The following is a 141,503-nucleotide window of genomic DNA, read 5'->3' on the forward strand; positions in this document are numbered from 1 at the left end:
CAAATACAGCATACCTATAGAATGACCCTAGTCCAACAACATGTCCAAACTACAGGAAAATAAATCGAGAGGGGACTGAGATATGGCCACTAAAATAACCCCAACCATGAAAAATCCACTTTCATTTTGGAATATGTCATTGGCCTCTTCACACTCTTTCTACTGCGCGCCTTTCAAGATAATTTTTCTAAATTTTTTCCTGCCTGTATTTTTTTTCAAACCTTTTTCTTTCCATCCATGCCAAAAAAAGGAACCAAATTTGCCCATTTACTACCCCCGGAAATTTTTGATATAATACATACATTTTTAGAATGGAACTACTTGCGTCCATTTGGGTAATTTTACGTTCCATTTGGGTAAATCGACGCACCCGCTTGATTAAGCGTTTACCTGACAAAATGAGGATGAGTCTTGGTAAAATGGGTAGGCAAACCCGGGCCGGGGCAAAATAAAAGCCGGGGCAGATCGATATTTTTCAATTTTCTTTGTTAATACCCAACCAATCTCATTGAAATTTTCAGAATATGTTCACAATCGATATAACTGTATTCGCTGTAAATATTTCTGCACAACATTGTATATTAAGAAATTTATCGACGATTGTTGATTTTCAAGTTGGTAAAATGGGTAGGCAAACCCGGGTCGACATTTTACGGTTTTGTAGTCTTATTTAAGAAATAACTGAACATTTCACATTTAATTCCGGTAAAACAAATGAAATACTAATAAGAAATAGGCATTTATTGAACGGAAAATAATTATTCTTCGATTAATAACAGTTTTTAAGAAAAACCGGGTCACTAAAACCGGATCCGATCACCCGGGACAAACTTGATAATTCCGTAATAATTGCGTGTCTATGTTATCCAACATGGATTTTATTTATGTTTTATTAATGTTACTTTTTATAAACAATAAAACACATAATTTGAAAATAAAGATCACATTGCAGATAATGTGCCTAGCTTTAATATTATTGTTTTAATCACACATAAGCCCTAGTGTAAGCTGTTTGATCAATTAACTACTGTTTCATCTCATTATGATAACTAGCTAATAGAGAGGAAGCTGACATCTCAATAGGATAGTTTTAAAAAGCTAGGAAGCTGAGAAGAAGCTAGGTCGTTTACAAACAAAAAAACAAAACAAAAACCAGCATGCTTATTCGTTCATACACAGCTAATTGTGCCACATACTTTTCACATATGTTTGAACTTAACACACGTACAACATACGTTAAACATACGTTACACACATGTGAAATCAAACCGTACGTTAAACATATGTTGAGAAACGCATGGTTAACATACGTGTGATAACATAGTTCAACATCACATATGTTTAACATACGTTAGATTTTACATATGTTAAACATATGTGAATCACATGTTTTACATATGTAGATCTCAACCACATGTTACACATATGTTAATAAACACATGGTTAACATGAGTTCTAAAAACCATGTTACACGTGCGTTAATAATATATATGTTTTACATATGTGTGAACTGAAGGCATGCATTTGAATAACTTTACATTAAAATTATCTGCATGCGCTGATCTAATGGGAGGGGGGGGGGGGGGGTCGGAGGGATCCCCCCCCCGGAAAATGAAAGTTAATGAAATTTACACAGTAAAATCATCGCAAATATGCCTCGGAAGCCGGAAATGCAAAATGAATATTTCCAAAGATCCACTGAAGTAACTGAGTAATCAATTGAAGTGATTCAAGCAGCAAGATGAAGTATATCAAGAATGAACTGAAAATATTCAAGTAATTCAATTTTAAGCAATTTACATGTGATACGTATGTAATTCATGTAAAAAACGTACGTTGGATCCACATACGTAAAACGTATGGAATGTATCACGTATGTCTAACACACGTGTAACATACGTTTCACATATGTTCTTTAACGTACGTTAAACACACGTGGTACTTAAATCACGTTAAACGTACGTGAGGTCACATACGTATCACACATGTTTAACGTATGTGAAACGTATGTGGCACATTTTGCTGTGTATTATCACAGCTCTTTTAAATAAATAGTGCTAAATAAAATTTACAAAAAACAAAATTTAATAAAAAAAATATAGTGCTTATAATATTTTCTTTAAATATTTATTAAAACTTAAAATTAATGTGTAACACCAAAACATTACTTACCTTTTCAATTTAATAAATTAGGCACTAATGAGGATATCTCTTTGTGGTTAGAGCTGGGCAATGTCACAATAAAATCCTCATAATTTCGGAATTTTTAAGTTTGTCCCGGGTGATCGGATCCGGTTTTAGTGACCCGGTTTTTCTTAAAAACTGTTATTAATTGAACAATAATTATTTTTCGTTCAATAAATGACCATATCTTATTAGTATTTTATATGTTTTACCGGAATTAAACGTGAAATGTTCATTTTTTTTCTTAAATAAGTCCACAAAACCGTAAAATGTCGACCCGGGTTTGCCTACCCATTTTACCAACTTGAAAATCAACAATCGTCGACAAATTTCTTAATATACATTGTTTTGCATAAATATTTACAGCGAATACATTTATACTGATTGTTGACATGTCCTGAAAATTTCAATGAGATTGGTTGAGTATTAACAAAGAAAATTGAAAAATATCGATCTGCCCCGGTTTTTATTTTGCCCCGGCCCGGGTTTGCCTACCCATTTTACCAAGACTCAATGAGGATGCGGGTAATTTAAGGGAAGGAAATCTCTTTGCTATGCTTTTTAAAAAGTTATCGAAAAGGGGCAACAGAGCGATAGTTAACTTTAAGAATACGATTTTTTATAACAAATTTTTACCTCATTTTTTGTGACAAGTTAAAAAAAAAATCTATCAAAAAAAACTATCTACGATCACGGTTTAATAGTTCCAGGTTTACACATGTATTTAAACTAGTTCTTTTTTCATTTCGCCAATGAACCAGTCTTTTGGCTCCCAGTTTCAAAATAAAAAAAATATATAAGTATGTCGGACAGAAAAAGCAGAAGAAGGTATACTGGTGTCTCATAATATCGCGGTACTTAATTTTTTCCCTAAAAAAAGATATACCAATTTATCATTTTCACATGTCATTAGTGCTGTTCAAAAAGCTTGTATTAGACTAACTTTTCTGAGGAACATCAATTTCCCAATTTACGTAGTTTATTTTGTGTGCTATTTTTAAATCACAAGTCTTATACACCTTCAAAAGTAGAGAGTTCCATTGTATCGCGGCATTGGGAATCTGGAAGCCTGGTTCAGTTATAACGGACAGTTTTTATTTTTTAAAAATGAAATATGATTCTTCATGAAAGCAAAGTCATTAAACTGGTTAGGGAATGAAATATACATTCTATTTTATATTTTATTTATTTTTTTTTTCATCAGATACATTGTGGACTTTTGAACTTGCTTTCTCTCCGGAAAATTTTTATTTGTGAGAAAAAATTTATTTGCCGATATATTTGACAACATTCTTTGCACTCATCCTGAAGTTTGTGCATGAACTCCTTGTGGAAAATCGCGGAAAAAAATGGGAATCCTATTTTTTAGAACATACCGCGATACAACGGAACACGCGATATAATGAGAAGAGAGTATATAGTTTAGCTGGATTGGCTGTTCGTTCGCTCTAAAACGCGTTCGCCCTTGACGCCGTTCGCTCTAGTAGTTTTCGTTCGCCCTAGGTCCGTTCGCTCTCAGACCTCTCAATTCTCTTTAATTGGGGCCGATATTCGGCCCAATTCCCAACGTGAAAAAGGCATCTTTTTCCCCAAAATTTAGTGTGTTTTTCCCAATTGTAGATTGACTAAAATAAATAATGTAACTAAAAGAAAACCATATTTATTGTAAATATATATCATGTATATTCCGCAGTCATAAAAACACTGTGAAGACGTGTAACACTGCCGCATTGTAAACTGTTTCTTGTGATCGGTACCAGAATTTCTCATACCTCTACTCCCCGGCTTGTAAGCCATACGGATTCATTCCGGACATAACCTCTATCCTTTCAAAATACAGTCTCCTGAATCATCTCCTACTCTACCTAGACGAAGGATATTTCCCCCCGAAACCAGAATGGAAAATTATCGTGAAAGCCTCTGTGCTTGAATTTCATCTTCATTCCAGACGTCAACGGATGATTTCAGATCCCGACTTTATGCTATTCAACATCATAAATGCAGAAAAGCCCCCCACTGCACTCTGGACAATACCTAGACATATCTATGAAGTGGAACTCTGCAAATTCATTGTTAAACTGTGGACGCTTCAAGACATACCTCCAGAAACATGTCTCCTGTGTAACTCTTCCTTTACCAATGTTTTCGAGCATGTTACCACTTCTTGTGCAGATACATTATTACTTCGAGACGCCTGGTGGAATACTATCATCAACGAATTCAGTGTTGAGTTAAGTGCTGACTTGTGTGGTGTGAACCAACGTGACAGTTATCTCTTCCTCTTAGGAGCAAGATCGTTTTCCGCCATTACCGCTGCACATGACAGCAATGACTTTCACTTGTTTAATTTTCGGTTCGTTAGAGACGCTGCTGCGTTTTACTTCAAAAGGATCCGCCCCATTATGCACTGACTTTTTTTTTTTTTTTTTCTTTTCTTTTCTTATTTTGTATATATCTATTTTCACTATGTGTTGAATTTATAACAGTGTAAATATGTTATGCTTTACAAAATCTCCTTAAGGAGGAAATAAAGAGAGAATGAATGAATGAATGGAAGTAAGTGGGTCAGAGGGTTGGACTAATACCCCAAATACAAAGAAGTACAGAGATTGATTTTATAAAATATTGTCATTCAGCTTACACAATCAAAAAACATTTATTTGTAAAAGGTATAAATACAAAAATAAATTAAATTTTACATTAATACAATTAAGATAACTTTTTTTTAAATTTCTTTGCCATTTGTCATATATAGTAATTACACAAAAACCTTTTGGGAAATTTTACATCTTTATTAAGAAATTTGTATAACACTCTATGAATAAACTTTTTTTCCTTCGTATTGTTATACGCACATGTTCCCAGTTTTAAAAATAATTTTTAAAAATTTATTAATTTTTAAAAAATCCTATCAGTTTACCGGTACCCTAGTTTTCTGTTCAGGGGACTGTACGTATAAAGTAAGAAAAAAAATTCCCAATTTTTATCAAAACATCGCATTTTTCCCAATCCATTGGCCCTGGCCCCAGTACCAAAAATGGGTGTGAGAGGCCTGGCTCTTGACGCCGTTCGCCTTAATTTTATATAGGATTAATTTATTTATACATTTTTGTGTATTCTGGTCAATTTAAACATATATAATTAATGAAAAAATACCACCCTTTTCACTTCTACATAATAATCATCATTTAACTGACGGTGACATTATATTGTTACGAAAACTTGTTAACTGATTTATATTATTTTTTAAATGTTACTACATTTTATGTTCTTCTATTTTTATGTTGTTTTTATTTTGTAATTATTTTAAATTTTACCTCATAATATGTTTTACGGTGCGACCGTTGGGGCGAGCGCAGCATGTGATCAAACAATGAATTATGATAAATCAACAAAAAAAAAATTAACAACGTAAATAAATTTGATTGCAAAATAAAATAAAACATACTTATTTTTTCAGTAAATTTAAATTATTCATAGTTTATAAGATTTGTTATTTATTTACAAGTAGAACAATAGTTCAATCTCAGATACAATGTTGTTGACAGGGGCTGATACAGGATTTGTAGTTAGGGGGAACGTGGATAAAGTTATTGAGAAAGGGGGTCTGGGGGGAGCTCCTGGGTTTTCGTGTATTTTGCAGGTAAAACCAGGCTCAAAATAGTGGTATTTTTTTTAGTTATGTACACTTTTAAAAGATGAAATAAGCAATAAAAATAAACAAACAAGATAAAGTTTTCATTTCTTTTTTTAATCACCAGTTGGATTTTCAAGCAACATCCGTCTTGGACAGGGATGGGGTAATGGTAATTTGTAATGGTAATTGAGTGTAATTAATTACAAATTTTGATGTAATTGGAAGTAATGTGTAATTGGCCACATTTCCAATTACATGTAATGGTAATTTAATTAATTACTTTAAAAAAAGGCATGTAATTCCAATTACTTTCAATTACACACTGATAACCATATAAATATTAAGCTATCCACTACCCATTTTTCCCCAACAATGGTACATTAGATCAAGTTCGAAGAGTAGTTAATAGGCATTAAACTATTATTATATATATCATTATAATACTAAATATTTTTCAAAATGGATTTTTTCAGTGATTCAATATTTAATGATAAGTTTCCCAAATTGAATTAAGTACATGTATTTGATGATTTGTTTGATCTCTTTTTTCTTAAAAAATACTTATTTCCCTTCTTATTAGAATAATTAGTGTGTCAATTATCATTGAATTAGTTTAAATCATCACTGTTTAATTTACGAACAAAATCAGTGTTATCGAAATTATATAAACTATCAAGTCATGCTTTGTAATTGATAACCTAAAATACACAGAGCTAAAATGCATGGCTTCAAATGGGTTTAAGTTTTTGATGCCTAACATGTCCACAGGGTGTGTTCCTTTATTGCTAACATTTTGATAATTAGGTAGAGAACAACAGGTGTGAATTGTGTTTTGATAACAATTAAAGTCTTCCCTCTACCCGAGATTAACCTGTACTTTGACATTGTATTTACAAAGAAAAAAAATAGTGTATAAAAATGCAAAGGAGAAAGCTTTCATATAATAGTTTTGCATGCAAGAAATACTAGGTGTAGGTTAAGGGACATGACTTTTAAATGTTTATTGAATATCAGAGTGTATGGGACACCTCCATATTGTGACTACCAGTACCTGCATTTTAAAATAAACAATAAAAACCAAATTTATATTTTTTTTTTCCAAAAATTGTAACTAATTATTAGAATAGTTAGCAAATTCTCAAACAGTGAAATTATTTTGATTAGTGGGAAATTTTATTCATATTATAGATATACCTCCTTAAATGTTTATATGTTGTATATAAATCATGGTTTTAGTAAATTTTGATGAAAATGTAATTTGTAATTTAATTAATTACATCTGCAAAGTAATTGTAATTTAATTAATTACATTTGAAAACTCTTGTAATGGTAATGGTAATTTAATTGAAGAATTTAAGCAAGTAATTGTAATTTAATTAATTACTTTCCATTGTAATTGACCCCATCCCTGGTCTTGGATTTCTGGAAACAAATATGTCAATAATTTTACTGACATCTACCTTGATGTCTTTATGTATAAACAAATTAAAGCATAAGAGCATTAAATCGCTCTCCTCCCATCGTAGAGCGCAGATAACTCTTGATAAATCGTAAAGATGAATTGGCCCTAATTATTGTTACTTATACCTAATACATGTATTGGATTAAAAACAAAATATTTTAGGCATTTATGACCTCCCAAAATTAACCAGGTTATCAAAGTAACAACATTCTAATGACGTTACTGTATCCGACCCCCTATTAGCTGTTAGAAATATCTGATGCATCAAATCTTCAATATTCTTCAATTAAAATAGTCTACTTTACCTAGAAAAAATTTCAAAAAATATACAGTAATGAATTAATGATTGCACATAGACCATCTTGTTTTAAATGCAATTATATATTTACCTTCGACCAGCTTTTAAATATTCAGAAATTTTTGCTTGCATCGCAATAGGAAAATGACAGTTGAAACAAAACTACTGGGATTTCCAGTCGATTATTGGTCGAAGCCCCAAGTTCAGGGACCTGGGGAATTTAATGCAGCCACCATAATGAAATGTTGTTTTAAACACAGTTTAATTGGTTTGTTATCAGAACCTGTCAACATGCATTAGGATCAGATGTTTATAGAGCAGCAGAATTACAGTATAGCACAACTGGTGTATCAATGAGGTGAAACATTGTGTCAGGCATAATTATAAATAAAGTGAAACTTTTCTGTGTAAAATTTATCAACTCATCTACAGTCATATGCATATTATGAAAATTTTAAGGGGGGGGGGGGGGCGTGCGCCCTCCACGCCCCCCCCCCCCCTTAAATCCGCCAGTGGTTGAATAATTAAGATTTAATATAAATGTTCATTGCACTCTATCTCCTCTTTTAAAGTGATTGTAACGTACGTCAATTCACCCACTTTTTTTGCAGTAGACATCTTTTCTTAAACTTGCATACAAAAATTGACTTATCATGAGCCCCCCCCCCCCCCCCCCATGTTAAAAAACATATTTCTTTTTTTCAATTTACACATAGAAAATCGACTTATCATTAAGTTACTCCATCCACTTTAAAAAAATATTATTTTTTTTTAATTTACGCTTATAAAAAAATTTGCTTATCATATTTTACAAAGAAAATGGAGTTGCCCCCCCCCCCCCCCCCCAACTTGGGATTGAGAGCATAATGTAATAAAAGGAAGTGAAAATAAAGAAACCATTGAACTGCTATAGAGATGAAGGATTAAAATTTTCATGATTTTGAGAATTATCCTTGTTTTGCTTCTTGCTTGTAAAGATTTTTTGGATGAGGCTGCCATCCCCCCTTGAAGACCGACGTTACGTGTACGTTCCTGGAAATTAACGTTACCGTAATAGTGAATAAAATAAATGTTAGCAACTATCCAAATGAGTGCAAGTTAAAATTGTTTCATATATCTGAAGAAATGTCCTCATTCTTTAGCTTTGCAAGATTTTGAAAGGATTTTCAGAAGATTTACAATAACTTCAGTTAGAGTAATTTCCCCTTATTGTGACGTCAAAGTTCACGTTGGTTACGTGTCGTCTGACTCTTCAAACCTCCCCTGAGAAATAAAAGTACGCGCGCGAAGTATACTGTTTTATTTACTTAAAAAGCATGATGTTCTTAAAATCTTATAATATGCTTCTCAAAAGTTTTACTTTGATTCTCGCGAGAACGTGAGGTTGGAAACCATTGGTACTATGAATTGTGGGTCAAAATTTACTGACGCCGAAAAAATTAGTCTCGTTCAACCAGACGCTCGGCTGTCTTCGTAAATCTCCGACGAGCAGAGAGTCTGGTAAAGCGTCACGAAAATGTTTGTGACCTCAAAATGAGGCTTACCAAATGGTATTGAATTTGATTGGTTGAAAAAATCACACCTCCTATAACATGACGGAAGCAACTATTTGTGATCGAATGAATTTGCCGTTTAAACTGAATGAATTCAACTGGAAAGTTTAATAACGGTTATAAATGGAAAGTATTTATTTACAGTGTTACTTTATGGGATAGGGTAGAACCAATAAAAATAGTTAAGGTATTTCTATATAAAATCTAGCTATCGTGTAAAACTTGTAAACAAATATTCACCGCTTCGTCAAATTCAAATTCATCCATGTTTAATGAGTCTGTGGAAAGCGAGACTATAGTATAAGACTAAATCGACGTAAGTTCCTTATTCTTACCAGAAATAAAATAAAGTACTGTATATCACACAAACTCAAACCGGCACACATTGATGCAACCATTCAAAATGAAACTTAATCGGCGCCCCCTATTGGTAGCTGTTATCAACGTGAGGCTTTACCAGACTCTCTGCTCTTCGGAGATTTACGGACACATCCGACCGTCTGGTTGAACGAGACTACGAAAAAATCTATCGGATCAATGTGTAAACCATTGTGACGTCACATGATTATTTTTGAATGAGTGTACTGAGGTGAACTTTAGAGGTAACATTGATTGTATGTCGTATATATCGTTATTGTTTTTATTGTCTTGCTGGTTCTCGTGAGAGTGTGAAGTGATGAAATCTGTTGAATGAATGTGCAACTAGTCCGAATTTTCTATTCACACACGCCTTGCCGGTAGAGATCGCTTCGCGCCGGCGCTGCGCCCCGGCGAGCTGTGCTCGTTAATATATCCATATCATAATAATGAAATTTGTAGTGACTAAAAAGAACTTACGATCTTATTATTAATAAAGGGGGTATATGATAATTAAATTAGCAAATATATTTATATATTGTAACAATTTAAATTTTCCCGAAGATATTTTTGCTTTAATTCAACCCTAACTTCATATCTATTTCATACCGTTTAGTCTGTATTACCGTTTCAGTCCTATAAGCTTTATATCGATGTTTTCACATGATTCTTTAAGGTAGTCCTATACTCGGAACTAAATGGGCTCAGTCATTAAAAGCTTAAAGCTTTAAATTAATGATAAATATACATTCTAGCAATACATATACAAAAGAAAATATGTATGTTTACATGCTAGTTTGTTTGTTATTACCTCTCAGACGGGTGTACCCCCTGGCGAAAATTATTGACAATTATGAAATTTGCCAGACGTCCGTTTTTCCTAAAAATAATTACAAATTTTGGGAAAATTAGAACTGAACATACAAAATATAGTATAACTATTTATTTAAGCCATATCTCATCAATAATGTTGCGCTAATTTTTGTAAGTAAGTACGCTTTATGGACCTGATGTATCAAAATAGAATACAAAAAATGCAATGCTAGTATCGCGTTTGGAAATTTTTTTTACTATTTTATGGACTCAAACTTAAATTCATGGTGTTTATTCTATAGATTGGCATCTTAGAAAAAAGATTTGGTAAAATAACCTATATGTTGACGGATTACTTTAACGCTATAAGCTCTAAACCAAGTAGACCCTGACGAAAAAATCCGTAAAAATCACATTTTGCTACAGTTTTCTGCCTAGATCTGTCAACAATGTTAGATATTATTTAAACATTAATTAATTGACGATTTATTAAATTCGAAATAGCTTCTGTCTCTAAATTTAAACCGGTTTTAGTAAAAGAAAAAGAAAAATTCGGGGGGGGGGGGGCATCAAAACAAAGAAGATTTAAGCATACCTGAGATCCTGGTTAATCAGAAACTTCGTTTTTCATTTTACTTTAACAGAATCGAGTTTCTCAACATTAATCATTTCTATCTCTCATAGAATACATATATTACCGTTCTAATTGCTTATTATTGCCATTGTTTACAACAGCGATGTAGAGCAAAATCAATACCGGGTATCTAAAACGCTTTGTAAAAGTCGAACCAATATTGAAAAATCCGTATTATGACGTAGTGCGATACTCGGACTACTTTAATATCCCCTATTTATTTTGATTTCACCGCCATGTTGTCATTCTTCCCGAACGTATTATATTACCTGCAATTTCATTGGTCGAGACCGATAATCTCAGCTTATAGGATTATAAAATTATTACGGGCCGCCGGAAGGCGGTCCGTTATTACTGTCTTCCTTGGAAGACGGTATAAAGAGTTGAAATAATTTACAGTCTCCGGGCTGTGCACTTCCTCTCCTTTGTGATTGGTAGAAAATACATGATGTGAAAATTTACATTTATTTCATTGGTTGATATACTGTTCGGCACAAGGGAGATAATTTTCTAATGATCGATTTTACGTACGACTTAACAACTTTCGTAGATTTCAAATCTTAAAAAGTGAGAAAACAAAAGAACAGTAAAAATGGCTCTTAGTGAAATTCAGGCTTTCATTTTTCTGTTCACTAGTTAAGGTCTTCCGTTTCCAACGGAAGACCTTTCTATTATTGTGCGGGTAAAAAATTTATATTATTCTTATTAGGGTTTTCCGTTTTCAACGGAAAACCCTTCTGTTATTAAGGTCTTCCGTTTCCAACGGAAGACCTTATAGTTTTCGTACAGTTTCTTCTTATTAAGGTCTTCCGTTGGAAACGGAAGACCTTATAGTTTTCGTACGATTTCTTATTATTAAGGTCTTCCGTTTCCAACGGAAGACCTTATTGTTTTCGTACTGTTTCTTATTAAGGTCTTCCGTTTCCAACGGAAGACTTTAAAGTTTTCGTACTGTTTCTTATTATTAAGGTCTTCCGTTTCCAACGGAAGACCTTATTGTTTTCGTACTGTTTCTTATTATTAAGGTCTTCCGTTTCCAACGGAAGACCTTATTGTTTTCGTACTGTTTCTTCTTATTATTATTTTTAAAAGGTCTTCCGTTTCCAACGGAAGACCTTATAGTGATTGTTATGTTTTTAAGGTCTTCCGTTTCCAACGGAAGACCTTATAGTGATTGTAATGTTTTTTAAGGTCTTCCGTTTTCAACGGAAGACCTTATAGTGATTGTAACGTTTTTTCTTTGTTTCTTTCTTTTTTTCCCCCCTTTTTTGTCGGCAGAATTTCTCAGAGATGGCTTGATACATTTCCCTGAAATTTTCAGGGATGATAGAAAATGATAATATCTCGAGCAGTTTTTTTCATTTTTTAAAAATTCATTTCCGGTCGTCCGTTTCCTGTCCCGCATCAAAAAACCTTGTTCCCTCGAGATCTCAGAATAGGCAAGCACTTGGACATCCAAACTTTGTGGGATGATAGACCTATAGCTGTAGATGTGTTTAAACTATTATGTTTTGTTCGGCGTAACTTCCGGTCGTCACTGGAAGCACTTTAAAAATAATTATTCATAAGCATTAAATTTCTTTTCCATAGAATAAACATAAAACTATAATTCTATACATAAGTTATCTATGCGATGTTATATCAACAAAAAAATTCTACTTCCGGTGAGATATCTCAATTATCTCAGGTAGCTTTTTTAAAACACATTTTGTACCCGCGAGATCTCAAAAACTATAAATGATCAAATCATGAAACTTTCATGAATGATAGACATTTGATTGAAGATATGTTTAACCGGTTTCATTTTGTCATTCGTCACTTCCGGTCCACACAGGAAGAGTTAAAAAAAAATCAAGCTGTTTATAAGTTTAACTGTTTTCTTTTGATATTTTAAGTTCTTTTGATTAACAATTATGTACAAAAGGCAAGTATACAAGAAATATATAAGACAATTTACACTGCGCACTTCCGTTTGTCCGTTTCCTGTCCCGAGAAAAAACCTTATTTCGAAGAGATTTTAAAAACGGTAACAATTTGAGCAACCAAACATCGTGGGATGATAGATCTATGTATGTACATGGGTTCACATTAGTTTGTTTTATCCGGCGTAACTTCCGGTCGTCACAGGAAGTACACCCAATTTTGATTTTTTAAAAATATTTTGTTAATTAGCATGGAAGTAACATTTAAGCTATAGAAATACAAAAGGTCATATACACACTATAAATAAACAACAAAAAGTTCTACTTCCGGTGAGACATCTCAAATATCTCAGGTAGCCTTCTTTTTAAAAAAAAAACAAAGTACCCACAAGATATTAGAAACTGTGAGAGATCAAGAAGCAAAATTTATATGTATAATTAACATTTGATTGAACATGTGTTTAACGGGTTTCATTTGGTCGTACGTCATTTCCGGTTCTCACTTGAAGCGTTCAAGGAATAGAAGGTTTTTTTTAACTTTAGATTTGTTTTAATATTTTACTTAATTTGATGAACAGAAACGTACCGTAGGTAAATGTACTAAAATATCTACTTTTAATTTCTTAAATCACTTCCGTTGATTCGTTTCCGGTACCGAGACTAAAAACCTTTTTTCAAAGAGATATTATAACTTGAACATCAAAACTTCGAGGAAAGACAAAACAATGTATGAAGATATGTTTACTATGTTCTGTATGATCCGGCGTAACTTCTGGTCGTCACAGAAAGTACTCAAAAATTGATATTTTGTCTTTTTGTTTTTTTTTTCTTTGGAATTCTTTTACAGTATATGTTATATTCATTTTCTGTTTACAAGAGAAATTGTCTTTTTGTACATATTAATACATGAGGAACGGAAGACCTTTTTGTTGCTATAGCAACAAGAGTCTAGTTATATCTCTTATTTACCTATTCGGAAGCACTCAAAACATCTAGCCCAATTTTTAACATTATCATCCCGATATATATTAATTTTTTTGCAATGCAGAACCTCCGAAATCCTTTTAATTTAACGGCGTTTTTCAACCTGACGCAATAAAGGGGTTGTTTTAAACCAGAATTCCTGAGGGTTTTTTTACCTTCTTGTGAATAAATGTAGTTTTGATGCAATGTTATGAATATTAAGATTTTTAGCAAAGTTTTGATGCAATGGTATAAATGAATATTAAAATATTTAGCAAATTATTATTATTTTAAAACAAATAAATGAGATTTACAAAAAATAACTTATGCAATATCTAAGCACTCTGGATTTTGCCAAAGAGTTGCTGAATGGAGAATAGAAATAAGCTATCATAGATTCCATAAGGAGCTGCTCTATTATATCCTAAACGCCAGTCTGCAAGAAGGAAATTATTGATAAAAAGTGTTTAAAAATAGTCATAAATCTTTAACAGATTTTATATTTAAGGTATGCAGAAGGTTGTTGGAGGTATTGCTGTTTTAGATAAATAAGTTTGCAATTAAATACTTCATAAACAAGATCGTCCTTCTTTGTGTGCCTAATTTGTAGCTTTAAAATATTATTAAAATATATAGATGCATTTGTTTCAATGACTTACTATGGAAATATTATGGTATGTTTTGTTCGTCTAATGGTCTCTCGAAAGCTTTTCTTTACTTCTTCCAGCTATAAATTATGCAAACATTCAAGCAATATTCAGAATCGACTGATAGAAGGGTGGAAAACGGCCGAATTGTACACAACCTGATGTGGTATAGCATTCAGTCTGGCAGTATAGTTTTCAAAATCCCCTCTGGAGTTGTCGATGCTTTAACAGGTCGGGTACACTACCTTATATGGATAGCATTATTTAACATGTGACAATATTTGCGTCAACCAGATTCTCCAATCCATTGAATGAGTCGCAAAGCAAGACGGTGTACTACATGTACGTGTTTACGTTTCAACAGACACACGTGGTTTTTGTCTGTTTTAATTACAGTATTTAATTGCTTGCCGGAAAAATTGTACAACTTGATTTTTACTTAAGAAGGTAAAAAAAGGAAAGATTACGTACCGTATACTTTGTTTCATGCTCACATTGAAAAATACTGTTGTTTTAGTTTATCAATTGCTGCTTCAAAAGTCAATCAGTATCAAAAGACTAGCAAACATACGCATACAAGTACAAACAGATTTTGATAAGAAAAAACTGCATAATTGTTTATTGGTGACTTAATCAGTGTACACCAGAAATAAATACAGATAACTGTACATTTTTAACGTACGTAAATAGCCATGATAATAGAAATGCACAAATATACAAATACAGAAGTACAATTAAGTTATGTACATATAGCATGTAGTATGTTGTACGTTATGCAGCCTTATGAGTGTCCCTGAAGAAACTTCAATGCGAATTCTACTAATGATGTCCCAAACCTGGGGTATCTCGAAAAAAAAACGTACTCACTGCTTCTAAATCAATAGGACGTACCTCTCTTTTGAACTTTGACAAAGGGGTATTTAAATATGTTGATATAAGGCCTCATAGGCAATGTTTTTTAAATGTGAGCATAGAAATGAGAGATCAGACATTATTTTCCATATTTATTTCATAAATTCTAAAAAATAATTGAAAGTGAGTTTTCAAACGACGATTCAAAATGGTATATATTTTCAATACGCCTTGTGTACACTGAAACTTGTAATAGCCCACAACGTCTTGCAACTCATTCATCTGATTGGTCTGTCGATGAAAGTAAAGAGATAGCTAATTTAGTATTCAAATTTATGCCGACGTCACAAAATCTAGTGGTCTCGACCTGTTTAAGAGCACTTACATTTAGCTGTGCTCTTTCCAGAATATCCATTGGATTACGGGCCCCGTATCTTGATCAATATATTTTCAAAAATTTATTAAACATTCTTCCATATTTGTAATAAACTATTTTATTGTGTATTTTTAGGAGGACATGAAAACATTGAGATGTAAAAAGGGCAATTTAACATGTTCTTATAACTTTTGAAACTTTTTTTCATGTGATAAAAACTAAGATGTTGAGTCAAGGTGATGGTTTAGATTTTATCTTAGATTATTAGAGGATTCAAAATCTGTTTACTTATGCTACACTTTGCGGTTTTAAAATGACTATTCATGTAGTCAGGATCCGCCTACTTGCCATATTTGGAATAAGATATCTTGTCAATGTTTATCACTGACGTCACAGCAAGTATAAAAGCAAGTGCTTGCAGTCAATCTACCTTTGCATTCTCAGTTTGAGTGCGTCTAGACGTATCGGTATACATAGAGATTATATCTGAAAACGATTGCTTGTTTTTGTTTTGTTTTTATTATAATTAGAAATTAACACTACATTGAAATTATTGAATTTAATTGTTTTTGTTAGTTGCAGAGTAAATAGTAATTTTTTAAATTGATTAAAAGAATGCGTTCCATTCATTTATTTTGTTTTTAACATGCCTATTTTTTATTACAAAAGAAGAACACACAACCCAAAGGTGCATCGGGATGTAATATACAGCTAGTGCAGTCATCTTTGGGAACAAGACGAGGACAAAACAAAATCATAATTTTCATATATTCAATAGAAACAAAAATTACTTGTGCATGTTGTGTTAATATTTGTGTCTATTTGTCATATGATTGTAATGATATCGATGTTATGCCAGTGGAGACTTGTTTTTGATTTGTCTTGTTAAGTGGATCAAAGTCAGCAAAGGTAGCGTACAAAGGCTGCTATATAAACCTGGTTACTGACGCCGTGACCTCATTTTTTAAAAAATTTACTTTTGAAAAGTCCCTGTTTGTCCAGAATCGAATGCTGCAACTGAAGATATTCATTGTTCAATGCTATTCTTCATTAATTAGTTGAGATATGTCAGATGCTAAAATGATTTAGATAAGTGTGAGGTGTGCATTTTTAGCAAAATTTGTTTTTGCGACGCGAATCAGTGGTTTAAATATTAGGACACTGAGAGATATGGATGTACAGTTGATACCAAAAATGAAAAGACAAAATTAATGTACGAATTGCACAATTCAAACTTTTAAATCTAGGGAAAAAAATGTAGTTTTGTTGACTTTGTATTCTTTGAAAACAATAGTTTGGAAATAACTCGTTATTATGATACATGTATTTGGTGTAATAGTATTAGTTTTGTATATGTTGGAGTTTCTCTTCATATTTACATGTATAAATAAGGGTTGGATTGATTTGCACTTCGCAGAAAGAAAACGTTAAGTGTGACTTTAAAAATAGATATTGAATGCTCAAAGATATGATTATAGAGCGAAAACAACGGTTAAACGCATGGTACTTGTAAAGTACTTAGGAAGACACCAAGCGTAAGATAGTAGTATACAATGTACTACGTCCTTTCATTTCATCAAAAGACAGCAATTACACAATATGTCCAAAATATTTCCTCTCTGTTTACTTTGAAGAAAAAAAAATAGAATGAGACGTTATGTTCTAGAACTTTATACAAGCTGTTGTAGTAGTTGCTTTTGGTATTACACTGTATCGATACAATCTGCATATAAGGAGCTCTCACTCCCCGCTGGTGTCACTGCTGACTGGTATTCAGACAAAATGGGTAAATAGCTTTTTTGATGTACAATGTTTTAATAATTTATCATTATGTTTTACAGCTTTTTGTTGAAAATGATCTTATTATTAAGAATATGTTTGTTTTTCAATTTTTTTGTAAATTTTTTTGTTATTTTTCTGTAAGAAAAAATTGAATGTGAAAAGATTACTGCTTCTGACATTACTTTTTCATGCAATATATTTTCGATATTATGTCATAATTGCAGTTACTATAAATACTTTTATTGTAATTAGTATTATTTGAGAAACAATGTCATGTGATATTAAAACTGATGATCTAAATGAGATTGTCAATATCTAATAATATTAAATTTTCACGACCCGATAAAAATCAATTTTACTTTATACCAAGAAATGTTTCAAATTTTAAAACCTCTGTATAAATATGTATAAATGAAAATACCGGATTTCAATATAAGATCTTTTAAGGGAAAAGAAATCAATCATTCGCTGGCCATAGATGAGTTTATTTAAAGATTGGGAAGTATTATTTCTAGTGTTTTCTTAAATATTCTTACGTCAAGATGCTTGATTGGTTTTTTTTAATCACAAAACCTTGGCCCATTTTCTGTATGTTATTTGCTAGCTTGTCTCAAATCTAGGACTACAATCTTCGTTTCCTTCACGTTCACATTTGTGTCGAGTTTTACAGGTGTGCAACACTGCTGTTTTGTTTAGAATGTTTTTCGGGGTTTTTTTTTGGGGGGGGGGGTGTATTTAAAATAAGTTCTGGTTTAAATTTGTAACATTATTTGGGGTCAAAAGAGACACAAGTGACTATTTTAAGAAATATGCAATGACGACAAATAAGCTATAAATAGTTGTGTGTTAATCTAAACTCTCATATATAGAGTAGCAAGTAAGTTATTTTAGTTCATAATTGTTAGATGAGAGATCCCATCAAAGCAATTTGCAGATTTTTTGTTTTTCAACTCTAAGTTAAATCAAATTATTTATTGTAGGTTTTAAAACTTGGTTGGAGTGCCTAATAATACATAAACAACTCAACTTATTTTGATAATTCATTCATTTGTATAAGATATTATTTGCCTTTTATTTGCAGAACAAAATTCTAATATAGTGTTTATATACTTTGATAAACAATCGATTTCGTGGCAGATGGTTCTCAGTTTTAGCTAAAACTCGATTTGAAAAGTCTAAGGATTAAAAAAAATGCCCTGCAAATTTACAGAAAACACAGAAGATGCAAGGGCTTTTCAGACAAACGCCAAAGTTTTCTCTGGTGGCATGGACAAAGTACAAATCATTGATTACTATAATATGTGGAATGACTATGAAAAGGTACGTACAGGTTTCGTTTTAAGATGGATATATTTCAAACTCAATTATAAATCAAAAAATAAAACATTTACTCTTGTTACACTGTTACAAACTTTAAATTTTTTATCACATTGGCAATTAACTTTTTATCGATATTTTTGTAAAGTCAAGCTTAAATATTCAAATTAACATTTAAAAAACTTTTTAGAACTTTTAGCGGATAATGACTCTCAAAGTGTAATGTGATGATAGCAATATATCTAAAAGTTTGAATATTTTTATCACTTTTGCTACAAGGAGTGAGAAAAGGTATCTACTTGCATTTGTAACTAACAGCTACATGTATATGTTGGTCATGTCGTGTATTGTTATTAAATTTTCTCTTGTAATCTACGTAGATATTTAGGGAAAATAACGAAAAGCTGTCGATTGATCGCATTAATATCAATGAAACTCATAGCTTTGTTTAAGGAAACATACATGTCAATTTCATAAAATGCAAACAGAAAGAAAATTCTTTCCTACCTAACTAGCTGCATATGAAGAAATTTAATTTGACTCTGCTGTAGTATAATTAATTATAATTAGAAATTTTATAATGAATAAACCTTGTAACATATATACTTAAACTATCAAATCGTTTTGGGGGATGTCAGCACATTGAGTACCGTTTAATGGTTTTTTGTTAATACTTTAGCAGATGGATATCAATATTTAGATAGCAATCACTAATGGTCACGGATGCTGACTAGATAATAATCTATTGGGGTCCACATGTTTACTCAGAAGCTCCCTTAACTAATTTTTATGCATCATTTAAAATCTATTCTAAGATTGCTAGTCAACAGCTACCTAAACAGTAAATGAATGTATGGGTCAAAAGCGTTTGCAAACAAGGTTCTCAACATGACAAAACAATAATTTATTGTGTTTCATTTTCTCATTCATTTAGTGTTATTTCCTTAGATATCGAAATATGCATCATTTCCTTTTAAAAACCTGTTTAGAAATTAGATGCTTGTAGCTTTGTATTTCGAGCGCGTTCAATTATATACAGGTAACATCTTTTTTTATACAGTTGTTATTGGGAAATGTAACCTCGTCGTATCTTTGTTGGTATATTCCCTGACTCATTTCAAGTTATTGCATAAAGGACAGCAACTATAAACTGAATATGGTCATGCTATTATTTTGGTAGATCCTCCGTAATATGACGTTTGTCTAAATAAACGGTTTGGCATTTTAATAAAACTGCAAGTAGAACATATAGCTGGCGAAATTGCATAAGATAATTCATAATTGGATTGAAATTCTTTGGCAAGATGTACACACGAATTATATGAAATTGAACTACTAGAACCACCTACACATACTATTCATTTTTAAACAACTTTTTACATAGAGAAAAATATTCGCTACTAATAATCATATTCAGATAACCAGATACTATTAAAGCTTTTTATTGTCCCCCGCCGCAACGCGGTGCGGGGACATAGAAATGCCGGGCGTCCGTCCGTGCGTCCGTGTGTCCGTCCGTCACACTTTTTTGTAAGCGCTCTCATGCCTACAAATTTTGACGGATTTTCATTAAATTTATACCAAATGTATATACCACTATTACCTTGGTCAAGTTCGAAAATCAGCATTGGTCGATACTTTTTGTTGGAGTTATGAGACTTTGACCGCAATAATGACTCCGTTTTATCCAAAAATTGACCTTGTAAGCGCTCTCATGCCTACAAATTTTGACAGATTTTCATTAAATTTATACCAAATGTTTATACCACTAATACTTTGGTCAAGTTCGAAAATCAGCATTGGTCGATGGACTCGATACTAGTATACTGCTTGACCGGCGGGGGACCCAGGAATTCTATTCTTGTTAAAATGGTTTTATTTTTAAGCGCTCTTTAAAACCTTGTTGTTTCATTTAGCATCTAGTTATCACTAGCTACTCTCTCTCTCTCTCTCTCTCTCTCTCTCTCTCTCTCTCTCTCTCTCTCTCTCTCTCTCTCTCTCTCTCTCTCTCTCTCTCGTAGCTACATGTAATTCTTAACAGTCAGTTAAATTTCCCTATCAGACGCAGTTGGATACTTAAGGTCTAAAACTTTTCTTCTTTATGCTTCCTAGGACCTTCAGCCCGGGCGTTACAATGGCCCGGCTTACGCTGCTGAGGCCATTGACCGGAGCTTTCCGAGCAACAAGGATAAGGTTCTGATCCTGGATGTGGCAGCTGGGACAGGATTAGTGGGAGAAGAGGTTAGTCAAAGCATTAGTTTCATGTACATGCTACATGGAAATCGTCGAACTTTATGTTAAGATTAAACGAATCTTAATAATAATGATAGATAAAGAACAGTAACTGTTGTTTCTCATGGATAGTTACATTATCTATATCGTTACAACTTGGCTGGCAAAGATTACTACAGATCATAGCAATTTACGATTATATATATTTATTAACACTATAAATCTTTCAATAAAGAATAAAAATATTGGAATGTAATTACACTTATTTTATTGGTTTTGATAAATGATTTTATATTAAAAAACTGCTTTTTGTCTCTATCATTTGATCTTCACTATTATTATTTTTTATCTCTAAAAACTTAGTTGGTAAAACGAGGGTTCAAAGAAATACATGCTTTGGACCCAAGTGAGAGTATGCTAATGAAAGCAAAGAAGAAGAATGTCTACAAGAAGCTTTTGTGCGAGTTTGTAAATCCTGAGCCATCTCCAACAATTGAAAATGGTCAGTGGCTGAACTGAAACCAGACATGATAACGTATTTCTTAACTAAGGAAAATACGTTGTATCTTGGTATTTGATCTTTATTTTTAAATACAAACATGTCTTCAATTTTTAATACCTTATACATAATATTTTTTTAATTAGATGCATACCATTGCGTGGTTTGCTCAGGAGGATTCGGAAGTGGACACATTCCTGCAGGTGCTCTGAGAGAAATGATACGAATAACTAAACCAGGTAATTCTGAGACACATCTTATCTTAACTACTTAATAAATCTACGCAATCATATTCTCTGTAGGTTTATTTTTTCTGCTGTTGTTTAATGACTATTTTGGCGTTGTTTTTTGCACTGGAATCAAAATGTCTAAAATGACAAAAGACGTATGCATACTTCACAGATTATTATACATCTCTGTAAGATCAACTGGTCATTATCAAGTATATTAAGTTAAATTCCCTTCTTTCGATGCAACGTCTTATGCATTAAGATTTGCATGATATAAAAAAAATAAGGAGTGCGACCTTTTACTACGATAGGGACTGAGGTTTAATTCACACATCTTTTTCTTGTTTTGTCCTCAGGTGGAATGATTGTTGTAGTCATGCGAGAAGAGTACCTTAACATCCCCGAATACAGCGACAGTCTGGAACCCCTCATGAAACAACTTCAGAACGAGGGACTCTGGATGTGCATAGAGAGGTCGGTCGTTCACAAGTACTTCTGCGACAAGCACGGTGTCATATTCCGGTACAGGGTACTGCATCGCCATTTATGAAAACCACGTGACGTCACTATCCAATGAATTACTGAATTCGTGTGCAATGTGATTAAAAAAACAGAGTGCACGTTTGGGTTTTCAACGCATCGCAGAGCTATGTGAACAAAATATTTAATGTACAAACCTTCGTCTGTAATATTCTAATCTAAAAATTATGAAAGGGGGGGGGGGGGTTCCCATCATTTAATATTTTTGTTGATAATAATTTTATCATTTTTGATGGAATAATCGTCAAAAAACTAAGTTTTATAAAAAGGTCGCATTTGATCAAGTTCTGGTTGGGTTGTAACCATATTGAGACTAACATGGGGTTGTGGTAACAGCCCATGACTTTGTCTTCCTGCATATGCACCTTCTGCTCTAAATATTAAGATGGAAATCGGCGTACTTGAATAAGGGTTTTCAAAAGCGTCATCACAGGGGTAAACATTTGATTACTCATGGATTAAATCAGGGAAGTATGTACTATATTGTTATTTATGTCAAATAAATATTAATATTGTTGATATTTGTATACAGAGTGTAACATTTCTATCACTGACATTCGTATTTGTATATAAAATCATTGCTTTTCTTAATAAAGTCTTTACACGCAATATTCAAGCTTTTGATTTTGTAATCAGAACTGTTCTTTTTATATCGCATTCCAATAAAGCAAAAACAAATGTCAAAATTTTAAAATTGTTATATTGGGTGATGTCGCATAAATCACCCTCGAGATTAACAAAAACTCAATGACATCAATATAAAATAGGCAGTTGATCTTCAAATTCTTTATTCAATTTCCTTCAGTCTTAATTTCTTCTAATAAAAAAACGATTCACAAAATCAATACATCAGATGACCTGATTGTCATGGTAAACTATACATTTATGTCAACAACAGGAAAAAATCGTCTCAAATCTTGAGATGCTTTGGTGAATCTTTTACATAATAAATCTTAAACGGATATGTTTTACATCTTTCAGAGATATTTGAAACAATACTCATTCTTAAATCAAAATTAATATGCATTCTTTCCATAAATTTAATTCACTGATAAAACAATATACTCATATCACATCCATAAATAGAAACATTTTATCAAAAAAAATTTCGGTTATTCAAGAAATATGCCTGCAAATGATAAAATGATGATAATGAAATCCAATACATCATATATTCATAATTTTCTTACGGTGTAAAATAGTCTGTATTGACCAGAATTACAATCTCAATAAATGTAGAAAAGATCAAGTTTAATTTTGAGTACAAAATTTTCAGTAGAATATAAGTTGCTTCAGAAAAACGCAAGAGCATAGATAAAATCATAGTCAAAGTTATTAAGGTCATATTGTATCCATTTGAGTATTTTTCATTTGATTTCCAATAAAAATTTTGATAAAATACAGGGAAAAATAATACATCTCAGGGAAATACACTTAAAGGTTCTTTAAATTAAAAAACATTTCAAACAAAAACATCATTCGAAAATTAAAGCCTTTACATTTTGCTTCATATAAGAAATAAACGAATAACAGAGAGTCAAACTATTTATGAAAACTTGTTTTCTTTAACAATGCCTGCAAATACTGCTTACACAAAGAAAATTAGTCTTGCACTACCAGTTAAATAAAATGTCACTGCGTAGAGTCAGATTAGCAATTTTGAACCAATCCTTTAATTGCTCATCTGAAATTCTTCTAAAAAATTATTAACAGACACAACAGTCTCATTTTGAAGGATGTATCCAAGAAAATGTGGTAATCTTTTTTTGTCTATGTGTCATACAGGTATTTAGTCAGGCAATATTTCACATTTCATAAAAATTGCATGAAAAAGTTAGTAAAAATTGATATATGAGAATTATACATAATGTCACTTTAAAACAATCCTTTTCTGGCGATCTGCTACCAAAATACAGCTCATTTAACAATGACAGGAAAGGCACTGCAATAAATAAATACTCATGATATTTTACAAAATATATATATATCTAAATAAATCAGCTCAAATTGAAAAAAACGTGGTATCAGAGAGCTGCATTGTATAATTCAAGTATCATCTATAAGGTCTATGAAAATAAAGTTCATAATATTGCTGTTCTTATTGCAAAACTAAAAATTATTATATATGGCCAGATCTTGAAGATACAAAAAATAAATGGTCAAGGACTGATAAATTCCAAACACATGCAGAGCAAATATTTATATAAAGAGAATTTTGCTTGGGTAAATTTTTAAAATAGCAGAACAAATATTGACAAAGACGGTGATACAAAGGAATGTCAATACATTTTCGTTTTGTGTGTATATTTTTGCATATGTGCCATGCTGAGCAATATCGTATCCATACAAAGAATGTGACAGTGAAAAAACAACAGAAAAAAAGACATGAAATGCAAAAGAGTTACCTCCCTTGACAAATATCTTACTTGTGTAATCTCTATGATGTCAAGAAAAGGTTTCTCTATGTGATTAAAAAAATCAACAATTACCAGATCTGAATTCTAAAAAAAGTACATAAAGAGTACCAGAAATTGAGTACTACGAGCAAATTTACAACGTCCATTTTCTACGATGCAATGCTTAACAAGAGAAATGGTTAAACACGTGACTGTCATGGATACGGTAGTTTTTACAGCTACAGACCACACCACACATGTACAATACTGTACAGTAAAGATGCCTGACCTGTCATGTGACTTTCATGTCATGTGACTGTCAGAGTACAATATACTACACAGTACTGAGTTAGTCTCATTCGGACCTTTTTTTCCATAAATTCCTATGTAACACTCAATATCTACTAAAATATACCAATTAATGTTCAGGTATCATAAGCTATTTAAAATACATCATTTTTGGAGACAGATTGTATTACTATCACAATGTTTTCGGTATTGATGCAATATCATTCTTTTAGAATTTGACCTACATTTATGTTGTACACTAGTAAAACAATCATGCTTGAACAATGCCGAGAACCTTGATATTTACTAACTTAAAACAGTACATTTACAAAGCAATAAGAATATATTCACGCATTAAAACTTCTAAATTTATTTTAAATTTATTGGTTGAAAAGAAATACATTAAATTCGTTCATAAAATTCATAAAATCGTTACAATATTTATAGGTAAAAGTTGGTTACACATTTTGTAAAATGTAAAATAAATAAAGATTTCTCATTTTGATTGATATGAAAATAAACAAAATAAAATATGTTTGTACCTCAAACACAAAAGCTAGGTAAAAATATAATGAATAAAATATCAAGATATTATGCTAATTAAATGATGCATCAGAAAATATACCAGTATATCGGATAACATTGAAATTAGTTGTGTCACTATTCATTCATTTAACACATCATGAAGGATTCAAAGGCCAAAAGACCAAACTTTTCACACAACGAATACATGTTATAACAAGCCCTAGAAACATGAATTTTTAGTTCTTCTTGACCAATTTCCTCCTATTTTCATTATAAAATGTCAACCTAAAGAAACGTGGATAAGGAAAAGGTACACTACTTTCTTTTAATCTTGAGTTCTTTTTATGAGCAAGTTCTATTGCAGATAATATTTTGTGGGGTTTTTTTTAATAATTTCAATTAGGATATGTATAAGTTATGTTACAATAACAATATGAAATGTCATGTTGATAAACAAATTGCAGGATCATAAAGGATATGTAATATGGATAAGTCACACAAGTTTATAAAAAAAGAAAAAAATAATAAGTTTTTGTATCTTTAGTATTATCATTATTTGTAAAGCAAATGAAAAGCTTTAGAGTAGCAACATAAAAGAGATATGCAGACAATTTTGTTTTTCAAAACCCAGGACTTTTTGTTTCATAGCACATTTATATAAAACTTCAGTGGACTTAAAAGTGCTAGATTTACCAGATCAGAGAGAGTGTATATTGTAAAACAGTACAAATGATGGATTTCTTCTATATCACCTATAAACATAATTTGGCACATTCAAGCAAACAATACAGAGAAAAATAAAAAAAACATTCAATAAAGCTGTGTTTACAAAATTAACCATTAATTAAAAATCCTTGTCAATTCTACGTATATGATTTCAGGAAAAAATAATACATTGATGAACATTACAAGGAAACATTCTTCTTTACTTTATATGCCAGACAAGTTCCTTTTGGAACAATATTAGTACGCAGGAAAAGTCTAGCATGCTGAAATGTATCGTTTATAAATATAAATAAGTTGCTACTTCAACAAAACAACACACTCTATACGCATAACAACACTTCAACATATCTTAAAAATATTTTCAAAAAAATCTTTTTTTTTTGGATTTTCACCCTGTGTCTCCAGATATTTTTAATCTCAAACTGCATTACAATTTAAACTACAAAATCTAAAAACATATGTTTTAACAAAAACAATCATTGCCTAATCAGCCCTGTTATTTTTTGTTTACAATAAGTGACTTCCTGAATCTTCCAGAAAACAAGTTTTTTGATTATTTCAATCATTGTACCAATGTACCAGTTCTTCCTTCCCATTGACAAAAAGGCTCGACATGGATTTCTCGATCGCCGATACTTTTCCCAGGTAGCTATCCAGCATACTTCAAAAATGTTTTTTTCTATAGAAAGAGTTCATCCTTTGAGTGCATGAAAAGAAAAATGATGCTTAAGCCTGGATCAGAAATCGGCAAAGTTTTCGAGGTCAGCTGCAGAGACTGGGGGTGCATCTTTCCAACCGTCCTCAGGGTACTCTTCAAAATTGTGGGTATCCCCCGAGTGACTGACCTTGGGAATGATGGGGGGCTACAAAAGAAATCAATATGTTTTAAACATCTGCAGGACCAAAAATACTGTCAATTCTATAATTAAATGTGAGGAATAAACATCCATGTCGAATTGTGAAATAGACCCTAGCGAGATTTTAAAACCTGGTTTTCATTTTTCTGAAAGTTATGAACTAAAGATTGTTCTTGTCAAAGTTTTTGTTTGAATTATATTTCACTTAATTAATTGTTCCATTTTTTTATATTGAATTTCTAAAAACATGTCAAATAAACACCGACTGTTTGACTGCACCATCAATAAAGATAAAACTTTTTTGTAAACATCCCTTCACTACAGTTGTATAATTCAATGTTTGTATGTGAATGCCTCGGCATTAGATATATTTGATTTGCATTCGACTTTCATGCAGATATTCCTAACTTATTTACACAGACTGCATTCTCAAGATACCCTTGTGAAAAAAGCATAATAAAACTGTCATTATGTATGTGAAACATGCAGTCAAATTCAATCCGTCTTCTATGTTTTAAGCATAAAGTGCATTGTTTTGCCTTTGATGATCACCAGATATGCTCCAATGAATAACTGACAAATTTTTTAACCCCTGAAGAAAAATCTTCAAGGAGATAGTACCTAGCTATCAATGCATGCTTGTGATATTTTTTACAAAGGAAGCAAAAGTAAAGAAATTATTTATTTAATATACAAAATATGTACATGTATATATGTTTCCACTTAAGAAAGATGGAATACCAATCCAGATTCATGTATCATACATCACTTTTTTGACACCTCAGATTTTGATCATTAAATTGGTTTGTAGATTCCAACAAAGACTGTATGTGCTCTTAAATTTGATTTTTTTTGTGGGGGGAATGTAAATAATAAATCTGAATGGCATCATATAATTGTCAATGCAATTCGGAGAAGATCATATTTTAGCCTGGAGATTTACGATTGACAGCAACCTGATTTTCACATAATCCCAAAGACTGTAAAACTTTGGAGTTCAATCTGATCTACTGAAAAGGTGTGGGTAGCACTTAGTATATAATTTCTCCATTGCTTTTATTGATATTTCTTTCAATTCAAAATCCAATGTAAACCCTGACCTAAATTATTTGCAATCTTCGTTATGTTAACCATTTCAGAAAAAAAGAAGTTATTTTGGTGATGTTAAATCAATATATTTAAAAGCTTTAATGAAAAAGCTCCTGATGGCACTTCCATGTCTGTAACAAAATTCTATTTCCAAATCTATCATTTTGCAATGATGGATATCTTTTATAATAAAATATGAGCCTGCATGCATACACAGATATACACTAGAGCAACATAATTCTTTCTTTTTACCTCTCTCTTATCAATAGTTTATACTGGTTAATAATTTAAATTAAGATCTTTAGTCTACAAAAATTTTCTAACTGCATCGATAATTAATGTATTTTATTATAAGTTTTCACCTTTTTTCTGCCTGTCAAAACATTTCAAAAATGCTTTTCTTATGTGAAAGAATGATAACTACTGTTTAAGCTAATAAGCAAGGTTATGCAGACGAATTGAAAACCAGTACTGCACATTCGTGCAATACAATTACAATTAGTCTGCACAGCCTGATGCAAGACTTTATAAAAGACTGATGGTATACAAAAATGAGAATTAAATCTTCATTCCAATACATGTGCTACTGTAAACGTACTATAATATTACATTTGGCTGTGTATTCTTCTTTTTAGCGTTTTTGGTGGATAGCTTATCAATCAAGATCACTAAATCTCTGGTTCAATTTGTATATTAAGAATTGGTGTATCCAGAAAAATGTTAATTGAAATCCACGCCAACTTCATTGAAAAATCAGTTTCTGCCAAAAAATATCATACATGCCAAATATAATAAGTTTACAGTACAGTAATTTATTGTTTAAGGTTACTTGTGATCACATCTATGTTCAGATTTGACTAGTGTTATTGAAACATGAATGTCATGGATTTCCTTGTCATTGCATACAGGAGAGAAATATACACACTGATTATGAACATTTGATTAACAAATCACTGCTTTTTTGTGTGAGCTTTGATTTGTCTGTCTGTTATTGATTTTTTCTTCTTCAATTTTCCTCTATTTTTTGTATTTTTTTTGGGGGGGGGGGGGGTGTGATGATGATGATTAAGCAACAACTACACTTTCTGAAGCCAGACAAGTCTTGAAGTTCTGCTTAGTGGATAAAAATCCTTTTAATCATAGATTAAGAAGAACATCTCCAGCTGTCCTATATTGGAGACAACATAAAATCTTACATTCAGTTTGAGTAAGGGAACATCCTCCCAGATGACGCCTTTAAACCACTTGTGCTTCTTCACGTCCTCTGAACCGTTCTGTAAAAAATACAGGGGAAAAAATTGTAAACACAATTAAATCTACCACAAAACATACACACATCAAAGACCGAGGCCTGTATTTACTTCTTTGGAAATAGAAAACAATGTATGTTTGAATACCACAGCAATTATACTGCATCCAAGAAGTAATCCATTTTCTTTATAATCTCTGCAAGATTTCTTACTTTTTAAAAAGGGAATAGATAATCCATAAACTAAACATTATATTGGTATACAAAGGGCAGCAAGCGATTTGATAATTACAGATGTTACGGAACTACATGGGGTGAAATCTATGTAGGCCTTGTTTACAATCAAAGAGTGCATTTTAAATGCAGATTGGCAGTAGATATAAAAAAGAAAAGAAGAAAAGGGCTTTATAGTCGATTTCATTTATACCAAATCTACTTGACTTCAAAGACAAAAATTTCCCATACTTTTTTTTTTTTTACATGTACTCAACACTCAGAAGAAAGTAATATATTGAATTAACCCAGTTTTTGCTATCAAACTATCAACATGCATGCAAACAACATCTTTAAACCTGTGTACTTTCTCTCATTTATAAATAGTGCATTCTAAACCAGTTGCACTATTCCATGGAGCCACATTAATCTGGACATCTTCGTTCCGGATCAAATTGTCCGCATTCATGAAGAATCCCAACAAATAAATCATGAATGTTGTGACTAACATTAGAATACTTCTCCTCATTTTAAAATTTGTTCCCTTTTGAAAATTGTTCAGAGGGTGTCAGAAACATGGGTCTTAATTCATTGTTCAAAGAAACATATCTAAAAATTAGTTCCAAATTAACCTTTAAAAGATCTACATTCCACAAAAATCGGACCTCGCAAATTTAAATCATTCAACTGAATTGAGATCCAGATTATAAGTGACTGGATTATTGGTATTACTTAATCCACACCACATATGATCCAGTTTTACTTATAACCATTTGTATTACCCCCATAAGATATAGAAATGCACAATTCATTATAACTTTGTGTGAATATTTTCTATGTAAAATTACAACGAATAAACATGCTATTCTATCTAACCGTGCAATTGTTTCCGTGCCAATGGTGAATAGTCATCGAAACTATTCACCGGCGGCATTCGATTTCCTTCCTTTTTAAACTCGGAACACCTCTAACGTATTCTATCGCTACATTAAATTCAAACTCCGATAACTCTAATTTGTTTATCATCAAGAAATTCTGCATTGCCAACAAATAAAGTTTTCATCGGTATAATAAAATACCTATGTACTTACTATTCGGACGATAGCAAGTTTATTATCCCCCTCGACAATAACAATTTCCCATCCGTTTTGCTTCGTGAAATAGTTGCCATCTTGGGGGACAATAAACTTGCTATCGTCCTCATAGCCAGTAAATAGGTATATAATATGAACGAATAATACTGATGTGAATGGAAATTTAGAAATTTCCCACCATGCAGTGGTATGGTACTTAAATACACTACATCCACAAGTAAAAGAATTTTGTCCATAAAACTACACAAGAATACTGACCAAACTATATATCTTTTATTGATATGATGGAAATGATAGCCATGTATGTATAGTTTACAGCATGGGCTTCTGTTAATGAACAAATTTTGGAAATACGTGTACTAGTGCATCCATGCATTTGCAATATCTAACTTCATTTGGTACATTCACTTATATGCAATAAACCCCTCGATAAGAATGCATTTATGTATCACTTGGTCACAAAGCAGGTATGTTGCTTGATATGCACTCAAGTCATAAATACACATCCTAATGCAATTGTGAAACTGTTTACTTCATGAGGCGTCCCTGCCTTAGAGTTCTGATAATTTGTTTGTTTATGTTTGTTTATGTTTTTGTTTGATATGATCGTTAGTAAGAGCCGTTATTCTATGATTCAGTACATGCTTTACTGAGACACGCTGTTTACCTTCATATTTCCCAATCTTCTTGTTCTATCCTGTACCAGTAACTTCTTTATCAGATCCCTGTTATGAGAAAAACAAACTCATTACATGTAATCAACTGTGGTGGGTAAAGTTAATGCTCAGAGAGGGATAAACAGGATGTGTAGGATTATACAGCATTATAAAGCATTCCCTCATCAGCATGGGAAGTATAATCCCATATCATCAGTATCAACATGCTGTACAGTGACCTCGATCCTAATTTGACCTTAAAGATTTGACCTTGACCTTTTGATCATGATCCATTACAGAGCTCTATACTTGCAAGTTCAAGTATTTTAAATCAAGGTATGTGTGTAAGTTATGATAGAGAGAGGAAACCCAGAGAGAAAGCTAGATAGATGAAAAGACATACTATATTTTCAATATATTGTCACAAACTACAAAATATTAACATATCACACCTGTTATGTCTTTCAAAAAGGGAAGAAAAATACATGTAAATTAATGGTATGATATTTATTTCCTGATAAAAAAGTAACAAACTCACAAACTAATTTTTAATGGTTACAGATTAACATTTTGTTCTGTATCTTGTAAATATTTACGGTTTAATATTTCTTTTGAGACAAAATGCCCTAGCCTTTACATTATGGCCTTTGTCTGAGCTTTCATTGTATTGCATAAATTAGGTGTAAAGGGGATTATCCCCGGATTATGGATCATTAGGGAAAGAGAGAGTCAGAGAGCTGCACAGGGAGAAAGCGTATACATTCTGCAGATTCACCCTGCCGCAGAGATTACAGACTTATAGCCTACGATTTCTATTTACGGCTTTGGCTGTGTGCCAATTTGTTTGCACCTTTTTCAGGTGAGGATTAACGTTTGAGACATCCCTCCCAACAGGGAACAGTGGTGATTAAGGCTTTTAATGATGTTCTTAATTAGTGCTAAACACTAAATCTTCTCCTAGATCCCTCAGTCTCTGCTTACACACCTCTTCTTGTGTAGGGTATTAACAGGACAAGATAAAGCAAGATAAATCATATTCCATACCACACTTCATCATAAAAGCATATTAAAAATCTTGTTAAATGTCTAGAGTTGCATCTTTTAATGCTTACAGGGGCCAATGGGAAATGGTCTCTAACACACTTTGTCTATATATCATTTTTTACTTTTGCATATAACTAATTTATGCACCTACAGTATAATGAATGGAAGCTTGAGATGCACATGAGTGTATTAAGTTCCATTGGGTAGTTTTACAGCCTTCAAACCACTATCTTTCATTCAAAATAGACTTATTAAAAGAAAAAAGTTTGCTGTTCAGAAATTAGGGGAAAATTTTTTGGTTCTGATAAAAATCTCACATTTAGTGTTTATTTCAAAAGCTTTTTTTCAGACATGGGCATTTTCCCCAAAAAACATTTGAAATGAAGGATATGAAAGCAAGTAAAGAAAAACGATTTAAATCTAGTTTCATCGTATTTCGAATTACGTTACTGTATACAGTAACTTTTTAAAAGGGTTTGAAGTATACTTGTATATTCATAATGATCATCTCATTCAGACTACTGAATGAGTCTTCAGAAAAAATATAAAATTTTTAAACTGACATATTTCATAAAACAAATTACATTTAATCACTTTATCAAAATATATTACATTTTCAGAACTTGATGATACATGTTTGCATACAAAAAAAATACACTAAATACACTTGTCATAAAATTTAAATTGGAAATAAGCTAAGTGCATGACCGTACATCAATCAATTTTACAATTTAAAATAAACTTTAAATTTTCTTAAATATCAGCATTTTAACAGAAACACAAATTCAATTTGAGGGCACACTCAAAACAAAAAAATTGCTGTAGATCTTAAATACGCATTAAAAAATGCACATGCCAAATGAATTTAAAACTTTTCACAAAAAAGTAACTTTTTTAAAATAAAAAAAATGCTCTCAAGCAGGTGCATAGTGCTTATCAGACACGAGAATCACAACAGGAAAAGTTAATATTGATTTCAAGGCGAAGTCTTGAGAAAGTTGTGCTTGCTGCAATGAATGCAAAGTCAGCAGAGTTGATTTAGGAATATAGGTTATATTGGTATATTGATCGGGTATTGATTATATTAAACAGGGCCCTACTTGTTAAATCTGGTTTCCCTTTTCATCTATTCTCATAGTTATCTATTTGTTTGTTTTGGGTTTTTTTGTGTCTTCTTGAGTGGGATAATTTATAATTTTCTTATTTTTTTTTTCAAAAGTTAATCTACTGCACTAAACTTATACAAAAACTTCCAAAAGAAAAGTGTCTACAGTATTTAAAAAAAAATTGGAGGCAATTAACATCTTGTTGACAATATTTTGCTTTTCTAAGGTAATTAACATACAAAAGACGAGCAACCTTGCAACATATACTCTCCCGTTAAAACGGAATATCCCAAGTTGACCCTCGTTTTCAGATTCATCTGTTTTATGCAATTGTTCCTAAAATTCAAGATATGAGTTCTGTGATAGATTCACACCTTTTTGGTGCCAAATATAACTACTTACTTTGCCACTGGATCTATATGCTTTGGCCACTCTAAACGACCTTCAATGATTTTTTCATAAATTCTAAAGGCATTGTCATCAAACCAGGGAGGATATCTGAAGAAAAGAAAAAAAAATAATGAAAGAGGAATGCACAACGACTAAATTTAAAAGAGTCAAGGTCATTATTAATGTAACCAAAGACCAAAACTTCTGCCTTAGCCCTTTGGCTTTTTAAGCAATATATTGTTTTAAAGGTAATACAGGTTCACATCAGTATTTTTGGATTTTCTATCGAATAAATTCATTTAGATTTAAGGAATTTCTAAAAACAAAAGGACACAACGGTAATTCATTATAAAGATCTTTAAAAATTACATGTTAATGATATTTGAAAAAAGTGAATGACATTGCAAGTATAAACTAATTTGCTTGGTTCCCTTACCCCACCAACATTTCATAAATGAGGATGCCTAGCGACCACCAGTCTACGGCCTTGTTGTGACCCTTGCTCTGGATGATTTCTGGGGCCAGGTACTCTGGTGTCCCACAAAGTGTCCACGTCCTGAAATAAACATTTTAGAATAAGTTGATAAAAAAGTTTCCAAAAAATGGCAACAAATAATACTATTTGAACGTGGGGAATTAATATCTGCGTAAAATCGCGAGAAGCACATCTCGCGAATTTTAAAATCTCACTTTTTTTTTTGGACATATGTAAACTACATGAAGCTATGATTAAAATCGGCATTTGCATTTTTAAGTTCTCGCAATTTGATGGATAACGGCTGAATCACAAAATTAATTATATAAGTACTAGCATAAAATAAGGAATTTACATTATGTATCAAAATAATATCAGTGTCCATGCCGAGTCCTTTCATGGCCACAGGCCCCCCACGACCACCAGTGGACTCAAGGCCCTGACATTATGATGATGTATAATAAGAAAAGAATAAGAGAAAATTCATCAGATTTCCAATTGACAGATTCATGGAGCTCATCTCAGTCCTTCATGATAATCATTTGTTGGCATGAAGCATTGTAGTTCATGTGCTTCCAACATGAAGTAATCAAATCTCCATATTTTTTGACATAGTTTTCCGTTCTCACCATCCTTTTTTTAGAGACACTGTCTGAACTTCATGTGCGTTAATTAAATTGTATATTTTGTTGTCAAGGATGGTATTGTACAATAACACAAAAAATCTATATAGGATCATATACAAGTTGACTGTTCACGAGAATGTGTAAGAACATTTCATTTTCCATAAAAAAAATTATTGTGAAAATCAATTGAAATTCATTTATCCACGACCAATAGTTTTAAATCATCAAGCTTGAAATAAACACACAGATGGATACTTTGTCAGTTTGTGTTCAATGATTTTTATCTATAATATTTAATAGTAGCCCTACTAAAAATATCAGCATCATTTTGCGCTGATAACTGTAATCTCATCCACTTCTTTTTCTCCCAAGCTTCATCCTGATCGTCACTTTATACCCATCATTTTACAAACAACATAATTGATTCCACTTGATGCAGAATGTAATGCCATACTTTTTTTAACAAAAACCAAAAAAAAAAACATTAAGATTTTATCTTGAGATTTGTAACAGTTATAGATGCTGCAAATTACCAGTTAAGTCAATAAACTTTGACAGAGCACTAAAGATCCTAATTGACTCCGCCTTTGTAACGAAATTGCGGATCCAATTTTTTGTTTTAACAGACTTAAGGTCAATGCGACTATTAAAATGATTATTATGGCTCTCATCATCAGGCCAATGAACTCTCTCAGCTTCTCTTATGTAGCGTGAAATCGACCAAAAAGTCTATTATTGGGGGCAGCTGCCTCCCAAGTTTTAAGGCTAGAGACAAAGGGGGGAGTAATTGAAGAGTTATCTGTAAAGAGGGTCTTTAACATTCAATGTACTCCTGTATAGCCATTAACATATTTATCTTGAATGATTTATTGTCGTTGAGTTTTTCACCTTTATGAACTGGTGGAAATGTTAAGTTTAAGAATGCGTATAAAATTGTACATGCACTTGACATACATTTTTATAGAGTTGTTATTTAGTTGACATATTTTGCAAACTTTTTCTAAATTATCCAAGTCTTCACCTATGAAATATGGAATTTTTATATTTCAAAATATCATTTTTCTTAAACTTTTATACAGATGAATAAAATGCATGATATACAGTTGGTTCCTTGGTTTTTTGTTTCTTGAAGGCAGCTAGGGAGGAGTTGCTGGGTTTTTATAACTTGAAGCCGAGTTTCGGCAAAAATATTTTCTTTTTTTGCTTGTTGGAATTTTAATTAGCGATTTGTCTGCATGTGTCAACAGGGGATCCTACACTCAGGAATGAAGAGAAGCTGTAGGTGGGCAAGTCTAGGAGGAGGATTAAGATAGACGAATACATCAAAGGCATCTGACTCCTCTCTCCCATGCCTGTGTGGTATTTATGCAATATACCCTCCGAAATAAATAACCTAGTGAATACGTCCTGTCCTAGGAATTAACCTTCTTCATCCCCTTTAATCTTGAAAACTATTTCCAACATCAAGTGCATTAATTTAGACATATCTACCTATAATATAATAAAATTCTTATAAATATTTAAAATTTCCATTTATTAATTTTTGTTTCAATCAAATAAAAAACTTGAGAAGGTGATAAGGAATTATAACTTTAAATGCTGTTTAAGTGTTTTGTCAAAGTTTGAATTTCTTATTTAGCTTGACTTTCACTTTCATTAATATTATTATTTTGAACATGCTGAATGTTAAACCATTTTACATGGATTTTTGAAACTGACTATAACTTTCATTTTTACAACATCATTCTACCTATCTACAAAATTGACATTTCCAATCATTCAAAAAGGAAATCTTTCAATAAGAAATATGCCACTCTAAAATCCAAAGAAATAAATATGAATTCCTCAAGTTTTTGAGACTTTATTGTACATTTTTCTATAAGCCTATGATTAAAAAGATTTGAGAATTTCTACGACTGTTAAATAAATATCTTTAAATACAACAATGCCAAATTTTTTTTAATGTGTCAGTAGTTTAATTTTGTCAGCAGTTTGATACTATCTAAATTTGAATCAGTTGAGTTGATAATAAGTCCTGAAGAAGCACTAGTATTATAGAGGACTGACAATGGGCTTTAAAAAAGAATTTGAAATGACAGGTCTTTGAACAATGGAACGAGGGCACAGTTCAAGCACTTATCATGCCAAACAATTTGCTGTCTTCCAATGGCGTTTTATCTGGAGGGGGCCAAGGGACCCAAGCGTTTTGTCTGAGGTCAGAACCAAATTTATTGGAACCAAAGAACTACTGAATTAAAAGTCTATGTGTTAATGTCTGTTCAGCATGATTCAAGTTTGTACGTCTGTTTACTCAGAATTTATCCTCGTGTGTATACAGTTCGAGCGTTTGCATTGCAACACAGTCGAAAGAATCCTTTATTCAGAGTCACATTCAATAAAGCATAGAAATGGCTACGCTTCACATTGAATTTATTTTTACCTCCAAAATTTGCATGTCCTATAACTAAGTCTGACTTGTTTACTTCCACCCCAGTCAACGTTCTGGAGGACTAAGTGATATTGTAAATATTTCTTCCTGAAGTGTTTTTGTCTCCTAAATTAGCTTTAAATTGTCATAAAAATATCTTCCACTGTTTGCAAATTGTCCTTATAGCTTTAAACTCTAAGTTACTACATGTATGAATGTCAGTGTATGTAAATATGTTTACCACCAAAAGTCTCACAAAATTGCATAATATCATTGGGGAGGAGGCATATATAGGATTAAATAAAACAAATATTTCTTTTTCACTATGTGATAATAATGACAGAACATAAAACTTTCCTTCTACCGATAAGGATTAAATTTATTTTCAGTTGGATAACCCAATTGAATTCAACAGGAAAACTTCTTTCCTCTTTTTCTAAAACACAAAATATTAATAAGGAAACTCCACCATGCAATTCATATGTTCGTGTAAAATAATATATCATTATATCAACCTATTGAAAAGATGAAGGCAGTTTTAAGGGTCGTGTGAATATTTTGTGTTTGTTCTAGAAGATTTCACTATCTCTGACAGGACTGGCCCCAACCCCACCCAACTCTTTGCACTTGACCTTACATCCTTATGTATAAAATTTTCAGTAAACAAACCCCACACACCTTCTTTTTGAACAATACTTAAAATCATAAGATGATATTATTCAAATAAATTGACTCTACCAATCCCCACCCACCCCCAATAAACCCCCCCCCCCCCAAAAAAAAATAAGCCTATTATGATATGTCTATCTGAGAAATGAATTTGATACCTACTTAATACTTAAAAACATTACTGGATTAGGGAAAGTTATCAACTTCATCTAATATTACATTACAACATACAGTATAAAATCTAGAGAGTATTTTACACTGCAGATTACATGTAAACCTACATACTCATGCTCGATCCTCCTTTTCAACTTCACTATATATATAGCCAAATAGATCTACATCTAGAGCTTTGATACACTCAATTTTGATCTCAGTGTAATTTTTACAATGGAATGTATCATATAATGTATATATACAGTAAAACTCATTTAGTACGAACACGGATATTGCGAATTCACAGATATAGCGAAGTCATCTTGGTTCCCCAGCTATGTGAATTTAATGAATTTCTTATACGGTTATAACGAATTACGGATATAACAAAGTAATTTCTTAGGTCCCAGTGACTTCGTTATAACCGAGTTTTGCTGTATAGTTAAAAAATCATACTGAGATCAAAAGTAAGCTCATCTTAGTTCTATGGCCACGAGGCCTGCAGTCATACAGTACATGTACTGTAGCTACACCTTCCTGCACCTAGCTAACTTTATATCTTCAACACTGTAGAGTTTCAAAATTGATTTTCTTAAAAGAAATTACTGGGTCCAAATTTTTTTGAATTGTTCTGAACTGGTAACCTTAATCTGTGCTGCCATTTGCAAAACCAAAGAGAAGCTTTCTCAGTATATACATGTATATATATATATATATATATATATATATACTCTTTGTAAAATGAAATTTATACAGTAGAACTTGGTCATCTACAACATTACTATCTCCGATACCATGGATATGTCGAAGTGAGTTGTTCAAAGTCTCAACACCATTTCTGAATGTACTCTAACCTGTATATATCTCAAATCCTCTGATATTTTGGAAGTTTTTATATCTTGGCCCGCCAAGTTAGTGACAATGAGCTTTGACTGTACATGTACTGTGGAATCATCATTGTTTGTGGGGTACCCATGTTCATGGCTTTCATGGGTAACCCTTAGGCTACAATTTACATCCCTACGAATGTATATACAAGCATTTCTATATTAATTCTCATTGAAATTATCATGAACTTTCTAACAATGAAATTACGTCCCCACAAATCAGGACAATTTTGGCTACCCACGAACATTGACCCCCACAAATAATAATGATTCCGCAGTTTGTATTTAAAAAAATTCACTAACAGATTGTTTGACAAATTACCTGTCCTCCAGCTTCTTCGCAAATCCAAAGTCTGTGATTTTGATATGTCCATTGCGATCCAGAAGTAGATTTTCTGGTTTTAAGTCCCTATACACTATATGTTTACCATGAAGATAGTCTAAAGCTGACACAATTTCACAAGAATAAAAGTTTGCTGTGCTATTTGTAAACCGGCCGTGATTTCTTAGATATGAGAACAGTTCTCCCCCAGGTACATATTCCAATAACATGTATAAAAATTTGTCATCATGATACGCCCATTGCCTACAAAAAAATGTAAAAATATACAGAATTATGCGTATATATATCATGAAATTATAAAATCAGCAGAAATACACTGGAATTTATCCAATACATTGTACATGATAGAAAAGTGAACTGATATCATTTTTCAGTGACCTCATCTATATATTTCATCATTATATCCTTTAATAAATATCATATTCTTTAATATATATAATATAATTATATAAATTTAAAAGATGTTTCTGAAAATGCATAAGATATCTCTTGCAGAGTCTTAAAAATTTGGCACCTAAAATCGTGATGAATTCACATAGGAATGAAAGTTACATAAACATCTAATTTTTCATTTTTTTTCTGGTAAGATTGGAGGCAAGGCAAAATTATAAAGCAGAAATGTTCTGAGCAATATTTTAATTTTTTTTCTATTCCTGTCATATTCTTTCTTCCTCTAGTTGATACATGTATCGATATACATGTATGTAATAGCATTGTATGAATGTTTCAATGCTAATGAAGGATACAGCATGATTTTTCCATCCTTTTATCACACTAATCAATTCTTCAAGTTTTCCTCATTCTTGCTTCCTTATTCAATAGTGTTTGTCATATTTTTATTAATAATTTATTTTTGACCAAACCCTCCTAAAGCTGGCAAATCTTTAATTTAAAAAAAAACATCCCTATACTTTATGATCAACAGCATCATATAAATAAAAGAAAATCTAGTAATCAAAGAGGAACAAATTTCCTTTAATATTGCAGCTGTAGCACTTTGTCTCGTGACTTTTTCTTTCTCTCTCTACAAAGGACGATAAAAATCTGACAGTCAAAAAAACCCATAAAGAATATATTTATCATGTTTTAATATTTTTTCTTTTATTCTTAAATTCTGCGTGTCTGCAAGCTCTGTGGAAAAAATCTCCTTGATCTAGAACCACTTTGAAACGGGATTCTGCAAATTTGTTCATGGTTGAGAAGGTTTTCCCTCATGCTGATCTTATAGATGTACGCAATTACATTTTATTCTGTACTAAATCAAGATGAAATGATGTAATAATACGAGCGTGTAGATTTACGAACTTGTCTGCAATCTCACCTTTTACCATCAAAAGAGATTTAACAACACAGATTTTGTGCTTGCATCAAGCACATAAATTTCTTATATATTACATTGTGTGTGTGTTAAATTGATATATATATATCTACGGGAAGTTTCTACTCACTGAGCAGAAATAAAAAAAAATTAACTACCAACTGCAGTGTAATAAAAGTAGGCCCTTTGTCAGAAGAGAAATCTTAAACATTCACACTACGCATTTAATTGAATTATCACGGAAATCTAAATATCTATCGAATATCAATAGTTTTTTCTTTCCTTCAATTGAACACAGATGTGATAGATCAAGATTCTCCAGTGGTTATCCAAAACCTTACGACAAAAAAAAAAGGCCCAAAACATGCATACAAGCCATAGCGCAGAAAAATATTATCAAGGTATTTAAATTTCATGAAATATTTTTGGCAGGGGGAAAGACCTTTTCTCTCTTTACTGATCCTCAACATAGCCCTTTCTCTTTGAATACACAATCTTCTTTTTGAAATGGGTTAAGCTCAATACAATACTGAAGGAAACTTGACAATGATGTAACCTATTGATGAGCATGGAGTCTTATCTTACTTGGAGAGGGATTTAACAAATTTTTCTTCACTACTGTGTCCTTTATTTTTTTCTTCTCTTCGGCTAACTGAGAGACCAAGAGTTGGCTATAATAATCATTTTTGAAAAGAACACCCAAATATCAAACAATACATACTGAACAAAGAGGCCAAAAAAATTGACATGCAAAAATCTAATGAGTATAATAATTAAAAAACTCCCATTTTCAGTTGATAAAGAATATTATATTTCTAAAGCTATAAATAAAACACGAGTAATTGTTTTTATCTGAACATCTGTGGAGGGGGGAAGTTTGTGACCTTCGACACTGTTTATAAACAAATCGTACGAATACCGCTCTTAGAATAAGATATATATTTATACGGCATTCTTCTTATTCTGTATACAAATGCACTCACATATTAACAATGAAAGGACAGGATACTGCTGCCAGGATCTCTTTCTCGTTCTTGACATGTTCGATTTGCTTCAGGCGAATCACCAGAGCAATTTGTAGGACCTTTAGCGCATGGTAGTCCTTGGTTTCTTTGTTCCGACACAGAACTACCCGACCAAATGTACCCGTACCTGTCAAGATTAAAAGAAGAAACATTAATTATTAAATTAATATTTTATTGATTCAGGGAATGCAACCCTTGATCATTTAAAAAAATAAAAATTTTCGTTAAATAAAGTTCACATTAAACTTTGGACTAAAAATATACATGTATTAACAGTACCGGTACTCGAAAGTTCTTAGAAAAAAATTTAAATTGTCTGTATACCTCAAGAGAGGTACCAATATATAAACAAATTATGGAAAACAAAATTGATATCAAGCATAAAGATTTTAGAATAAATATTTGATTATTTTGAAAAACCTATATTTCACTGGGAAGCATTTGCATGCAGTCGTATTTATTTATTCATGTGTCATAATAGCTAGATGCTAACTGGTATATACTTTATAAGCAGTTATTTTTTAAACTATCAGCAATTATCCCATTCTGCATTAATTCCAATACAAAAATAAAGTATCTAAATATAGCCAATATTTTTTAGTTATCTTTAAGAACTTGTTTGCATTATGTACATCATGCAGATCTAGGCCTTAGGGAACCCACCCCCCCCCCCTTTCAAAAATTTCGTAAAATTTTCCAAAAAAATATGTTTCGGACCCTCCACCCCCACCCCAACAAACTCAAATATCCCTTGAAACCCCATCGGAAAAAATTTCTGGATCCACACATCATATGAAAACTCCTGATATCTCAGAAGACCACACTGAGTTCTATATTGACAATGGAGTACAAAGACAAATTAAAATCAGCTTACTGATTTCAATTATCACACTGACAACATAGTCATTACTGTCGTTAATAGCTAGTACATGTACAACAATTTAGCAACATGTAACACAACTTACACAAGTATGTAGATAATTTAAAATTATAGGTACACCAAAGTCAAAGCACTGATAGTTGCAAAATCTGCAGGTTTTGCACATTTATTGTCCAGAAACATGGATGACATGTAATTCTAAAAGGAATGAGCAATTACACCAACTCAAGCATGTAGCACTTAGGAGAAGAAAAAAAAACTATCAAATGAAATGTGTACAAACAACATTATGCCTGCAGCTTGCATAGTACGGTAGAATATATGACTGATACACTCTCAGAAAATTAATGGATTGCTCCATGAATCAGCAGGAATCCCTGTCTTTGTGGCATGAACCGATGTGCTGGCAAAATAGACGAATATATAAAAATAACCCCTGTTGATAAGAAAGTTGACTTGCTTTGACACCTGACTTGTTTTGGAAGCACTGAACCTCTATAGTTTCTTGACTTCCGCAGCTATAAGCATCATCAGCTTCCCCAGAAAACTAAGGGAGATGGCTAAACTAAAGGATTCCAGTGTCATTGTCAGAAAAATCAAAGTCCCGATAATGCACTATGCATGTGACTACATTTCATTGTGACACTATATTCTAAGGTAGAAGTCAATGATATATTGATGCAAACTGTCATAGAAAATGGTCTCAACACAAGTTTGATGAAAATTAATACTTCAGGAAGTGATGCCAGATTGAATTGGTACAGACAATGCCTATATGCACACCAGCAATACTATAAATTCCTTATTATATGTGAGTGCGTAATTCCTCAATTCAATCGTTTTGAATCAAATTGTGACAGTATAAAATCGGGAATGCTAAATTTTTATTATTTAGTTTACATCTGTTTGAAAAATAAAAGCAAGATTTTAAACTCGTGAGCAGTGCTTCTCTCGATCTTACACATATATTAATTCCTCTTGTTTAATTAGGAATCATGATAAACAGGGGGAAAAAATTGTCATTATCGAAATCAGCAGATGAAATTCTTAATTAATCTAACAATGGGTCATAAGAGCTTAAGCATTGTTATATATGTATATATAAATATATGCCAAGAAAAAACTGATTGTGACATACAGCTCAGTTGGTTATGCCCTAAATCTTTTTACCATGGAAACACTGTGCTAAATTGATTACTTGATTAATGGGGACAGTAATGGTGGTATCATAAGAGAAGAATTAAGGGACAATCAAGGAAGCCTGAATGCAGTCTGTTGGAATCCAATGACAATTCATTTTATCATCTTGTTTTTTCCAAGAACATTTAACTACTTTATCTTGAAATCATTAGAATTCATGGTAGGTGGCTAAATTTTCAAAACTTTTGCAAGCACTCTGTGTAAGAGATAAAATTTTTGTAGGTTCCATTGATGAATTTGCTTAGATTTACATCCTCAATGAAATTGGCAATTTACTGCAGTCTTGGCCCAACCCATTGAGCCCAAAGGAAACTATTCAAACTAAGATAATAAACTGTCTTTATTAATATTTCTCTTGTCCTATAGATGCTTCACATTAAATAAGGTACCAACTGGCCTTACAGCTTTCAGGCAGAAGCTTAAATTGTAAAATTGTTAACAGATGACACTTGGCAACAGACAAGATCAATGGCAATATTCTTTGTGATTCAGATAGCCCAAAAATGGAAACCCAAGAATATAATTGGACTCCATGAATAGAATGATTTTGAAATTCTCCTTTTTCCAATGTGTGCAACATATGATATAATTTCTCCTTGACTTTGAGTTCTAGAGGCACAGCTTTCAAATGCCACAGTTTAAATGTACTAAATAGTGCTGCAACATTCAAGTCAAGTTGAATACCATTTATTGTTCCCAAACAAATACAAAGTTCATTTCACAATGAGGGGAAAAGGATGATAACTACAATCCAGTGTCAACAGGGTTTTCTCTGTGTTTTTAGACTTTGGCATTTGTTATTTCCTCCACAAGTTGGCAGTTGAAAATGGTCAAAGAACCTAATGTTGGAACCAATCCTGCAAGGATATACTTTCAGAACTCTAAAACCACAAAACTGCAATCAATATGCGTTTTGGTGCAGACATTTATATGAACTAGGCCTGTGTTTTATTTTCAAGGTTATTGGAAAAAAAAGAAGAAAAAAAAAATGTATAGCAAGCAGAGAGCTGAACTAAAGAAGAAAAAACAACTTTGTGGCCCACAGTTTCCAGTCATTAAAAGTAATGAATACTTCACAGGGACATTAAATTGAATCATGGCATATCATTAATATTGCCTTTCCTATCCAAAAAACAACAATCTATTGACAACTTAATAGCTGATAGCAACCAGAAATTGGACACGAAGATATCAATTAAACGAGGATTAAACTTGACAACTCACAATCAGGGCCAATACAAGAAAGAAAAAAATGCCAATATCCAGCTATAAATTTTAATGCTCCAAAAATAATTTGAAGAAAAAAAATCTATAGTATATCAATAGGTTTATCAACAAGCTGCCCTGTGCTATCTTTCCTCTCTTAAGTGCAGATACAGAAGATGTTGAATGAAGTATTCATGCCTTTTCTCTCTGTGTGAATATACATTTTTTTATTTTAAACAAATTGTTCTTTGTGGGTATCTGTGTATAGAAATGATTTCCTGATTTCTATATACGCTTACACTAACAGCGGCGTTCAGGGTCAATAGAAGTATTCACACAAGATCCTCAGGGCGTTTTTTGAAAAAATTTAAAAAGGCTTCTCGGTGACGTCATTAGGGACTGAAATACAGAGCCATCGCCCTGTATCATGACAAAGCACTCTATGAAAAAAAAAACAAGTCGACAGAGATTCATTTTACTCTCAAATAATGTACTGCAATATTATACGTATTCATATCACGGGGGAGGATAGTCTTTGAATAGAAATTGAAGACGCCTCATTCAAAACCATTAATAACGGATTAAATGAGTTTAGGGGTTTTGTTACCAAGATATAGCTAACTGGATCGATTGTTAAATAGATCGTTAAATAGACGTTTCATACTGCAACTGTATTTAAACCCAAACAAGTTTTGACAACAACCTCAGAGACAACATCAGCAAAATTGGTCACAGACTGTAACTTTGTCTCAAAAAAATATTGTTTACAAGTAGTTATATAGTCTTGAACTTGTACTAGTGATCCCGGATGCCTCTCGATCATCACTATCAAATTTTAGATTTATGTACATCTTGTTTTCATGGGCAAAACATCATGAATCTATGCAAAAATCCAATTCAATTATATAGCCTTCACTGTCAAGCTGTTAAAATGTAAAATTAACAATTTATAAAATAGAATCCACCAATTTAATTTTTTTTTTTTGGGGGGGGGGGGGGATTTATACAAGGATAAGAGAACGTTACTTGAAAAGTTGATAAGATCTCCTTGTACAAGCAAAATTTATAATGAAATTCAGAAATCAATAGGTTACCAGTAATTTAATTTCAAGCCCATAATTTGGGCTTTTACAATATCTAATTTTATCCTAATCATATATATCTTGACTGTTTATGCTCTCTCTCTCTCTCTCTCTCTCTCTCTCTCTCTCTCTCTCTCTCTCTCTCTCTCTGAGATAACAATTATTATCATATGAATTAGTGATCCTGATCCTGTACAAGTCTCTAGTGATGCCTGACCCCCCCCCCCCCCCACCCCTCCCCCAAACAAATGACCTATAAACTTTATAACAACTCATCTCTCTATTGTACTGACATATTGTAACACATTGCTTTGAGGGATTGTGGACTTGTCCTTGTATATGTGTATGACAACTTGATGTGTGTTATATCAAATGTACCTCCCATTGTAACTTACTATGCTTACTTAACAGTACAATATTTATATATTTCATCCATTATTTGTTATAATAATGTTGTTTTATTGTTATAATGCATATGCCCCCCGAGGGCCCTTGATTGGTGAATAAACATATTGTATCATTATCGTTAAATGTCATCGTGTACTATATGTACTAAGGAACCAAACAATAGCTTATATAATTCCTACAGAATCACCTGAAAGCATGAAAAGTATGTGTTATTATATATATATGTATATGTATATATATATTTAAAAAAACTATAATGGATCAGACTTCTTGGTATTCTAGCTGTGTGAGACTAATGTGTTCAAATATTGCTTGCTTCATTTGTGTGACCATTTCTCTCATTAGGTGCATTCTTGTTCACCGAAATAGATTGCTCATAAATACAAAATAATAAATACCATCTGTCTATGTTGAAAGAAATCTGAATGTGTATTCAAACGTATATGCTTAACCCCTGTCAGATGGGTACAGAGAGAAGGTTTTGGGGAAGCAATGACGTCATGTCATAAGATGTATATATTCTTTTATTACACGCTCTGGGTCGTAATGGTGTGAAACAATTAATGTAGCTTTATGTCATAATAAATTTATGTTGTCATAAAATATAAGTACAGCTTTTGGTACTGGAATGCCATGAAAGCCAATTCATTTGTATTTAGATCGTCAAAATATTTAGTTATCCGAGTATTAAAAACTTGGAAGAATTATCTAAAGTTTTTAATCAAGTGAACCATGTAATTACTGTTATTGCGTGTTGTGACCTACATGTATATTTACCGTAACTAAAGCAAGTTTAGACTGACATGGAACTCCCGAGTTCATTCCGTCTTTGCTGTATAACTAAAGAATTTCTAAGGTGTCTCAAATTCAAAAAGGTGTGAAACAAGATTATGAAATGTTTAACCACTGGTAATAAGAGACCAAATAAAACCTGTTTATGAATTATGAGCTCCCATTTAATGCTTGGATTGGGTACAATTTATTTGTAATCCACATGGCAGTCCTATTAAAAATCCTTAAATCATTCCTGGAGTTTGAAAAGTAAAAAAAGTGATAGATACGTCAACTGGGCAATTAAGAATTCATTCAAATAAATTTCTCATATATACATGCAATTATTTATATTGCTCAATTTAATGCATCATCGTTTTTGAAAATTACAGAATGAAAAAGACCGGCAGTGACATAATATGCTCAGTCTAAAGAATACCACCGCATTCTGATTTCATTTGCCTTTTAGGAGCCACCCATTGACTCTCCACCCGAGCAATATTGACCATCCTCATCAATGCCCAATATCCCTCTTGGAATTTTAACACTGAAATTTAATAACAGTGTCTTTGTCATGTAGCTATATGCAGATCCTGTAGACTCATTGAAGTAGGTATTTCTTTAACAAATTCCTACATTTCATGGTTATATATAAACTTGTTTATGTTCAAACATGCCATTTTAACCCTGTTACCAGGTGTAAGTAAAAACTAAAGTATCTAAATATATAACACTTGTCTGACACTGTTACATTAATTGACTCAAAAGCATTAAGGTGGTATGGGACATCTGTCGATATCAATGTAGATTAAAGTACTATATAACTGAACAACTTTCACCGGTTTAGAATTTTCAAATTTTACAATATTTTACAATATTTAACCAAAAAATAGCTTTTAAAAATATTGCTTCGTCTGCTGCTTATGATAAGCTCGGACAGATTACGAAAAACCAGAGTTATAAATGGAAGCCAAACGTCAGCGAGATGAGTTCGGTGTCTCGTTAGCTCGGCAAAACACGACTAAAATTAGCCCAATGTGCGGAGTTAAGGGGTGCAGGCACTACCTCTGGTAGTGACCCCTAGCTGCAACAGAATGACTCATACTCATCTGCAAAAACCAGCTCACCTCTGTGTGTACGTATGTATGTGTGTTGGCTCTATGTTATTGCTTTAATCTCCTCGATAGCGATTTTTCAGACTCCATCTTCATATACCCATCTATTATTATCATCTATCTAACTGGGGGGGGGGATTTCTCTCAAGCACTTTTTGATACCAAACAATTAAATATTTACAAATATACAGGAGCCGATTTATAATCTATCGCAAGAATATAACCGACTACTCGTATTTTTATGGTGCCCTCTTTCAAATAAATCTCACAGATAACAGGAATAGGAACATTATAGCTCATGCCAAGCCGATCTTTTGATCAATAAAAGTCTATAATTATTCTTATATATTACTTCTACATTTCGATCGTTTTGATGTATCTGGCTTTGAAAATTATTGGACACATGTCAAGGTATTGAAGAGTCCAAAAATATATAGCTTAAGAATCATGGCCTCTACAACTGGACTTATATCAGTCTGGGAATTACCATAATATAAAACTCTGGCAAGTAAAGCATGGGTTTCTGACAAACGACATGCAGGATTAAACTGACGCGAAATGCATATTGCAAAGTGTTTACGGGTAGGAAACACTTTGGCCCTGACCTTTGTCAAAGTATAACTGCACACGTATTGCAAAAGAGCCATGCAACTGCAATATTTTCGTTTAAATCCTTTAATTCTTTTAGTACAAGTACACTGTCCTGTGTCCCCCCAGGGGCTCAATTAAAAGTTATTAAGTAAAGAGGGTCGATTTTAATAAGTCTTTAAAAATCAAAAAACTGATTCTTAAAAAAATGTCATGCCAATATTGCTCTCTCTCTCTCTCTCTCTCTCTCTCTCTCTCTCTCTCTCTCTTTCTCTCTCACTCTCTCTCTCTATATATATACACACACACTGTGCACATTGTAACTTAGATATCTGCATGATGTAGAGTACTGTACAAAATAATATGACTACATAATTATACAAGGTATAAAATTCATTTTTGAGAGCATTAAATAACGGAGGCATTGTATGTAAGAGCCAGAAAATTCTTGTTTCTTTTGGTTTTATTTCTTATTTTTAAAAGTGTTTTAATACTATTGAACTGGTGAGAATTTTAAACAAACAATTATTCAGACCTTTATATTTATTTAAATATCTCTTACTACTGCACGTCATTATTTAAATATGCTTCATTGTTACCAACACTGCCTATACTTCCGAACAAAGGACGTCGGTCAAACAAACCTCTAAAACATTGTTTGCTATTATACAGAGGGTAGCTGTACTACCGTAAAAAAAAATACATATATCCCTGGTCTTTAACTCAACATTGATCACCAAACTGTCATGTGGGTAACATACATTCTCTTAACTATGGTGTCCCAAAGCTATGGCATTCTTGCCAACCTTTTTTCATAGAATAGAGTGTCGTGATCAGTGTACAAGAACATACGATAGTTTTGCTGGGGTTTTTTTTAAACTACTGTGTCAATAATATTACTGATTCATAAGTTTGAAAAAGCAAATTATACATTCAATGTATTACATTTGTTTGTATAATGCTTTAATTGAACTCTCATAATATCGACTAATCAAAAACATTCATTAAACGGTCATTTGAAATCTGAACATGATGAATGAGATTTTGTAAACTACCAGTGATTTAGTATCCTTCATATCTGACCTCAAAGAGAGAGAGAGAGAGAGAGAGAGAGAGAGAGAGAGAGAGAGAAAGAGAGATCTTTGGTCTTGGTGAGGGGAAAACTGAGTGGTTCAATTAAAGCACATAACTTTTACTTTCTTAAAAAGTTCATCATGTATGCATATGTTCTAAACCAAAATATTATGGCTTTTGATAAGTAAATATTTCTTTAACCAATGCATGTATAAAGTGCAAAGAATGAACTTTATGATCTGATCATGTCTAGACTTTTCCTAGGTCTAAGTGGTCTATCATTAATTAATTAAAAGCACAGGCGGGGGGCTAAAAAGAAAGAAAAACATTTTAAACCTGTGAAAACAGTCACAATAGGTAAGGGGTGTAAACAAGTTATGACAGAGATATTTTTAATATTTTTTAATTGCATAATCAGTATGAGTGTGTTTAAAATAGAAAGTTACCACCAGCTGACACAGTTGAATCCTAATTAATAGATGCTTTAAGCATGCTGGAGCTTGATAATTAAATACAGTTTTAAATCAATAATTAGAGGTGGAAATCATCATATTTATGAACTTGATTTTGTTTTTTTTTTACTTTCAGTAACATTTTTTGTATCAATGAGGTACCTTGAATGCATGTATACTCTCTCTCTCTCTCTCTCTCTCTCTCTCTCTCTCTCTCTCTCTCTCTTAAATCAAATCATGTTTTTGAACCCTTTGTAAAAATAAGTGTATACTATGGAAAAAAGGAGGGATAATTCTTCAGTATAATAAATGTAAAGTGTGAATTTTTCCTGTTTTAAAGAAAATTAATAGAACAGATTTTTTAAAACTATATGGGATCATGTTTAACAAGGAAAAAGGAAAACCTGTCACAACTCAATTTAAGCATAATAATAAAATCAGAAAATATATATCTATATATCTTTTAAAGCACACCTTAAACCTAATATATATATCAATTTTCGAATTTTTTGGAAATTCTTAGATCCACCCCCTACAACATCACAAACATGGCCCGTTGCTGATGCGATAAGTCCAACTTACCAACTGTGCTGAGGAGTTCAAAATTATTTATATTAGGGGAAGATTTCCCGTCACTTTCTGTCAGATCCTTTTTAGAGGAAGAATTCCGCATTCGCACTTTGGAAACTTTAGCAGACGCCATTTCCACACTAAATCCCTAAAGCCGGAGTTGACAATATCCAAATTCAGTCGAAGTTTTTCCAAGTCCAGAAGAGAATGAATATCGAGTTTTCCATCCGAAAAAAAGAGCCAAAAAATCAACACTTCAAGCCATAAGTTACTAAGTCCTTAACACATCTAGCCTAAGTGAAAAAACTAATGATAATTCCATAATCTCCGGTCATTCGATCCTTCGTTTGGTAGTATGAACACGAAACTGCACCTAATCCTAACTCGGTACTCGCGTAAATGTTTTGATCGCGATAGGAACGAAGAGTGACCTCCCTTGGCAAAGATTATAGTCTGTTTCAAATATTGCATGAATGTATTCAGCTAGTGGCTGTGTGTGGGGGAGGGGGGTGTTCTGAACAGCTTTGATAAAAAGCACAGCATTTAACGAAGGCTGGGTGGTTGTGGCCATTTTTAGAGTGTCTTGATCTCCTTTAGAAGAATAGCTCTCTTTATAAAGATATAGAAAACACTCAAATTTAAAAGCTAAAATTTATGGATTTTTCTCTTCTTGACTTAATAGAATTTAATAATTAATAACTCAAAACAAATCATATCTTAAAATTTAAGTACCGGTAGATCTGATGGTTTATTTTGTAGACCACTCAGCCTCCCTAATTTATAAGATTTGTTGTAGGCCACACCAATTATTTTTTTTTCGTCGGACCAGTGAAAAGGGGTAAGAGCGAGCGATTAAATAACAAAATAATATTTGGTTTCCAAAAGTTTTAGGTGGTACATAACTAAATTTTTGCGAACAGTTATATTTTTTCTTCCTGTTTCTGACATACGTAAAATAGAGCGGAAATAGAACAGAAAACATGGCAGAATTTCCCTGGAAATTAATAATAATATTATTTGTTGAATATTATTAAAAATACGCTGAGCGCATGGGGTCCGACGAACAAGAAATTATATTGGTGTGGCCCTATGGTTTCGAACTACACTGTTGTAGGTCTAAGGAAAAGTACAGTTCTTACGATAAAATATTTTAAAATTATAATTCACACAAAAAAGGATGGAAAGAAATCTTTGGTTATTTACATATATTTTGAAAATATTTGCGTTAGTCAAAAATATATACATAGATACTAGTATTTATTTATTTTTTGGTTTTGTTATTTTTTGCGGCTTTTTACTACACATTCTACTGAAAACAGCCTTTCATCGAAGTATATCAACGCACTTTTAGACCGGTTTTTCTTTAAAATTCAACCATCCACTTCTTCAAGATACGTTGTTTTGGGACTTGCTCCACAAAAGACGTATTTTAGCCATACAAATTCATCATGTTTTTGTTTAAAATACCAAATTTCACAAAAGGGGGGGGGGGGGGCACTTCAATAAATGTTAACGTGCAATATACATGTACAATGTAGTATGCTTTAATCAATGTGAATTAGTCTCTTCAAAATCAAACTAAACAACACTTCTTTTTGAAATAAGGTTTGTTTCAGGTAATTTTGATTTTGGAATATACGGAAATAAATTTGTATGTGTGGGCCTAGAAGGAAAAGTGGGTCGGGAGGTCAGGGCATCAGTCCTGGAAAGTTATTTACTCTATATATAATAAAGTACGAAAATAGCCCCCCCCCCCCCCGGACAGCAACTAAATAAACACATGTTAACAAATGGATAGACATACGGATATTCTATATGTTACAGCGTTTTAACCATATCCTGATGCATGTAAATGATTTTGAACACATGAGTTTGGCTTGAGTTAAATTCTATCCAAGTTAAACACAATAATCTAGTGATTTTGTTCAATGGCTTGCATGCATAGGCGTCGGAACCGGGGGGGGGGGGGGCGGGGGCTAGCCCCCCTTTTATTTGCAAAGTGAGATCTAACCATTAGTAACATAGCATCAGGGAGGGTCCAGACCCCCCCCCCCCCTCATTTTTTTCTCGCAGCAAACAAAACTGTTCCTAAATCTACCTTAAAATGATTGAAATATTAATAGTGATATTGATAATTGGAGTCAAAGGTATACTAGCCCCCCCCCCCCCCCACCTCCTCCAACGGATTAGGATTTTCATGATTTTGGGAATTAGGGGGTTTTTTTTGGTTACTTTTTGTTCTTCCTGTCAAGATTTCTGATGATTAGTCAAGCCCCCCCCACCCCCCCTTTCAATTTTGCTTCCGACGCCACTGACAATCATGTAGATGTAGATTGCTCAATGACTTAGATTGTTTAATGACTTAGATTTGTGTTTCTCAGAACAAGCCAAAAGCAGGGATGTAAATATGTACTAACTTTAGGCACGTAGCATGCATCGGGGGGGGGGGGGGGGGGGGGGGGGGGGTGGCGGGGAGGGGGGGCTGCAAAGATTTTCCTTAAATTTATGTACAAAAAATTGACTTAACATGCAGTTGCCCCCCCCCCCCCCACTTTTATGGGACATGTAAAAATTGAATTGAAAATAAGGAAATAATGAGTGAAATTGAAGTTAAAGAAAAACTACCCCCCCCCCCCCCCCACGGATTAGGATTTTCAGAATGTTGGAAAGTAACCATATCCCTTTATTTATTTATTTTTTTTTTTGCTTGTCAAGATTTTTTGGATGAGTCTGCCCCCCCCCCCCCTTCCAATCAAAACAATGCTACGTGCCTGAACTTCGTTTAATTGTGAAATTGAACACGAGCACATATATAACGTTATATATATATATATATGTATATGACTGCCATCACGAGAAAAAATAGCCTATGGGTCCCTTGTCGATTTTTTACGCCACAATAGGACTCAGGAAACGACATCAAAGATTCGGCATTGAATCAATGCAGTTTTTAAAAAAAATTCTGCGTCTGTATACACTAGTATTAGATATATAAAGGTATATATTTTTATTATGAGAAAAATATATAACGTCAGGTGCCCGTGAAATTGAACGATCAAATGCATTTGAATTTAAAAAGAGGGATAGGTAACTGTTGAACAAGAGGGGCCAATAGGTGAAAATTGGTATTCGAAACTTTATATATAATCTTTATATATATTAGTATAGATTACTTGAAGATTAGAATAAAAAGCCAACACAGTTTTCTATCTACATGTACATTTATCAAATACGTTAACTTATAGGCCTTTATATACAAATTTGTACAAAAACAAACCGTGAATTCTTGCGAGAAAACAAAAGGTTTCAAGTTTTTTCTGATTGGGCACAGGAGTAAAATTTGTGGTGGCATGGCAAAAGGGAAAGAACTCGTTTAAAAATAAGGCGGGAATTATAAGGTTAAAGGTCATGGTGGTTGTATACCCCTGAGAGAGAAGATGGCCGACGATCAGATACAGTTTGAAACGTTATTAAACACACTATTAAATCCAGAAAATGAGATTCGGACAAAAGCTGAGGTAATGTACTTGACTTATATCCGATTATTTGAGTTGAAAGACAAGATGTTCGTTTCATTTTAGTGCCCGACTTTCGCGTGCTACATACCACGTGGAAATGTATGGGGGACATGTCACTAAAGAATGACACATGGAGATGTTATTTTCACCTAGTTTTTGTGTAACGTTGTAATTATTATGGTGCTGCTAGGTATTAGGTATCATATTTCATACACTTTATTCCTCATTAAACAATACAACACTTGTGTTCGTTATAAAAGAATTCTTTTATGCACTTCCGGTCAGACCTAACTCCCCCCTTCCCTCACAACCATGCTGCACATGACACGAATCGTACCATAATTAAACAGATATTAATTAAAACACACTAAGTTAAAGGAAATGATGGAAATAGATGACATAATATTTTGTTTAATCGACACGAACATTTCTTTTTAAGTTATCATTGCTACATTATGCTTACCCTTAATTATAAATAAATGTGAAATGAAGCATTTCAGCTGAAGTGATATGCTGTTAGGTGTTCGGTTTGTGAAAGAATATACATATGTATGGTTGTTTCATCATTTATCGCTTTCATAATTACAGCTTTGTTAATGTTTAGGTGGTTATTAAACCTTTTCCATTCATCAGCTGTTGCTTGTTTTTTCAATTTTCTTGCTATGTAAATTATTAATGGATCAGATGCACATGCAAGATGTCTTTTATTACTTAAAAAAAAGATTCAAAGATAATATTTAATCACTTCCAATCTCAGTAATCCCCTGAGTTTGACTTTCAAAACACTTGTTTAAATAAAATTCAATTTATATTTAGAATGCACAGCTAAAAATATGTTTTATATTTATTTCCAGGAAGCATATGATGGCGTACCAGCGGTATCAAAGTTGCCATATTTAGTCACTGCCTTGAAGAACAGAAACTTGTCTGTTGAGGTACTTGGGTTATTCAGATGAATGTACTTATACTGGTGCCAGATTTTAACCAAAGTGTTAAATATATATATTATAGGTAGTTTTTTTTTAACTTATTCATAAGAACAACTCATTTATATATGCTAACCAGTGAAACAGAGCTTGTCAATGTAAGTTCAGAACACAAGTAAAATCAAACTACTTTTGATATTTGACATGATACTGTTATATTTTCTGTGATTTATTGAAAAATATATATAATGTCTGAATAGGTATTATTTCTGTGTTTTAATAAATATCAGTTATTGTATTGGGGAAAGGGGTAAATCACATCAAATTTATATTCTGTCACCAATAGGGAACTTATCAATTAATTATCCTTTAAGATTCCTAAATTAATATTGTGTTTCGAGCTATTGTGCAATCTTACATGTCATGTAGCATGCCATAGGAATACATTGTGTAATAGAAAAAAGATTTAGGCAAATACCATGTACATGTTCAGACAAAATAAAACTCATTTGAATATTTAATGTTTTCAACTTCTTGGGAACTTTTAGATTTATAGTTCTTACTGTTGGTTCTTGTTCAGGTCAGGACACTTGCACCTGTGCTGCTACGGCGTTTATTTGCAAACAATTTCGAAGAGTTTTGGCCCCAGGTTCCAGCAAACATCCAGAATGCAGTCAAAGAGCAGATCTTGGTTCTTATCCAAGAAGAGGACACGCCAGCAGTCCGCAAGAAAATCTGTGATGCCGCAGCCGAACTGGCCAGAAATCTGATCGGTAGGCTACTTGTGGTGGTTAAATGTATCTTGTAATTAAGTTGTTGGTTCTAATGAATCTATGATGTTATCACTATTAATGGCACTTATTTGTCATGTATAGGCCCTGAAAACAAAGTTTGATGGATTTATAAGAATCATTGTGTTCATCTGTCAGTCCCACTATGTACCTGGTCCATAAGTTTTTAGAAAGGAAACGTTTGAATGAGTCTTTGCAATAAGATTGCCAATGAAATCAAATTTTATTTTAACCTGAAAGGAAGTCATTTGACCAAGGGGCATCCTTTCCTTGCATTTGCCGTTAAAAAGGCTCATCATGGGTTAAAGTTGTAGTTTTGTTAATATTGAAAACACTAAGTCTTATACTAGGGAATTTTAAAAAAAAAAGCTAAGAAAGAGTATTTCAATACAATATAATGCTTCCTGTCTTGTACATTGTACAGTGACAAGAAAATAAATAAACGAGTGAAAAGCACTTGATGTGAAATTGATGAAGACCTTTGTTTCTTTGAAGATGATGAAGACAACATGACATGGCCAGAGGTTCTGAAGTACATGTTTGAGTGTGCTAATTCCCCAGACTCAGGACTCAGGAGTTGTGCTCTCCATATATTTGGGTAAGCTTTAGGGAGGAAAAAATAAGAATGAGAACAGACGTTTGTTTTCTTTATCATACATACTTCTGTACATTTAAGCTAAAACTGCTTATCAAACACATAATATATTCTTATAATTTTTTTTGGCGTTTAATTTGATCACTATTTAACAAAAATTTTATTTGCATTTTCTTCACTTAGCCAAGTTCCTGGGATATTTGGCAACCAACAAGCTCACTACTTAGATGTCATCAAACAAATGTTGTCGAGGTGTTTGAATGACACTGAGAATCCCGAGGTGCAAGCCGAGGCCGTGAAAGCCATGACAGCCTTCCTGTCAGCTAATGACAACTCTCCTCAACTCATGGGGCAGTTCAAAGATCTTATCCCACCCATGATACAAGTAAGAGGGGGTGTCTTGCATGTACCGGTAGATTCTTCTAAGCCATAATCCAGTTTTTGGAAAATTTTCTTGTTTCAAAATTATTGGGTCAAGTTTTTATGATTAAGATTTGATTTTTGCAGTTGATAAATGTTAGCCTGAGTGCACAGGAAGATGATAGTCTGCTCAAGTGCTTGATTGAACTGGCTGAAAACGTTCCAAAAGTTCTAAGGCCCCACATGGAAACGGTCTTTCCGTTTTGTCTGAAGGCAAGTTTCACATCTTCAACATTTGAGATTTCTCACTTATTGTTTAGACATAGCAGAATGCATTTAATTTTCTGTTTTATTGCATAAAACAACTGAGAAAAGATGTTAATTGGTACAATGTCAAACAAGACACAATGTAGAGAGCAATACAGTACAGTTGATATTTGAATTGGCGTTTCAAGACTTTTATGAATTATTTTCGTAAGAATATTGATAAAAGGCACTTTTCCTTGTGAAATTAATTTTATATGCTTTTACAAGGCACATGCACATGATCTTATGATATCAGCAGATAGGGGTGGAACACAATTTTCTATGATCATTTGAAGCTTGACATATCGAAATAAAGTGGTGATCGTTTCCATTGTCACTGTTGCATAAACTACAGAATCTTTTATATTTCAGTAAATTACTAATTACAGTGTTCCACAAGTCTGTCTCAGTATCTTGTAATGGATTTTTCTACTTATGTTTCTGTAGGTGGTTTCGGACTGCAGTCTGGATGACTCGTGGAGACAGCTGGGTCTGGAAGTGATTGTCACCTTGTCAGAGACCGCACCTGCCATGGTCCGGAAAAATGCAAAGTTCATGCCTCTATTAGGTACATAGAAAAATATAGTGATGTAGAAACATGCAAGATGTCTTTTATTACTTAAAAAAAAAAATTCATCCAGGCAAGTGTATGATTCTGTGAGGTATCAAGAAAAAATATAAATGTCAAGTTTATGACTGTTAATTATATTGAAATCATCCTATGAAGTTGAGGCTTATGTTTGATATACTTTCATGAGATATTATCAGGCAATGATGATTATGACTCTTTTGACAGTACCCCAGGTTTTGGCCATGATGGTTGATTTAGAAGAGGAACCTGATTGGTCGATGCAAGATGAACCTGAGGAAGAGGATACAGATAGGTAAGACCTCCATTTAATTTCCACAAAATACTGTAAATTCCTTATTAAACACGAGGAATTGATATAGCAAGAAGCAGTCCTCCCGATTTTTGAGACAGTTATAAGCTATGTAAAATCTTAACAAAAATCGGTGCTCGCTATTTTATATTCTTGTGATTTGATGCAAAACAGAGGAATCCTGGAATTAAGACTATTTAAGTACTCATGTAAAATAAGGAATTTACAGTATAAATACTTGAAGGCGGAATACAATAACATGGAGCTATATGTAGATCAGTTTATGCTAAAAAAAAAAAAAAAAAAAAAAAAAAAAACTCACTAGAATTTTGATGTGAAATGAGAGTCAGTATAAATTTTGTTTCTAGCAATGCGATAGCATCAGAGAGTGCCTTAGACAGGATGGCTTGCGCTTTGGGAGGGAAGACTATGCTGCCACACATCTTGTCCAATGTGCCCCAGATGTTGCAAAACAGTCAGTATTTATTGTAATTTGTTGTAGTATGTTAAATTGCTTAAATTTTGACACCATCTCTGTTTGATGCCATACAATGCTTCAGTTTCGTTCTAGCAAAAAAATGTTTTTCTTCCTTGAATAAATTTTGGGTTGAATTATGATTAATGATCTCTAAATTGCTATGCATTTTATTTGGACTTATGATGGTTCCTGTAAATATTTAACCACTAATAAATGTGCGTTAGTAAATAAAATGTTACTAACAGAATGTTTGATGGTTACAGATGACTGGCGGTACAGACACGCAGCCTTGATGGCCATATCAGCCTGCGGGGAGGGCTGCCACCAACAGATGGAGACCATGCTAGGGAATGTGCTGGAGGCCATCTTACCATTTCTTAAAGACCCAGTAAGATATTAGCCAAAACTAATGGCTCATGGGGCAATTCAAGTGGGATCAGCTGACATTTAATTTTTCTCTCTTTTTGATATGTACCTTTTGTGGGAAAATCATTAACATGTCATTTCAATTTATATCCCTTTGGCCAAAGTGTGCAGAATTGAAATGTCCACAGCCTGATTGAATTTGTAAAGAGAGTTTTATGAGAAGTGTTCTTTTTATATTACAGCACCCAAGAGTTCGGTATGCATCCTGCAATGCCCTAGGACAGATGTGTACAGACTTTGGCCCCCTCTTTCAGAAAAAATTCCATGAAAAAGTATATTCTAATTTCATTTTCTCTTTCTTTCCTCTCTTTTTCTCTCTCGGATCAAATATCATCATCAGCTACAGCAGACTCTAACTCTTCTCTGATTGTGTGTCTCTCTTATTGTGGAAATTTCCCTATTTTCAGTTAGTTCCCAGTTTACTACAAATTTTGGATGACAACAGCAATCCTCGAGTTCAGGCCCATGGTGCAGCAGCCCTGGTAAACTTCAGTGAAGAATGTCCAAAAGTGATCTTATCACAATACCTGGACGTCATCATCCTCAAATTGGAGGAGGTTCTCAACAGCAAATTCAAAGAGGCAAGTATTTCAAGTTCAATAAACATAAATTTAAAGTACAAGGTATTTTAGTATTAAGACTTAGTTTATTGAGAGATGATGATTTTGGTCTGAAAAGGTGAGACTAGAATTTTGGTTGAATTATTTTATAGCTGATGGAGAAAGGAACAAAGATGGTATTGGAGCAGATAGTGACTACCTTAGCATCAGTGGCTGACACTGCAGAGGAGAAATTTATTTCCCACTATGACCGCTTCATGCCCTGCCTGAAGTACATTGTACAGAACGCCGTCCAACAAGAGTTACGGTTACTGAGGGGCAAAACCATTGAGTGTATCAGTTTGATAGGACTGGCAGTTGGAAAAGAAAAGGTGAGTTATTCTATTTCAGAGTTCAGAGAAAATTTGTGATTTTTCCTGATCTACAGACTTGTATGCATTGTCAATACTTTGATAGATGAGTTGTGAATTTGAATGGGGGGATATTTTGGGTTTTTTTGAAAGGTAAATATGATGATGATGTTGATGTTTTTTCTCTTCAGTTTTTACAAGACTGCAGTGATGTGATGCAGCTTCTCCTGAAACACCAGACTTCACCTGATGAATTGGCAGATGATGACCCACAGGTAATATTTGAATCCAGTGCTGCAAGAACCCCTGTAGGATGTTTACAGTTGATACACTCTGAAAAAGCTAAGGAAGCTCTTAAAGTAGATCCAGTGTTCTGTGACGTCACACTTTTTTGTAAAACTTTGAATTCTTTAAAAATTGTGCAAGATAGTTTTATTTATTTTATGTGAATACAATCACATGGATGTAATTAGAATTATTGGTAGGTTAAAGATATTTTCGCACTTAATTTTATACGAAATTTCCAAATTTTTATATATTTTATCTATGCAAAGGGGAAATAACTCTTTTTCTGACTTTTCTCTCAGTTGTATGTCTAAATGCCATAGTTTTTCTTATTCCAACGATTAATTTTAAAATATTTTTGTAATTTTAGTTTTCTGATAAAGTTGACTTTAAAATTAAACAAGAAAAACAAATTTCTGCCTACAAGATTTTACTTTTAACAGAAAAAAAATACATTTTCTAATGCTAAAATATGCTTTAGTTTATGTTTATCTGGCATCTCAAAAAGTGTGATGACATGTATATTTTTTCTAACAATTGATGACATTTAAGTCTATTAAGTCGAAATCAGTTCGGTTTTTCAACTTTCCTCAGAGAATTTTACGAGTATGGAGCTACCTTAAACAGTAATTTTGCATGGAATTTCCAACAAAGATATTGTAAATGTAGGAAAGTGATACAAACATGTTCCTGCTTCTGCATACTTTTAATTATGCTGCACAATACATGTTCTTTTCTTACAAGCAAGTGAAAGAATATTTATGTTGTAGCTTTCCTACCTTATCTCTGCCTGGGCCAGAATGTGTAAAATCCTGGGGAAGGACTTCCAGCAGTACCTGCCTATTGTTATGGGACCTGTTCTTAAAGCGGCATCACTCAAACCAGAAGTCGCCTTGTTGGACAGTAAGTGAATACAATACAGTACAGATAAGATTCTAACTGTATCGATGGGAAAATTCACTGTTCTGCTTTGATCTGATGAATGAAGTTGTTATTAAGTGAAAGAAGGCATAGATATAAGATCTTTTATTCAATGTGATGTGAAATTGTGTGATTTCTTCAACACTTTTGTGTGTCGTAAATGCTTTTACTGTATTTTAAATGCCAAAAGTTTCGGTGTTTTGCTGAAGGAAATTTAACTTTAAACAAACTTCAAAAGGGAACATCACATATTTTACAGGTGATGAAATCAAAGACATGGAGAGTGACACAGAGTGGCAGTTTGTAACTGTTGGTGACCAGGTAACTTCCATGCCTTGTTGACCATTCACTGTTTCTCTTAACTCTTTACTAATCTGAACCATGTGAAGGAATTCTTGTCTTCAACTTGTGCTTTCTGACAGTTTCAATTTGCTATGTTTAATTTTCTGTTGTCGTAATTCTCTTCTCTAGCAAAGTTTTGGAATAAGAACAGCTGGTCTGGAAGAGAAGGCTACCGCCTGTCAGATGTTGGTGTGTTATGCTCGCGAATTGAAGGAAGGCTTTGCCGAATATGCAGAGGAGGTGGTCAAAATCATGGTTCCATTGCTCAAGTTCTACTTCCATGATGGTATGAAAATGATATTTTGTTGAAAAGAATTTTACACATTAAATGCTATAATTCTATTGGTGCATCTTTTTTCATGTGCATGTAGTATATTTTCTTGCTATGTATGCTGTTCAGCAGAAATTTGGATGTAGAAATAGGCAGATCATTTTTGAAAAGATGTGGAATGGTTCATTATTTCTGTAGATGGATTAGCTGTATGAAGTCTAAACTGATATTCAAATGCACTTCATGAAATCATGAGTCTTTCTCCCTAGATATCAGGATAGCTGCATCAGAAAGTTTGCCTTACCTGATCGAATGTGCTAAGATCAGAGGAGACCAGTACGTGGCTGAGATGTGGCAGTTTATATGTCCCAGTCTTCTGAAAGCCATCGAGATCGAACCAGAAAACACCGTGCTACCCGAGCACATGAACTCATTAGCAAAGGTATGGATGCTCATGGAATACTCAAGTCGTAAGTTAGTATTTTCTGCAAGATGTTCACTTAGGTTTTAGATGCCTTGATGTATGATGCAAACCTTTAGCACACTTGAAGGCATGTCTTCATGAAACTTCCCCATTTGCTAGATAGTATCTGACATTTTGGCATCTTTAAAGTTGATTATTTGACATTTATGTGTAATGCATAGTACATTTCAACAAAGTTGTATTTTGTAATGTAAGAGAGTTTATGCACAATTCATAATATTTTTGAACAAATATTTTACTATTAAAAGTACTTATAAAAAGACAGCATGCTAAAACTTTCAGCTTAAAATTGAAATTATAAGCACATTGTTGCATTTGATGAAGATTGTCTTAATGCATTGCAATTTGTATGTTACACTTTAAGTATTGTATTAAGTGAGCCATTACAAATAAGATTGTGTGGTTATTTCTGTAGTGTATTGAGAAGTTAGGCCGGGGCTGTTTGTCAACAGAGAACCTACAACACCTAATGCAACTGATGGACAAACAGCTGCAGACACACTTCAAGAGACAGGAGGATAGACAGGGTAATGTCTCCCTCATAAATGTCCATCCCCAATCCCAGATAACTCTGGATCATATACCGTATTTTTCGGGGCATATGTCGATGTGGGGCATAGGCCGAATTGCTAATTTTTAGACAAAATTCAAGAAAAATTCTTAGACTAGCCGAATTGGGGGAAAAGCTGTTTTCAATACTATAGTGAAAGTATGACTGCTGATTAAGGAAGTCATCGTATTAAGTATATACTTTCAGAATATCGATGTAGAAAGTCAAAAGAGTAATTAAAGTTATTAAATTTGCTTAACATAGATATTTTAAGCAATTTTAAAAAATTAATCTGTTTTGTGGCTGTTTGGTCTCTTCCGTATTCGTAAGTGTATCGTTATGTATCGTAATTTTACATAGTGTAAATTTAATTGCAACACCAACCTCCGTGGTTCTGTCTGGTAGAACTAAGTATAATATTTTACCAAACCTTTTATATTTTATTAATACCTTATTGCTAAATCTCATTTAATCAAGTTATACTTTGAAAGCTACTTGAAAATACGGGGTATGGCGTCCATTAGCTCAACACGTGGTTTCATATTCAAATAGAGTTATCCCCCGTAATCGCTAGGAATGAGAAAACGAAATACCAAACATAAAATAATTAATTTGTGTTCTTTCCACTAATTAATTAAATAGCGACGTTATGCAGAGAAGTTGTAATGTTAAAAACACAGTTAATGCAATGAAGTGTAACGGTGTACACTAGGCTACGTGCCCCCATGCTGTGTTTTAGTCACGGGTTTCACACCTTTGTATATACACACGACACCAGAATACCGTTATTTCATCCAACAGAAAATTAATTGTAAAAACACGAAGCATTTGATTTATTCTACACCCAAGACCAGTGATTCCCACGAACGCAGACATGAAGAATTCACAAAAATTCCGTCATATTACATTCAACCCGGTTTTGTTTTCTTTTTTACTGTGCAATAATAGTTTCCAGGGTTCATACACGAACGTGGGGGAAAAATTCTTTTGATTGGGATTGTAAAGAAATAACTCGTACAGTACTGTACATTTTATTACTTACGATGTCATTACAAAAATTATCAACGGGACAACTATCGAACAATAGTTCAAACGGATGAAAAAACCCAACCCTCATAATAAACTGCTACAACAGTACAACGGATAAAAACAGTGGATTTTATATTTTACTGTTAATTTTTTTTAACTTTGAGTCTAAGAATAGCTGATCCCAGGGGATAGGCCGGGGCTCGCTCATCGGAGAAAAAAATACCGGCCTATGCCCCGAAAAATACGGTAATGTCGATCCCAGATGACCTGGGATCATAGAGTATCAATCCCAAATAACTCAGAATTATTGAATGCCATTCTCAGATAATTCAAAGTAATTGATTATCAATCCAAGATAACTCAGAATCACTCAGAATTATCAAATGCCAATCTCAGATGATATTGAATGTCAATCCAAGATAACTCAGAATCATTAAATGTGAATCCCACATACCTTAGGATCATTAAATGTTGATCCCAGATAATTCAGGGTCATTGAAAACTTGTATAGACTGATGACATAGTATTGACTTGTGTTCTTTAATCTTAGAAAAACGAAGAGATGAAGACTATGATGAAGATGTTGAAGAGACTTTACTAGATGAGGTAAATTTCTTCTGTATAGATACACTTGAAAAGTTATGTAAGTCATAATGCCAGATGAATGATGCATACCTTTAGCACATTTGAAGGCTCTGTCTTCATGAAACTTCCCCATTTGCTAGATAGTATCTGACATTTGGCACATGAGAAACAAGTAAATTATCACAGCCACACTGAGATAGCTCTCCATCACAAAGGTTTTTTACCACGTTTTAAAAGGAATTCTTCGGACATGTGCAGTATATTTTTGCACACATTTTACATCTGGTTAGATAATTGGTATTTTAGAAACACATTGGTTATTGGAGATAAAAAAAAAAAAACATGTATGATTGGTAGTAAACATCTTTCAGGTGTTACATGTGGGCTGGGGAATGGGTGGGTGTGGGTAAATGAAAAATAGATGAAAAGTAGATTAGTGCTCATTGGAAGAAATTATTTACATATTGACTGGTGACAGACATATACTTTGGTGAAGAAATGGAGATTAGTGCAATCTACTTCCAAATTATTCTTTCTTTTCATTCTTGCAGTATTTTTAAAAATGCAGTGCTCTCTTGCAAGGGTGTTTTTTTTCCCCAATTTTGCAGTGCTGTTAAGTTTTTTGTTGCAAAAATAAAAATAACCAGAGATATGATGAATTATTTTTTCAATTGCGCATTGAGAAATGTTAACCATGAAATTATCATGTGATGATTCTGACTCAGGGATTACATTATATGTTTTTGTGCAAAAAGAATATCAGGATTTTGATGCATTTCAGTCTGTTTTAAATGCATGCATTAAGGTACATCTACTCTGTACATACATAAACTATTTTGCTTTTGTAATCAAGATTTCCTACTTTAAAAAAATCTCGAATTATGATGAAAATGAACACAATTTCAACAAACCAAGTTGTGCTAAATTAGACATAGATTGCCTATGAACTTGCCATTAATGTAAAGAAAACTTAATTGATAATTTCCATATTTTTTATAGTTCAAACTAATTGATGTTGTGATTGCGATTTATAGTTACTGGCGTTCATTAACATGCCTTGTGTTTAGAATTCAGCTATTGAATTTATTCATCATTAGCTTTAACAGGTGTACATTTCAACATAGCAGGGTTTGACATTAAAGATAGCCTGCTAGCCAGGGAATAACATGAATTAAAACACTGCTTTGATGTCATTCCTTTGTTCTCACAGTCTAAAATTTCACCCTTGACAGTCAGATATCAGTGAGCTAAAAATCAGACCGTTACAGCACTGATATCCTTCAAAATCGAACTGTCTCGGATAAACTAACAATGAAATTTAATGGCAGTGTTTTAAGTACTATATATGCCTTAAACACTTCTGTGTAAAAAAATATCAGGCAGTTCTCGGCCCTAATTGGCCTCGAAACACTCTGATATTTTTTCATGCAGAAATGTTTTCAGCATATATCCATTACTGATTTGGATCAGTTTCTTTACATGTTTTGCATGTTTTGATTTGAATGATTTTGGCTCAGACAAGTTTTTATCCTGTTACACAATTGCATGTTTGATTCTGTAAATCCATCTTTTTAATCATTGTACATGTAAGAATAGGGATTGTGAGCCAGTGTAATCTATTTTTTCCAACTGAGCCTCTGTGTATAATCTTTAATGAATGATAGAGACAAGCCCATTAAGGTACATTTTGATGACAAAGAGGTTTATGCAAATCGCTTCACAGGTGAATAATACATGTAGTTTGTTCACAGCATACATGCATGGCTTCATTGTATATTTGGGATATATTCAGCAGTTTCTTTTTTTAAAAGATTTGTTATTTACAAGTAAAATACACATACATATTCATTTTAATACTAATTCCTTAGTTGTGTCAAATAGCCTGAGATATGATGAATTATTATTTCAATTGCGCATTGAGAAATGTGAACGATGAAATAATTACGTGATGATTCTGAGAATGGGCATATTGACACAAATTATGTATGTTGCTGTACATATGTATCGCTAATCAGTTAATATAAAGTTGTTTTTGTGTTCATTTCATAGGATGACGAGGATGTGTATATACTGAGCAAGATTTCTGATACTGTCCACTCCCTCTTTGGAACGCACAAAGAAGAATTTCTGCCAATGTTTGAACAACTTCTCCACCATTTTGTCAAGTTACTGGTAAGAATACACATTGGGTGCATTAAAAAAGTATCATGTTCAGAAAATATGATTCCTAATACAAGAACCAGACAGGCAATCATTTTTACAAGTTTGGTGCAGACATGTATAAACCACATTTTAGCTCCCATATCCATGTCTTCTGTTCATAGGAAGTATTAATATTAGTTTTCATGCCTATTATATTTTCAAAATACATGAGTCATGCAAGGAACCACTGTATTTGCATCAAAAGTATTTAAAAAAAAAAATTAATGGGAAATGCAATTAGATAATCAAAAGTTGCAAAAGATTTCTAAGTATGTTTTACTGACAGTGTTCAATATTTCATGAAGCCCTGAAATTCTCCTTTCTCTTGAAATCATAGCAAGGGGAATTCCTCTAGGAAAGCATTGTACAAATACTTCTGTGGTTCAAGACAATATGGTGCAAAATAAAATTGAAATAATATATCTTTATGCATTAGTTTACTAAGAATGTGCTGCAGTAAAAGAAGTATATTTATGTCTCAAAACATGACGATCCCTGTATTTAAGTGTCTTTAAAATTTTGCTGTGCCTTAATAACAAGATGTATTTAAAAGGTGTACATATACTAACGTTGTGTAATATTACAGTCCGCGGAGCGACCGGCTCCAGACAAGCAGTGGGGACTATGTATCTGGGACGATGTGTTGGAGCACTGCGGACCTGTAAGTAATGGTGATATTTCAAATTCTTAATGCATGGGGTTATATATCTTTTATACGTTAAACTGCTCTCTAACTCAATTTCTTGTATAGTTGGAATTGAATTCATCAAAGTTCAATTTACCATTATTCGTACGTTTTTAAAATTTACGTGGATTCATCTAAATAAGTATTGTCCCTTGTCATTTCAGCATTCTGTGAAGTATCAGGAGTACTTCCTGAAGAGCATGCTGGGATACGTGTGTGACACCCAGCCAGAGATCAGACAGGCCGCAGCCTATGGGGTGGGCGTGATGGCCCAGTTTGGCACAGAGTTATACGCTGCCACTTGTGCCGGTAATTACCCTTTGTGCCAATTTGATATTAGTAGCAGTGAGAATGGTCTTTCTAGACACGCTTTTCTGAAGAAATCAAATTGACTAAGATCATTACTATAACCCTCTCTCCAAGTTGAGTCACTGAGGATGAAGAGCTTTAGTGACAACTCATTATTTTGTGTTTTAACAGTGATAAAATTATTTTTTAATATTAATCTGCGGTGATTTTTCTACACCAAATTTGGGTCCGAATATCGGCCCTTTCCCCTAGCAAAAATTTCCGATTTTTCCGAATTTGATCATGGTTTTTTTTCCCAATGAAAAATGAGTAAAATATTTACGTTGTTGTTCTTATTGACTTGAATTTTTCTCGTACGACTTATCTACAATTAAACGCAATGAATCTCCGTCATTCAGACTCTTCCGTCAATAACGAAAATACAGGTGCTATATGATGCGTATAAAAGACCAAGACAACACACCTGGTTCAGGGTGTTATTCATTTAATCGGTCTGAAATCATGTAGCATAATGCATAATATTATATTAAACGACTTCGCAAAATGGATACAACTGGTCTGACAAAAATCTCGAAAGTCCAAATACAAGCACAGGTATAACTATTCAAAGCGTCTGTCAAGATATTGTCTTGAGAGACTGTTTTCCTCTGATATATCATCTTTACCTGTGCTTGTATATGGACTTACAAAAAAAATTTCATACATTTGTAATGAGGGGATTTTCGCTTTTGGGAAATATTACATGTATCACCAAAAAAAAAAAGAAATAGGCTCACTGAACAAAACAAATTTGTTATTTTTACAGCAGATTTATTAAAAGGTTATAAATCTCTTGTATATACTGTATTTTACAATCAATAAGATTGAAAAACAATATCAATTTTTCCCAAAATTGTGAAAATGTTGCTGATTTTTCCCAGATGTAAAGGTCCAGGCCCCATTTGAAAAATGTAGAAAAATCACTGAATCTGTATAATTGAGTCTATGAAGGTACATTGATATTTAACAAACACTCTAGACATTATAGCACTAAATCAGTGTTGGTTCAGTCTAAGAACACTAAAGTCAATGACATTCCTGAATTTTTACATAATATATTTCTTTTCATTTACAGAGGCATTGCCATTGCTTGTTAAAGTGATCCAGGACCCTGAATCTCGAGCTGAGGAGAATATCAACCCCACAGAGAATGCCATCTCGGCCGTCACCAAGATCTGTAAATACAACAGCAGCCAGATCAACCTCAATGAGGTGCTTCCTCTCTGGTTCAGCTGGCTGCCTGTGTGGGAGGATGAGGATGAGGCGGTCCATATCTACAACTATCTCTGTGATCTTATTGAGGGGTAAGTGCTCACTCTTTTCAGCAATGCACTCTCATTGCTTAGATGAAAATTTTCAATGGCAAAACTTTGCCTGGATTTCATTTTTTTCTGCTTTGATGCCATCAATCTTTCCCTTTGTTATATACTGGGGTAGTTGATCAGGCACTAACAAGTAATGTGTGTAAGATTGCTTAGACTGCATACAAACTTTAAAGTTGCACTGAGTTTAATCTTTTCAAGCCAAGATGCTTATAGAAACCTGGGCTTGATGCCTGAAATTTGAATCGGCAACCTTTCAGTAACTATCCTAAGGCGTATGACTACATCACTTTGCCCATACAAACTTTACAAGCTTAGAACTAGTAAGAAGAATTAATGTAGATAAAATTAATAAATGGAACTCCTTGAATTGAACAGAAACCATCCATTGATACTGGGCACCAACAATGAGAACCTGCCGCGGGTAATCAGCATCATTGGGGAAGCCCTGAGTCGTGAGGCGGTGGACAAGGAGAGCGACTGTTATCCTCGAATGTTGAACATTGTCCGGCAACTCCAAGTAAGTACCGTACACTGTAACAATTCAATGCTGTTTAAATGCCGGCTTGTAAAGTACAGAGGGTTACATTATGGACAGTTTCTGTTTAAATGCTGTTGGTTAAAAATCTCTGGAATAGATTTAGCTATGAATGAGTTCTTCTCTTTGTTTATTTGCTTAAAAAAAAGATGATTAAATTGCATTTAATTTTTGATTTTTTTAATAAAGGGAAACCAGGAGTTATTCCATGCCTGTATACAACAACTATCAGAAGAACAGAAAGAAGCACTGTCGAACGCTCTGTCTAATGGTTGACCCTCTACAAACATTAGTTGCTATCCCAGACTTTAAAACTTTATAGTGGTGTGTGGCAAAACATGAAGAGTTTGTGTGATCCAGCTTGGATGATCTGCTTCGCTTTTTAACATTGCTGAAGACCAGGGCTTTCATAAAACATTCAGGATTCAATCCTACAAACTAACTCTGTGCAATTGTTATGGATGCTGTGCATGTGTGAGAATGAGAGAGAGATGGGGAGAGAGAGAAAGAGGAGAGGGAGAGAGAAACCCATGAATACTGCGTGAGCTTGGGCAAACCAAAGGTCGGACTTTCTGCTTCCAATGGAGTGCAAACTCACCAAACTAGGAATTTCAACAGATTTCAAAACCCACTTTTAATATAAATAGTTTACCAATTTGTAAAAACTTGAATTGTAGATAAAAATTTGGAAGGATTTGAAATATTGTGTGAAATCAGTCTTGGTGTAGTATTCTATACTCCAATTCTATACATCTGCATTGACCTGGAGAATCTTCAGATTGCAGAAAAAATATCTGCCGTATTTTTGTTTTTTGATTGTTTGACCATTAAAATTTTGAAGGATTTTTTATTAAATTTAATGATGTTTCAAACTGAGTACTTTTTAAAATGTTCTTTTAAAATACATGTACAATCGATGGTAAAACCTGATGTGAAGTATAGTTCAATGATCCTATTTATAGAAAAGAGGAAACTCAAAAGGATAAAAAACAATTCTTTTTTTTCTATAAAGTGAATGTCTGGGTAAACATTTTGCATTCTGTAATTATTTAAATTTGTTTTGGAAAGTGTTTATCTGCAGTAAAGCAAAATTGATGTAAGATTATTCAGAGGGATGATGAGCCATATGGAAATTAAAAAAAAGAAAAGGATGTAGAATCAATTAATTTGGTAAAGTGTTAGATATTTGAAATCATGAACATTTTAAAAAGAATTGCTTGTAGATTTTAGTTTCATAGTGAAGGGTATATACCTGTCTGTATTAAAAAAAAAAAAAACTAAAGGGTTGTGATACTGTTAATGTAGGTAGCAAAATATGCTTGTAAAATTAAGTTTTAACACTAGCTGTTAATATTTCTTTTTTTTTCATACTTGAATGTTACAGAATTGATTCATTGAAGTGCTTTTCTTAAGAGTAATTTGTTCATTTGTATAATAATGAACTCAGCCTTATCTAATTGATATTTTTTTTCCATTCATGAAAGAAAGTGTGGTTTGTTGTTAATGAATATGATGAACACTGCTTATTGTTGTTGTTAAGTTTGGCCTTTTTCCTCCTTTTATTACTATATCTATTATGTTAAACACTCCTTAACACTTCTCTGTGTGAGAAAAAGCACAACCGCAGTATCAATGTCAATAAAACCATCATTGAAATGTCTTTTGAAATTATATTATGGGAGGAAAAAGACACTGCATGTTAATCCCATTGTTTTCTCCGTCTTTTGGAGATATTTTAAAGTATGAGCATTTTAACAAACTAGAGTTTGGATTAGGCATACCAAGATACCTCATGATAGTGTTATGTAGTTGCATTGAATGAGATTTCATAGGTAATACTGATAGTCATTGTCAATGGGGGGAAAAAACTTGCTCTGTAATACTATGTTCACAAACTGAGTCATTGCTTTATTTTACATGTTGAATTCTACATAAAATGACATAATTATAGATTTGAGGGTTGTTATCTTAGATTTATATGATAGAGGTATCTACCAATTAGTGTCCATTTGTGTAAACTAGACACTTGAAGATTGCAGTGGCAGATATTATGCAATGGGCATTAAAAGATGTTAAAATGTAATCTTCTGTTGAGTTTTATGCAACCCAAAAACTATATTTGTATGAATCAAAAGGCATATTTAGTGGAGATGTTGGACAACAAATTCTTTCCACACAATTGAGCTTGGATTAGATGTCAATAATGCCTCCTTCAGCACAAGTTTGATCACCAGTATGCAGTACGAAAATGAGTACAACTAGTGGCTGCAGTCATTTCACTGTCACAGCGGTGGTAAGGCTCCTTGATGAAGATGATCTGTTTGATGAATAGGTGACTCCTCTCCCAGCACAGGCTAGTGCTAGTGACCAGGTGCACACCAGCACATAGCAAGTACAGGGGAAGGACTGTAGATCTAGAGATGCAGAAAGTGTCTTAAGGCTGGTGTTGCATGGACTGTGCTCCCATTTCAGCACAGGCTAGTGCTAGTGCATGATGGAGACTAGCACAGTCCTTGAAACAAGACGTTTGCAGACAATCTGAGCCATTACAGATGCTAGAAAAATTTTGTGTTTTAGAGCAGGTGCCCCTTAAAGCCTTATCTTAAATTGTTATTGGTTGTATCTTCACAAAACTGAGTTTTGTGCCACAAGTGATTGCACTTGACAGGTTTGAACGCTGAATCTTGGTCCTAATTTTTTTTTTATTCTTAAAAAGGTTAAGGTTCTGAAACGGGTTTAAGGTCAGAAGACACGTTCTTCGAGAATCTTTTTTGTATCTCCTCGTAGTAAAGAGTTCCAATTAAAAATATTAATTTTATAATTACTTTAAAAATGGTCAAAATTTACTTGGATTTGTGTATGTGTCTAGGTGGTCGAGTGGTTAGAACCGTGGCCGCTCACTTCCAGAAGCGTATAGGTTCTAGAGGTCGGGAGTTCAAAGCCCCACCCGGCGGAGATACAGTTCTACTATAGTGATTTTCGCTGTGCAGTAGATGTATTTATTTTTATATCAGCAATTCAAGTGTATTTTCATTGAAAATATTTCAAGAAGATTATATAAGAAGTTGCATATTGTAGAATTTTGCAGAAATGCCTGGTAAGGTACCCTAATTTTTGGCAAGAAAGCTTGTCAAAGTAGTAGTAAACCATTAACAAATTCCTGCAAAAAGTTATCTAAAATTGAGGAACGTGTCGTCTGATCTTAAATCTTTGGAGCAGTAACCTTTTGATAGCCGTTGATTTGTGATAACTGTCATTTATTCACAACACTTCGATGGATGATGCATCTTGTGATACATGTACTCATTTACTTGACAGGCTTTAAAGGGGCATGGTCACGATTTTGGTCAAAAATTATTTTTCCGATTTTAATACTTACAATACTTCAGAAAGGCATTTTAAAGGCAACCGAAATTTGAGTGTCATGATGAGTAAGAAACGAGTTTCACAGCTTGAAATTCTTCGCTATGTAAATAAAGCGTTTGTTTACATTTTTAGCGTTGAAGTAAAATTTTCAGTTTTCAACCTAAAACGAATGTGTTAAACGTTACGAACTGTTTCTCTGCTTAAAATAAATAAAAAGATAGACAAATGAGCTGGACATTTTTTTTTATTTGATCATAAGAAATGCATTTCTAAAGCATTGTAAGTATTAAAAACATAAATATAGAATTTGACCAAAATCGTGATCATGCCTAATTAATGCCTAATCTTAGCCATAGGTTACAGATGCTGAAAGGGGTAACAATTATCGGAATAGTTGCCTTTTGATTGCTATATCTAATTTACTATTGGTCTTGATTTTTACCAAACTTAGATTGATGATGCATTTTGTAATAAACATGTATTGTAGATGCATTTTGTGATAAAAATATTGTACATGCTTGAGTGATACATCTGAATAATAGGTTTCAGATGCTGGAGGAGATTTAGAGGAGGGTGGCATTTGATTGCCATGTTCAAGTAATGTTTAATCCTGTCTTTCTCAAACTTGGATGGATTATCCATCTGGTGATAAAAATGCACCTGAAAAGCTAAGATGGCATTAGGGTTCAGGGGTCGTATGCATACAAATTCTTCCATGTTCAAGTAATGTTTAATCCTGTCTTTCTCAAACTTGGATGGATTATCCATCTGGTGATAAAAATGCACCTGAAAAGCTAAGATGGCATTAGGGTTCAGGGGTCGTATGCAAACAAATTCTGAAGTGCTTAAGCATATTCTTAAGTACAGAATTTGTACTTAGCAGATTGAAATTTGACTTAGCATATTGCTTAGTATGTTGCATAAAACTTCTCAACTCTTAAGTATATGCTTAGTATATTCTTAAATTTAAGCATGGTATTTACTTGTCATAAGTTTTTAAGCATATACTTAAGTAAATCCAAAATGGCTGATAGAAGGAAAAGAACATTTAAGCCAAGAGTTGATCCATTAAGATCCATGTCGGCCGCAGAATTACAGGCAAGATTTAGGTTTAATCAAGAGGGTATTGACTTTATAACAAATTTAATTTGTGATTTCATTGAGCCTCCGACAAACAGAAATTATAGTATTCCAGCACATGTACAGGTTATGGTAACGTTGAAGCACTTTGCAACTGGACGAATGCAGCTGTGCAGTGGGGACAATTTTGGTATTCATCAATCCACTGTATCGAGAATAATTCACAGGGTGACCACTGCTCTCGTACAGCCTCATATTGTTAGAAGGTTTATATCCTTTCCAGTACAACCAGACATTATCAGGAAGCACCAGTCTGATTTTTTTGGCATCGCACAATTTCCAGGGGTTATTGGGACCATTGACGGCACCCACGCATTCTGGCTCCATCTGAACATGAACCAGAGTATGTGAATCGTAAAAACTTCCACAGCATCAATGTCCAGCTTGTTTGTGATGCAAGCCATAGAATTCTTGACTTAGTTTCAACCTGGCCTGGAGCGACACATGATGCAAGAATCCTTCGGGAAAGTGGACTTTTCCAACTATTTGAAAGACGTCTCTTGCCTGTCAAGTGTCATCTCCTTGGGGACAGTGGATACCCTGCAAAAGACTGGCTGTTGACTACATTTTTAAATCCAGCTAATGGACCACAGTCTCGTTATAACAGGTCTGAAAATATGTAGAAGTAGATGAATTTTAATATGTTTGCACTACACATTTTAGATAAAGTGTTACTGTTCATAACATTACATTACGGTAGCTAGTGACATTGTGAGTTTAACTGAACAGATTACATCAAACGATAAAATGTAATAGGACATGTATGTACATTTATTTCATAGGTCTTTGTCTTAATTATAAACAGGTATGATTAACAGTGGAAAATCTACGCCACAAAATTGTAGATCAAGAGCATTCAAACTTTCAGTTCCTTTGACTGCTTTGTTCAATACAGATTGTAGTAGTTTTACGATATTTGAATTACTTATAAAGTAAATTACTAGATATAATATAATTTGTAATGAATAGGATATCAAATAAAAATCAAAACCTAAAATTTCTAGATCAAGAACATTTCAATTTTCAGTTCTTTTTAATGTGTTGTTCAATACATTTATGTAATAAAGATTACAGAAAATATTTCATTTAAACTTCGTCTAGATAAATTGGGCTAACACGGGATATGTGGGATGTGCAACAGTTCACTGCCCACAATTTTACTACTACGTCTGCTACTTCAAAGAAAGGTACGGTTTCAATTTTTTTTTAGCAAAATCATCATATTTTGTTTTATTATAAATATTGAATCTTCTTGAAATTTTTTTTTATCGAGTTATACAGAGAGAAAAGTTTCAATGCTTACAAAGTATTCGAGATACGAGTGCGTATTTTGAAAATAAGTTTGTTCTATAATGTTATTTGCTGGTAAGTAACATACTTAATTTCATAAGTTACACGTACATGTGATTGGGACTCTTTGAAGAATTAATATAATCACACGCAGTGTTTAAGAATTCTATAATGAATAATTATATATTGTCAAGATGAAAATATTTAATTTGAAACCAAAGACATTACGACAATAATCAACTAATATTGATTTTAAAATTTGTTTTGAAAAATTTATTTATTGAGAAAAAATGTTTCTTTAAATATAATTCATGCAGTTGTATGGTTTATTTTGGAAAGAGTTAATCACAAACTGTCCGTCTGTCTGTGCAAAATTTGTGTCCCTTCCATATCTTTCTTATGGAGAAACATTGCAAGTTCTTACTTCACATAAAGATTGCTTATGACCCAAGGGTGTGTCATGACTTTAAACCAAGGTCATTCGGGCAAGGTCAAGGTAACTGGCAGAAAAGGTGCAAAATTCGTGTCCGGTCCATATCTTTCTTATGGAGAAACATTGCAAGTTCTTACTTCACACAAAGATTGCTTATGATCTAAGGGTGTGTCATAATCTTAAACCAAGGTCATTCGGGCAAGGTCAAGGTCACTGGCAGAAAAAGTGCAAAATTCGTGTACATTCCATATCTTTCAAATGGAAAAATATTGGAAGTTCTTACTTCACACAAAGATTGCTTCTGATATTTGAACTATGGTCATTCGGGCGAGGTCAAGGTCACTGGCAGAAAAAGTGCAAAATTCGTGTCTGGTCCATATCTTTTTTATGGAGAAGCATTGAATGTTCCTTCTTCAGACGAAGATTGTTTATGACTTAAGGATGTGTCATGATCTTAAACCAACGTCATTTGGGCAAGGTCAAGGTCACTGGCAGAAAAGTGCAAAATACATGTCCAGTCCATATCTTTTTAATGGACAAATATTATAGTTTCTAATTCATTTAATCGAGCGTGTGTCATGACCTTGACCCAAGGTCAATTGAGGAAGTTCAATGTCATCGTTTAAAAAATGCTTAATTCCTGTCTGTGTCTTGTCTTGTATTAATTGAAATAATTAGAAGCTTAAATTTGACAAAGCTTGCTTGTCTCAGGCCACGTAAAATTATTATTTTTTGATTCTCATCCCCGTCTCTTTAAAAATGGCTTGTCCTGATGTATTTTTATTTATTAGAAATAAATGTGTGGGAAAAAATTCCGGAAAAAAATCGGATTCAGTATACCAATAATACAAAATGTTTATATTTAATGGCTGCTTAACATGTGGATTTTCGTTTTATTCGAGTCATGTTTGTTAACATAAGAATGCAAATGTCCTCATGCATAACATTTCACTTGAAATGAAATAGAATTTAAAGAATAGAAATTGGTGTGTGTACTCATATTAGCATTAACAGTTTTAAAAAATAGAGCAGTTGTTATTTATAGAAAATGGACGGTGAAATAGATTAATCCAATATTTTCTATAATAGAAAAATACATGAGTTATGATTTTTTTTTAGCGGGGGGTATCAATTGTGAGCTTGCTCACAGTACCTCTAGTTTTTACTCTAAAAACATTGTATGACAGTATTAACTGACATCATTTTCTCTTTATATCATTATTCATGCATGCATTAGCTCATCATGAAAAAAAATTCTCAAAGGGGCAACATCAAAAATGCAAGACCATATATGAAAGGGGCATCCTGCAGCCAGTGCCCATATGGGTCCTTCTGTAACAATAAACTATGTATAAAACAGGTACAAGCCTATCGACCTATCTACCTATCCATCTATCTATCTATCTGTATATACATCTATCTATCTATCAATTTAAATATATATTTATCCGTCTGTCTGTCTATGTATTTGTATTTTGCAGGGAAAATGAAGGCCTGATTTTCTATCAGCTGGAATGTACTTCAACTTTTTGATTAAAATCTGTATTTATAAAATATTTTGTTTTGATGGTTTTGTTTGTGCGCAAAGGTAACAAACATCATTTTTCAAACTTCGAGGGTTAGGTACGAGTAAGTCCTTTTGCCTCGATGGAAAGGCTCTAAACAATTCATTTTTTTTTGGTGTATATATAATTATATCAGTTTAATGGTATAAAGTAGATGAGAAAGAAGAATAAAAGTTTGTCGTAATATATACATACATGTATTCTTTTCCTTACATAAGCTATGTCGTGTATAATTATACATACAATTATACAATCATTGAATGAGATTGATCATTTAAGATACTAGTCTATGTAAATGTGACTGTGAAATCTAAAACTTGAGTGCTGATATACACAATATGATCACAAATTACAGTGAGAGAAAATCTGTAATATACATAACAGGCTACATGATTGTGATGGAGAAATCAAAAATATTTTCCCGAGAAAAATTATATTGTTACTGTCCTGAAAGAATAATTTTGCATTCATGCAATAAATCCTTTATTCTACTGAAACAATATACGACTATACTAAAAACCTATGATAATCAATCTTAAAAGTTCCATTCCTTTTTTTTTCGCTGTAGGTCAGGCGAATAACAATCATTATCTCTCATTAGCACGTATAACGTTCTAGATTACCAAAACTCTTTCTATGCTTTTGCTTTCTTTGTCATCAAATATGACCAGTTATTTGTGTCCCACCCCGACCAAGACCTTCAGACTATTTTCATTATGGTAATGACATGCAGACAAATTACTATGCACAAATGTCCCAATATAAAGTTGTAAAAATGATTTAATCCAATAAGTATTCTTTTAAAGGAAAATTAGGTTTTACTTTTCCAACAGGAGTTAGTGCTGATGGTTTCATCAATGAGCACATAGCAAGTTCTGGGTTGTCAATCTCTTCTTCGTTTGTTATAAAGTCTTGTAAATAAAATAGAATGAAAGTTCCTTAAAACTTAACAGGCAGTTGTTTATAAATTCAGACAATTCTTGCACATATTTTCATATAGAATATTGCACAATTCTTCCTGTTTGAAGCGAATTAACACTAAAACCACTGACAAATGCAGGTTTTGTATGGAAAATATAGACACACTATTACATATTTTTGTGTATTGAATTGTAGACTTTATTGAGTGACTTTAGTCTTCACGTATGCAGAAAAATTTCTGAAAAGGAGGATTAAAAGTTACTAATTTTATCATTTTATATGCCTTGAAATACAAATTATCTGCTTGATGCAAATTAAATTACCAAGTATTGCTGGATTACTTCAGCATCTTTAAAACATACATTGTATTTTGTCTTGTATTATTTTCTATATAAAACGCCACGTCCTTACATCAGAAACAGCGACCAACAATTTCACAATTGGAGGAGACACCAGTGCAGTTTGTCTGCACAGGAGTTTATATTAAAATTAAAAAACTCATTGCTTTTTCGTAACAAATCGTGCATGCATCAATCTCAGGATAATGTTTTTGAAAGATATTTGCTGGTTTCTTCTTTTTAATACGTATCGTTATTTAAAAATGCAATTTAAAAAATTTGAATTTTCATATAGAAAGAAAAAAAAGTTTTATCCTAAATGTATTTCATTGCTTAAAGGAATTCAAATTTGATATGTTAGTATTTTTTCTATTTCAAAAACCATTAACATCACACAACAAGATCTAACGGACGAGCTTACTTGCGAAACAAACAATACAAAAATATTAATTCTGACACAATTCAAATTGTGCCTATTGTAACATCACAAAAAATATATAGAATATCTTTCTTTTTTATTGAGATAATGTCAAAAGTGTGTGCCATAATTTGAACACCGTTTTTAATTATATTGTAAAGTGGACACCTGTTGTAATTGTTGTTTTTTTTTGGGGGGGGGGGTGTTGAAAAAAAAATTAAACTTGTTTATTATACAAGTATTTCTTATTGACCTTTTAAGATTTATAAATTCATAATTAACTGGATGAAAAATGAAAATTATTAAGGTAATTATCCATACGTCACAAAACAACGTCTGACGTAATTCACGCGTTATTACGTTTTTTCCGTGCCCGATCTAATCGAAACCTAACGCTACGGTATACATGTGTTTCAAAACAAAAAAATCAAGCTGATCTAGAAATTAATTCAAAACAAATCTATTAAAAATCCTGAAAACTGCAATCAATTAGCCTATTACTCAGCGAAATGAAAATTTGACTGGGTTGTGTCGATTGAGTACTCGTTTTGAAAATATAGACCGCTTACTTTTGTCCTGCATAAACATCAATTCATTACAAGGCTGAACTTAATCCAATTCTTTGAACATTTAAGGTAATGGTCCATACCCCACTAGATAAATAAAATGCGTACAGAATTTTTTCATATTTTTCAAACATGTATCTGAGGATATCTTCTCATCAAATTTTACCCTGTTGGGTGGTCCATCGGTATTATAAGAGCTAGGGTCGTTGCTAAAAATAGAACCGATTGCAGAAAATGGCGCTTTTTCATACATAGAGAATATAAGCCTAAGCCTGAAATTTGAATTTCACAAAATCATTTTTTGACTTATATCCTATGTAAAATAAAGGAATTATTATTTTAAATCAAAAATGTTTACGTTACACTTGCTTATTTATCAAAAAAAAGTAAATCCGCATACAAATGAGATAAAATGAAATAAATTTTCAAAGAGAATTTAAGCTCTTATAATTTTATTTACGTACAGAATTCTCTAAAATTTTGATATTTTTTAAACCTTAACGCCCTTAATCAACTGGAAATAAATTTACCCAATTTTTATTCACCTTCGTATATGGAATGTTGCTTTCAATAAACATAGAGATATAAAAAAAAAATGGACCACTTTTTCCATAGTTTTCTGAATACATGGTAATTGCACCAAACCTTTTATTTTACTGTATGATAAAATACTTTAAAGATGCTTTATAATATTGAGGTTATCTGACTAAGCCCTTGTAATGTTATAGACTTCATTTTTTGGAATGGCTGTTTTGCCGAATGCAATTTTTACGGGTTTGTGGTACCGTTTTTCGTACGGTTATAAGAATAATAAAACTTTAATTTTATAATTAATTTTAAAATACAAAAATTGAACTATGTGATTAAATTACGAGGGTTGATCCAAAAGTAATGTCACAGATGCTGTAAAATCGTGAAAAATCCGCGTAAAGTGACAAAAACTTGTGCTTTGAGATATCTGCCTAATTCAATTCAGTTCTGAAAATTTTAATGCAAAATGATAAATATTTCTGAAGATGAAATATTTTGTTGAGCGTGAAGCAAGGATAGTCGCTGCACGCTAGCGATGTCATTCCTAGATCTTTGGCTTTCTGATAGAATTTCATAATTTAGTACATGACATATGCTTTTATTAGATATCGGAACCACGTTTAGGGTACCCTGTTCACTCGCTCTTAATTTTAGGTTGACATGTCAATTCCAGTACCATTTCTAGTGATTTCTACATGCAGGCACGTAGCATCGTTTTTGAAAGTGGGGGGGGGGGGGGCAGACCCATCGAAAAAATCTTGACAAGCAAAAAAAAAAAAAAAAAAAAAAAAAAAAAAAAAAAAAAAAGGCAATTTAAAGTTTCCAAAAATCTTCAAAATCCTAATCCGTAGGGAGGGGGGGGGGGGGAGTAAACTATACTTCCAAAAAAAATTCTTACCTACCAAAATTTTTTTCCTTCCAAATCATCAAATACCTAATCCGTGGGGGGGGGGGGGGGGGGGGGTAACTTCAATTTGACTCCTCATTTCATTATTTTCATATCAATTTTTTACTTGCTTAAAAAAAAAGTGGGGGGGCCAACTCCATTATATATCATTTTTTTATATGTCAATTTTAAAAAATTTATTGCTTCAAGAAAAAGTGGGGGGGGGGGGCCAGGCCCCCCCCCCGGCCCCCCCTGATGCTACGTGCCTGACATGTACATGTATTCATCGAGGCAAAAAAAGTATCTTATCACTATTCACATGTCCAGTCTTTTTATTCCTTGATCTAAAGACAAAAGGCATTGCGTAGATATCCGAAATGGACGGTAACGTTCCTTAGTTCTTTAAAACAGTTAGAAAAAGTCTACGTTATATGTTTCAAAATATTGTGTTGTTTGGTTCTTTTTCAAATTTTGAAGCATACAATTTATAAATAAATACAAACCTTAAACAGACGTAAATTTATGACGCGGCGATGTCACATCTATATATCGTGCTATAAACATCAATATCTTGTTAAGTGTTCAACGAAATTTAATCAAAATTTTAGGCCTACTTCAAATTAGAATATTGATAAGGAAAGTTTGATGTTTCATTTTATACAATACAGCGCCAGTGTGAAACGCAATACATAGTGTGACATTACTTTTGGATCAACCCTTGTATAAAGGGGTTGACGGACAACAGATAATGATAAAATTATGTGAAGTTAGGTATCTATCATGATCCAACGGAAGACCTTATTGTTATTGCTTTGTTTCTTTTTCCCTATTCTTCTATATTATTATTTTTTTTTCTTACAAATTTTGTGCATGCGAGATCTCGAAAACTACTCAATTGATTTTCATAAAACTTTCAGATCTTATAGATGATGATATGAACCGTATTGCAAATTTTTTTTTATTGATGATGTCACTTCCGGTTTTGAGATATAGTCCTTTTATCGATTTTCAGAGTGGTATTTTGTCGGCAGTACTCCTCTTAAACTATAGCAGATATAAACTTGAAATTTTCAGCGATGGTAGACGGAAGACTGAAAATGTGTATGAAGGTTTAAAATCATTTCGATCGCAAAAAGCGTCGAAGCTCGCCTGGACCCGAAAATTGAGATTAAACAAACGTCATAATTTTTTTTTTTTTTTTTTTTTTTTTTTTTTTTTTTTTATTGAGTTTTTCACTTTCACAACATATATACATACATACATGACTTATCTTGTACATGTATTTATATAAATTTCTTGAAAAGCTTCTAAGTATATGATTATTCTATATTATACAGTTCTTATGTAGTGAAAGTAAATTTTGAGAGAGAGAGAGAGAGAGAGAGAGAGAGAGAGAGAGAGAGAGAGTAAATGAATGGGAGAGAGCAAGGAAAAGGTTTGGGGCATTGTTCATATATGAATATAAAACTTAAACCATAATCATGTGATAGATCCCTGTTCTACAGGGATACTTAAGGGAGGAAAAAAGGATAAAACACGAAAAAAGGACATCACAGTTCAAAACAAGATTGAGATGAGACACATAAAGAGACAATTTAACTATATATAGTACAGTGCTATAGCTTATCACATATATTTTGCCAATGGCTTTCATACTCCTTATATCTACAATTTTTCATTAGCATATATTTTTCAGTCAAGAGCCTTTCTATTACAACATTTTTTAATCCATGTATATTTGGATTTGTATTACTTTTGTATTTACAAGAAAAAATATATTGCTTCACAATAAGAACCAACAAGTTAAAAAATCTATAAATATCTCTATTTTTATATTTTCCAAAGAGAACTGATTGTTTATCAAATGTTATTAACAGATCAAACTGTCGCAAAATCCAGTCTTCAACAGCAGACCATAATTCTTTTACAATAGTACATTCATAGAATAAATGTCCAATACTCTCTTCATCTCTTTTACAGAAAGTACATACAGGAGACTCTGCTTTTTTTATTTTGAAAAGATATTTATTTGTCGGAACAATCCTATGAAGAATTTGGAACTGTAACCAATGTAGTTTTGATTCATGTGTAGATTTAAAGGGGAGTTCAAAAATTTTGTGCCAGGTTTCTTGTGCATAGTTATGACCATTTTCTCTCCATTTTGGTATAGATGTACATGTTTCTCTCTTTTTATCTAATAATAAGTTGTACATAAGTTTGCAGCCTTTACGGTTATTATTAAAAATTAGGATATGATTAGGGATAACAGGTCCATATTCTTTTATTATTTGTAAGTTTGGTATGTTTAAATCTTGTGTATTTAGTCTGGTCCTTACAGCAGTTCTTAAACTTGCATATTCAATAAAGTTTGTCATTGGATTTATTTGTTTCAATTTTTCAAAGCTTATAAAAGTTCCATTAATATTAAGTAAATCACTAATAAAAATAAATCTTGTATTGGCAAAGCTTTTAAAAAATACTGATTTATTGTCTACTGTGATTTTCGGATTGTACCATATATTATCATTTATAACCTGGGGTTTACTTATTAATACATTTTGCTCCTGTATTTTTAACCAGCTAATGAACACCTCTTTCCAGAATGAATTTCCCAAAGTTTTACATAAACTATATGAATAATCTGTGCCATTCCTCCATATTTCTGGGATTTTAATTTTCAGAATGGATTCTAGAAGCTTTACCCATTTTGTATCAGCCCTAATAAGTCTTTTTATCCAAGTGGATTTGAGTGCGGTAATAAAATCCCTATAATCAATCATTTTGAGACCTCCATGGCAGTAATCTTGTACAATTATACTCTTCTTTACTCTATGCACTTTACCACCCCATAAAAATTGAAAAATATCATTTTCGAAGTTTTTCAAGTAATCAGTACTTGGGTTGGGTAATGTTAGTATTAAATTATTTAATTTTGGTATTAATAATGTCTTAATGACTGTGATTCGCCCAATAGGGGTTAATTTTCTTGATTTCCATTGATTTATTAATTTTCTTATTTCTGAGAGTTTTGGTAAGTAGTTTAAATCTTCCATTTCATCTAGTGTTACTGAGAATTTAATACCTAGGAGCTCAAATGTTAAATTGTCCCAACTCAGTTTCCATCGTGAGTGATGAAATACATCTCTTGAAAATTTTTTACTACCGATCCAAACCATTTTTGTTTTTGTGAAATTTATTTTTAAGCCTGAAACCTGTGCGAAAGAGTCTAAAACCCTGAGGATGCCATCATATGATTGAGGTGTACCATCCATTATTATTGAGGTGTCGTCTGCGTATTGAGTTAATTTGTATTCTTCCCCATCTATGATTATGCCTTTAATATCTTTATCGTTTCTTATTAGTATTCCTAAAATTTCAGCACAAAGTAAAAATAGGTATGGCGATATTGGGTCCCCTTGTCTACAGCCTCTTTCCGGGTAAAAATATTCTGAAATTACACCGTTTTGAATTACACAAGCTTTTATTCCATTATAAAAGGTTTTAATCCAATTTTTAAAGGAGGGTCCAAAATTAAAAAGATCTAGTGCTTTCGAGATAAAACTCCATGAGATAGTGTCAAAAGCTTTTTCAAAGTCAATTAACATTAATAGGCCTGGTATATCATTTTGTTCTGTATAGTACATGAGGTCATAAATAAGTCTTATATTTTCCCCAATAAATCTTCCTTTTAGAAATCCAGTCTGGTCCTTATTTATCAGTTTATCTAGAACTGTTTTCATACGTTCAGCTATACTTCCTGATGCTAACTTGTAAATTACATTTAATAAAGTTATAGGGCGCCAATTTTTCAAAAACTTTTTAGGTTTTCCTGCCTTTGGAATGCACGTTATTACACCAAGTTTATTAATTTCTGAAAAACTTCCTATTTCAAAGGATTGATTTATTGCTCTTGTAATGAATGAACCTAAGTCTTTCCAAAAAAATTTAAAAAACTCACTTGTGAAACCATCTGGGCCAGGACTTTTGTCATTTTTTGTTTTTTTAAGGAAATTCAGTACCTCTGTATTCGTTAAAGGACCTTCAAGGGTGTTTAATTCTTCATTATTAAGTTTAGGGCTATTTATTGTTTTCAACTTATCATAAAAACTATATTCATCTATGATTTCTCTTTTCTTATACAGCTTTTCATAAAAGGCTTTTGTTTCTTTTAATATTTCTGTTTGATCAAGAATGAATGACCCATCTTCTTTTTCTATATTTAGAATTTGTTTGTTAATAAAGTTCCGAGTCTCAAGATTAATAAAATATCTAGTAGGCTTTTCCCCCTCATCAATCCATTTAGACTTTGACCTTATACAATGACCTTTTAATCTATTTTTTCTTATGTTAAGTAACTCATCTTGTTTGTCTGAAAGTGAATTTAAAGAGTTTTCTGTTAGATTCTGCTCTAAAGAAACAATATCTTTTTCTAGTTTTTTTTCTCTTTCATTTAATTTTTTTTTCTTATAGGCAGAATATGAGATGGATTTGCCTCTTATTTCAGCAAGCAGAATGTCCAAAAAAAGTTGATCATCAATAATGAGTTGTATCTCGTCATTTCTAATATTTTCTAAGTTTTCTAAGTTGTATATGGGGCAAACATATTGACTTTTGACTTCCCTAATTATTTTTTTAATAGAATTAATATATGTCATATCAACTAAAAGGGAATTATTAAATTTCCAGAAGCCTTTCCCGTTTATAAATTCATTTATTTTCTATTCTAAAATCACAGGAGAATGGTCTGATCGATAACTATTTTCATATTTAATTTGTGGTACTCGGTTTGTAAGTGTTTCAGATATTAGGAAAAAATCTAATCTAGCTTGTTTTATGGGGTTTTTTCTCCTCCATGTATATCTCTTTAGATTTGGATTAGTTTCCCTAAATATGTCTACCAGATTAAATGTATCTATTAATTTCAATACTTCCATTCTAGCTTTTGGGTTGTTCAAGTGCTTATAGTTCATAGAATCTGAATCTTTATTCATTACTAGATTAAAATCACCCCCCATTATAATATGCTGGGTATTTAGACACGAGTCAATTTTATCTATTATTTCCGAATAAAAATTGGGTGTATCTAAATTTGGACCATATATATTTACTAGTAAAAGGTTCATATTTTCAATAGTGGTATCTAGTATCAGATAATTACCACTGTCGTCTTTATGTACATTGTGTACCTTATATTCAAAATTATTATTTAAAAGAATTGCTACCCCTCTTGAATTTGTTTAATAACTATTAAAAAAAGCTTTAGATCCCCATTGTGATTGTATTAATATTTCCTCTTTTTCGTTAAAATGCGTATCTTGTAAAAAATAAATATTGTAGTTTTTCATTCTAAGATTTTTGAACACATCTTTTCTCTTATTGAAATCATTGAGCAGTTTAAAGTTAATACTTTTAACTTATTTTCCTCAAGATCCTTGTTGTCCATTGGATTTAACTATAATCATTGCCCCAGTGTGGAAGAAGAGAAGAAAGATATCAACTAATAAAAAGTAATATGGAAAAAAAAGTGCAGGCATGTCTTGGTGAAATTGGCGTCGAGATTAACCCCCCAAAAACCACTGTATTGATCATAGTAATCAATTTGAAATAAAAGTATCGTTATATAACAACTAGATTCAGTTCGGGTGTAGGTGATGCCATAGGCACGCTCATATGTCTAAAATAAAAAAGATATATTATTTAATTTGCTGTATGATCCCTTTTTAAAAGTGCTTCTTTCGTGTATAGCTTAACTCGGGATATTTACAACAGTAAATTGAATTTTCTTGGGTAAGATACAGGACAACGAGAACATTAAAGAGAGTACGTTTAGCCCCCTACTGTGTTTTGTGGGGAAAAAAAGACAAGAAATAAGGAAACATTACTACCTTCTACAGAAACCATTTCCATGAATATTCGTAACCGGATATAAACACATGGTACGTAACATCAAAACTCAATGCTCCAGCGTAGTGGATAAATAAATTCCGGAATACTGTATAACTTATTCAAAATAAATAAAGTAAAAAAGATGAACTGGTTTACAAAAAGATCATTAATAACAAATTAGGGGAAAAAAAATAATAAAAAAAAAAAATAAAACAATATTATGATTGAAATATTCGTGCACCGTATATCGAAAAAAAAGCCGAACTTTTCGGGCACATAGTAGACACGAAGTACATATACTGATGAACCCAGGAATTGTAAATCTCAGTAGGTTCGGTAAAGACGAAAAATTTGGGTGATATATAAAATAAATATATAAATAAATAAATTTATGAAAAAAAAAAAAACCAAAAAACAAAGCTCATGAGAAAAAAGGAACACATATGAGGTACTTCACATTTCATATATAGAAAAAGGCTTAAGTTTCCGTGCACTTAGTAATTACCTACATCTTCATAAACAGATACAACATTATAGCGTTTTTAAGAAAAATTAACCGTTTAACTGGGAATGGTTTAACACAAAAACAGTGAGCATGTCACGTTCTGGTTTATATTCAGCCTTTGTTGAGCAAGTTTTTCACAGCACTGAGTCCAACATCGCATATGTGGGTGAAACGACGAGGTCCCAGTTTGTTTCCACTGTACCATCTCGATACGACAACTAGCGCGTTTTTTATTTCGTTATCGACCAGTGTTCGTAATAGTTGTCTACCTCCTCCATGCTCCCCATCATCGTTCGAACCTTCGTGGATCGCGCCGTCTTGTCCTTCGAATCGGTAGGCGTACACGTTATGGGTAGCACTCGGTACTCCTTCCAGTCTCATGACTTCGACCAATGATCGTCTGACCTGTTTGTACGATGTGGCGTCGGTGGCGTGACCGGTGAAGCGGTTCCCGTTATCTTCTACAGAGTTACCAGCACTGAACACGGTTTTTACCTCTTCCCCTGAAATAACTTCATCGGCGGTGGGTCTGGGTCCAAGTTTGTCCCTATATACCGAGTTACTCTTGGTGAATACTAATTTGTCTCCTTTTATTCTGGTGTCTATGTTGCGCTCTGCATACTTTTGCTGTATATTGTAAAGCTGTTTCCTTTTTTCGCGCATTTCTTCAGGAAGTTGCTGTGCAACGCGGATACTTGATTTGTTTTCCTTCAGAACTTTTATGTTTTTCATAACTGTATCTTTACTTTGTTTGTCGGCAAACTGGATAAGTATAGGTCTAGGGAATTTTCTGCGGGAATCAAAGCTTCCCATTCTGTGCAGTTTCTCGATGCGCAGATTATTTACCACCGTTTCGTCTATTCCCATATCTTGTATAAATACATTTTTCAAAATCAATGGTAATTTCTCAGGATTTGTCTTTTCGGGAGCCTTTTCTTCTACACCGTTAACTATAACATTGTTTTCCATCGATCGTGATTGTAGTTCTAGAATCTTTGGGTATTTACTTGGGATTCTAGTCGAACGACATAGTCTCTTAACATTGCCATCTCTCGTTCCATTTTTTTTTGTTTTTGGTCAACCTCTGTAATTGTGTATAAAGTGTCATTTGCTTGTTCTTGTACACACTCTAATCTGTCATTTATTCCATCTTTCGATCTTATTTCTTTCGTTATTTCATCTATGTGTCGTCCTTGGCTATCTAATCGTAACATAAAATTAGCTAAGGTATTTTGAATGTTAGCGATGCCATTCATAATGTCCCTGATCTGAAAATCGTGTACTTTCTCGTGTTCCCCTTTTGACTCACTGGAATTTTCACCTGTTTCCATTGTATCAAGAGGACGTTTCTTTGTCTCAGGCATTTAAAGCATTGGGCGCTTAACGTGTACACTAGTAAGTTACAAAGTTGTATGGATGAGTTATGTTCACTGTTGTTTACCGTTGTACTGACCAAGCGCACTGAACTCAGGACTCAGGATTTAGAATATCATCAATCAGATTTATGAAATAACGACAATTTGTCCACAAACCACTATCAAAGTGTACTTACATATGTTTAGCTATGATTTTTCACACTAAGTCCATTGTATTCTGTATTTTTGGTAGAATCTCTCTGCCAGAAAAAATCACTGCCCTACATGTTCACGCATGCGCACTAATCTTTTTCTGGTTTTCTTTAATTATCTCTTTTCTGAAAAATATTTTGTTAAGACATGTAATGTAAAAAAGTTTCTATTTACAGGACCTTTTCTTTGAAATCAAGAAAAAGGGGCTGGTCCCTCAAATAAGGGGAGGAAAGGGCTCTAAAGTCTCTAATCTGTAGCCCTTTTCTGAGAGATATTTTGTGAAATGTTATAGAAGCAAATATGTTTATCTCACAGTTATGCATCCAAGCAATGTAATGATTTTGTCAGGTATTACGTAATTAAGGGTTTTTATGGGCCAAAAGTCCAAAATTTCGATCTCCCATATCTCAGAGGAAAAGTTGTTCAAATTAATGTTCTTAACAATATGCAACCTTCAAAATTTCGTTAAACGGCCCTTATAAGGAGATAAAGGATCGGCCCCTTAAACCTTCTTTCTCATATATCTCCAAAATGGTAACGAATTTCTATACACTTGTTGAACAAAATTTGTTTAGAATTAAATGACCTTTCATTTAATATGTAGAAAAATGGGCTGGCCCCTCAAATAAGGGGACCAAAGGGCTCTAAAGGCCTCTATAAGGAGATAAGGGATCGGCCCCTAAAACCTTCTTTCTCATATATCTCCAGAACGCTAACGAATTTTTAAACACTTGTTGTTGACAAAATGTTTTCAGAATTAAATGTCCTTTCATTTGATTCCAAGAAAAAGGGGCTGTCCCCCTTAATTAGGGGATCAAAGGGCTCTAAATTTTTTTATCTATAGCCCTTTAATGAGAGCCATTTTGTGAAAGGTTATGAATGCTAGATTAGGTATAATACGTTTCTATATCCTTACAATATAATGATTTTCTCTTGCGTTACTCAATTTGGGTTTTTAGGGACCAGATGTAAACAAAATTAATCTTTTCAATCTTTATTGGAAGAAATTCAAGCATGTAAAAAAGCAATGTAATAGAACTTATAAAAAGCGTTGCAATAAAGCATTAGTACCTCACTCCTTTTTCCATATCATGTTTTGTTGTCGAAAATCAAAGTAGATGATGTCATATTTTCTTCTAAAAATCGGACGGAAGACCTCCTCGTTGCTCGCAACGAGATCGTGTCTAGTTTGATTCTATTTTTCGATTTTAACAGTATAAAAAATTTTCATAGAGACTGAATGCATGTTAAAATGGGTTTAAAAAACCAAGTTTTTTTTAAGTTTCAATTTGTTCACTGCGGTGACTGAAAGTTACAAAATCAGATAAGAATATGGTAAAAGTATTCAACCAAATCACCCCTACCCTATAAATACATCGGGTGTGACAGCAATTGTCATTCTGAATCCGATTCTCAGCAATGTCTGTTCTGATTTTCGCCTTATTCGTAGCTGGTGCTCTGGCTCAGATGGAGTTTCTCAGTGTAAGTTTAAATAACGCTACTTCCATTTTTCAGATGTTTATACCGATTTGCAATTGGTTAATTCTATTTTAACGAAAATGCTTAACTTTGTTAATTTCTTGTTTATTAGGAACTCAATGCTCGAAGGCGCAACGTCAGCCCATCTGCTACTAACATGCTAAAATTGGTAATCTTTTTTACCATAGCGTACTGTCTAATTGATTGATAATGAGGTCCTCTTGTGAAAAAGAAATTGAGCTAAATTTAAAGCAACAGTGATTATGCACATGCGCGCAATATTCACATTTTATGTCTATGATTATCCGATGATGCTTAAAATTTGTCTATTTTAGAAATGGAGCGCCGAACTGGCTGGCTATGCCAGGACTCATGCAGAGACATGTGTATTTGGCCACAATATACCAACATCGCCAAATTTTTCTTGGGTTGGACAAACAATTGCCTACCATTCAAGTAATGTTTCTGTTTTTGAGTTTCTATTCATCTTTACATTTTTCATATTATACAATGAAGAAAAGGTACCTGTTTGGGGTGGTAACAGTTGAAATTGACACCCTGGGAGAAAAATATTGTCGACCGATTCGAAGTGGAGGTTGACAATGGTTTTCGAGCGTTGTTGATTTCAACTGTTCCCATCCCAAACAGGCACCAATTATTTTATTATACTGAATGTCTTAGTTTTTTAAGAAAACTTTACTGCTTTAATATATAAACGACTTGAATGCTACGGCGAAACGTACGCGCATAATATACGCGCATGTATCAATCCGTTGGTTGTGTTACCCGTTGACAAGTGTGTTGCTAACGCTGAGGGAGCGGATTATCAACTGCGTCTTAACCAATCAGATTTCAGTATTCCTATATATAAAGTGAATTATAATTGTGACATGGAATTATGCTGATATCCAAAAAGTGTTTGTCGACTTAAATTTCAGTATGCTTCACAAAATAACTGAAATCATTCAACTTTATAAGTCTGAATACAAAATGGTAAATAAATTTTGTAGACCCTGTTTCTGCTGGAGAAACCGTTGACTTATGGAACAGTGAAAAAAGTGACTACAATTTCGATTCCAACACTTGCAACACAAATGTGCATTCTTGCCTTAATTATAAACAGGTATAGTTAATAGCCGAGAATCAAAACCCCAAATTATTTCTAGATCAAGAGCATTTCGATTTTCAGTCCCTTTTAATGCATGGATGATGCTTTGTGCAATACATATATGTGATAAAGATTACAGATAATATTTTATTTAAACTTCTGCTAGGTCAATTGGGCTAACACGGAATATATCGGATGTGCAACAGTTCAATGTCCAGGATTTTCCCACCGCGTGTGCAACTACGGGGAAGGGTACTGTTAAAATGCATCATGAGTATCTTTTTTAATCTTTCTTGTAATCGTAGAGGCCGATAAAGATTACATAATTGGTTCTGCAAAACTTATGCTGTGAGAAATGAAATAACAAGCTTTTAAGATTACTCGTGCAGTTTATGGTTTAATTTGAAAACAGTTTATCACAAACTTTGAGTTATATTTTCCTTTTTATGAACGTTAAGTGACAGTTTTAACTATTGTCATTTGCTCTTTATATTATACTAATATGCATTAACTCATTATTTTTTTTCTCAAAGGGGCAACATCAATAATGCAAGACCATACAAGAAAGGGGCATCCTGCAGCCAGTGCCCATTAGGGTTCTCTTGTAACAATAACCTCTGTGTATAAAAAGGTTATTCTATCTATCTATCTATCTATCTATTTATCTATCTATCTATCCATCCGTTTGTCTGTCTGTCTCTATCCATCTGTCTGTCTTTTCGTCCGTTCGTCTGTCTGTCGAGCAATGTATTTATGTCCACATAATGTCAAAATTTGTCTTTTGCAGTTGTCCTGATGGAATTGAGTTTCTTTTATCAGCTGAAATGTACTTCATCTTTTTGATTAAAATCGGCATTTTTGAAAATACATTTGTTTTTGTGGTTTTCTTTGTGTGAGAAAGTTTAAAAAAGATCATTTATAAAACCGTAATATTATATATATATATATATATATATATATATATATATATATATATATATATATATATATATATATATATATATATATATATCTATCTATCTATCTATCTATCTATCTATCTATCTATCTATCTATCTCTGTGTGTGTGTCAAAATTTCTAACACCTCACTTTTTATATACTATGCCAGTAAATCAAACATCAGTTTTAAAGTCGTTGCAACAATCGTTTGTTGTATGTTCAACTGTTAATTTAAAAAAGGTTTAAATTGGACAGTAATTACTTGACCAGTTCTCTACCTTTAACTGCTTATAAAAAAAACTGAGATACGGCGCATGGCTGCCCAAGAACCAATCAATTGGCGTGATCTAAGCAGAGTGGGGTTCACGAAGGTTTGTTTCCTTTCAGATGCAAGTTTTCGAAATATTATAAAAAATTAAAAGTTTTTATACAGATCAGATTGATTATACATAAATGTTGATTTTGATCTAAATATTCTGTACAATTGTAAGCAACATCTAGATCAAAATAACAACATTTATATACGTTATGTGTCAATAATTTGAAAAGTGCTTATGATAAAAAAGAGGACAACAGAACAAATAGTGGTTTCATTTGCAGACGAAGGCATCAATTCAGTAAAAATCGGAGTTTCAAGGATATGTGAATTTGTAATCATTGATAACATTAATACATTGATTAACAGGATATTGAATTTCGATAAATAATTCATTTCGTTGAAAAAATCCAAAACTCATCCACGGAAATTGGTATTCAACTAATTTGAATCAACACTTTCATAGCATCAGATTCTGATAATCATTGGATCATAAATTTTATAAAAGAAAAACAAACTGGGAAATAGAAATATGTTATGCTTTGTTATCAAGTTTACTAAATAAAAAACAAGATACTCAAATATTTTTTTTTTCATTTTATTTTACAAATTTAAGATATTTGCATCAATATAATGGTTTTTGTTCCATGAATTTGAAACAATTTCCATATTGTTGTAACGTGTGACTTTTTTATTGGTGGTTCGGGCAAAAATACATGTAAAAAAAATGTCAGTCTCAAATCCTATATATGATGACTCGGCTATTTCTTTACTCTAACGTACTGATGTATATTAATAGCTGTTACTTACTCATTACAATCAATTAATTAAGAGGGCTCAATAACCGTAACTCTTTTCCGTTTGTTTGTTCATTTCTTGTAATAATTGGAGATGTAATGAGACATTGGTGTTTCAGCACAGGCAAGTGGTTATGATGACATTGTCCACTTAATTCCTCATCTATTCGATGCTTCTTGTCGACAAAAAAAATAGCAAGTCCAGATTGGTATATCAGCACAAGTAGTTCTAATAATTTTATCCATTAGGTATTAAGCAATGTTTAAGCTATTCAAGCTCGTTTGTTTCCTTGCATAAAAAGTTGTAGTTCCGGGAAAGGCTAGAGTTTATGGCTTCATCAACTAGTTTCATTCTGTATATACTGAGGGCGGGAGAAAAAAGTAGTAAGAAATTGATGTCCTATCACAAGCTGATTACAGCATCCCATGACGACATAACAAGTCCTGCGATATCAAAACTCGGTTCTTTTTGCAACTTTGGAAGGAGAACAATTTGGCTGAGTGATCGAGTGTATGATTTCTTTGAATGAGCCTATAACGATACAGATTATATGTGTTACCAAAACCTTTATAGGTTTTTAAGTATTTCTTCAAAAACAAATTGGAATATAGTGAGAGAGTGGTGTCCGTCCACAGGCTAGTGCTTATGGTTTTTTCACATGAGCACATAGCAAGTACTGGGTTACCGAAACTTTCTTTCATCTGTGTAATAATTCCTTAAAATTCAAATTAGGCTTTAGTGAGAAATGTGTGTTTCAGTACAGAATTGTCATTATGATAGCACAAAACAATTTCTACTAGTTCATAACGCCTGTAATTTTTTGTAAAAAAAAAATGAAACAAAAAATTAAATTTTGCAATAAAAATGTACTTGTAAAAGATGATAATTATTATTTCGTTTAATACGGTCTTAGTAAAATTAAACGTTGACAAAACAAATTTTTTTAATGATGCAAAGAAATTAATATGTTGTAAAAGAGATTTTAGTGTCCCAGCACAGGCTAGTGCTTATTATTTCATTTCATGAGCACATAGCAAGTTCTAGGACATCAAAACTCTTAAAGCGCAAACCGGCTCAAATAAGTTCAGTTCATGCGCGTATTGCAAATTTAGTGATACCAAAACTCTTTTCCATTTTTAGAAAAACTTTTCTGCACAGTATGATGTAATGAGAGATTGTTGTTGTCCCAGCACAGACTAGTGCTTATAATTTTATCTAAGGAACACATAGCAAGTTCTAGGTGACCACAACTCTTTCATATCTGTAAGTAATCCTGTGTGTCAAATAAAGTACAATATTATTAATAATAGTAATAATCCAGTCAGGCTGTGCTTCCGAGATGAATTGAATCCATCTCATAAGCTCCTAACAAATTCACAATGGTCATTTTTCCCTTACTGTAATTATGTGTTGTCAAACCCCCCCCCCCCCCCCCCCCAGAAAGATGCGAAAGAAGAATTGTGTTTCCAGCACGAGTAATGTAGTGTAATGTTACAATTAACATATGGCATAGTCAAAGATTGTCAACTCTCTTTTCTTTTAAACAAATTTCCTAGCAAAAAGAAGTTTTTTTCAGAATTGATGTACCAGGAAAGCCTGTAGTTGTAGAGGCTCCACCTTTTTTTTTTTTAGAATTCTGCAAGTTTTTCTTGGAGGCAAGGAAAGACGCAATAAAAAATTGATGTCCCAGCACAGGCTAGTGCTTATGATTTCTTCCTATAAGCACACAGCAAGTTCTAGGTTTTCAAAACTCTTCTTTTAGATACCCATCAAAATAAAACTGCGTCCCAGCATATCTAGAGCACATGATTTCATTCCATGACACAGGGCAAGTTCTGGGCTGCCAAAACTGTCATTTCTGAAAGTACTTTAGCAAACAAATAAGGATAAAGTGAGAAAGTGATATCCCAGCACAGGCTAGTGCTTATGGTTTTCTCACATGAGCGCATAGAAAGTTCTAGGTTACCAAATATCTCTCTTTTACCCCGCTAGTGCTTATAAATTTATCCCATGAGCACATAGCAAGTTCTAGGTTATCAAAAACTCTTGTTCGCCTTTGCGATTCATAATGAATGATACATTGATAAAGAATGTTTCAGCTGAGCATAGGTGAAAAACAAATACCTTCAGAAGCAGTAAGTTATTGATGTCCCAGCACAGGCTAGTGCTTATGATTTCATTTCATGATCACATAGCAAGTTCTAGGTTATCAAAAACTCTTCTCGTTTGCAATAACGTCATAAGATTGAAAAAAGTCTAGAGTGCATGACTTCATACTATGAGCATCCAGCAGGTCTTGGGTTACCACAGATGTCATCGTTTTTGGCAAGCAAGTAAGAATAAAATGAACGATTGATGTCCCAGCTCATGCTAGTGCTTATGATTGTTTCACATAAGCGCATAGAGTTCTAGGTTACCAAAACTCTTTTGTTAGAAACATTTTATGATAAAACTGCGTCCCAGTACATGTATATCTAGAGCACATGATTTCATTCCATAACACAGGGCAAGTTCTGGGCTACCAAAACTGTCTTCATTTCTGAAAATACTTTGGCAAACAAATAAGGATAATGTGAGAAAGTGATGTCCCAGCACAGGCTAGTGCTTATGGTTTTTTTCACATGAGCGCATAGCAAGTTCTAGGTTACCAAATCTCTCTCTTTTACATCTGTCATAATTCCTTGTTGTCAAAACTTCTTAATTCATTAGAAGTAACTCGTAGACAAATATGATCGGATGACATATGCGTGTCCCAGCACATGCTAGTGCTCCTGATTTCATTTTATGAACACAACGCATATTCTAGGTTACAGAAACTCTTTTTTCATTTGCAAAAAAAAAATATAGTGAGGGATTGGTATCCCAGCACAGGCTAGTGCTTATAAATTTATCCCATGAGCACATAGCAAGTTCTAGGTTACCAAAAACTCTTTTTCATCTTTGCGATTCATAATTAATGATACATTGATAAAGTATAATGTTTCAGTTGAGCATGTTCTAAATATTCGGAATGATTTCGTCTAGCGATCACAAAACGAGCTCTATGGGTGTTTTTTTTTTTTTGGTGTTTTTTTTTTTTTGTGTTTTTTTTTTTTGTTTTTGTTTCCCTAAGTATTTTTGTAAGCGAAAAATAAATAAGTTCAGAAGCAGTAAGATATTGATGTCCCAGCACAAGCTAGTGCTTAAGATTTCATCTTATAAGCACACAGCAAGTTCTAGGTCGTCAAAACTCTTCTCGTTTGCAATAAACGTCATAAAATCAAAAGAAGTCTAGAGTGTATGACTTCATACTATGAGCATCCAACAAGTCTTGAGTTACCAAAGAAGTCATCATTTCTTCAAGTGTTTTGGCAAGCAAATAAGAATTAAGTGAAATAGTGGTGTCCCATCACAGGCTAGTGCTTATGATTGCTTCCCATGAGCGCATAGCAAGTTATAGGTAACCAAAACTTTCTTTTTCATCTCTGTACTTATTCCTTGTTTTGTTGCAATGAGATTAAGTGTCCCAGCACATGCTAGTGCTAATGAATTCGTCTGATCAGCACAAAGCAAGTTCTAGGTAACCAAAACTCTTACTTCAACGAAAAATGAGAGATGGGTATCCCAGCACATGACATTGCTTATTACTGATCTCATGAGCACATGGCGAGTTTTCAGTAACCAATACTGAAAAATTAGTACTCTTTTATATGTATGTATAAAAAAGGAAGTTCTGCTACCAATACTTAGTACTCTTTTCTATGTATAAAAAAGGAAGTTCTGTGTCGTCGATTTTTTTTTTTATCTTTAGCAAAAACAAGATGTAAAATGAGACATTGGTGTCCCATCAAACACTTATATATATTGTTTTATTATAATTATATGCTATGAGCACAGAGCAAGTTTTGGGTTGCCTAATGTTTTGTTCGTTTCCCTAAGTATGCCTTAAAATCAAAGTAAGATGAAAATGAAGAAGAGTTCTGTGCGAGCAAAACGATGTTATGTTTTTTTTTTAAATTTCATTTTTAATTATTAACACATTGAAAGTTCTTGTTGTCAAATTCCTTTTCCCTCTCGTTACTATTTCTTGTTGGCCAAAGACATAGGAAAGAGAGATTGTTGTCCAAGCCAAGTTAGAACTAATGATAGCAAGTTGTCAGTTGTCAAAAAAAAATCGTTTGAGGTCTTCACAGAGAGGAATTTACATGATTGGATATCACAACTCTTTTTTTTTGGGCATGACGCAATGTGAATTTAAGTAAGTTATAAAACAACATTCAAGTTTTTCTGCATTGATATCTTTAGGAAATTAGAGTAGAATTTTGGTAGGGACGTTCTGCGCCAGTCTGAGTTAATTGTTGCACAGCTAATAAAATAGGCTAATTATAGTTACGGGCACAGCCCACATTTGCCTTTGAAAATATTTATACGTGAAAAGTTACATAGCATCTCTTAGCGGGAATAGCATTATTAATTGAGGTATCTCAATATGTAATTCATAAATTTAAATACATTATATAATAAACTTACCTGTTCTTTAAGACTCTCCTTGAGGACTGACCACAGCTGTTGATATATCTTGGTAATGGTGCATTTCTATATATATAGGTTGTTTTCTTCTTGTTGACAGATAGCACTTATCCTCAAAGCAGACTCTTTAATTGGGAACAATTAAATCTAGTTAACACTTACAAACTAATAGGTGTTTGTAATAACGGTGAAGAACCCCAAGGCTCTTATATTTAATTACCCGTATCACAATCACAGGAGATTTATGGAATTTTAATAATTGTACAAAGACTCATCACTTAGTGCCAAGTGCAATTATTTATCATTAATTTAATTATACCGAAATTTTGGTCTTTTTTTTTCATTGTAACTAGTCGGATAACTATTTAAAAAAATTAAAAAAAATCAAAAAAAAAAAATCTTTTTTTTTTTTTTATTTTTTTTTTTTTTTTTTAAATATAAAATGTTATTTTTGAAGATTTTCTCAATGAAGAAAAAATATAAAATATTCTCGAATAATAATCATAAACTCAACTTTATTATTCAAAAAGATTTTTTCCACTAACATTGGGTATTCCATAAGAAAATGGTTTTTTAATGTGAAACAGAAAAAAATAAATTATACAAATATCCCACAAGAGAAATTTGCCCACTATTTTTCCATATACAGTATACACATCCTGATTATTTACTGTACATCAGAAGATTCGTTTTTGAAAAAAAAAATCAACAAATAAAACAAATATATATAAATTCACCCATCTTTATTTTATAAATTGTCACATTCCTTTTGATAATCAGATCATTTTTATGCATAGTGTATTAAGATATTTATATCCAATTCAACAACACATCTGCACCCTCTGTTAACAGTAAATAAAACTCCATTAATGTATTGTTTTTTCACATACACAGCACTATAAACATGCATCTCAAATAATTCAACTAAGTTAACCTATAAAAAAAAAACAGTCCAGCTGTTCACATGGGACATGAATAAATTTCACTCATATTAAAATACATGTACATGTAATTTCACACTCGATCATAAAATATTGCAACAGTTCTTGAAAATATTTTTCTCTGACTGCTGGAATGAAGCACTAACTCAACTTCTGGCTTTTTTCAATAACGTAGGACAAAATTTTTCTTATTGTAACTCAAAGTCATACAAAATAGCCATACCTTTACCATAAATCCTTTGAAGAGCAGACTTTGAATAATTATGCTGTAAGAGAACCAGAGTTGTTGTTCTTTGAAAGAAAATATTAAATTGGAAAAAAAAATTCCTTGCTTTTCACTTTGTTTCTCTCTAAGTGATGTACAAATTTAGTACATGTATATAGTGATTATACATGGAAAATTACGGTAATACACAGGGACTGGTCATGAACTTTTGGTCTTCTAACTTTCTGAACACCCCTATATATTATACTGTAAAACATAGTAAGAAGACCAAAAGTTCGTGATGAGCTCCTGTGGGTGATGCTAAAAAGAATTGCATATGAAAACAGATTAAAGCCACCATTATATGTCTAATACTTTGAAGAAATCTCATTTGGCACAATGAAATGTGAGTGGAATAACTGATCTATATTCAAATAATGCTGTGAATATTGAATAGTATTGGCTGGAAAGAGTTGTACACTACATGTACCATATACATGTATCTATTAATTTCACTACCAACTTGCAGCCTTAGGCTTTGTTTTAAATACATAGATGTTAGGATGATACTTATAACGTTTTCAAATACTGAATGAATTTTGCTATACATACACAATGTAGAAAATGCAATGTAGAAATATATAGGGCCTGAAAAAAATGTTGAGGAAGTTACAGCATTCAATAATGATCCTTTTCTGCTGATAACACAAAATGTTCATTAATTCAGCATTCCAAGAATGCTTGAAGCAATTTTGTAATTATAAATCATCTGCTCTAAGCTTATTGAACAAAACAGCTTTGAAATACAGTAAATAAATTAATTATGCATTTTTCTGAAAATATATGACAAACTGCATTATTTCTCTCCATTTGCTGGATGCACTAAAGATCAATAGATCAATACAGAAATATCACAAGGTGGGGTGGGGTCTTATCTATGTCATCAAGATATGGAACTCATTGACTTCAGAAAAGCTCTCCAATTAAAATGGAGCACAGACTTCATTTCTGGCACTAGGTGGAATTTTGAAGGTAAACCTGGGTCTCATACTTCGCAAATATTAACCAACAAGTAACATCACACTCCGAAAGATTATCTTCTTCTTCCTCAAATGAAACAACATTGCACTGTTGAACAGTTCACTAGAATGTCTGAACACGTAAAGAGATGGTTCAGTTGAAGAGGAGATCCTTATAACAATTCAGCAGGCTGACGATACTGGTGCAGTAGTTTGTGGTGGTTCGAACCACCTTCAGTCTGTCAGCACGCTCAAAGTTAGACTTGACCATTTCGTAGTACTCCCCATCACTTAGAGTCAGAGATTTCAGATGGGGGCACCGCAACCTGTAAAAATAGATGCAAAGTTTTAGAAAAATGTACTTCTTAGCTATGAATATTTGAGTTGACGCATTAATGTTTGTAAGTATCAATTTTTCTGTGAATTGTTTAAAATTTGAAAGTTTATTGGGGGAAAGGGGTGTCCAAATAATTTATAGCAAATAAGCAATTGAGTTTTTGAAATTCACAAAGGATCCTTAATTGTTTCAAAATCAAAACTTTGTCTTATGCATGTAAATTCTACTATTGTAGAAAGGAGAGAGAGAATCTTAATTGGAGTCTTAGAGAAGAAAACGGAAAAACAAATATTATATTCCATCTTAATAGTACCTAACCAATCTATAAAGCCTCACCTGATGTGATCAACAAACTTGTTGCTCTTGTCGCTGAATCGGATTGTGTCTGGATCCCATTGGATCTCCAGTCTCTCCAGTCGAGAGCAGTTCTGTGCAAAGCCCTCTATCACCTGATCAATGTGCACCTTGCTCTGGATCCGGAGAAACCATCCATTGGCAGTTCCCAGTACACAAATTCTGTAACAAGAAATCAACATTCATCTTCCAGAATGGGTACGGATTTCAATTTTTTTTCCAGTGATTAACATGCTGGGCTTGGAAAACTAATTTTTTGTGCAACTGTAATTCAAAATTCCATGTTTTAAAGTTTGATTTTCACATTGTTCTCCAAACTGATAATGGAAGCAGTTGAAATATCTACCGGTAAGAGAAGTAGTGATAAGGTTCAATGTTAGACCCCATGACCTTTTGATCCCCCAGAAAAGTGGTTGGCCAACCCCAAATGAGAAAAATCAAACCAGCGTGCACGTCTAGATATGCAGGTCTATCGTATCCTAGAGTTTTGTACAATTCTGTTCAGCCATCTCTGAGAAATGCGACGGACAAGTTCAGAACGGGAAAGAAGAAGAAAAAGAAGAAGAAACCGTACAAAAACAATAAGTCTTCAAACTTCGTTTGGGAGTCTTAATAAAGGGAGACAACTTTAAAAACTTTGAAATCACTAGTAGGGTAATCTTTACACTTCCATGTACATACAAGTAATAGAAATTGAAATATGGTAGATTAAATTTTTTGCTAACTTGATAGCATTCTGAACTTCATTGTGTATTTCTGTTTTGCACTAGGTCATTTTTGAAAAGTTCAATTGATATTTGTATTTGCTATTCATTCTGCATCATTATAATTCACCAACAATCAAACATTGCATTCAGTTTTCACTCTGCAATTGCTCATTTTTTGTCCAGCATTAAATTTTCTCATAGTTCAAGTGGATTAGTAGAAAATTTCAGGGACTGTAGTTATGTAACAACACCCAACCTGTTTTCCCCCACCCCCTATCCCTCACAATCTTTTTTTTCTGGCTTTTATCCATTTTTTTTTTTTTACATTTTCTTTGCTTTTAAAAACATTTTAAAAATGTACGTAGTATCCATGTGTTATTAACCATTAAAAAAAACAGGCATGGGTAAATACTGTTGCAAAAGGACTTAATAATTGCGCAATCAAACCTGTCTTTTTATTTTAACCAGAAAAAGGCTTTTTATTTCCCAGTTACCTGAGAATAGAATCTAAATGTCAATATATCAGCATCTCTGAAAACCTAACTAAAGCCTTAACACAATGTAGCCCATCCCTATAGAATAAAGAAGGAGAAAAGACAAACATTATGGACAATTTCACGGCAATTTTATGTCATTGCAGCGATTAATTTACATTTATTTGGAGAACTTTTACTCCCAAAATAACCTGCAATTAACAATTCAATAGCAACGGCAAACCCTGGAAAACATCATTTTTGGAGGCTACAAATGCTAGAAATAGAAAAAAAAAGTCTCCTCTGATGACAAGGGATTTCCAGTTCTGACATAAAATAAGCCATCTGAATTAATTCCAGACTGGCATTAGAGAGAGAGAGAGAGGAAAAAAAATCTCTGGCGATATAAAAAGAGATTTTATCGGCAAAGAAATTGTACTTAATTTGACTCGGCAAAATCTTGCTATATGTTTGTACTCAGCGGATGCTATTCATCACAAAGCGATCAACCACAGTCACTGTGGTACATACAGGGAGAAATCTCCTTATTAATGATCAATAGGTACATCATAATCACAAGGGCATCTGATTCTGCTCTCTCCTAGTCTGCTACTCTCAAAGCATCATATTCATAAAAGACAAAATATGAAAATCAATGCCTGCTGATTTTCTGGCTTTTCTACATGATGCTGCTCAATAATTTAATTATAAGGAATAGACTTAAGGGTAAAATACTAAGAATTGAGAGGGTAAAAAAAGGAGGGAAAAATCAATTCTTAATCACATGAAATAGGTTTGAGGAATTTCTTCTTCAGATTTTGACAATGCCATTTCTAAAGTCAATTACAAAATTTAAGTGAGCACAAATATCTCAAATTTTTTTCCAATTAAAACTTTAACTTTCCCCAAGAAAATTCCTTAAAAAACTATCATTGAAAAAAAACTGCAATATGATGTTAGATAGAAATGAAGATTTTAAGTAATTTTTTTTTTGATTTGCTGACATGCATTTAGAGACAATAATTGTGACCATGTAGGCATACATATTGAACAATGTTCACGGTAATGAGCTCTTATCCCTGTTCTGGCTCCAAATCAAGTGCCAAACTAATAATTACTGTACGCTGTTAGTAAAAGCTGGCTTCTTCAAGTAGAAAAGCAGATATTGCTCTTCAAAGAACTCACTGATTTCATAATAGATAGCTAAAAGGCAAAAACAAACCAAAGGGATGATTTTATTAGCATTGAGAGTAAGCAATTTGTTTCACTCATAATTCATTACATTACAAGGTCTTTTTCTTCTAGAGAAGAGGGCAGAAAAAAAGGGAAGTATATGAAATTGCTTATAAAGTGTATCAGTGATTGATTTGCAATTTGCGTGTGGAGAATTCAGCAACTGATTCAAAACATTGGAACATATAACACATCTGCCTAATGCAATATCAGAGAATTCACATGCTCTTGGAGTATTTCATCACCCAAAGAAAAAAAAGAAAAAAATGAACTGTTTTGATACAAAATGCGCAGCTCACATGGTGTGTCCCTAGTTCCCAGATATTTTAGCAGACGTACATTTATCTTTAACCTTTTGACTCTGAGTGAGATATAATTCAGTGTATGGGATATTTCCAAGATTTTCATTATGAAATTTTAACTGTGACATTTTCTTGTTTATTAATAATGTCAGTATCATTTGCTTCAAAAGAAATGTCTTTCCCCTGGTATATCCTAAACTAACATATATATATTTTTCAAAAAGCTTATGATACTAAAAGTAGAACCTCCAATAAGTTTCCAAGGAGAATATATCAATTTTAGCAGAATGAATAATTATTTTAAGGTAAAGGAATATTGGTTAGGAGTAGATCTTGGGAACAGAATTTTTTAAAAAGAAAACCTGATACACCAAAGCTTCATTTTCTATTTGCAAACCTTATATGTGACTCTTAGTACATGTATTACTGTAATGTAAAAACAAATATATATAATTTTTGTAAGGGAGTATCTGTAGTTATTTCTTTTATAGTTTTAAAAGTGTGTTTTGAACGGCAAAATCTCAAGGACATTAATGGCATACAAAGTTTGGTTTACATTATTCATGGTTCCGATGGTTGTTTTAAACTCTCCCATAAATAAAATATACTGGTACTTATTTTGTGACAACAGTACATGTACCTAATGCTAGTGAGGAATCCAATGACATTAAGCCAAAAATTCTCGGTAAGTTTGGGTTTCCCGCAACACATGAGTCCTGTCAGATGGTGTCCGTGAGATTGCAGGAACTGGTAGATGGCGTTCTCAGACAGGGCATGGGTGTGGCTAATGTCCAAGGCCTTTAGATTGTTGAATTTTCCTTTCTGTGACAAATGATCCAAAATCTGAAACAAACATGTATTGTCCATTAGCTGGACTTTTAAAAGGTGATACACAAGATTTTAAGCATAATTTATTGATAATTAATCTTCCATAGATTGAGGCGAAGGACATACCCTATCTGAGAAAAATTCACAATATCCTAATGCTAGATAGGTGAAGCCTGGCATGCGCAGAAGAATGTTCTCTAGACACTCTGTTGAGAGTTCGGTCGAAGTCAGGTCTAGTTCAGAGATAATGGAGGTCTCCCAGGGAACAGCCATCATGTGATGATCTTCCACCCCTGTAACCAGATCAGCAAAAGTGTCAACTGGAACTTGTTATTCAAACGCAAGTGTCATTTTGTAATTGCTACTCAAACAGAAGTTATAATAAAGCCTCATGGAAAATTCATAGTTAGCAAATGTAGAATCCTCATGGAAAAAATAACTGATTTACACATATATCCGTACATTTTGCAAACTGAGTTGGTTTTAGTAATATCATTTCATTTGCTTAATATTGACATATAATACATTTTATGTAACAAGAGTTCCATCTTCAGCAATATAATTTTCTCACCCAAACACATTCTAACCTATAGCAAGTCACATAAAATGAAACTTAATTCTATTGGTAAAAGTAGATTTTGGTGTAAAACTCACACGTCTTGTAAATTTTCACCTTGGTTAATAATAATTGTATAAATCAGATACAGATTTAAGCTATTCAAAATCAATTGTTTCTTGTTTTTTTATTAAATCAAATATCTATGTAAAAAATGTCAAATACCTAATGAAGAATTAATATCTTAAAAGTTAAAATAATAACGGTACCAGTATGTTGCAATAGAAGAGTTTTGAGCTTCTTGCATCGTTGCACCAAGGACTTGAAGGAGGACCCCTTGACCCGGAGACAGAAGTTGAGGGCCAGAGTCTCTATGTGGATACAGTTGGAGGTGAGCAACTCGATGTGCGAGTCATCAATGAAGGTGATGCCGTACATATTGACTATCCGGAGGTTGGGCGTGTGGGCCTTAATCTTCCCGATGTTGATAACTTCGTAGATGTCCTCCTCAGCCTCCATTGACATTTCAAAAGTACCTGCAATCATTACATCAGAGTTAAATTGTGGATAAAATTGTTCCTGAAAGAATTTTTTTTGTTCTTAAAATTACAAAAATGTCCAGTTATTAAAAAAATATTTTGTCAGATTTTGTCGTACATTATTAGATTGTGCACTGAAATTGATTGATCTTCATTTCAAACAGTTCAAAGTACTTTAAATGTCCTTAAATGATCCTTAAAACAGCATATTTCATTATTGTAAAACAATTTTAAAAGTGCTCTTTAAGCAGTTTTAAACAAATTTTCTGTGGGTTGTAGCACAGCTAGGTCTTCCAAAATACTTTTAATCAAACATGTTTTTCAAGATATATCAATTATGTATGTCTGAACAGCTGTTCTTAAATTTTCTAGGTGCAAATTCTAAAAGTACATAAAAATACACTCTTGCAATAAAAAATTGATTCACCTGCTCAGGTTTAAACTAGCTGTTATCAACAAAGTGAAACCAAAAACAAATAAAATTGAGTGAAGCTCAATTACAAAGCTACCAAAAGTACACAGGTGTATTGTCAGGTAATACTGTTAGTTAACATAGTTCATGTATATTGTATATCTAGTGCACAAACCAATAATTGGATAGTTAAATACACCTAATGCTGCAGGTATTAACCTACAAAAAAAGATGTTACAATCAGCAGCATGAGAGCTTTAGTGTAAGGAGTGAGTGTGTGTGTGTATACAGTGTTTGTCCCTCTGTTGCTAACTGCTTTCTCCCTGGCAGCCTCCAGATCTTGAGCATTCTATGTTGTATCATGTCTAATGATAATAACTCCAACAGCTGCTGCAAATCAGTGTTGTACCTTCTACAGACTCATCAAAAGTTCTCATGGAGGCTTCACAGCTAGGACTACGCTTGTCTTTGCATCTGTAATTTTTTTCATCTTTCTCAATCACTGTTTTTGCAGTGCAATGTATTGCTAAGCACCATGTAATCACTGCTTTATTTTTTTCCCCTGCTTGAGCAGCATTTGCTTGTAAGTAAATAAATAAAATATTTATTGTACGCCTTGATTATAGAATTTCACTTCCAAATTCTTTACTTTTTCTTTTTGCCTCAGACCATTTGTCTGTTTAAACACAATTAGAGGATCACTTAAGATACATGCGCTGCAAAAATTCCTCGATTTTTGGTGAAATTCTTGCATTACATGTATAGAGCACCAAAATTTACCCAACATTCTCCAAAGTTCCTTAATAACATTCATTAGTTTTGCAATGGTCAAATATCATTTACATTTTGTACACAGAGATGCCAATCAGAACCCGTCATACTGGCTCAATAGGTATATGGGAACTTTAGCTGCTTTGTGTGCAGACAATTTAGGGATTAAATGTACTAAATGGGAGTTCCGAATTTAGACCATTGAGGACAAGAACAGTTAGGGATTGGTGTTTTGTCCAATCATAACTACAACAGTCTGGACCAAGAGATAAATCCCAATCTACAGCAGCAATCAAACTTTGAACACAAGAATTATGCAGCTCTCTCTGCTGGATAGTCTACATTGCTGCAAGTACTGTAGATTCCTTATTTTACGCGAGTACTTAATTCTGCGATTCAACTGTTTTCCATCAAATCACAAGAAAATAAAATCGCAAATGTTGAATTTTGTTCATAGTTTAATGTGTTTACATATGTTCAAAAATTAAAAGTGAGATTTTAAATTTTGCAAGATATGTGCTTCTCGCAATTTAACGCGGATATTAATTTATTGCATTTAATTAGGAATCTACAGTAACAACCATTCATTTCTTTTATACTGTATTATGATACTTGCAGTTCACAAATTACTTAGATATATATATGCATAGCTCTGACCTAGCTCATAACCATTGCAATTTATGTGCAGACATGTGGCACAGATTACTTTGGGTTCATATAAGAATGTAGTTGATTGTTAATTGCTACCTACATGGCAGCTTTGTGTAATTACAGGTGAGGAATGACCATAGTATGGAGATAATGTGTTGTACATTGCATAAAACATAACTCAATCAGTGAAAATTTGATGGCTTTTGCATCCACTGGTAAACTGTATCTATGCAGCCTCATAATTGCTACATGTACATATGTATATTGATTATACTGGAATGTCTTGTTTCACATGTTAAAATTGGAGTTTAAATATGAATTACTGGTAATGCATAAGACACAAGAGCAGCAAAATATTTCGTGTGATAATGACAGGAGGTCAGTTCAATAGACTTTTCAGACTTTGAGCAGTAATTAAAATATGTCTGGGATAATAACAAACTTTTCAGACTTCGAGCTGTATATATAATTTATACAGTAAAATAGCATAAATGGGAAAAAAAGGTATGCTACAGGACATCAGAGATGATAATCCCCCCCCCCCTTTTTTTTTCAGAGAACGCAGAATATCTAAGCTCTTTACAAATTCATTTTTGTTTGCATGAACCAATATCATATCAGACTGCAGATGGCAATGCCGTGAATTAAAGTTGCATGAGGATCAAGTATATTCTCAAGTTGAAACTTTTGAAAATCCATATACCAGTATTCTCTTAGCTCAATTACCAGCTGATTTCGATCAGCATCCACAAGTTTTTTGTAGTTTGTCAGCTGGAGTCATTTATAAAGTTCATCAAGCCAAGAATAGTAAATAAATGTGTGATATTCTATTTATAAACCCACGACTGATATGAACAGACAAACTCAGCCTCATCTTTTTTCTACAGCTCTAATACCTATTGTTAGATAATGATGCCAGCAACGTGATTATAAAAATCATTTTCAGTTTTCGAATTTTATTTTTTTTAAATCCATTTACCATGTACTTTCTCTCAAGAATAGTAAATGCATGTGTGAAATATCTTTATAAAACTCAGAACCATTTATTAAGACCTAACACTTACTGTTAGGACTTTTCCATTTTTCAAAAAATGATGCCAGTACACCATAAAATCATATTCAATTTTCAAATTTTATCTTTATATTCCATTTCCTCTAAAGTTAGCAAAAGCTGTTTTTTGACAATGTCCAGCTGTGTGTAGGGAGGAACCAAACCTTCTATTTCTGGTGAATACAATAATACGCCACGACCGTGCCCCATAAATATAATCATACAATTTATAGCATTCATTTCTAATTCAGTGATTAGATTCAGCTGCTCTCATTATTTCAATGACCAATCATGTAATTTCGAGTCTCTAAATCATTCCAGATTCAGTGTTTCAGGACATTTGCTTTGCTTCATACTCAACCTAGTTTCTAATTTTGTAGTCAGATGCATCCACTGTGGCATCCGTAGAAGTGTAGGAAATCAAAGTAATTAATTGCTTTTTTTCTTTTTTGTACAATCTTCCACTTTAACACAATATTGTCAGGGTTCTTAGTTTTCAAGAGAAGAATGTTGAATTTAGCTATTACAAATAACTTACACATCTCCCTCACAACACTAAAAAAAAAAAAAAAAAATTGGAGGCTAGCAGTTTGTGGTTAGTTAGAGGTAATACCACCAGTTCAGAGTGTTTGGCAAGGAATTACATGTATAACCTAGCTTATCTAATTAAAAAAGAAACATTTACAAACTTCAGGGGAGGGGAAATTAACATGATGATCAAAGTCAACCTTTTTTTAGCAATCTTATTGAGAATCAGAACTATTACATCTTTCAAATTAAATACAGGGTCTGCTAACATCATTATCAATTTTTTAATCAAGTTGAAGAATTTGTGAACATGAAAAACATGACCGATAATGAATTCTGAAGCGATTGGAAAGCTTGCATTTAACGTATAGTCTATGTAAATGTGAGATTTCCAATCCCTGTTACAGATAACTATACTATGACAACCGATATACAGAAAAAAAAAATTCTTGTACTCTCTACGCAATATTAAAGGGTGTAAATTTTGGCAGTCATATTTTTGACAAGAGTTCAATCTTTGGTGGGCCAACATACATGGTCTGACATAAGGGCATTGTCTATTCCTCCTTGATTACTGGTCCATCCACCCTTGACCTTGAACATGTTCACTACATGAACCGGGTAATGATCAAAGGACCCTAAAACAGACTTCTTAAATCAAATATTTATCTTTGCTAGCCCAGGGTTACAGTACCAGTTGCCCTTTCCCTATATTTGCATACTTTTCAACATGCTACAGAAGAGAGGAGAAGACAAAAAAAACCTGTAGCAATTGCAGATGACACTTTAAAGAGGTAGAATTTCTAAGTTGACCAGAAGCAGCCTTGACCAAAGCTGCAGAACTGTAAGCCTAGGGAATGGTTGACAGGCAACAGAGCTACAATTCTTACATGCCAAAAAAAAAAAGAAGAAAAAATAACACTGAAAGGACTATGTGCGGTATTATGCATTTTTTGCCCCCAAAATTTAGGTTTTTTAAAGAGCTTAAAAAATAAGATGTAAGATACATGTAGTTGAAATCATATTGGAAAAAAGTGTGTAAAAGGTTTTCGCTGCAGTGACATCATAAATGTAGAAATGACGTCATGAAAATTGTTTTATTTTGATAAATTGATGTTTTGTAGCAAAAATATGGGTGCATTGCTTTCCAATGGTTTTTCGACTGGGAAACATCGAGCGCAGGCTTGCTCAAATGCAATTTTTTAGTATGATGAATACATAACTATATATAGGAAGAAAAACATACGTTAAAATTGTACTTGAGCAGACCTGTGCTCTATACTTCCGAATGTAAAATTTTGAATTTTTTTTTTTACATTATTTCCATTTTTTTGCAAAATTGTGGGAATTGGGCCATTTATGTGATGTAATAGATAAACAGCGAATGAAAAATGATGACTAAAATCAAGCTTAAAGTGATAGGCATCCTCTGTACAATGATTTATGGAGATTTGATTTTTATACGACACTATATTTAAAGATTGGTTAAAATTAAGGGCAGATATATTTAACCATACCAGATATAGTCCTTTACACCACAAAATAATGAGCTCTGGTTTTGGACATATTAACCTTTTTTGTGAATATACACATGCATTTACTTGATGCCAAAAAGTTTGTAGACATTTTTCTATTGAATTTACTCGTTAACTTGCCCAACAGACCCTAGCTCACCAACACTGAAAAATGCAGATTTATAAAATTTATAAGCAGATTAAGAGTCACCATTTACTTTAAGGTTCTGGTGAGGGTCGCTGTTTGAAGAATTTCAAAGGCATGTAAATTAAGTAACAACATCTGCAGGTACCATGCCCACAGAGCTATCTGCAACCAATTTCAGTATTCAGGTACCAAAATCAAACTACAGGTAATACATTTTTCATTCTCTATATAAATATCTGAGTCACAAAACATTCTAGTTAGGCTCGATCTGAGCATTTGTATTCTGCAAATAATAATTATTCAAAAAACCTTCTAGGTGTTTATTCAGTGGCTTAATTTCCTTGCAGCCTGAGTTCTTCTTATTTGTTATTGCACAGTGCATTTTATCAATAAGTGGATGTCAATTCCTTCAGACTAATTGTCCATGTAATGCAAGCAAATGTTCTCGACAGATTTGCCGTATTTTCGATTCCCCCTAAAATTGTTGTCTTAGTCTACAATCGATGTACAAGGCATCAGAGCAGTGTGATTGGATACACATGCGTTTTGTTACAATGTTGCCCAACATTTGGGATATTTCTGGAGCATCTTAATGGCTATCCTAATCAAGCATTACGTCACGTCATTGTTTTTAACTAATCTATAATGAAAAAGGATTTTTCTATTTCTATCTGTTCCCTGAAATCTTGTTTTCAACAAAAGCTCTGCTTGGTGCATTTGATCTTTTTGTCTCTAGAAAAGTACATTTATGTTTTACTATATTCATTCCCTTTTTTTCCTTGACCTGAAAGCCATGCAGTGCAAATTATGCAATGTATTTGTGAAGTTATTTCAATGTAATTCAATACGTGTAATTTTATACTTGGTGAAGCTTTAATTCATTTAATATCCATTCATATTTTTAATGATGATCTATTTTCTGCTGTTTTTCAATTATTCTATTACTTGAAACAAATTAAACAATTATAGTGTGTTATAAAAAAATTAAATTGACAAAAAGTGTCGACTTATGCAAATTAAAAAACCAAGCATTTTCTTAATATTTTAATTAGCAAAAAAAAAAACCAAGTTGGATATATGGCCCATATGTATGTTTTAATGAATCAGAAATAGCTTATAATAATTTATCTTCTCCCTCTACCCATTTCTTGCACTTTAAGGGTTGAACAAATGTTGAATGTAAGGGACAATCATTTTTTCTAATAAAAAATTCTTGAAATGGATAATTTTTTAAGAAAATCAAAAGAAAACTTTATACAAGGAGAGAGTTTGAAGAAATACAATTGGTAACTAGTGGGTATTGTTTTTTTAACAAAAAAAACACATGTCTCCCCTTCTCCCCAAGGATTGTAATATGGGGCAATTTTAACAATTGAAAAAGAATAATGTCAGCTATGTTACCCAGACCCATCTTTTTCTTAATTTGACCTTGAGTAAAACATGGTCAGGGTCATCTATAAATCAATAAAACACCTAAGTCTATTATTATTGTTCTTTGTTTAAAGTTTGAAGTCCTTCTGTCAAAGTATATTCAGGAGTTGAACAATGAAGTTTTTTCTAATTTGACCTTGAAATAAAAATATTAAGGTCAAGGTCAACAATTTTGGTAAGGTTCAACTAGGTTATATACCATCTATCCATGATACAAGTTAAAAGTCTGTATGTTAAAGGAGTCTTGTGTTATGGTCCAGACAATATTTTTTATGAAAAGCTTGACCTTGAAGAACAAAATAGGTCAACTTTTGGTGGCGTGCACTCCTTCTCAATACCATCTACCTATGTTCCAAGTTTGAAGTCTTAATGTCAAAGGGTATAAAAGTTATGACCCAGACAAAATTTTATTATTTTATTCTTTTTTCTTAATTTGACCTTGAGTAAAACAAGGTCAAGGTCAAATATTTTTCAATAGTACACCTAAGTGTATTATTATTGTTCTTTGTTTAAAGTTTGAAGTCCTTCTGTCAAAGTATATTCAGGAGTTGAACAATGAAGTTTTTTCTAATATGACCTTGAAATAAAAAAAATAGGTCAAGGTCAAAAATTTTGGTAAGGTTCAACTAGGTTATATACCATCTATCTATGATACAAGTTTAAAGTCTGTATGTTAAAGGAGTCTTGTGTTATGGTCCAGACAATATTTTTTATAAAAAGCTTGACCTTGAAAAACAAAATAGGTCAAGGTCAAAACTTTTGGTGGCGTGCACTCCTTCTCAATACCATCTACCTATGTTCCAAGTTTGAAGTCTTAATGTCAAAGGGTATTTAAGTTACGGCTTGGACAAATTTGGATGAAGAAGAATAAGAAGAAGAAGAAAAAGAACTAGACACGATCTCGTTGCGAGCAACGAGGAGGTCTTCCGTCTGATTTTAGAAATTGAGATTTATGTTCGATCTTGATTTTGCTATTTAACAGCTATACATGATTCAAAACAGGAAAAGAGGATCTTCATTTTAAGTGCCTGATACTATTTTGTTTCAGGTGTTTAGAAATTCGTCACCGTTCTTGAGATATTTCAGAAAGAATGTTTTAGGGGCCGGACCTTATCTCCTTATTGGGGCCGCTGAACAAAAATTGTAAGGTTGCATGTTATTAGGTACATTATTTTGAGCATCTTTTCTTTTATACTGCATTTCAAAATATTTTTTCTTTTTGAGATATAGGTTATCAAATTTTTGGACTTTTGCCCCTAAAAATCCTTAATTACGTAACACATGAGAAAAATCATTATAATGTTAGGCTACATAACTGTTAGATAAACATATTTGCTTCTATAATCTATTACGAAATACCCCTCGGTAAAGAACTATAGGAAAAAGACTTTAGAGCCCTCTAGGTCCCTAATATTAGGGGCCAGCCCCTTTTTCATGGTATCAAATGAAAGGTCATTGGATTATAAAGACATTTTGTTCAACAAGTGTTCAGAAATCCGTTATCATTCTTGAGATATCTCAGAAAGAATATTTTAGGGGCCGGTCCCTTATCTCCTTATTGGGGCCGCTGAACCAAATTTTTTAGGCTGCATGTTGTTAAGGACATCATTTTGAGCATCTTTTCTTTTATACTGCATTTCAAAATATTTTTTTTTTGAGATATAGGTGAGCAAAGTTTTGGACTTTTGACCCCTAAAAATCCTTAATTACGTAACACATGAGAAAATCGTTATACTGCTTGGCTTCATAACTGTAAGATAAACATATTTGCTTCTATAATTTATTACAAAATATCCCTCAGTAAAGAACTATAGTAAAAAGACTTTAGAGCCCTCTAGGTCCCTAATATTAGGGGCCAGCCCCTTTTTCTTGGTATCAAATGAAAGGTCATTTGATTATAAAGACATTTTGTTCAACAAGTGTTCAGAAATTCGTTACCATTCTTGAGATATCTGAGAAAGAATGTTTTAGGGGCCGGTCCTTTATCTCCTTATAGGGGCCGCTGAACCTAATTTTTTAGGTTGCATGGTGTTAAGTACATCATTTTGAGCATCTTTTTTTTTATACTGCATTTCAAAATATTTTTCCGCTTTGAGATATAGGTGGTCAAAGTTTTGGACTTCTGACCCCTAAAAACCCCTAATTACGTAACATATGAGAAAATCGTTACACTGCTTGGCTTCATATTTGTAAGATAAACATATTTGCTTAAATAATTTATTACAAAATATCCCTCGGTAAAGAGTTATGGGTAAAAGACTTTAGAGCCCTTTAGGTCCCTTATTTGAGGTGCCAGCCCCTTTTTTCTAATATCAGCAGAAAGGTCTTGTAAATATAAACTTTTTTTACATTACATGTTTTAACAAAATATTTTCTAGAAAAGAGATAAAGAGAGAAAAGCACAAACAATTACGACGCTTTTTTAATGTCAATTTTCGAGCCATAGCGAGCTTTGGCGCCAGTAGTGCTAAACATACAAAACAACAATCATGCAAAACTTCAATCTTTTGTTTACCAACCATAGAAATTTGAGCTCAAAATCTCTTATAGTTTAGGAGAACGGCCGCAGACAAAATACCCATATAAAAAATAGAAAAATCTCAATATCTCCAAAACGGATGTGACGTCATCAGTGCAAAACATTTGCTATCAACTTCAGACCACTATCTATCACATCTGGAAATTTGATGGAGATCGGTTGAGCCGTTTCTGAGAAATCGCGTGCACAAAAATGGGAAGGAAAAAAAAGAATAAAAATAATAGGGAAAAAGAAACCGAAGAATAACAATAAGGTCTTCCGTTGGAAACGGAAGACCTTAATAAGAAGAATAAGAAAGTCGACAAAAACAATATGTCTCCCCTTTGAAAGGGGAGACATAATTAAGATCCCAAAATTGTGTCAGTGTTCTGTGGGGTATTCACCCTTGGCTTACCTATCAGATGGAGAACTTCCAAGGAGGACAGACAACTGTAGATCCTCCTCATAAACCCCTCCAAGAAAATCACCTCCGACAGACATATACACAGACTCCGGAGGTTACATGGAAAGGCATTGAGATCATTGAAGTCATGCAGCTGCATGGCATTGGCAAAGTCTAATGTCATGTAAGCTAGATTCGGACACTTGTTTGCAAGGTCATGTAAAACGGGTGACGTTATAAGCTCACACGGAAGCTCGATATACTTCATGGTGGCTCCGAACCTTATTCCAATCAGGGTAAGCAAGGCGTCCACGTAGTGCACGTGTAGTCCCCCGTATTCTGGCCTCAGCGAGACGCTCTTCCATAATCGAGGATCGTAGGCCAGCAGCCGCCATTTTTTACACACACGGGCTACTTTTCCTAGCTCTTGGTGCTTCAGAAACGAAAAGATGTGAAGCAGAAGTTTGTCTGGTAACTTGTGGATTGTCAAACTCTGAAGTAGATAAGAAAGAATTAAAATTTTTTTAACAAAGTATGTATTGCATACAGCAAACATTATTTTACATTGGTTTTGTTATGATTCATGCATATACATGTAGGTCACATCCTCCCCACCCCCCCCCCCCTTTTAATCTTGCATGGATCGTGCATCTTGGCATACTCAAATTAAGGACTAAAAAGGCTTTATTGCTGAATCTGAAGCAATCCAAAATGTCAGCAATTAGCACAAGACTTAATTAAAATATGTGCTAATATACAGAAACTTCGACAGCCTTTCAATGGGGAGCCTCTTGGTGATAATGAGCACACTAAAGAATTCTATTTCTGCAGAAATAGACAATTCATGAATTTCAGTTTTTCTTCCACGTTTACTTAGAAATCATCCAATCAGTTTAGCTGTACATTTGAAATTTGAAACAGACCAATATCTCTCCAAGATTGTATCATTAATCTTTGTTAGGGTATAAAAAAAACTTAAGAATATCATAAAATGTACCAACATAATTAACTTATTTTCTATAAAATTCAATAATCTAGTGCATCACAGTGTAATATAAATTTGATTTACCAGCACGAACGAAAAAACTGAGAGTTGAAGAAGCATATGTGCGTATAATCTTGCATGGCTTTCATTCTCACTCATGGTGCCATTCAATTTCCAATTATATATCCCAGCCCCATCTCATCAAGTGCAGCCTCAGATATGCTGAAGATAATATATCTTTTACACCACTGGGGTCAATGAAGGGAAAGATATGAATGGACATTCTGGGAAATCAATAATAAAAAAAAAATCGCCACAGTCAGCACCTTCAAATAAAAACCGCAGGATGTTTTCTGCACTACTATATATCAAATACAGAGTGAAAATGCACTGCAGTGGAAAAAGAAGAAATGAATCAATATACTGAGCTACCTGACTTGGGTGTTTTTTTCTTTCTATCTCTTTTTGCATGCTGGCTTTATCTCTACCTTAAAATCAATTTATCAGACTTTCAGGTCTGGAAGATTAGCAATCAATTCCCTTCGTGGTGGCATGTGGAAGAATAAAAATCTTTCAAAAATTTAAGAACCACAATGGTAAGGTCAAGATGATAAAGATTTTTATTTTTTTTGGTTTCATTATACACCAGCCAGTTTATTTATCTGTTTTGTCTTGAAAACACCATGCACAATAGCTGGATTAACCATATGATATCAAGAGATGTTTAACATTATCAAAATGGTTTTATCATTAACACTAAATCCTCTGGTATTTGAAGCGCTTTTGACCTCAACAAAGATTAAGTACCTAAAAAGCTTTATCAAGTTAAAAAGCCATTATCTTATCCCTCCTTTGCTAATCTGTTTATATTACATATATAAACAATAACAGAAATTCTCATTATAAAAACAACTGAAGATAATCTAATTGTATTGAACAGGGCTGCCTAAGAAAGTTTCGGCAATGAAATTCTTTACTACTGATGGAGAAAATGAGAAAGGGGTATTTACATGGATATATACAATGACAACAAAATTGTTTTCAAGTTACTACAACAACATTAAGAACCAATATATATATATGAATAATATGCCAAATTTTTTTTTTATAAATGTTCATAAATTATTTTTAAAAACACAACAACAAAACTAAAAGAAAATTAACTTTTGAAAAATGCTTAAAGTTTTGGTTTATTTTTTTTAGTCCAAATGAACTATTTCCAGGAGAAATGAAGCTACTGAGGAACTGATAAATTCATGCTAGGAGAAAAATAATTAACCTAAGAAGGGTTATTAAACTACGGTTTATACCCACCGGGTAAATATACCAATAATCTGATTTATTAGTGGCAGTTGCAATCTGAGTCGCATCCTGAGCAACATCGAATATATCCATTGCATACAAATTAAGGCAGAAAAACTGTTTAATAGTTTCATCTACCAATACTTTCGTCACTCATCATAAAAACTTTCGACACTTTGCTTAAATATAGAAGAGCGCTCGCCAACTGTGTATTCAGTTGTACACACGTTTGATCTCTGACTCCGCTCAAGATAGAGCACCGATTGATAAATATTACATCCACTTTTCCCGCGAGCTGTCGAGTGACGTCAAAGTGAAATTCGAAACTACGAACTATCAGATAATTTATGGTAAAGATAAGGTCAGGAATGATATGGAAGATGAATTTTATATAGATTTACCCATGCCAGTCATATCTTTAAACGTTTTCCAATTGTTTTTTTTCATGTCGGAATAGTGAATACGAAACTGCGAAACGAGGTTTGACTTTTTAAAGGTGAAGGCTGAATGCAGACAACACGTAAACAATGTAGGCTACCTATAATCATTTGGACTCTTGGCCTTGTAATCTTGCGTACACGATGGCTATATATCAGCTGCCGTTGACAGTCATCTTTATCACTGAACTAGTGATACCGTTAGCAGATGGAGAAATACATAGAACGACTTTAAAAACTGGTGCACCTAATCGTTTCTCACAAGACGTGGCAAGTGAAACTCGATCCGCGATGTCGGATCCTGCGGCTGAGAGAACGTTTTATGAAGTATTGTTCTTTTCTCTTGGCGGCGCTGTACTCGTTGGCCTTAGTGGTATATTTCCACTTCTTGTCATACCAATAGAAGCTGGTCCTGCATTGAAACATGGGGGTAAGTGTTGGAAGACATCTCGTATCATCTCGAATTATCTCTGCTGAAGTAGCTGCAATTTAGCTAATAGTTGCCTCATATTGCTACCTACATTGAATAAATTGTTTCCAACTGTACGATTTATCCTTCTTGTATCAGGAAATGTCCAAATGCCTCATACTTTTTTACAATTTATACATTTATTTGTTCGAGTCCACATACAAAATTTGGAAAAAATAATTATATTAAATTCAATTTGGGAACCCTTGAACTCTTATTATTTTAATAAATGAAGAAAGGTGGTTTACCTTGTCCCTGCAAAATTGCAAACTGACAAAAAGTCTTAAAACCAACTTATTACTAATTTCAATTATGTCCAATATTTGGAATATATGATACTCGTAGTAAGTTGGATTTTAATTTCATTTTATTCAGGTTAATATATCACAGAATGTCATGATTACATATATGAAATATAACAGATAGAAAAAAGAGAGTATTTAAATGAGCATATAGGGAAATGGAAAAGAATATGAATGACATAATGTTCTAAAGTTTATACTACATTGTGTAATTTTAATACTTATGTAAAGGACAAACATTGTATGTCCATGTTGGTATGATATTAAAGTAGTCCGAGTATCGCACTACGTCATAACACGGATTTTACAATATTGGTTCGACTTTTACAAAGCGTTTTTGACACCCGGTATTGATTTTGCTCTACATCGCTGTTGTAAACAATGGCAATAATAAGCAATTAGAACGGTAATATATGTATTCTATGAGATATAGAAATGATTAATGTTGAGAAACTCGATTCTGTTAAAGTAAAATGAAAAACGAAGTTTCTGATTAACCAGGATCTCAGGTATGCTTATATCTTCTTTGTTTTGACCCCCCCCCCCCCCCAAATTTTTCTTTTTCTTTTACTAAAACCAGTTTAAATTTAGAGACAGAAGCTATTTCGAATTTAATCAATCGTCAATTAATTAATGTTTAAATGATATCTAACATTGTTGACAGATCTAGGCAGAAAACTGTAGCAAAATGTGATTTTTACGTCAGGGTCTACTTGGTTTAGAGCTTATAGCGTGAAAAGTAATCCGCCAACATATAATTTATTTTACCAAATCTTTTTTCTAAGATGTCAATCTATAGAATAAACATCATGAATTTAAGTTTGAGTCCATAAAATAGTTAAAAAAATTACCAAACGCGATACTAGCATTGCATTTTTTGTATTCTGTTTTGATACAGCAGGTCCATAAAGCGTACTTACTTACAAAAATTCGCGCAAAATTATTGATGAGATATGGCTTAAATAAATGATTATACTCTATTTTGTATGTTCAGTTCTAATTTTCCCAAAATTGGTAATTATTTTTAGGAAAAACGGACGTCTGGCAAATTTCATAATTGCCAATAATTTTCGCAAGGGGGTACACCCGTCTGAGAGGTGATAACAAACAAACTAGCATGTAAACATACATATTTTCTTTTCTATATGTATTGCTAGAATGTATATTTATCATTTAAAGCCAAGCTTTTAATGATTGAGCCCATTTAGTGCCGAGTATAGGACTACCTTAATTCATAATAGCAGGTTGAATTTTTTTTTCAGAAATAAAGATTTTAGATTTGGAAGCCTTTCATTTATTAATCATGACTATTTCATGGTACTTTACACTTCAGATAGATTGTGCATTCGTGCATTAAGATTTCGTGTATTTGGCTTTAGGATATTCCTGGTTTGATGGTTTTTGGGGTTGTATATACATGTACATATAAACTTATTCAGTATTATGTAACATAGGTAGCAACACTTCTTGTATCCACAAAAATAATACCTATTATTTCATATGATGATTTATTGGCCCCAAGACATAAATGGTAACAGACCGCAGAATGGTGTATATCAAGATATATATATCTCATTGACAAGTTTAAAAATAAAATCAGGTGTTATTTTTATAACTGTTAGTGAACAGCAGGTGTTTAAATTGTAAATTCATTTATGATCATTCATAGAAAAATTACTGCACATTCAGGCTAATTGGTATTTTCAGTTGAGACTATAAAAAAATATTTAAAAGTTCAGACTAGGTAGGTTATCCTTAAATAAAAATGTTACATATGGCATGGGTTGTTTTTATTTAAATATTTTTTAGGGTACTCCATTTCTCTGGATAGGTAGTGTTTATCAATTCAGGTTTAAGAAATGGATTATGGATACATTTCACATAAAAGAAAATCTGGTTTGCTGTCACAATACAGTCACATTGACAGCTTTTCGCTTGTTGTCTCAGGAATTGAACTTACAAGTTTCCAGAGAGTTACAAGGTTACTTGAGAACTTACTTTGTTGAAAATTATAGTATAGGCATCATGCAAAGGTTGGTGCAGATACTCTATCTGTTTACTTAGTTTAAAAATTCAAATTATTACATCTTTCAATGTTTTATAGTAAACATATTACTGTATTATTTGATATTTTGCATGTTTTAAAATAACATCTATGTTTTAAGACAAACATATGAAACTGGGCTTTTCTTTCTTTTTTTTTTCCTGAGATGTTGATAAAAAATTTAGTCACAAATCACCAAAATTTAGGGATAAAGCGTCAATGGCTTGAGTGTTTAAAATATACATGTAGTAACGGTGCTGCGTGTAGACAATAAGATTTACATTAATACTGTGTAATGGTGTTATTTCTCCCATCTATTATTGTTTAAAAACAAAACAAGTCCAAAACATATTATATGTACCTGTAATTTACATATAAACAGATATCGAGGTGATGTCTCAGATTTAGATTGTAAATCAGACACATCAGCTTGATATCAGAAATTTGTTAATAAAAACATTTTTAGATTGCTGTTTATGACCATGTTTTACTGTTCAATTTTTAAAAATTTTCAAATTAGATTTTTAAATGTGGTGTACATTTATGGTCAGTAATATCTCAGGGGTAATTACTGAATGTTTGATTATATACATGCATTTCATTTTCATCTCATTGAACAGTAGGTAACATGAGTGAAGTTGAATACCATGTGGAAAATATTTTTATTACCTTATCCTTATGGATTTTCTATCCAACATGCAATATTTGATGTTTACTTTATTTAATTTATAGCTTTGTTGCACTTTATGCAGTATAATTTTGATAAAACAAAATGATTAATTAAACAAAGTTGTATGAAATGAAAATGTTTCATAGTTCTGAATTGTAAATGCCAATAGAAATTACATGTCATTGTTTTGATGTTATAACAACTCAAGTCTTCAGTTTTTGATTACCAGGTAATGATCATCACAAACATATAAAAACTCTCTCTCTCTCTCTCTCTCTCTCTTTCTCTCTCTCTCTCTCTCTCTCTCTCTCTCTCTCTCTCTCAGACTCTGCCCCTCTCTCTCTCTCTCTCTCTCTCTCTCTCTCTGTTTCTTTTCTTTCTCTCTCTTTAAAAAACACTCTCAATTAGTGTAGGCTTGAATGAACTTCCTTGTATAAAACATCAATTGTTTTCAAGGACAAAGACATACAGCTATTGACGTATGGTCATATAGTAAATGGCCCTACCTTTCTCGAGCAATATCCTTAAGCAAATTAACCAACCAAATTTGATATTTCATCTTCCTCCATGTTTTATCTATTGTTGCTCTTAAAATACAATTTTTGATAAGAAAGTACTGCAACCACTATCAAATTTCATTCAAATAACTATGACAAGAGATTCAGATGATGTCCTTATCAGTTCTTTTTATGTACCAGTGTATTTTGAATTCAGATGATGTAAATCAAACTCAGCAGTTCAGCTGTTTTGAAATACTTTGTGATTGACAGTCTATTGTCATCAGTAATCGTTACCTGCTAACTTTTATTAAAGGACACAGTTTTTATACCTCACATAAAATCATAAAGATGTTTCGAATCATTTAATTATGATTGCAAAACTTACCGACGTATAGGGAGACTTAAAATCACGGAAACTTTCCTGAACTTTCAATGATGTCATGTTGCAATGGAAATGAACACTACTCGCTAATTAGATTATCCAATATACCCATGTATATCAAAAGGAAGACTCTTCGCAGCTGCTAATGAAAAGTTATCACCACGGAAACTCGATCTCAAACCTCTGTCATTATCAGTTTTCAAAAAACTCAGAATTGCATGTTTTATAACTGAAATGCCAGTCTTAAAAAATGATAATTCTTCCTTTCACTGACAAGTCGACTCTGTAAATTGCATAAACCAGCTTGTCTCAATATCCCGGCAACAAATTTTTGTCTTCATCTCCAAGCATGAGCTGTATTCTTTATTGGAAAACGTCAAGGCTAAAGATGCGATGTGGCTTTTTAGTGATGTGGGTTTTGAACCCATGAATTAACCTGATTTTGCTAAGGCCCTCTCCCATGAGGTTCGAAAAAGACTCATCATATGCTACAAAAAGGACAATACATCTTCCCCAACAAATCTAATACACCTCCCCCAGCCAAATTTTTTCATGTGTTTGTGTGTATATGATATCGGTATACATTTTTCGTCTTTTAAGATGAATCCTTAGTTGACTTTATGTCCTAAACAATTAATGTTGACGAAGGGGGGTGTTTTGTTTACTGCATGTTGGAAGCTGCTGAACTCCGTCAGTGGAAGATGTTCACTATGGTACAATATCTGATTGGTGATGCGCTCTCTTGTATGTACATACACGCTGACAGGCATGTGTTATCATTTATACAGTCAAGTTGAGTGGGATGACTCAAAAAGCATCCTCAATGTCTGATGCAAGATAAATTAGATCTTACTTAAATTTAATGCTCTCTGTAAAGATTTTCAAGTATTCAAGTGCTATACTTGCTGAAAAACTTTTAAAAGAATGCAGCAAAATCAATACATTTTTCTCAGAAGTGATATGTCAGTTTATACATATTTTTATTTTGCAGTAATCTTAAAAAAAATATTTGATGATCAGAGAATTAAACTTGTATTAAAGGACAGTTTTGAATCAAATGTTAATATGTTAATGCTTTGATCATTAACCCCCCCCCCCCCCCCTTTCCCCTTTCCTCTCCTTCCACTACCGGTATTTTCAACAATATGAATGATTGATGATATGATTGTTTGAATTGCCCAAATATGTTTCTTAATTAGCTTTCTTGAAAAACAAACTAGATCATAAGGCTTACCAACTTACACCAGGGTTGCACAAATGCTGCTATGAAGAGAGGAATACAACACCCCCCCCCCCCCAAAAAAAAAAATAATGCATAAGAGATGAGTGCAGTTGTCATGGTTAATAAAGTTTAAATTGAATGAAAACCTAGAGTAGTATCTCTGTTGATAATGATGCAAAAAATGTTATCTTTGATGCAGTTGAGAGACAAAAAAATCTAACATCACTGTCTGGTATGTAAGATTTATACAGTTTCTATGAAATCAACAAAGTTGAATTTTATCACATCAAGTATTTGATTTATTTCTATCATATCTCCAAATACATGTAAATATATTGACTCATACAGTACTAATGATTCTTATCAGATAATATACCAGTAGCTCCCAAATTTAAGGACCTTTGTGAAACCATATAAATGCAGGGTGTCGAGAAAGAATTTGATAAGAGCTTGGGCTGGATTTAATCAGAATTGAATGATATTAAATCATATACTTATGAGAAAAACCATGCATGTGTACAATTCAGTTATATTCAGATCATCTCTCTCTCTCTCTCTCTCTCATTCTCTCTCTTGTTCTCTCTCTCTCTTTTGCATCTGTATGAGAACTATGTAACAGTAAACCACAGTAATGGAATTGTTTGATGATTGCGATTGGTCAACGTGAAAGAATTGTCAATAGGCTTTTATTTTACTGTTAGTGGGTTGAATTGTTAAGTACTGTTATAATGTGAAATAAGTATAAATTATTCAACTCGGATCTCAAGTGGAAAGTTTCCACTTCCATCAAATTCCTTTTGTGTGAAATATTACTATAGCCTAAGCTAGCTGAAAAGATTATGTCAGCCTGCTTTTGTTTAAATCGTGAATTATTTTGATGCAATCTCACAGCATGTTGTTTATATCAATACACATGCATTCTGTATTCATGTCAAAGAATGCACACCCTCTCACCATTTAGCCAGTATTATATTTCTATTGACAAATATTTGATACACAGCATATTGAGAGAAAACAAATAACATGTGATCCTATTTACAAGTATATCTTCTAGTACTGTACACAATGATTTTTTTTCTGGAAGACCCACACCCTCCCAGAAGGATTGTATTAGCCCTAAACACCATAAATTAGACAGTCATTAGTGCTGCTTTTTGACCTGTTCCCAAGTTTTTTCCCCCTCCCTTCAAAGCTCTATAAATAGTACAATAGTAAAGAGGGGTTCCCCCCGACTTACCGACAGAGTCGCCTCGTGATGAGGCGAGTGGTGGTGGTGATGGTGAGGGTCCTCCTCTGTTGCCATGGTGAGGTGCATCTTGATATCAGGTCCCCTTTGGCCCTCTTGAGATTCCTCCAGTGAATTAATTGTTCACCTTCATAGATTTTTTCTATAGTTACACCCTGTAGATAAAAGGAGCACACCTAATTTGGTGCAGTAGTGTAACAGGATCCCTCGATCAGCTGATTCTTGTCTGTGAGTTCTTCTAGCTGCGAGTTCCACACCAGGTTATTATACGGCTCCCTCTCTCTTCTATCTCTCTCTCTTTTCCCTCTCCTCTCTTGTCTTTGTTCTTCGTCTTCTTTTCTCTCTCTTTTCTCTGTTCTTATCGGAGGCCTGGTTAGTATCTGCAACAATGATAAAACAGCTTTCACAATATTATTCTATGTTTGTATGTGTTTTATCTCTCAGCGGAATATTAAATATTAATGGCACTCTTCTTACTGGGCTTTTTTAGTGAGCCCTAACCTTCACAACTGAAATGGGCCTTTTGAGAGCGCTCAGAGTCTGGAACTATAGATAATGGGCCTAGCGTGGAATCCACCAGTAATTAAATGAAGAGCAAATTAATGATTCATTTGTTTGGGGGGATAAATGGTTCTAATTCTTTTCACTGATGAGAATCTATGAAGTTTGGGGGATTCGAAAAAAAAAAGGGAAAAACTAGAGACCAACTTGTTATTGAAGACTCTCAATGCCCATCAGTGTAATTTGATTTTGCCGAGAGAGAATTTATGGATGTCTAACTAGAAAAGCTAGAGTATAGCATAAAGATGCATAACATAACCAAAGTAAAGTGGTTTGGTTTACAACATTTCTCTGTTGTTCACAAAGCACACTGTTAATCATTAATAAACTAATATTTCACTACGAGGGCAGCAAATTGATGTTTGTAGAGGCCCTCTTCAAATTTCAGAAAAACATTTCTCTTACTATTCTTTTTTAAGAGAGGATGAGGGTTATTGTTCATGTTTTAAATTGACCATTTTTACTTTTTATAGAGGAAGAACAATGGTCTATTGGGAAATTCATTGTCTCATCTTATTTCATGTCAAGATAAATAAGTAATCATCATAAAATAATCCAGTTGTACGAAAAATTTGATCATTTATTTTTTTTTTAAATTTTTCTGAAATGGAACAGGGGAGGGGGCGTGGCGTGTAGATGGAGGTCTAGACTGTCCCCTGTTTTTCACCTGTCTGTCTGTCTATCTGCACAAAATTTCAGGTTTTATCATTTTCACAAAACCAATATAAACCAAAGTTGTACAAATACAATAAAATCAAATTACATGTGTATATATAAGTACATGTATGATCAAATGCAGAGTTTTATAACTAGGCATTCTACATGTTAAGGACAGAGAGTTACCGGTAATTGTTTGACCTGCACTGTACTTGCACTGTGCCAAGCATGTGGCCTATAGGTGTAATGTTGCATATAGGTGGACTGATATTACAGGGGGGTTAGCTGTATATTGGTTTAGTGATACACGTTTCTATCAATAAGATTACAGGTATCATTCTTACACAACTATACAAACATATATAAGTATTATAGGCGGTAACAGGCCGTATTTATCTTCACAGATGGGTATCTTTGGCTACATATTTTCCTTGATTCCTGGAGATAAAATAATCATCAAATGCAAGGATTTTAACTGAACAAAAAAAAAATTTACTTGTGCAATACTTTTTATACATACTTCATTTTTTTAATAAATGCAACTCAAGTGGTTTGTGTGTGTGTGTGTATGAGGTCATGAGTTCAAGTCCAAATCATGATAGACTTTGTTAAATCGATATACAGGTACATGCACATATAGTACAGTGATTGCATGGAAATAAAAGTAAAAATAATGGCATATTCTTTGTTGAGTTTAACTTGTTATAGCATAATTGTTCAAATGCTGGTATAAAGGGATTACCCGGTATATGTTTTTTATATTGTTAATTGCTCAGATTTTGAAACATTTTGTTCTATTTCAGCTGCTGCAAACAAGCTAAAGTTGCTGTTAAGTTTTGCTGTTGGAGGTCTCCTAGGAGATGTGTTTTTACATCTACTGCCCGAAGCATGGGCCACTGTGGATAAAGGTGAGTTTGCTTGACCCTTGGCCTATTCTAATCCATCTCATCCACCTCCCAGATTTTTTTTCTTTTTCATTGTAATGGAAGAAGTTTTCACTGCTTAAGAATTAAAATTGCAACTGGGATATAATGGACATACTTTAATTTAAAATTTTTTTGCTGGCATTAATGATTGTTTTGCATTAATTTAATCAATGTTAAATCTCCGTAAAGCAGATTCCAATTCAATAAAGAAATGCATAATAAAATCATATTTACCACATGTTAATGGTCAAATATAAAAAAAAAAAAAGAGGACATAATTTTGTACCTTACAGAAAGTAATTTACTTCAATATCTGTATACAGATTTACCTAATGCTAACCTACAGGTAACTCGTCATATTTACCACTACATTTCACTGAAAAAATGCAAAGTAAAATTTAATGCGCAGATGTGAACAAACAAATTCATTCATGTCAATAGTTATACAGATGTATCAAATATGAGAAGATACTTAGTTTACATAGTTAACATGATGTAGAAAAATAGTAATGTTTCATTGATTATTGATAATTTGATTCGATAAGCTCAAATTAATGACCACCAGGGGCTGTTGATAGAACAGCCATAATTCATTTGGGATCCAAAATAATATTTTAGGTTATAATAATTAAGTTTTTATACAACATTCTGTACAATATATTAGATTTAAATTTTGCATGGTCATTTGTTCTCGAAATAGTCATGCAGTTAGCTAGACACTGGGAAATTGCCTAGCATTTTTTATGAGTTTGCAGACCCATTTTGTAAAAACTAAACATGTTTCTGAAATTGATAAAGTTATGCAACATTTTCCCAAAAGACTGATGAATTTCTAAATGAATTTCCTTTTGTACATTTGGGAAAGATCAGAAATATGTGTTTGCGAAATAATTTGTGTAGAGAAATAGAAATGAAAAGTTGAAAAAAATGTAACATACCTTTAGTATTGAGAAAATGGCTTATCCTTTCTGAATATGGACTAGCATTTTGCCACTTTAATGAAATCAATGGCATTTGTTTATGGAGAAAAGCAAACATCTGGGGATGACAAAGGTGGTCTCTTTGTTGATGCACTGATCAATGTTTTCATTGTCTGAGAAACATAATGAGAGCTAGAGGTGGAGGGAGGCGAGACAGAATATCCTCTTTCACAAATTTTATTGACCTTGAAATAATTGTTAATGGCCAGTATGTATCCAATTGGTTTTAGCAACTGCATAAGAATATTTTAATATTACTGCTGCATATAGTTATAAGTTCTACAGTTTGTCAGGATAGCTATTCCCAGCAGTCACAATGTCTAAATGTTTTCTGATAATACAGAGAAAAAATATTTTTAGGTTATATTGCAGGTACCGGTATATTTTTTTTTGAAAAAGAAAAGAGGAGGGGGGTGGGTAACACTTTGAATGATAATCTTTTGGTAATCTTCCGATAATCTTTAGACCAGAAAATGTCAATGTTCCCTTAATTTTTCTCTTAAAAAATAGATGGTCAGCATAACCACAGTGGACACACGACGATTGGACTGTGGGTGTTAGCGGGGATACTTTCATTTCTCATCATTGAGAAGGTTTTTGCAAAGGAAGGAGAATTTGAGCATGTACGTATTTATACATTCACAAATAAGTGAATTCGAATGGTTAATATTTCCATTCTTGTATACAAATGTGCATAAAACATAAAGCGAAAATAATTTTAAAGGGAGTACGTGTTTGTGTGGCGTATTGATTTTTAAAATGCTTAGGAGCAAGGAGACAATGTCAAAATCAACCAATTATTTGAAAAAGTGGGAATTAGAATATAATTAATTGATAGGGCTGTGAATAATTCACATTAGTTGCTAGCATTGCATAACATTTCCACAGGATAGGGTTGTAGTGGAACTCGTAATAATAGTTAAGACACAAGGAAATGTTATTTCTAAGCACATTACGAAATATTTGAGATATCTTGTAGCTAAACCAACTAATTTTTATGTCTTTTTGTCATTTACTATATTATGGGTAAATTTACAGGATTTGAATGAAAAATTGAATTATGATACAATATTTCATCGTCGGATACCCACGGGTTATCGTGATAATCCCGTGGGTATTCTACGATGACAATCTTTTAGCTTTGAATACATGTAATTGACTTATAGCTAAAGTACATGTGTTTTATCTGTCATTGTTGTACATATTATAGAGTTGGTTTTTTAAGTTTGAGGGAGGGTTTAAGGAGGGGTTGGGGAGGAGATTTTAAAAAAATTATTTCAATTAATTCTGTCATTTATAAACAGAGTTACCAATGCACATTACTTTTAGTGCATTTGTGCAAATTGATTATGATTTCCTCGATGCCATCAAACCAAAAATACTAGAAAAATGAGTGACCTATTTTAATTCTGTTCACTTTAGATGCATGACGACTGTGATTCCAGTAATGAAGAAGAAGAAGAGCAAGACCACAGCCAGAGCAAGAAGATTACTACAGATTTACCCAAAATAAACGGTTGTGATTTAAAACAAAGGACTAATGCATCAGATAGTGGCAAAAAAAATCGCAACAAAAAACAAAACTCTCAAGTTCAATCATCGCAAAAAGTTGCATCATCCACGCAGTGCACAGATTCCACGGAAGACAAGACGTCGAATATCAAGGTATATTACGATAGCTGCAGCATTTTCTGATTCCATGCCAGTTAGAATTGATGAAGTGCTCTATGCATGGAATGTTATCATGTGTCGGCCATATGTTTTGACATGTTTTAATCTTTGTGTAGGTATATAAAAACAAAACAACTTGCGCACACTGCAGGAATTATAAAGATTTTTTGCTGGTTTCATTATTTTTTGTTTCACCCAAATCTGTTTTAAACATCAAGTGCTATTTCATATTTTTTGCATGTACAATGGAAGTTGTAACAGGTGGGTTGTCAGCAAGATTGTAAATTTTTGCTGATACAGGATAAGTTGCTCAATGCTTAATACTAAGCTATGAATTCTAGGGATTAAAGGATGGAGGGGTAGGTTTAGATTATTATGTCCCCACTCTGTGGGCGCCCTATAGTGATCAGTGTGTTCGTCCGTACTTTCTTCCGTCTGCCCGTCCGAGATCTCTTGTCCGCAGCATATTTTCTCTCCCCTTAGCTCAATCTTGCTCATACTTCACCCTCAGTGTGCCTTTGGGTAAAGGGTGTGCAGTGACCTTGAACCATGTTTCTAGGTCTAAAGTGAAGGTCATAGTAGAATTTTATAAAAAAAATCTTGTCTGGAGCATATCTCCTCTTTCTTTGGCCCAATCTGGCTTATACTTCCTTTATAGAGGGCCTATGGTCAAAGGATACACAGTGACATAAAATGAAGTTTGTATGTCAAAGTAAGGGTCAAGGTCATATAGGGTTGGATACCGGTACACGGTACCAATACCGTACCGAATAGTTGCTTTAAAAATACCGGTAAAATACCGTTTCATTTAATACCGGTACTAATAACGGTATTTCTGTACCTTGAAACTTTTTTATACATTCAAAATGATTTTAAAAAACAATTTAAGACTCGCTAAAATCGAATTCTCCTTTAAATCCATTCATTACCTTCCAAATGAAAGCTGAATACTATGATACTAGTAAATAACAACACATTGTGTGGAATTAGCAACGACACGCTGCAGCTATTTAATATTTGGCATATTAAATGTACACACACATAATTATGGCATAAAGTTGGATCACATGATTTATTGATTTTAATAAAACGATTCTGAAAATTTAAACTTTCCGCTGTACGTGTCGTCCTAAACTGGTATTTAACACCTGAGTAATTCTTTATATAGCCTTGCTAATAAACCGGTTCTTAAGAACCAGGTGACACAAACAGGTATTCGAATGAAAACCTTATATATCCGGATAATTAATTCATTATTATACCAAGTAGAAATTGATTTCTGTCTAATTCGTCCCTCAAACGAAAGAAATCATATTTCTCCGCGTATTAAAAGGATAGGCTAATTAACGAAATATGTGCTTTATCATTCTTAGTACAATACTTGATTCGACTGCCAATACTTTAATAAATCAATAAATGATTTAAAAAGAAAAGTTAAATACATTTACAATAATAGTGTTTAAATTTTATTCTGACAGTAAATGTAAATTAAAGACAATATAGCGCACAGGTTTTTTTAAATTTATTTCCATTCTATTTTCTGATGTTTCGTCAATTAGTGCAACCAAACAATGGCTGGCAACCGGGTAAAGCGCTCGGCTGTCTAGTCTCATTTCAGTAGGAAATCAGATGGTGGTGTTTGCAACCATTGTCAGTTATTTTGCCTGGGAAAAGGGGGAAACACCAGTAACTTTACTAAACATTTAAGAATCAGATTCAATTTATTTGTTTGTAAATCTTTTATTAAAAGATTGAAGCATAAACATAGTTTGTAAACTCGTATGTTATTGTAAATATGATACTATCTTTATAAATTATAACACTGAAAGATCAAAAACACATTTATTGAAGAAGAAAAAAAATCATCATTCTCATTTTTTAAGGTCTAGTACCGTATCGTTAAAAATACCGTATCGTTTCAAAAATACCGGTATGGTATCGTACCGTTTCATCCTTAACGGTATCAAACCCTAAGGTCATATCAGACCATACACAATTTCTTTTTTTAGAGTATACATACTCTCCACTTAGCCTTCTCTGTCTCATACTTTACATAAACAGAGCAGTTGAGGAAATATTGTGCAGTGACCTTGATCCAAGTTTCAAGGTCAAATGTGAAGTTCATAGCATAAATATATGAAAAATCCTTGTCAGAAGCATATCTTCTCTCTTCTTTTGGTCCGATCTGGCTCATCTTCACCTACAGGGTACCTTTGATAAAAAGTGTGCAGCATCTTTGAATGATAGTCAAGTGTAAAGGTTGTATCTAGCACAAACATTTTTTAAGAAGCATATATATGTGTACCAGTAGTATCAATGTTTTTGGGTTACATTTTATTCCATGTCAATTATAATCATCAATACTGAATGCATGTACATATTATAAGGGCTTGCAAAACATATATACATGTAGATGTACTGCGCACCAAAATGCTACAAACCTTTTCTGAGTTGAGGAAATTGTTCGAGATGTTCAAGTTTTTCTACCAAATGACTATTAGGGTAACACTATGTATTTTATATAAATTAAGACAAAATAAAGATCAGCTTCTATGCTTCTTTTGTGTCCTTGCCCTAGGTCAGTGGATACCTGAACCTGTTGGCTAATGTCATCGACAACTTTACCCATGGGCTGGCGGTGGGGGGCAGCTTTCTGGTCAGCAACAAGGTACAGTATATTAAACCAACCAATGAAATTAACTCTTATACAAGCAATAAAGACAACATTTAGTTTGCTACCTAGGTTAGAGCTCATTCTCTCATTTCTCATTTCTCCTTTCTTTCCAACTGTAGGTAAGACTTTCATTGAGGGATGGGAGATTATAATGAAATGTAATTACTTGGTCAAACACTTCCTGTTTGTGGGATATGGTTTAATTTTTATTGAGGCTAGTATGAATCCTTACCATTAGGGATGAGGGACGACCACTGCAGTAGAGAGATCAGCCATCAAATATCATTTATTCCACAGAGAATACTTTTGAACAAGCAAGGTGTACTAGCTAAGACTTAAAGCCTTTTCGAAGGACACATATTACATCAATCATTCGATCTCTATGATGAGTATGCCACATGCACAGGAATTTTAAAGATGGATTACTTATCTTTTAGCAATAGTATGCAGCATCTCTTGAATTTTGAAGCATCTCTCCATTAATACCATCATATTTACAAAGATGTACTTGTATCTTTAAAAAAAATTTTGGCTTCTTCATCCTCCCACACACATTTGGCAACCTTAGCTGCATGACAATTTCATATACTAGTATTTGATGTGTTGGCAACTAGTGCTCATAGATAAGCTAGTTTAATAAAGATGTACACCAATATAAGGTCATAGTTTGAATATATCAAAACAGATCAGATATATTAAGAATAACAGCAGGGGAATAAATTAGAGGAGATGTGAAGATTAAAAAGGATGCTTTTTGGGAGGAAAGTCTAAACAATTCATTGGGGGTATAGGCAGGTAGCAGTCAGTATATAAATACAGGGGCAATAACGGGCTGTTGAGGCCATTGATTAACTTTCACAGAACAGATGGTAAACACTTGGAAGAACTTGTATTTTACGTAGGTCTGTAATTGAATACAATTAGGTTATGCTCAGATTTAATTAGTTCCTGGCAGAGGAAGGATTGTAACAAGCTCATGAAAGTAATTAACAAGGAAGCAGTCTTCAAAGTGTGGCCTCTCCAAAGCATTCTTTTAGATGTGTATAGGTAATAAGTCAGATGAAGGAAAAGTAAGATATTGTGTGTGTGTATGTTGATGATTGTTTTCCAGCCTCTGTGTTGTTATGAATATCAAATCTCAAACATTTAAGCTCTGCAGTCACGAAGGAGATGAGCAGAATGATAAATGATGATAAAAGGCAGCCAGCAGACATTTTCTGTTTTTTAAAATTGGTTGTTGATGTTGTTGATAATAATGATTGTGATGATGATGATAAAATTAGAAGAAGTGATGATGATGACAATAGCTAAAATGATGATGATGATGATGATGATGATGATGATGACGATAGCTTAAAAAATGGAAGATGATGATGATGATGATGATGATGATGATGATGATGATGATGATGATGATGAAACACATTTACATAAATGTGTCAGATTTTGTATGACAAAAGATGATTAGTCAATCGTATAATGTAAACTTGACCAAACTTTCAGTCATGCATACCATACATGGTTGAATTTTTTTTTATTCAGCAGAGTTTAAAAAGAAGAAAAGCTTGCATGATTGAATATTTAATATGTTATATGTAAGATGCTTATAAGTCTTTGCTTGGTCAAGTTCACCTATATTTCAAGTGTTTTATATCAAGATAGAATGAAATTACTAAAACCATAGGATGTATGATACATAATTGATTTCATATTGATCATCGACATCTGAATCTGTTAATTTATTTATAGACAATGTTATATTTTCAGGTTGGTTTTATAACCACACTGGCCATCCTTCTACATGAGATTCCCCATGAGGTCGGAGATTTTGCTATACTGCTGCGGTCAGGTTTCGACAGGTGGAAAGCTGCGAAGGCTCAGGTTTGATTTATAACCACACAGATTAATATTGTATTGAATTCCCAAAAATCAATGGGGCTTCTGGCTTTTGTTTCCGATTTTTTGTGATATTGTAATTATTTTGTAATTTATATCAAATAATGGTAACATGTGTATCTGAAAATGATAGAATGGAAAAGATAGTCTTGTTCTTTCAAAAAATTATTAGATGAGGTGATTTGAATTAAAACAAGCAAAATCTAGATACAACTTCTGATACTAGGGTTTCATTACTAGTTTATACTATTGGGCATGAATTTATTGAAGTCAGTTTTACCCAGTAAGGATATACAACGTGGCCAACGATCTTATCAATACAATATATAATTCGAAATAGCACTTTTGAATTTAAGTAAACTTTAAATTTCACTGTTCATCTTTTTGATCAACTCAACAACGAAATCCACAAAAATTGGTACTCGATCAACATCATGGACATGTATTAATGAAACCACAGGAAATGCAAATTGTACCACTGTGTGCTAAAGAAATGGCAGTAATTCTAGATTTGTCACCTTAAATTGAGCAATATCCATGGATAGACTCTGCTTCAATCCATTAAATTCAATAAATATTTAATAGTCTGGCCAGATGAATTATGTTAATTTAAACCAGTATACAAAGTCAAAGCTTGGCATTTTTTTTTCTATTAGATATACTGTTATATACAGCTTCCATTATGAGCATCAATAATCATAAAAGAAGGACTATCTGTAGAACCCAAACATCTGGTTCTTCGTTTCATATATCTTCATATTGATCTGTTCATAAATCAACTGTGAGTGAAAAAAACAGAATGCATCACATATCCCCCCCCCTTCCCTTTTTTTCTCCTTCTTTAAATACGATGAGCAATTAATCTTGGTTTGCTGGGTCACCAAAGAAGGAGAGAAATGGTGTTAAATTAGTCTGGCAGAAATCAATACTGCAGAACAGAGAGAGATGTCAGACAGATCGCTGGCGGTAATTTTGCCTGATGTTTACTAAATTACCGTTATATTTTTTTTTTTTTATTGTTTTAGATGATGACAGCATCTGGAGGAATTTTGGGAGTTATTGCAGCATTGACTGCCGAGTCAGCAGAATCTGCTGGTAAAAAACAAAATTTAACTTTTTTTGCTGTAGAATTGAGAAACTAGCACAATTACTAGCAATATAGCCAAAACAAAATGTTCTATTTTCAAAAATTCTTTTATTATTATGAAAAAAGGTTTAACACGAAATTTGGTTATTTTAATCTTTTATTTATGGTCATTATAGAAAAAATAATAAAGCACTTATTATCTTTTTATAGTCTTTTTTATCATCTAATGATGAAGCTGGTAGGGAGAGGATTTTTCATTAACTTAAATAAAAAATTTTGTTTCCCTTCTTAAATAATAATTTTTATTAGTAACGATACATGTAATATTTTACAGGAGAAAACACAGCCTGGATTCTTCCTTTCACTTCCGGAGGATTTATTTACATCGCCTTGGTTACAGTTGTTCCAGATCTTCTGGACGAAAAACATGCGTTGTAAATATAAATTTTCTTTTGTTTATTATTTATATTTTTTTTTCATTCATTCATCAGTATTAACTTCTATGTCTCAATTATTGGGATATGCTCCTACTTTTGTTGTGTTTTATAATTTTGTTTTGATTGTCATAATCAAAATACATTGTAATGGAATCCACTGGATGTCTTTATTAAGGTGTAAAAATTAACGATATACTGTATACAGGGAACTATTTGCCCACGTTTTATTTTTGGCCCTTTCTCCCTTGTTGTCAGCAGGCGAATTTAAGACTTGGTGAATTACCGTAAAATTTCTCAAATTATCTCTCTTTAAACACAATTGTGTCTGGGCAAATTTAAGTCGAGACAAAACTGTTTAAAAGTAAAGGAGAGCAAAAATTACACTGGGCAAATATAATCCTACTATTAGTTCACCTGAATTATCTTGTTCTTAAATCAATTTTTTTTATTCTTTTTCTTTGTTTATGAATTTTGAGAAGTTCTTTTTTTAATTTCGTACGCACAATTCTGTTTTATTTTTCTACAGGGAGTCATTGAAGCAGATTGTGTGTCTGTGTGGTGGGGTGGCGGCCATGTTGTTAGTGAGCCTCATTCACTGATCTCGGACTTCTACCACTGTCACATTGAACTCTCCTTGCCACTGTCAAAGAGCTCAGGAAAAAAGGGTCCAGTCTGCATGTTGAAACACAGTTGTATTACCTGTAATCTTTCCAGAAAGATTTCATATCAAGGGTTATCTGTTTTTGAATTTGCATTTTAGGGGATGTATGTGTACATGTTTATAAAAATCTAAAGGTTTGTCCTTTATAAATTTTTTGTCTGAAATATTTAACATTATTTTTTCTTTTCCTGTACATTGCAAGACAATATTTTTGCTAATGAATAAGATATTTTTTGATAAACGATCAAATATATTTACCAGTTTTCATGGTACCTGACATGTATAGCATGTTACATTTATGATAATGGTGCAGGTATGTCTTTTGTGTCAATTTTTGCCAAAATTTTTGTGATACCTGTGAATGTGATTAGCAACATTCAGATATCTTTATAGGTCATTGTCGAGTAGAGTATTATATGCCAGTATATTTTTATATAATGTACATTTTGGAAGTTTTAGCCTTACTTCAAAGAAGAAGGGTGTGTGTTTTTGAAGCTGCTTATCTCAATAAGTCCAAACTTTGGGAAAAAGCAATGATTCAATTCTGAGAAGCAATTCGATATAAGCATTTCACTATTGCATCATGGTCATAAAAAGGTTAATTATTACATTTTGGCAAGGATGACCGCAAATCCATGCCTTTCAGAGATTGCGGGTCATTGATTTAAGTATGTAGATTCATTAAAACTTTTAAGGGTTACATTTCTGTAGAAATTTTATTTTAGATTGATATTAAGATTTTGCACATACCTGAGTGAATCTTATTCAAACATACAGGGTTTTGTTCTCTCATATCATCTAGAAAAGCATTAAATGTCTCATTTAACATATGGTCTATGATGAGTGAATAAATGTTTTGGGAGTTGTCTACAAATTCTATGTAACTGTCGAGAGGAGAGTGCAGAAAATAAAACCAAGGACGGTTAACCCACCTCATCTCGATGATGTGTACATTTCAATTGAGTGCAATATATTTTACAAGGTTTTTTTTTTTATTTACACATTTATTCCCATTTTTTTCAAAAGGAATGGGAACAGGCAATTTGGATTGGTATTACATTGTATTAGAAATCATGTACATGTATATATAGAATGTATATGTTTGCATACTTTATATTGGGTTATTTTGCCACCAGGATTTTTTGGTATGTTTCAATTTAAAAAATTTAAACAGATTAGAATGCTGGTGATGTATAAGATAGTAAATCAGAAAAAAATGCATTGCTTATGTTTAACGCTTTTACTGCCGTGCAGTTTAATGCAGAATTTTAGTGAATATGTCGATGTGTACATAATTCAACTTAGGTACATATATATTGTATCTATGGAGCATTTTAAAAAATTTCATGACCTATTCTTTTAATTTGTAATATTTATTTAATAATTTTCTTTTCTTTCTTTTTTTGGAAAGTCGGGCTAAACATTTGCCTGTTAAAACAATTTAAATGACTTTGATGTATTGATCATATACTTTCAAAACATCTTTTAGGCTTCTAAGCTCTTTTCCCCATAATAATATGATATGCATTAAAAATTTAAATAGATTTGTTGTATCTCATAGGATGGAGGTCCATGTAGAAAAATTAAAATAGTGTGTGAATAAAGTTCAAATTTAAATTATAGACAAGTGTATTAGAATTTTACATGTAATCATTGGAATCCATATTTTAATCAGTCTGGTATATAGACTTACCCCCGGTTCTTGTAATCTACAATCTGAAAAAATGAAATCCATTTTAAAGTACATGTATTGTAGCTCATGTATTTATAATTTATATAAAGCAATTTTAGCAATCTGAATTCATAGATATTTTTTTTATCAACAATGAACATTGGCTCAAAGGAATATTGCATGAAATTAATTTTAAAAAGGTTTACAATGTCAAAATATTTTTATAATATCCAAGAGAAAAAAGTATTATTATACCAATGCTGCATGTATTTCTTTCCTAAATTTAAGGAGTGATATTTTTCTGGAAAGGTTGTGCTAACATAGTTTTTATTTTGCTTTACAGTGTATCTTAACCATTTCATGTTTGTACTCGTCAAATTTGACCGGCAAGCCATTTCCACTTTTTAAAAGCATTACAAATTTAAGTTGAATACTGTTTACAGGGTTATTTTTGCCCTGTCTTATTTTCGCTCTTTTCTCTTCACTTGCAAACAGTTTTGCCCCATCTTGAATTTTCCCCTACAGAGTTGTGTTGAAAGAGAGATAATTCAAGCCAGTGCAAATTACCCAGTCTTTAAGTCGCCCTTAGACAACAAGGGCGAAAATAAAATGGGGACAAATATTTCCTTGTATAAAAGCAGTACATGTACCATATATAAATGATCAAATTTAATAGAATGCCCAGAACCTTGACATCTATAAAGGTGTTATAAAAGATTTAAATTAATTTCTGAAATAATTTGATTGGAACACAAAATTATTTTGAATTGTGATATCCATAAATCTGATACAACAAAGTTTGCTATATCCAATAGATTTTACATAAAATTTTAAAAGTTTTCCTGACCCCCCCCCCCCCCCCCCCCCCCAATAAAAATGCTATGTTCTTTGATTAGCTGTGTCTGTGCTCATCCAAAATTTTTTTGTAATATACATGTACTGTTTTGTTTTCCTTTTAAAAATTTTAATATAAACTGAAGCATTTTACATTAAAAAATATTCATTGATGATCAAATTCATCTAACACTACTGAAGATTGTACATATAATCCTCTGCCTATTGTAAAATGTTTTCATCATTTGGACTTTTTTGCGACAACAATTGATATGTATATATATATATATATATATATATATATATATATATATATATATATATATATATATATATTTAACAATTTTCCAAAGACATGTTAACATTTGGACCCTTTGTGCCAAAAGTCAAATACATGTAACCATGCATACAAATTTATAGAAAGTGGTTTCATAATTATGTTTAAAAAATAAAATATTCTAACAATTTCGAAATTTGACTCTCCTATGGTGTGGTTAATTTCCTATTTTAGCCTTGGAATTATTTTCCCCCTAAATTTTATTGGTTTAACTCAATTGATTTGTTGTAGAAGATTTTTTTTTTTTGTTTGTGATGTTTAAACTAGAAAAGGTTTATATATTTTTGTTGATTGTTGACAACTACTGTAAGAATCACTTGCCGTGGTAAAGCCTAGCTATTGATATTGTTTTGTTGATATACAATAATAATAAAAAAAAAAAAGAAATTCAATTTTTTATTTTGTTGTTGTTGTTAAATTTTTCAAGTATGTAATGGGGTACCGAACATATATTATTATAAAGTCCATACTAACATCAGCCATGTTTTAGGCAACAGTCTGCAAAGATCAGGTATGGTGGCATATTTCTGCCCATCAATGCAAGATGAATTATGTCAACATGCAAGATAATTATGTTGACATGCAAGATAATTATGTTGACATGCAATTTACCAATCCTTTTGGAGAATTTGATTTTTATATGGGTAAAATGACTTACTAACGGCGTACTCTGACATCATAGTTCCAAGATGCAAAATGATTATGACAACATGCGACTTATTTATGTCAACATGCGAGTTTAAAATTATGTTAACAGTTAACATACAATATATTTATGTTGATATGCGAGTTAATTTTGTCGACATGCGAGTTAATTATGATAACAGGCAAGATATCTATGTCAACATGCAAGTTATCTCGCATGTTGTTATAAATAACTTGCATGTAAATATGATTATCTCGCATGTTGACATAAATATCTTGCATGTTGACATAAAGTTCTTGCAAGTTCACATAAATAACTTGCATGTTCACATAAATAAGTCGCATTTCAACATTAATAAGTTGCATGCTGACATTGCTGTCATAATTAAGTTGCATCTTGCATCTATGATGTCATATACAGGCGTAAGTAAGTGATTTTACCCATATAAAAATCAGGTTCTCTTTAAAGAGTTGTAACTTGCATGTACACATAATTATCTTGCATGTAGACAGTTATCTTGCATGTTGACATCTTAAGGGGAAAAGGTTTACTGCAGTAGGCCTATAACTTTGTCACTTGACATTAAAAATCTGTTTCCGTTCTGTATCTTGATTGCCCCAAAATGGGGCAACACACATATCGAAGGAATAAATTAAATTCCAAAAGACTTAATCACAGGACGCCCAAATACTTGGTTGTATATGAAGAAGGAAAAAGTTGGGTTTTTCCCTTTTGACCTTTTGGTTGACCCCGCAAAGGGAAACAACTTTTTCAAAGTGAACAAGAGTTACCTCGCGTTTTATGTCATTCCATGAAGGCATTTTTTTTTATTGAAAATAAAATAAATTTATTACATAGATTTATTATTTATTGTTTATATTTTATTCTTATAGGCCTACTCTATTTTACTTTTACACCATTTTATTAAAAATGTATAATTAATATTCCCGGTACAGCAAATAACCAAGGAAGTTGACGTTGCCATGGGTATAACCCACGAGTTAATGGCCGCGAAAGCTACAGATGCCGAGTGTCTTGAAAGAATGAACGCCAACAGAAAATATTATTGATGGTATGTTATCATAGCATGATGACGGGTTACTATAGACGATTAACTGACATATTTCTGATATTTTTTAGACTTTGAATCAGAGTGTTACGCGAAATCTTTGTAAATAAAATGGTTACATATATGGTAGCATATTTCTTATCATATCATATGCCAGATGACATATGTTAACATGTAAGGAAAATATGTCAACATATTCATGCATGTATAAAATTCTTTAGAATTCTTTCTATATTGTCATTTCCCTTAATAAACTCTTTATATTTTATAAATGAAATGCAATATTTATCAACCGAGTCTGCATGCATAATGCAGAAAGCTGTAACATCATGACAACGATAAAAATCAAAACTATCTGATAAAGTGAAAATGTGCTTACATTTACTTCGTACCTTTAA

General features: G+C 32.9%; 6 protein-coding genes and 1 pseudogene across 9 annotated transcripts; 4 read left to right on the forward strand and 3 right to left on the reverse strand.

Moving 5' to 3' along the window:
* The first annotated feature begins 17,272 nt into the window (after nt 1–17,272).
* On the forward strand, nt 17,273–24,315 carry LOC128179975 (methyltransferase-like protein 27). The gene is made up of 6 exons (XM_052847702.1): nt 17,273–17,484; nt 18,691–18,800; nt 20,910–21,038; nt 21,393–21,531; nt 21,675–21,767; nt 22,115–24,315. The coding sequence occupies exons 1-6, from the start codon at nt 17,346–17,348 to the stop codon at nt 22,306–22,308; spliced, it is 804 nt and encodes a 267-aa protein (XP_052703662.1). The 5' UTR covers nt 17,273–17,345; the 3' UTR covers nt 22,309–24,315.
* On the reverse strand, nt 23,070–51,602 carry LOC128179974 (cAMP-dependent protein kinase catalytic subunit PRKX-like). The gene is made up of 8 exons (XM_052847701.1): nt 51,214–51,602; nt 41,814–41,982; nt 39,492–39,755; nt 34,368–34,487; nt 33,944–34,039; nt 31,403–31,460; nt 29,376–29,453; nt 23,070–27,096 (listed from the first exon to the last, which is right to left on the reverse strand). Exons 1-8 carry the CDS (start codon nt 51,332–51,334, stop codon nt 26,971–26,973), a joined length of 1,032 nt encoding a protein of 343 aa, XP_052703661.1. The 5' UTR covers nt 51,335–51,602; the 3' UTR covers nt 23,070–26,970.
* A 3,003-nt stretch (nt 51,603–54,605) lies between these two features.
* LOC128180862 (importin-5-like) lies at nt 54,606–72,037 on the forward strand. The gene is made up of 26 exons (XM_052849026.1): nt 54,606–54,719; nt 55,574–55,654; nt 56,226–56,418; nt 56,932–57,034; nt 57,215–57,416; nt 57,539–57,664; nt 58,145–58,265; nt 58,494–58,581; nt 58,947–59,053; nt 59,320–59,444; nt 59,665–59,754; nt 59,890–60,063; nt 60,195–60,413; nt 60,584–60,667; nt 61,448–61,580; nt 61,858–61,919; nt 62,070–62,226; nt 62,481–62,653; nt 63,111–63,222; nt 64,825–64,880; nt 66,909–67,031; nt 67,648–67,722; nt 67,911–68,055; nt 69,170–69,398; nt 69,795–69,936; nt 70,144–72,037. Exons 1-26 carry the CDS (start codon nt 54,639–54,641, stop codon nt 70,228–70,230), a joined length of 3,288 nt encoding a protein of 1,095 aa, XP_052704986.1. The 5' UTR covers nt 54,606–54,638; the 3' UTR covers nt 70,231–72,037.
* Nucleotides 72,038–87,910: 15,873 nt separating this feature from the next.
* On the reverse strand, nt 87,911–89,346 carry LOC128182220 (uncharacterized; annotated as a pseudogene).
* Nucleotides 89,347–90,786: 1,440 nt separating this feature from the next.
* On the forward strand, nt 90,787–92,581 carry LOC128180046 (peptidase inhibitor 16-like). The gene is made up of 6 exons (XM_052847838.1): nt 90,787–90,849; nt 90,959–91,015; nt 91,182–91,302; nt 91,857–91,969; nt 92,121–92,206; nt 92,488–92,581. Exons 1-6 carry the CDS (start codon nt 90,787–90,789, stop codon nt 92,579–92,581), a joined length of 534 nt encoding a protein of 177 aa, XP_052703798.1.
* A 6,664-nt stretch (nt 92,582–99,245) lies between these two features.
* Nucleotides 99,246–128,221, reverse strand: LOC128179971 (F-box/LRR-repeat protein fbxl-1-like). 4 transcript variants are annotated; one of them, XM_052847696.1, is made up of 8 exons: nt 128,080–128,221; nt 124,989–125,377; nt 115,451–115,931; nt 105,742–106,008; nt 105,043–105,209; nt 104,729–104,931; nt 101,356–101,535; nt 99,246–101,008 (listed from the first exon to the last, which is right to left on the reverse strand). In XM_052847696.1, the coding sequence occupies exons 2-8, from the start codon at nt 125,064–125,066 to the stop codon at nt 100,837–100,839; spliced, it is 1,548 nt and encodes a 515-aa protein (XP_052703656.1). In that variant the 5' UTR covers nt 125,067–125,377; nt 128,080–128,221; the 3' UTR covers nt 99,246–100,836. The 4 variants fall into 4 exon arrangements, with proteins under 4 accessions (XP_052703656.1, XP_052703659.1, XP_052703655.1 ...); XM_052847699.1 differs by lacking the exons at nt 124,989–125,377; nt 128,080–128,221 and adding an exon at nt 122,533–123,075; XM_052847695.1 differs by lacking the exons at nt 124,989–125,377; nt 128,080–128,221 and adding an exon at nt 117,738–118,027.
* LOC128179973 (zinc transporter ZIP13-like) lies at nt 118,203–137,269 on the forward strand. Its single transcript, XM_052847700.1, has 9 exons — nt 118,203–118,592; nt 127,019–127,123; nt 128,632–128,744; nt 129,544–129,786; nt 132,371–132,460; nt 134,234–134,347; nt 135,388–135,457; nt 135,784–135,883; nt 136,413–137,269. The coding sequence occupies exons 1-9, from the start codon at nt 118,307–118,309 to the stop codon at nt 136,483–136,485; spliced, it is 1,194 nt and encodes a 397-aa protein (XP_052703660.1). The 5' UTR covers nt 118,203–118,306; the 3' UTR covers nt 136,486–137,269.
* Nucleotides 137,270–141,503: the final 4,234 nt, after the last annotated feature.

The sequence above is a fragment of the Crassostrea angulata genome, chromosome 4 (genome assembly GCF_025612915.1).
Source record: "Crassostrea angulata isolate pt1a10 chromosome 4, ASM2561291v2, whole genome shotgun sequence".
NCBI classification, from domain to species: domain Eukaryota; kingdom Metazoa; phylum Mollusca; class Bivalvia; order Ostreida; family Ostreidae; genus Magallana; species Magallana angulata.

Coding starts and splice junctions, on each gene's coding strand:
- LOC128179975 (XM_052847702.1), top strand. CDS start 17,346: ATGAGACGTTATGTTCTAGAACTTTATACAAGCTGTTGTAGTAGTTGC. Junction 17,485..18,690: donor CTGGTATTCAGACAAAATGG/GTAAATAGCTTT, acceptor GCAAATTTACAG/AAAACACAGAAGATGCAAGG. Junction 21,768..22,114: donor GATACGAATAACTAAACCAG/GTAATTCTGAGA, acceptor TTTTGTCCTCAG/GTGGAATGATTGTTGTAGTC.
- LOC128179974 (XM_052847701.1), bottom strand. CDS start 51,334: ATGGCGTCTGCTAAAGTTTCCAAAGTGCGAATGCGGAATTCTTCCTCT. Junction 29,454..31,402: donor GAAGATTGGGAAATATGAAG/GTAAACAGCGTG, acceptor TATTTTTTACAG/AACGGTTCAGAGGACGTGAA. Junction 27,097..29,375: donor TTCCCTTACTCAAACTGAAT/GTAAGATTTTAT, acceptor TTTCTTTTGTAG/CCCCCCATCATTCCCAAGGT.
- LOC128180862 (XM_052849026.1), top strand. CDS start 54,639: ATGGCCGACGATCAGATACAGTTTGAAACGTTATTAAACACACTATTA. Junction 67,032..67,647: donor ACCATTTTGTCAAGTTACTG/GTAAGAATACAC, acceptor GTAATATTACAG/TCCGCGGAGCGACCGGCTCC. Junction 69,937..70,143: donor ACATTGTCCGGCAACTCCAA/GTAAGTACCGTA, acceptor TTTTTAATAAAG/GGAAACCAGGAGTTATTCCA.
- LOC128180046 (XM_052847838.1), top strand. CDS start 90,787: ATGTCTGTTCTGATTTTCGCCTTATTCGTAGCTGGTGCTCTGGCTCAG. Junction 90,850..90,958: donor CTCAGATGGAGTTTCTCAGT/GTAAGTTTAAAT, acceptor CTTGTTTATTAG/GAACTCAATGCTCGAAGGCG. Junction 91,016..91,181: donor CTACTAACATGCTAAAATTG/GTAATCTTTTTT, acceptor TGTCTATTTTAG/AAATGGAGCGCCGAACTGGC.
- LOC128179971 (XM_052847695.1), bottom strand. CDS start 117,818: ATGGATATATTCGATGTTGCTCAGGATGCGACTCAGATTGCAACTGCC. Junction 105,210..105,741: donor TCTTCTATTGCAACATACTG/GTACCGTTATTA, acceptor ATCTGGTTACAG/GGGTGGAAGATCATCACATG. Junction 101,536..104,728: donor GGATTCCTCACTAGCATTAG/GTACATGTACTG, acceptor TTCTTGTTACAG/AATTTGTGTACTGGGAACTG.
- LOC128179973 (XM_052847700.1), top strand. CDS start 118,307: ATGGCTATATATCAGCTGCCGTTGACAGTCATCTTTATCACTGAACTA. Junction 129,787..132,370: donor ACAAGACGTCGAATATCAAG/GTATATTACGAT, acceptor TCCTTGCCCTAG/GTCAGTGGATACCTGAACCT. Junction 135,458..135,783: donor CGAGTCAGCAGAATCTGCTG/GTAAAAAACAAA, acceptor AATATTTTACAG/GAGAAAACACAGCCTGGATT.